At 45.2% G+C, this 144,179-nt stretch overlaps 1 protein-coding gene and 1 non-coding gene across 2 annotated transcripts; one reads left to right on the forward strand and one right to left on the reverse strand.

Annotated features, from left to right (window-relative positions):
• Positions 1–14,472: 14,472 nt before the first annotated feature.
• On the reverse strand, positions 14,473–79,494 carry Stum (stum, mechanosensory transduction mediator homolog). Its single transcript, XM_026405768.2, has 3 exons — positions 79,180–79,494; positions 20,744–20,923; positions 14,473–15,968 (listed from the first exon to the last, which is right to left on the reverse strand). Exons 1-3 carry the CDS (start codon positions 79,379–79,381, stop codon positions 15,934–15,936), a joined length of 417 nt encoding a protein of 138 aa, XP_026261553.1. The 5' UTR covers positions 79,382–79,494; the 3' UTR covers positions 14,473–15,933.
• A 52,013-nt stretch (positions 79,495–131,507) lies between these two features.
• Positions 131,508–131,581, forward strand: Trnav-cac (transfer RNA valine (anticodon CAC)). The gene has a single exon. It is a non-coding gene; the product is annotated as a tRNA-Val (tRNA).
• Positions 131,582–144,179: the final 12,598 nt, after the last annotated feature.

Genomic DNA, 144,179 nt, shown 5'->3' on the forward strand with positions numbered 1-144,179 from the left:
CCTCCACAGTCCTTTTCACACCCATCTACTCTCCAACTCAGTCAAGTTCCAAGTGCAGCTGGAGCCTCTCGGGAGGAGATTGACATTCACTTCTTTCTTCAACAAAGGCTGGAGCTTGCCCCAAACCAAGAGCTGTGGGCTCCAGGCATATCTACTTCCTGCCTGAAGACATCTGCAGGAAGATGGGGGCATTGGGTACCATTGCTACCATTGCCACTGGGGAGGGCCAGGCTGGAAACAGGCCACAGAGGTCCCAAGCTCCCTGCTGCAGTGCCCAGGTCCCCAGCCATTTGAACTAATATCACCACTATAAAAGGACATTGGATCCTATGTGGACAATTGGATTTCAAGCTGTGCTCATAACACATCACCATTATTTTTACACTGTTAATATATAGTCTTATGACTGTAATTTTCATTAAAAATTTATGAGAGAAAGGTCAGCTTTCTAACCATCAATTAAAAGAGAGAAGGTTAACTTTAAAGAAGCAAAACCTAACCAAATGTCTGGAAGAAACCAACATTAAAAATAACCTATTGTATATTACCTAAAGTGTAAATTTTTCAACAAAATGTTATTAGAAGTAGAAAGAAAAAGGAAAGTCAACCGATTCTTAGAAAGTACTGTGAGAGGGTTGAATTTAAGAGGCAAAACTTTAAAATAATCATTATAAATATTTTATTTAAAAAATTTATATAAATATGTCCTAAGGAAAAAAAGAAACTACTCATAAAGCAGTAGAGGAAGATATGATGACCGAGTCTATCTAATTTAATAAAGAATATCAATAGACAATAAAGAAAAGTCATGATCACATTAATAAATAAAAAACATATTTTAAAAAAATCAATTTAAAAATTTTAAAAATAAATAAGTAAAAATGAAAAAAACACTTAAGAATTTCAACATCAGTTTATTCATAACAATGCCATAAACCAGAACTAGAAGGAAGTTCCCTAACATGATAAGAATTTTTGCAAATAATAATAAACCTGCAGCTATTCTTTTTTTTCTTTCTTTTTTAATTTATATATGACAGCAGAATGCATTACAATTCTTATTACACATATAGAGCACAATTTTTTATATTTCTGGTTGTATACAAAGTATATTCACAGCAATTCATATCTTTATACATGTACTTTGGATAATAATGATCATCACATTCCACCATCATTAATTACCCCATGCCCCCTCCCTTCCCCTCCAACCTCTATGCCCTATCTAGAGTTGTCTATTCCTCCCATACTCCCTCTCCCTATCCCACTATGAATCAGTCTCCTTATATCAGAGAAAATATTTGGCATTTGGCTTTTTGGGTCTAGCTAACTTCACTTAGCATTATCTTCTCCAGCTCCATCCATTTACCTGCAAATGCCATGATTTTATTCTCTTTTATTACTGAGTAATATTCCAATATATGTATGTGCCATATTTTTTTATCCACTCATCTAGGATGCAGCTAACATTCTTAATGGTAAAATACTAAAGGTTTTCCTGCTAAGAATGGGGACAAGACAAAGTGTTATCTCTTGCTACTCTTATTCAGCATTGTACTGGAAGTGCTATCCATTACAATAAGGCAAGAAAAAAGTTAAAAACATATATTGTAAAGGGAAATACTAAATGTCATCTATTTGCAGATGATATTATGGTTTATTTAGAAAATTTTAAAAACTTACAAAAAAGTAACTAAAACTAACAAATAATTTAACAAGGTTGCAGGACACATGGTAAATATAAAAAATCAATTACATTTCTATATAATAGCAATGAACAAATGTATATCATATTTTTAAAACAATATCACTCATAGTACAATTACATTAAAAAACATAAAATACTTAGATATAAATCTAACAAAATGCAGGCAGGATCTGCCTGCTGAAAACTACAATAGGTTGATGAAAGAAGTTGAGTGACTAAATACATGGGGTGGAAACTATGCTTGTGAAGGAGAAGACTCAATGTTTCTATGACATGGATGTTCAATGTCTCCCAAAGACTCATGTGTTAAATTCTTGGTCTCCAGAGTGGTGCTATTGGGAGAAAGGGGTTCTTTTGAGGTGGGGCCTATTGGGAGATCCTTAGGTCTTTGGGGCTGTGCCCTTGGAGGGGATTGTGGGACCCTGGCCCCTCTCTCACTTTTTTTGCTTCTTGGCCATGAGGTGAGTGGATTTGGCCCTCCATGCATTCCCACCATGATGTATTGATTCATCTCAAGCTCCAAGCATAGGGCCAATTGACCATGGACTGAAACTTCCAAAACTATAAGCCAAAATAAACCTTTTCCCTTTAATAAGTTGAGTGTCTTAGGTATTTTGTTATAGTTATCTAAAACTGACTAATATAAAATGTCAATTTTCAAAATCTATCTAATTGAGTGTCATTTGAAAGAACAGCCAAAACAATTTTGGAAAAGAACAAAGTTGAAGAAATCATACTACCTGATTTCATGACTTACTATATAAAGTGACAGTAATGGAAACTGTGTGGCACTGATACAAGGATAGACACATAAATCAGTGAAACATAAGAGGGAAAGAATTTTTAAAAAAGAGTTCTGGTTCATACATATAATTAAATTGGTTTTCAACAAAGATAAAGAGTAATTCAGGGGAGGGAGGAACATCTTTACAACAAATGATGCTGGAACAACAAATTTCCATATATAAAATAGAATAGATCTTACCTCAAACTTTGTATCATATGTAGAAATTAATTCACATAAGCCCAACTCATGCCAATTTGTGTAAAATTTATGGCCACATTAGATCATGCCTCTTTGTCTCACAGTGAAGAGAGAGCAAAGCCTGTTAAGTTAGATACTTTACTAAAATTGCAAGACACTTTGGAAATCTTTGTCAAACTACCAAGATGTCACCACCCTTTCCTAAGTCTTGACTTTTCATATTCTTGCAAATGTTTGCTCTCTTTCTGTCGAACTTCTTTCAGGTCCAAATGAAATTCTCAGAGCCCCTAGGTAGTGCTTATTTGTATGGCTAAATAACCAACACTCCAAATGGGCAGGAAGCCAAGGAAAACAAATGCTGCTTTAACATTAGGTACAGAGGACTCTTTGCATAAAGCATTTTCCATTTTAGGTAGAAGGTGGGAGGTGGGGGAAGGGGCTAATATGCAGGTGTGCTTCATATCAATTAGCAGTTTGCTACTTTTTAAAATTTTTTAGTTGTCAATGGACCTTTATTTTATTTATTTATATGCACTGCTGAGAATCGAATCCAGTGCCTCATATGTGGTAGGCAAGCGCTCTACCACTAAGCCACAGCCACAGCCCACAATTTGCTACTTTTAATTCTACATTTTCCATGAAATTAAATTACCTGGCACAGGGCCTTGCATGGCAAGAGGAAAATAAAAACATCACAGAAACTGGGGATATAGGGAGGAATTTCATATTTGAGAAACCCAACCCTTTCTGTAAAGCCACTTGGGCCATAGCCCCTGCTTTGTGGAGAATTTAGCAGGAATGACTGGCAGGATGCTCTCAGAGAATTCCCAAAGATTTTTGAACTTTAATCTCTGGACTCAGCTTTCAGGAGGGCTCAGACAGGAGATGCTTAGACCTAGGTACTAAGACTCCATCAGTGTCTAATCCTTCACTGGCTCCTCATTAACCAGCTAGTGATTCCCAGTGTACTCTAAGAGGGTGCCACTTTGAGAGAGCAACCGTACCCACAGTAGGGGACATGTCTACACCCCAGGTTGACAGGAAGAGGGTCTGCACATGTATGTTAATATTTATGAGAACTTGTTTATATTAAAAAGAGTTTAAGCTGGGCGTGGTGGTGCGCACCTATAATCCCAGCGCCTCAGGAGGCTGAGGCAGGAGGATCATGAGCTCAAAGCCAGCCTCAGCAAAAGTGAGGCACTAAGTAATTCAGTGAGGCCCTGTCTCTAAATCAGATGCAAAATATGGCTGGGGATGTGGCTCAGTGGTCAAGTGCCCCTGAGTTCAATCTCTGGTACCTCCCCCCCAACCAAAAAAAAAAAGAGTTTAATTGGAATTTTGTGCATAAATACATCCATACCTTTTTCTTCTAAATAATGTTCTCCACTATTGTCATTTGAGGCAGGAGGGGATGGGTAAAGTGGGAAGATGGGGGAGGTGTTGGAGAAGATGAAAACTGGTAATATAGAAATGCCCTATTCATCACTTGCCAAGTGTAGAAAACAAATATGCATGTGCCCAGGTGTGTGTGTGTGTGTGTGTGTGTGTGTGTGTGTGTGTGTTGTAAAGACATGGTGCCATCATCTGAATCTGGAATGTCTCCAAAGGCTCATGTGTTGAAGTTTTGTTACCCAGCCCAATGGTGGTAGAACCTTTACGAAGTGGGGCCTAATTAGAGGAAGTTAGTTTATTGGGGGGCATGACCTTAAAGGAGATTGGGACCCCAGACCCTTTTTCTTCCTCTTTCATTCCTGCCATGAGGTAAGTAGCTTCCTCTACCACCTGCTTCAACCATGGTATGCTGACTTTCCATAGGCCCCAAAGCAATGAGGCCAACTGACCAGAGACTGAAACCTTGGAAACTGTGAGCTAAAACAAACCTTTCCTCTTTTTAAGTTGATTTATCTCAAGTTTTTGTTATAGTAATGGGAAAACTGACTAACATCCTTGGTTCAGGTCTGGCCCATTATAGAAGCTCAATAGATGGAGGCTATTGTCTTTAGGTGGGAAGAGAAACAGTTAAGACAATTAGACAGGGGAGGCTTTGGGGAGCAAATACTTAACTAGAATGTTTTCTTACTGTTATTAATGAGAGAAACAATGAGTTTATGGAAAGAAAGAGAGAGGGAGGGAGGGAAGGAAAGAGGAAGGGAAGAAGGCAAAAAGGAAACACTCCTTTAGTGTCAGCTCCTGTAGTTGGGTAGAGCTATCCCTGGCCTAGGGGAAAACAGAGTGAGACATTCTCCCTCCATCTTTCCTTTCTGTCCTTCTCTGCCTGTTGGCATCTTTCTCTGTGAGGTGGGATCCTTGGCCACCAGGAGCTTCAGATTCACCAACGACATCTTCAGGTCCAAGGAGTCTTTCACGTGACCCCAGTTAAAGAGACCTCAGGGAAGACCCTGATCCTTCCGGGCTAGCTCTGTGAGCGGGTCACACTCGTGTCCTGGCTGGGATCACAGACCCATTCTTTCTCCGGTGTGAGTGGAGGAGGAACTAGCCTCTGGGAAATGAGAGTGGAGAGCAGAGGGAACAAGACAAGCCATGTGTCACTCCGCTGGAGGCGGTTCCCCAGCTGGACCTGAGGCGTAGGGTAGGACTGGGAAGTAAGGTGTGGAGGGCTGTCTCCAGGCAGAAGATAGCAGGTGAGGACTGCAGGGGTATTAACGTGTTGGAGGACAGCATGCTCAAAGCGCCACACTGAGTTAATTGTAATACAACCCATGCGTCACCACCTCCACTTTTCCCAAGGACTCTGGATGTGTTTCAAGCAATATCAGAAGCAATTTGTTATGGTGTGTATGTGAGGTGTCCCCAAAACTCACAGTGAGACAATGCGAGAGAGTTCAGAGGGTTCAGATTAGGTTGTGAGAGCCTTAAACTAATCAGTGACTTAACCCCTTGTGGGATTAACTGAGTGGTAACTGGTGGCAGGTGGGGCGTGGCTGGAGGAGGTGGGCCATTGGGGGCGTGGCCTTGGGGTATATATTTGTATCTGGCCAGAGGGGTCTCTCTCTGCTTCCTGGTCATCATGTGAGCTGCTTCCCTCTGCCACACTCTTCCGCCATGATGTTTTGCCTCACCTGGAGCCCTGGAAAATGGAGCCTGCTGTCTATGGACTGAGACCTCTGAAACTGTGATTTCCCCAAATAAACTTTTCCTCCTCTGGTCAGGTCTTTGAGTCACAACAGCCAAAAGCTGACTAAAATACACAACCGCAGAGGTAAACTCTCTGTCCCCTGACTTCTGGGCTCTCCTCCTGGCCTGGAACCTCAGAGGATGGGGACAGCTCTTAGAGGAAGCTTATTTCCTCTGCTGCTGATATGCCTAGTTTTAGACGTTTCTCTGCCTTGTAGAGTTTTTTTTTGTTTTTTAGCATTTCTATTTTTGATGAAAAATATAAATACCCACCCCTCTGACTGGGAGGCAGCTGCAGGCTTCTGCTCTGAGCACAGCCTCCTCCTTCCTCCTCCTCCTTCTGATTGAGCAACTCTTTGGGGGACTCAAAACTCAGTGTCCAGTGAGCAAAAGAGGCACTAACACAACAGGCTATTCACAGGGCGGCCACACCCTGGCAAGATACGATGCCTCTCCGGGCCGATTAGGTCTCCAGGTTTATCCCAAGGACACTGTGGCCCCAGGAGCAGTTGAATAGCTGTGCCTCAGCCACAGGGAGCTGGGTGGACACCAGAAGTACCAGAGGCATCCCAGACCCGAGGATTTGCCCCTGAGCCATGAGAGTGCTGCCCCACTCAGGTGGCCTGCCATTGCTCTGTCTCCTGTTTCCTTGATGGTCCCTCTTTCTCCTCCTATTTCCGGCCAAGTGACCATCTCAGTAATTCCTGATTTGTGTCACTGTATTCATGTCCACCTTCTCACTCTGTCCTCATGCAGTCTTCCCTCTCTGTGTTGAGAAACTGATGTGACTCCATTTTTGAGAAATCAGCTTCTACCTAAGGCCTGTCCTAAGGAAGGGGGCATGACCCTTGTCCTGGGAAAAACCCACAGAGCACTCCTAGGCATATACCCATCCTGCTGAGTTGTTTGTCTGTAAATAACAGGAGAGATCTGTGGCACCTGGTGTCCCTGACTCAGTCAGGCTAGGTGGGGACCCATAGCAACCCCCTAGCAACCTCCAATCAACATGAGACAGGGAAAATACCTGGGATGCCAGATGACCCCCCCCCAGTAGTTAATGGCAGTTGATAACATGTTGGGAAACCATGTAGTTTAGCACGTACACCCCTCACGGCTTAAACCAATCAGTTCAAAGGAATCCCCCTCTTGTACTAACCAATCACCCCTACCCAACTTGTTTCTACCACTGAATGTGCTAATCAATGTTAAGAGTTGTTTGATTTTCCTGCGGTGTGAAGTGATTTGTTGTGTGATGTTGTGACACATAGAGTATCCCCAAAACCCTATAAAATCTCACTGAACAAAGGACTCACTCCCTGGGACTGCTGCTTTGGAATCGGTTGTGAGTCCAGGCTCGAGCTTGCAATAAAGACTCTTGTGTGATTGTATCGGATTCGGCTCCTGGAGGTCTATTGGGGTCCCACGAATCTGGCATTACAGTGTATCTGTGATTCTTCCTGTCTCATAAGGACGCCACTGAGACTGAAATAGGGTCATGCTAATAACCTCCTACCCTCTTTGGAGATCTCGTCTCAGATACAGACATATTCTGAGGTGCTGAGGGTTAGAACTGTAACAAATGGATTTGAGAAGAGGGACATAATTCAACCTATGCAGCCCAAACCTCTCCAGAGCCTGGGGTCAGGGGGTGCAGAGAACTCTGGGAAGCAGATACCTTTGTGTTTGTCAAGGTCTCTTCTCTCTAGGTCTGAGAAGAGCTCCCATTATGGGGCCTTTATTAACACCCCAAGAAAGAGGTCCCTGATGGCTCAACCCATGTCACCCTTCCTAAGGATATGAGGACTGGGGCTGGGAGAGGAGAAGGGACCTTAGTGACTTGAGGGGTTTGGGCTAGAGGGTGCTGCTTGCTTCATCTCCCATCATGCCTTCTGGTCAGTGCCTCTGCAGCTGAATGACTGTGCAGACAGACTTCTCTGGCCAGGAGCATCCTTGGCTGATCACACGCAGCATGTGAAAGATGTGCACAGTCAGGAAGTGCTCCCCAGAGTGTCTGGGTACCCTGAGAGTGCCTGGGCTCATTATGCCTCCTTGGATTTTGGGTCTTGTCTTTGCAGTGACTAAAGCTAACCTGATGCCTAGATGCCATTTCTGGAGCCTTGAAGGGACCATTGCTGTTGAGCTTGAAGTCTCACTAAAGATTTTGTTTTGAAACTGATTCATTTTTTGGAAGCAGCAGCAGCAGCAGCAGCAGCAGCAGCAGCAGCATGTGGCATCTCCCTGGGGGGGAAAAAAATGGACCAGGACAGCAGGTCCCCAGGGTTCTGGGCTGACTGGAGGAATTCTGAGGAGCTGGAAAGGGCCAGGGCCTTTCCCTTGGGGTCTGAGGAGCAGGGATGACAGCGGGCCACTTGCTGTGCAAGCACTCACCTCCACCATGGCACTGGTGCTGCGGGCAACACCACAGATGTGGTCTCATTCTGGGCCCCAGCCTGCTGCTGCTCATGCATCGAAATCCAGATGATCTGTTTTTCAGCCCCATCACGATGCTGATGAACGCCAAGCTGCCTGTCAGCTACTCCCTAGGTATGAAGGCAGGCGTAGAGTGTGGCTGATTCCAAGCAGAACTCTTTCATTTAATGGGATTAGATTTCATCTTGTTAGATTGCCTCTGCCTGTCAAGAGCTTTTAGGATTCTGATTTGTTCATCTTGGATATTCATTTCCCCTCATCCACAAATTTAATAAGTCCTCTAGGTCTTCACTGAATTATTAATGAAGGTATCAGCCAGGCTGTGCACAACATCCTGCAGTTCCCTCCACGGTTCTACCAGGCCCTGGCTAGGGTGGAACAGCTCGTTGTAAGTTCTCCTAACCACTCTTACTCACCCCGATCCAGAAAAGACATTATCAAGTATGTAGATCAAACACATTTCCCTCTTCGGCCAGTCCAACAAGCATGAAAGGGAATGGATGCCGGTCCTACACCCAGTCTAGGTCCTGACGCTCAATCCATTGTCCGTGTTCCTGGTTGCAAAGGAATCAGACGCCCAAAGATGTGGTGGTTTGAGGAGTGACTTGTACCAGGAAAGGGAAAGTGGGGAAAATGACCTGAAAGAGGGCAGCACAGCCTTCATAATGGAAAGGAAGCCAAATGGAAAGGTTGGAGAGAGAGAGAGAGAGAGAGAGAGAGAGATGCTTTGCAGGTATCAGAGCCCCATCTGATGATGAGAATGGGAGGACACAGAGAATTGAGGAAGCTCCAAAAAGGTCACGTGAATGTTTATTACATAGAAAAGAGGGAAAGGGAGAAAAGATTCCCAAAGCCATATTTCCAAGGATTAAAAAAACAACAACACAAAAATGGAATGCCAAGGAGATGCCATGCTTTATATATTTATAATAGGAACACATGTGTATGTATAAATATGTACATGGAGATATGTACACGGGTTTTATTGTCTACATGGGATTTTTTTTGTTACACCGACAGCAATGCTGTTTGAGTAAAGGAGTTCAAAGGTGGCGGAAGGCTGGAGAAACTGGAACCCTCTTTGGCGTCTAGAGGGCGCTGTGGAGACCCCTGATAGACAGCCGCAGGTCTCAGGCCCCAGGGTGCTGAGCAAGCTAAACCGCAGGCAGGCTGGGCCCCAGGCTGGAAGCTTCCCCAGGTCCCCAACATTAGAATCTTTCTTACAAGAAAGGTTCCAGTCTTTGGAATGGGCTGGGAATGCTCCCTGGGGGTCTGGGTGGAAGTGGGATAAGAAAGCTCCAGGAGATCAGAGTGAATTTGTCTGAGGGTGACAAAAATGTACAGCAATTAAATTAACAAAAAGAAGAGAGACCCAAACAGAGTCCGGTATTAAAAGACTGCAGTTCACAACACAACACTCATCCATACATATGTTCAGCAGATACACACAGAAGCATTGGTCTTATTTTCACATGGGTTGTTTTTAAAAATGGTGCCATGTTCAACAGCATGGCTTAAGAGCCCATGACAAGGGCCAGTCACACAGGTGCCCACAGAGCCCCCATCACCCCTTCTCCCTGCTTGAAATATGCGTCTTCCTTCTTTCCTCTCTGGATCCTATGCTGGGGCAGGTGGGTGTGTTGTAGGAACAGAGAGGGGTCTCAGAAGAGAAAATTATCTGCGTCTTCAGGGGAACCTCAGAAAGAGGACACTCTTCTCTGGCCAGGCCCCCCCACCATCCCTCCCTCAGAAGGCCAAGCAAGGGATGTGGAGGACAAACACAGGCAGGATTGGTGGAGTGGGGGTTGGTGCTGAGCCCCTGGGCCCCAAAAAGAAGAGATCCACAGGTCAGAGGCCCTGGAGAGAAAGAAAACAATGTATGCCTGTGTGTAAAGGTTGTGCATGGTGAGGGTGTACGGAACCATCAGCCAGAGATCACCCTGGAACAGGGTAGGGGGCCAGTGGAGATAAGTCTTATTCTAGGTCCCCAGGCAGACCCTGCCCTGCTTCACCCATAGTCCAGGGGCTGGAGTGTGGGTGTGTGTGCCCCATGTGTGTCCATACCTCTGCCCTTCTGAACAGGGCAGGTGGTGGAATGTGGAGTCCAGACCAGCCCAACTAGTTGGCATTTTGGCAAATCCAGGCAGAAGAACATGGAGAGATTTGGGGACCCAGGTTTCCCAGCTAAATCTGAATCAAGGGACTTTGACTTGTACCAGAAACTCAGGACACACTTACAAGTTGGGTCTCTCTGCCCTCTGACAGCATTGGGAGAGGGGACTGTGGAATTTCAGAACAGTGTTTCTGTTCTGCCAATGAGTTGTGGCTCTCTCCACTCTAGGACTGCCAGTACTTTGAGTCAGAAGGCGAGGCCTTGCGAGAGCCCCTGTGGGGCTGGGCCCTCAGAGCCCTTTGCTTTGACAGAAATAGGAAAAATGATGGCTTCCCAGGACCCACTTGGTTCCCAGCCTATGGATGGTTCAATTGTGGCATGAAGCCCATGGAGCAAGGTGGGCAGCCCTAACCGTGCTGGGGCCAGAGCTCCCCCGCACCGGGGGGGGGGGGGGCATTTGGCTTCACTCTGGTTGGGATTCATCCAGTCTCTGCATGTCCTGAGAATTGGGGTGGGTTATGCTCTGAGCATGAGCACTCCCCACCTCTGTAACCCCATGAACATTCAGGAGCTCCAAGAATTCATTGGGGAGAAAGCTCAGGAAAAACCACAGCCCTGAGCCTCTCACGCACCTACTCAGGTTGACCTTTTTATTAAATTGTTATTTCAGAACCTCGCCGATCCAACAGGACCACTGTCAGTTTTCCTTGGCAAGATGACCTCCTCATCCCCTACAGCCTGCGCTTAAGAGAGCTCTGGAAGGAGAAGAGGCAGTCTGTTCCTTGAACAAGATGTCCCCTACACCCTGCTGTCCCCTGTGGGGGCTGGGGTCACGGGCATGTGGAGGTGAGGGTATCTTTTGTCCCAGCAGGATCTCCCAGAGTGCTTGCTGACTGAGAGCCAAGGTGGCCCATGGTGGACTCCCTGAGGCCAGCAAATGGCTTCTACTGAGCCCTAGGGAGCCAGGTGGCATGTTGCTTCAGCCCCAGGCCCACTTCTGTCCAGGGGTGGGGAGGTGGACAGCAGGCTGGCAGCCACAACTTCTAACTGTTCCCAAGCCTGAGGCCCCCAACCACAGGCAAAGCCACGGAGAACTGGGCTGGTGGGGGAGGGGGGCTTTCAAAGGCTCCCCAGCTCCTGTCCCTCTGAGGGGAGCCCTCCACACAGTGCCAGAAAGAGGGACTAATAATAACTGTAAATAATGTCTCCAGCCACTAAGTGCAGAATGTACGTCTCAAGCATCCATCTCCAAGCCGTTTACACAACGTTCCAAGCTTTCTCTGCCAATATCACTAAACACAGTAAAAAAACAGACTCAGAGTATGAAAACCTGAGCGGGGGCCTGGGAGCCAGGATGGGCCCCTGAGGAGGCCGGACTCTGTGTCCAGACCAAACTGAAGCGAACCCCCGCAAACTCACCCCAGGGAAGGGGTTAGCTAAAGGAAAAGTTTGAGAGTGGGGTTTTAGGTTGGTGTTTTCAAAGGCCAAGCTGGTGCAGGAGGCTCATTGTCATTCAGCGGTACCTTCCCCATCAGGAACTTCAGGGCTCTGGAGGGCCCTGGCCCTGGTCCTGGGGTTTCCGCCCTGCTGTGTGCTGGCCTTGGGCTCCGTGTTTGGGGTGTGGTTGATTTGGACATCTAGGTCCCTTTTCCTTCCCGGGGAGACTGTAGTTCTGTAGATTCCCTGGGAGTTCTCCCCAGGGCTCCTCAGCCCACAGCATCCTGCACGAGGCTGAATTTACCCCGACTCTCCATCATGTATCTGAAAGGCTGGAACCCCCCAGATGGGAAAGGAGTGGTCTTTTGAGTTAGGGTCAGATAACTCCCAATACCAGCTCTCGCTCTCTCCCTGGCCACCGTCATCTTATCTTTCCATAAGGGACATCCCTCTGGACCTGACCCCAGCAAGGGAGTGTGGGCTTGGAGGCTACTCAAAATGGTGAGAACAGGCAGCACGTGGGACAGGTTGGAGGCCCCGGGGTTTCTTCCCGGAAGGTTACTTTCTATTTGTTAACGCCTTATACTTCTGAGGGGGCCCTTCCCAGGCCCCCTGCCAGGAGTTCTTTGGCTCTGGTTGTAGGAGGAGCCAGACCTGGCCACTCCCTACCTCTGCCACATGAGCCATACATCTGGGGACATGGAACTTACTCTCTTGAGGCCTCACTTTGATATTTGAAAACTCAGCACAAGGATCTCCCCTCCCAGGCTTCTGTGAAGGGTGACAGGAGATAAAAATGCCGGGTGAGGGTCCCTCATGTGGAGGCTGTTCACTGGAGCTGGGCAAGGGGGTCTGGGAGAGAAACCATGCTGCAGGTCCCTTCCTTCTGTTCCTTCAAAGAGACTTGGCCAAGGAAAGGCCAGCGGCTTGTCGGGCTGGGGCTGGGGCTGGGGCTGGGGCCCAGCAGCACAGCAGGCCCCAGGGGTGCCAAGACCAGTACAGGGGTACTGTACTGCTTCTGTTGTACCCATGGGGTCCTGGCTGTCCTGGCCTGACAGTTGCTACTATCCTTGGGACATACCCAGGGTGCCAGGTGCCTCACTCTTGCTCCAGGGTCCCACTCTGGCCAAAGGGAAATGGCCACCCTGATCACAGTGTCACAACTAGGTCCTTGGAGGGTCTCATTTACAAGCCTGTGACTCTTGCCCCACACCCTCCAGCCAGGGAGCATCCTGCTGAACTCTGAAACGTGTCTTGCCACTCCTGAACCATCAGCCTTGTACCATACCATCCAGGCAAAGCTCCAGTTTGTGTCACCAAAGGGCTGTGTGTCAGTCAAGCACACATTGGCACAAGGACCCTTCTTTCCATTTTGCTTAATCAATGAACTCTGACCATCCAAATGGCCATTTTGGATGATTTGGAGTAAACTGGCCGCTGTCCTTATCTCCTGATAATGCTATGACCATGGTCTAATTCAGAAGACCTCTATTCTGAGCTGTTCCCACCCACATGGCCACCCTCACAGATTCGCTGTTCAGGAGATGGGGGCCCCTGCCTTCTCCCACACATCCTTTACCTGGAGAGTGGCTGCTTCCTTCTGGCCTGATGTGTTCCCAAATGCAGAGACACAGCCCTCAGATGAGAGGACGGTGCGGGGTGGGGAGGAGGTGGCCTGCCAAGCTCACAAACCCCTGTATTAAGCCATCCCACACACGGTGACACCTGCCACTCAAGAATACCCCACCCGCGTCTGGATCGTGTCACTAAACACCCAACACAAATTGCTACCTCTCCTCTACTTCTTCAGTAGCCACCCCCAGCCCCAGCCAGGAAAATAAGCTCCTGCTCTCTCACTTGTGGGGGCAGCCCCCTCCCAAGACTTGTCAGCACTCAGGGAGCGTTAGGCAATTTTGGGGGACTGTTGGGGATGAAGGGCTGTGGGTTGGTGGGTTGTGGGAGGGGGTGGCTGGGACCTCTGCTGATGCTGTTTCCTCTCATTTGAGGGGTGTCCCCGTTCTCTGATGCACCTTCCTGGAGAGCGGCGGGCTGCAGGCCTCTGGTTATTTGGGTGGAACCAAATCTGATCCCATGACTGAAGTCTAGAGGGTTCCAAATAGGAGAAAAAGCAATCAAAGTTGGGGTTGAGGTCAGGAGGAAGGGGGCCCAGGAAGACGTTGAGACACTGCGTGGTGCTCAGAAAGTGCAGCCCAGCCCCAGGCGTCAATGAAAGGAAAGAGGCTCATGAAAACTGAGGGGCAGACCGTGGGAAGGACAGAGTAGGAGCAGAGAACTTGCCTCAGAGTAGGGGCCAGGAGTAAGTGGCAGGACAGGACCCCATGCCTCACAGAGGTCAGGGGACAGTTCAGTTTGTGGGGAATCTCAAAGTCTGCTCCCCAGCAGAACTGTAATTAGATAGCCCACTAGTAGGGGTAGGTGGAATGGGATCCCCAGAGCAGTGGGCGCCACTTCCCTAGAGCCCACATCCCGCATTGTAGCCAGGTTCCTGCTCTAGCCCTGACAGGGTTTTGACAGAGCCTCTGATAGATCAGAAAAGTCCCTTAAACAGGGACACATCCAACAGTTCAAAGCCCAGAGGGGTCTGGAACCTGAGCGCTGGGGCCAGTTCCCATGTGTTATCACTTCCTGTGTTAGATATATCCATTTTGGATCTCCTTTCTCTTTCTTTTTTTTTTTTTAAGCATCTTTTTAGTTGTAGATGGACACAATACCTTTATTTATTTTATCTTTATGTGGTGCTGAGGATCGAACCCAGGGCCTCACACGTGCTAGGCAAGCTCTCTATCACCGAGCCACAACCCCAGCCCCTGGATCTCCTTTCTCTTAATTTCAGACTGGCACTTGATTGGCAGCAGTGGGCACGCCTTCTCTTGATTCCTGGTTCCACTAAAATCTAATCTGCAGCCATCAATTTCAGAGAAGTGGCTTAAAGGAGCCTTGTGGTCCCTGTGCAGCACCAACAATCTCACCTCCAATGCATCTGTGTGCAAGTCGGGTTTTTCAGATGGAGGTCCACCACCTCCTTAAATTGCTTTGAAATTCTGAAACTCCAAAAGCCACCTATCTAGCGGTAGTCTTTCTTCCAGGACTTATCTAGTCTGACCTGAATAGGCAACACTATTTACATTTTTTATTGATCCCAATTAATCTGACTATTCACATGTTTCTCTGCAGAAATACTCATGTGCTGGATGGTGGGTGGGCTGTTCCAGACTCTGCCAGGGTGTTAGGAAATATGCAGAAAATAGATCATACCATCTTTCTCAAATCCAAAATTTCCTGATTCAGAGACACATCTGGCTTCAAGGATTTCAGAAAAAAAAGGACTGTAGACCAGAAATGGTATTAAGCATCATGAGGAAAGCAGCCAGTTCGTGCCCACTCACACCTCAGCCTGGCAATTCCAGCAATTTCACCCCAGGGACAGAGCCACTGCCCTCCCACCCAGGGAAATAATGGACCAAACACACTCTGCCATTACATATCAGCGGCAAGGAGACTGAGTTTGTGGTCAGACCCATGGGGACCCATGCTCTCCCCAATGCCAGCTGTGAGCATAGTGGAACTTTCCACACTGGACTGGCAACTGGCCATCCTCAATTGCACCCTGGAGCTGCCCCCAGGAGACCACAGAGTAAACACTAGGGGCACCAGATATTTGAGGCAGGAATGGGGACCCAGAGGAAGTGTCCTCCACAGTCCCGCCCCCTTAGCAAGCCCCAATCACCTGGACAGGGACCACTGCAGTCCAGCCCTGCAGCTCTGGAGTACCCTTGCAGTGGGCGGTGGGCACTGCCAGGTGAAGGTGAGCCTGCAGGAGCATCCCAGCCTCTCTGTCGACATGCCCATCTCTGCCCCACTCCCCAGTGCTCCACGTGCCTGAGCCTACCATGCTTTCCCGGGCAGGAGGAGGGGCTGGCAGCCCTCAGAGCCTGCTGAGAAAAGCAGATGCGATTTCAAAATAAATAATATTTCTAAAAATACCCCCTTTTCCACCCCGAATCCAGGAAACGGCAGAAAAGAACATGTAAAGGTCCTTGTGCCACAAGCTGCCTGGTGCAGCCCTTGCAGGGCCCCGGGACTTCCTTGGTGGGTCCTGCAGGCTCACAGCTGCTGTGGGATGCCCTGCTCCTTGTACCCTGTGAGGAAGAAGCAGAAGAGAGAGATGGTTAGGCTCCCTTGGCCTTTAAGAATTCTCTAGGAGATGTCTGTAGACCAGAATATTCTCGCGAGAGTTAATTCATACTATGGTATAAATGACTGCTATGTCAGGACTTGACTTCCCAAGGGCATTGGCTTTTAATTAGAAAATGAAAGGATGAATCAAGAACTGTGCAATAGATGAGAAGGGGTGTTTAGGGTGCAGGTTGGAAGGCTATTGATGTGCTCCTGAATTCATAGTCCAGAAGCAGCTGCATAAAAATGGCTCCACCAGATTGCCCTGGTGGGATGGCAAAATGCAGAGCCTTGGGGAAAAGTCCAGGCAAGTGAGTGAGCAAGTGTTGGTCCTGTGGCACAGGTGGAGAGGAGGCAGGAAGAAAGGAGGAAGGCAGTACCTGGAAGGAAACAACGGTCATGAGGATGTTCAACCCATGTGTTCGTGTATCTGTGTGGTGTGTGCTAGGTCAGCGCTCTACCACTGGGCTACATCCTCAGCCACCTTTGGGAAAATACAAACACTGTTGATGTTAAGGAATCATTGCTAATATGTTTGGGTGAAATTACAGAGCTGAAATTATCTGAGTGGATTTGCTGAGCCATTATCCCCATCCACTAATTATCTTAGTCTGAGAAGGAGCGTCCATGGACTTAACTGGGTTTTTCCCTCTTCATCTAGCAGATTACTCATTAACCTTAGGTGCTGATGATCCAGTGCTGGTGGGGGTGTGGAGACGGTGGGAGTAATGGATGAAACAGGGTGGCAGTGACTGCTTGAAGCTGGTGTGAGCTTCATCTATATTTTTCCAAAATATAAAGTTAAAAATAAAAGACCGCTGACCAACTGGGAGAGTGGGGTGTCTGTGGGCAAGAGTGGTGGTCCCAGAGAGGAGAGGGCCCCCGGGCAGCCCCAGGTCCATGTGCCCATCAGCAGACTCACCTTGAGAAACTGCAGCAACATAGAGACGGGAGGCAGCAGGAGGAAGAAGAGAGAAAGAAAATACAGTCTACAAACAGAAGCCACAGAGATGCCTGAAATACACAATGGGAGGGGACCCAGGGAGGGTCCCGGGAGGCAGAATAGGCGCTGTTCCAGTGACTTCCTAGAAGTCCAGTCCTCTGACAAGGGGTGCTCACTGGTCATGGTGACTAGTCACTGTGGCCAGCGGTAGGCCCATTAGGATGGCAGGGGAGACACAGAAGTTCTGCCAAGACACTCTGTCCAGTGCCTCCCCAGCCCCCACATCCCAGCCAGGCCACACCTCTGCTCACCTCCCGCCCTCATTCTCTTTTCCTCCCCAGCCCATGCCTTGAGATAAATTCTGGATGCATCTCAGGAGTGATGGGTGCAGGGCAGGTTTGGTTGTGACAAGCTAAAGATACCGAGGTGAACTGTTCTGGTGTCCACCCTGCTCTTTGGGCCATGTGGTTTTGCCCTCTGTATGGACAGGAGCCACATATATAAGACCTAATGCTCTGGGAAAATACCCAGGCTCAGAGATGGCCAATGACCATGCAGACATCTTGGATCAACTGCCTGAAGCCCTGGGATGACAGTGTCATGATGGAGTAGCAACATCTGTCATGGGTACAGCTGTAGAAGGAACCCTCCAGACAGCTACCAAGTACCTACTAACCTGTGACCCAAGACAGACCATTACTGATGTTATGATGAATACAAATAGGGCAGCAGGCTGGTAAGTTCTTGACTCTCACTTGTACTTTTGTCTATATTTCTCTGATTTCCCTCTTAGGAGCTTTTCTCTTTTTTTTTTCTTGGTTCTTTTTAGTTATATATAACATTCGGATTCATTTTGACATAATCACAAAAGCACGGATTATAATCTGCTCTTATTCAGTCCCCAGCACCTTCCCGTTCCCTCCTCCTCCCTCCCGATCTCCTCCCCCTACTTTTACTGATCTCTCTGCAATTTACTTACAGGTTTTTTTTAGTGTCTGGTGGATAGACTTGATTTTAAGATTCACTGTGGTGTACTCATAAACATCGTATGAAAGGTCAGTCGGATTCAGTCCCCCTTTCTTCCCTTATCCCAACCCTCCTCAATCCCCTTCATTTACTCTACTGATCATTCCTCAGAACCCCCTCCCCCACCCCCAGTTTTCCCATTTATTTTGGATTATTAGGAGTTTTTCTTGCCGATAATACCCTGGAGGGTGCCATGTGAAAAGTCAACCTGTGTGGTCACAACTGAAACGTTTCCTTCATTTTCACAGGAAGGGCCTGGAGTGACACCAGAAAGAACAGCCCCTTATCCAACTGTCTACTAGGACAGACAAGTGGATTGTGGCCTTTCCTTTCTAGAAGCGACTCTGAGATACACACACACTCCACTGTTGCTCAGAGCAATCTCTGCCCATCGCACAGGTGGCAAGACGTGTCCTTGGAGGGCGGGTGCGATTTTTGGAAAAAGTGCAAAGCCATCGCCTGCTGAGCTGGGGGAGTGACACTGGTGGTCAGGCAGGGTCGGTGGGCACGAGGCTACCGTGTGACTATTTTTCTTATGTGCTCCCTACAGAGTTTGATGCAAAGACAGCTCCGTAGAGCCAGCGTCCACACGTCTAAGGAGCTGACTCTCATCCACAGGAAGGGATTAGGGTTCTGGGAAGGGAGGGGGAAAGACTGGGGTTAGAGATGTACCTGCTCATCCTGCAAGTGTGGAATGTTCCCTAAAGGCCCATGTGTCCCCACAGCAGCATTATTGGGAGGTAGAAGAAATTTTATGAGGTGGGACCTGGTGGGAGGTCTTAGGTTACTGGGGGTGTGTCTCAAGGGAACTGTGGGACTGTGGTCACTTCCTCTTTCTCCTTTGCCTCCTGGCTGTGAGCTGAGCAGCTTTGTTCCATCATGAGGTGCTGCCTCACCACAGACCCTAAAACAATGGAGTCAACTGACCATGGACCAAAACGTTGAAATTCCAGAATTGTGAGCCAAAATAAAACTTTTCTCTTTATAAGTTTATTTATGTCAGGTATTTGTCATAGCGACACAAAGCTGACTAACACACGAAAGTCCCAGCACCTGGCCAGACCCTTGGTTTGATGAGCAGATGAACCAGTAAGAGGGGTTCATAGGTGTGAAGCCAGGGCAGGCTTCATGGCCTTCCAAGGTTCCAGTTAGAAACGAGGTCAGGAGCCTGTACCCCAATTCCCTCTGAGAAATTGTCAGGCAGCTTTGAGGACTCACCAGAAGGTGGGTAACCGTTCTTTTGAATCAGTAATGTTCTGACCTCTCCTACAAAATGTAAGCGGCCCCTGGACACAGGGCAGGTCTCCATTGGAGAGCGGTACCTGCCTGCCTTGCGCTCTACTGACTCTTCCAGGCCCACCTCCCAGAGCCCAACCTGCAGGAGCAGCCACTGCCCCAGAAAGGCCCTTTGCAGCAGGAAGGAGTAGTTCTCTTACTGCTTATCAGTTTATCCTTCACCAGGGCAGCCCACACTCAGCTGCTGGCCAGGCCTGCTGTGCCTCTTCCCATTTCTGGCTGCCCCTGGTTGCCCAGAATGTGCCTGGTTTGCTCTAATTCTGAGATGCCCTAAGTCCAGCCAACCCACTTCCTCCCCTTACCGGTGCTCCTGGAGGACCCGTTGTGGGCAGCCTGTCTGACTCAGACACTGGCTCTGCAGGTATTACTCAGGCTCAGGTACTTGCATCTTCTCTGGCCTGGTGACATGATTAGTCACTGGCCTTGTCCCTGGCATTGTGTGTGTGTCAGGTCTTGGATTTTCACAGGATCCCAAACTCAGGTTGTTGACTTGGATCTTTCTAGATTATTCTAGATCATTCTAGGTTCCTTGAACCCTGGGCTTCCCTGTCTGCCTCTGCTGCCCTCACCTAGGGCAGCTTGCCTTTGGCACTGGCAATTCCACCTATGAATGGTTTCATTGGGTGTGGGACCCAATGAGGAGTATGGAGTCAGGCTGGGGTAGGGTAGGGCAAAGTGCCCGAAGAGATGGGGTCCTGATTATTGAGGAGCTACAGCTTCATGAGAACTTGGACAGTGGCAAAGGGAGAAGTGTGTGCAGCTGCTCAAAGCAGGTGATGTCTGATTTAGGTTTTGCTTGGTTATTTTAAAAATAGTAATCAAGTCATCTTTGGTAAATTTGAGTTTGTAACTTTATACCCTTTGGCAAAATGGTTTTGTGTCTGAATCATGTTTGCATCAGATTGGTGAAGGTCAGCCCCATCCAAATGAGACTAGAAAAGCTTTACCATCAATGAACAAAGAGCTCAGTTTAACCCGAGAAGGAATCACATAGCCTTAGCAGTAAGAAACACAGTGTAGGGTTTCCTGTGGGCAATGGCCTTGTCCTTCTTTCTGGAAACTGTAGGATGGGGTTAGTGAAGGGGCTGAGCTCACTCAGGCCACTTCCAGGGCTACACAGACTTGAGTGTGGGTTGTTTCTTGACAAATGCCTGCAGGATGCCTACCAGGCATCCACAAGGTACCAAGCAACATTCAGGTCTCCGCCATCTGAGAGGAGACTCTGCCTACTCAGCTCCCTACAGGTGTCCTGGCCAGGTGTGGTGGGGAATGCCCCCTGTGCCAAGTGGCCATGGGAAGTCGTGAGGAGGACAGGGGTGAGTGCTGCAGAGCACCTGTCCTTAGGAGGTGAGCAGGACTGTGATCAGCCAAGAAGGCCTCCCAAGTCCCTCCTGTCCCTGAGCCGCTCCTTCAGCCCTCACATCCCTCCAGGCTCCAGACCCACAAGAAGGCGTGGCACTAGCAGCTACTCACTGGCGAGGATGACCATGTCCATGCCCCAGAAGATGCTCATGATCCAGCCCACCATGACGATGGCTGTGAGGATCTGGATGAGGGCCGCTGCGATGTTCAGCCAGAAGACGCAGCACACGTGCCTGTCTGGGAGGTCAGTGCGGGCCCCACACAGCACAGTGAAGGCTGAGACGAAGGTCCCTGTTGGAGGCCAGAGGGAACAGCCTTCAGAAGGTGCTAGGAGATAAAGGGGCACACATGCTCCTCACAGGCTGGGGCCCAGCAGCAGCCCACCCTCTGAGAGCTCTGGCAGAAGCAGCCAATGCCTGGCTCAGACCCTGGACCATATATTGTTGTCTCCAAACTAGAAAGGACAGTGGACTCCTTGGGGAAGGTGTGGCATGGGGCTGCCAAGGGCCCAGCACAGTCGTGGAGCCTTTGGGGAAACAAAGAAGTCACATGACAAGCAGTCGGTGCCATGAAGAAGCAACAGAGCAGCCACCTGCAAGGACAAGAGATAGCAATTGGAAAAGCACCAACTTCATGCAGGAAAGATTCCAAGGGCTTTAGAGTCATATGTAAGAGTAGGTACCATTGGGGAGACAGAAACCAACAACAAATTCAGGAGAGTCGGAGGGCTAGGGAATGACCCCCCAGCACACACACTGATTACCAAAGGACAGAAGCTCAGACCCAGAGACCTGAAGGGTGGGGAGGGCACAAGCCACTGCAGGTCTCCTACACTTCTCCTTGGTGGGGTTCCCCCAGCCACCCAGACCTTCAGGGGAAGGATAGGGACCTACTGGGCATCCACAAGGTACCAAGAAACATGGGGGTGTACTCACATCCTTTGCCTTATCTAAGACTTACCTAATGTGGGTAATATTGCTACCTTTACTGAGTTGCACTTGAACCAAGCTCTTTCTGTACTTGGGTTCTGAGTTTGGCACCAATGCTGCATTCTTTGCATCTCTATTCTAATCTCCTGTGGGTGCTATAACAAGTTGCCACAAACTTAGTGGCTTAAAGCGACATGAATTATTCTTATACAGTTCTGGTGGTCAGAAGAGTGAAGTGGGACTTCAAGGTTGGTTGCCCCAAGGAAAAGTCCATTGCCTGGCCCTCTCCAGCTTCTTGAGGTCCCTTCATTTCTTTGGCTTGTGACCCCATCATCATCACAGAGAAGTGATATTCTTTCTACCTACCCTCATCTTCCTGCCTGTCTCTTATGAGGGCGCACTGGGATAATCCCAGATCAGAGTCCCTTAATCACTTGTGCAACCACTTACGATAACATCGTCACATGTTTGGGGATTGGGAAGTGGATATTTTAGGGGCCATTACTTTGCAGAAAGAGAGAGACAGACAGACTCAGGAATTAAGCATCTTGTTCAAGGTCATCATCGCAGGTGGGCACTGAGCACACTGCTGTGTCATGTCAATGGTATGTTCCTCTGTTGCCCAAGTTGCAGCCTCCAGGTGTAGACGACCTGTTAAAAGCAGGGCTGGACCAGGGAGCAGGAAATATGAGGAATCCGCCAGTACTTGGTTGGTCATTCTCACGTTCATGGTTCCTGTTCCTGGAGGAAGCTGCCTGGTGGTCAGTTTTCTCTGAACTCTGGTTTCTGGTCCTTCCCTGACCAACTTGCTGGCTCCTAGTGGCTTTCAGAGGTGGCCTTTGCTCCCACCCACATCCTTACACCTGAGACCCAAGACTGAATGAAGCCTGGGTCCATGGTATAATTTTCTTTCTTTTCTTTTGATTAGAGTATTATCCTTACGCATAGTAGTTGGGTTCATCCTGACAAAATCACACATGCAAGGAATTCAATTTCAGTTCATGTCCCTCCAACAAAAAAAAAACACTTTTCCCCTCTCCTCTTCCCTCCCCCGATTCTTCTTCCTCTCCTGATCTTCCTTTCATTCATCTTTTTTTAAAAATTGGTTCTTTCTACTATACGTAAAGGTGAAATTCCTTGTGGTATATTTATATATGCACATAGTATGGTTTTAAAAAAATCATTCCACATTTCCTCCCCATTCCCATCTCTCCTCTCTCCCTCTCAATCTCCTTCTTCTCCTCCACTCATCTTCCTTATATCTTTGTGAAAGCTGACCCTCCCCTCCTTCTGATCACTGCTCTGCTCTAGCTTCCACATATGAGACAAAACATTCGACCCTTGATTTTCCAAGACTGGCTTATTTCACTGGGCATGATGTTCTCCATTTCCATCCATTTTCCAGCAAATGCCATAGGCTGATTTCTCATATTGGCCACACCCATCCTCCCCCTCCTCTTAACAACCGCCATCAACTCTGACCTGAGGTCCAGCCTGCGGCTTCATGCCTCCAACATGGCACAGTGCCTTGAAAACAGCAGGTGGCCGGTGGACATCTGAAAGACTAACCAACACCAAGGGCGTCCTCAGACTCAGACCACCCATATCACCACCTGTGGTATTTGCTACAAATGCTGGTGCCCGAGCCCCACCTGAATGTCTAAGAGGTGGCTCAGAAATTTGCATTCCTAAACAAGCTCCATCCTTACCCCAAGGAATGATGAAGTTCACTAAAGTGTGAGAACTACAGATTCAAAATCTATCAAGCTGCTAACCAGCCAATCCAGTGTTCCTGGCACCAAACCCAGGGGAGAAGGGCCTATGGGAATTGTGGAGAGGCAAAGCTGTCCATCCCATGACAGTCTAGCCAGGGGCACAGCATTTGCTGGACCCTCTTTTTGTGTGTGGAGACTGGGTTGCCACTCAAAAACCTCTGTGGAGGCTCACTCAGGACTAAATTCAGGACTGACACTAAGGAGCTCAGTCCCTGCCCTTAGGAGGTCACAGTACTGGGCAGATTCATCATCCCCACTTGGCAGAGGAGAAGGGGGCTGAGGGCTTGTATAGGTTTGCAGAGGTGAAGGTTATGGAGCTGGGACTTGAGCTCCAGCCTCTTCCCATTGGGATGAAGATAGTGGAGATGCTGCAGGGGACAGGAGTGGGGACATGGGGAAGTAATGGGGATGCTGGGGTAGGACTGACTGGGACTGTTTGTGGAAGGCTCTGGATGCCTGAACAAGTGTTTGTTCCTAACCTGCAGGAATTGGGGGTCTCACAGACTTCTGAGCCGGACAGGGATGCAAGAGCAGTGACTTAAGAAAATCTGTCAACAGGGTGCTGATGGATTCAAATTGTCTGAGATGGGCAAGACAGACGGGGAGGCAAAGGCAGCTGCTGAGAAATGGCATGGATATGGACTCAGATTTACTAGTGAACACGGAAGGGCACGGGGACCATCAGGAAGTATGTGCTACTGTCCTTTGTTCTGGTGGACTAACATGTCTGGGTCAGAGGAGGTGAGCACGAGTTGACACTGTTTCAAAACAGACCTCTGCAGATGGAAGAAAATGAAACCATTAGGTAGAAATAACAAGGATGCTAATGACTGCACACCTATGGGGTGCTAAGCACAAGCTCCCCTCTCTCTACCTACATTACTCTTCATTCTTAAAACCACCAGAGGTAGTGGTTATTATCCCCATTTTACAGATGGGGAAATTGAGGCGCAGAGAGACAAAATGACTTGTCCACATGGCAGAACCCACTCTGAACCCCAATCTAGTTTAGAAGTCTAAGTTGTTTTCAGTCTGGGATGTTACATTCTTACATTGAAAAAAAATAAGAAAAAAAAATCCTTCATCCTTAATGACTTTCAAATATTCCTAAAATATGCTACTCTACCCCACCCTACCCCAGCCAGTGTCCCACCGGAGGCCCTAAAGTAGATGCTGCCCTCATCTCTGGTTTGCAGTATCCTGACTCTGCAGGATCTGGCTGAGATCCTGTGATCCTCTGCTCTTTGTAGCCTGTAGCCTTGCCTCAATCTTCCTGCCAAGGAAAGGGAACAGTGGTCAATGCTCTTTCATGTTTTTATGAATGATATCCAGTTAGTACTTTTGTAGGTCAAGAGCAGCTGCATAATAGCAATTTCACCTGGTTCAGCTTCATTTGTTTGTGAAAGTTTTCAGCATGAAGAAACTGTCCCTGAACTCAGAGATTCTTCATGTTGGATGCTCACCCTTCAATCCCCTGTCAAAAGATCGAATCTCATCAGAATTACCAAACCAATTAGGGGCCAATGGATCTTTTCATTACCTGCCTGCTAGCCTCAGAGACAGAAAGGCTTGGTGAGCCCAATGCTCTGCAGATACACAGGGCCTGAGAAATGAATGACATCAGCAAAGGCTCTGGCTTATATGTTAGGGAAAAATGTGCTGGCTGGACTCTATGTCAAAAAAGAGACCTCGTTAACATGTGTGTGGCATGGGAGGGGTCTTTGGTAATTTCTCTCCCTTTTACCCATCTTGACATACTCCTGATAATTCTTACTGTATCAAAAGATAAGCACATTATACATAATCTACTTGTACAACATGTACACCTATTATCTGACGTGGCATTAATTTAAAGGGAATAGTGATAATAGGTCCCTTTTGCCATAGAAGGTTAAAAAAATCCATAAAAGGTAAGGATTAAGTAAGTAAATGAATTGATATTATAAACACATGGTTTTAATCTCTCCAGGAGTAAATTAAAAAAAAGATTTTGGCACATTTTTACACAAAGAGGTGTTCATTATTTTAAATGAGTCTTACTTGCTAAATAAAGATCTCCACCCAACTACAATGTGTCAGTTCCAATTCATTCCACTGAGCACCAGCCATATGCCAGTTCTGAATACAGAGACCCAACAGGTTAGGGGGCTTGGCCCACCCCTGCCTGGGGACTCCACTGTGGTCGGGATACAGGGTCACACAAGGAACACTGATAATTCTGTTTGTAGCAAGAAAGGCTTTATAGGAATGCAGGCAGGGATCCCAGAAGCTGACACTATAGAGGATACCATATTGAGGAGCTCATTGAAAGAAGGACGGAGGGAAGAGTAACCCAAGGCTCAGATCTGTCCGGAGACTGGTGCTGGAGCTGGCCACAGGATGCGTGCAGCTTAGGAGGACCCCAATGTGGCTGGCTCATACTTCAGTCAAAACTACATAAATTAAGAAAAACAAGAATGGAATGGATAGGGGTTAGGCCAGGGAGGAGCCCGAGGGGCTTGATCTGGAGTCCTGTGATGGACAGGCCCTGGGAAGGATTTAAACAAAGAGCTCTGAGATTGGGTTTGAGTTTTAGAACAAACACTGTGACCCCAAGGGGAGAATGGGTCAAGCAGGGTGAGGCTGAAAGCTAGATGGGGAGGTGTGCTGAAAGCCCCAGGATAGATGACACAGGGAAGCGGCAGAGAGCAGGGACCGAGGGGGGACCCAGGGGGCTAGGGCAATGGTGTCCTTGGGTTGGATGTCCTGCTGGCTGTTGGAGTAAGGGAGGAGCCCAGGATGGTTCTGGGTTTCTAGTAGTCCACATTGAGGTGAGGGTGGAGTCATTGACCAGGTGGGGAACCCAGAGGGGCCATGTCCGTGGGGAGACTGGAATTTGGGAGGGGACAATTTCAGGTCATGGAAGTTACCTAGAAGTGACTGAGGTCATCCTCAGAACATGAAGATCTTAGAGGTGAGCAAGTTAGGAGGACCCCAAAGGGGATGCCGGAGGACCCATCAGAGGACAGAGGAGGGTGTCCTAGGAACAGGAAAGGAGGGTCTACAGGAGGAGGATGTGGGTAATAGGACGCCAGAACACAGGTGGAATCAGATCTGAGTGGGCATGAGCGGCCCCAGGTGGGAGGATGGGAGAACGAGGAGGTTTGGAGCACAACGTTGAGGTCTGAGGAGAGAATGAATTGAGGATTCCAGGACGTGGGAGAGGCCACTCCTCCTTAAGGGGGAAAAGCACAAGTTTGTTTATAAGCTAAGGAAAAGCTCAGGGAAGGAGGAGGATGAAGATATATGACCAGATAGGGAACAAGTGGACGTCAAGGTTCTTGGTAAAATGAGAAGGTGGTGAGGAGACAGAATCCAAACCAGGTTGTGCATCAGAATTCTCAAACTGAGGTTCATAAAAATGCAGATTCTAGGGTCCCACCTCAAGACCATTGAAGACACAGGGATGGATCTAGAACTGCATGTCCAAAAAGACAAAATGGGTCGGAGGGTATAGAACATGTGCTTAGATACCATGTTTGAGACCTTGGGTTCCATCCCTAGCACCGAAAATATATAAATAAATAAGCAAATGTCCTAATGTACTAATGGACAGGTAGGACTGAGACTCTGCAGGTCCAGAACCAGAAACACATACAACTTTACCAGTAGCTAGACCACGATTCTGACCTTTCACTGGGTCCAACAGCTTCCCCCAACCCTGTGACTCAGTGATGACTCCAGATCATTCCTCTGCAGCACAGCCAGGGAAACTGGGCTCCGGGCATATCCCTCCTGGAAGTGTCACGACTCGGTCAACACCAATTGGCACAGGGGAAAATGATTGTAATAAACTGTACTATCAAGCCCCCAAATCAGTTTGTTATAAGGCACCTGGACTATAGGCACACACTCATTCTTTGCACATCCTTCCATGACCCTGAGAAAGAAACGCAGGCAGGAGAAGCCTGAGGAAGGTCTTCTGGTGGAGAGTCACGGCAAAGAAGCAGCTAAGCTGGACTTTGCTAACACAGTCTCTCTGGCTGCCATTGCTCAAGGGGCTCAGGCCCCAGCCAAGTTGGTGGGAGGAGAAAGGGTCTTTCCTCTTCCATCCTGGAAATGCCCAAAGGGCTTCTCTGGGCTTGAACTCTGGGCAGAGTTCCCGGAGCGCAGCTCTCACCTCCCTACTCTGCTTCTGTCAGGCACAAAAAAACAGAAGCAGCCAGCAGAGGACTGGTGCAGCCTCCTGTCAGGAGAGGGGGCGGCTCTGCTCCCACGGGACAGAGCCTGGGGGCTGGAACCGTCCTTTGCAATCTTGTGGGAGCTCGGCTTCTTGCACGACTCATGTGGGAGCAGTGGAAGGGGCTGGGTTCAGAGAGGGGAATCTCCAGACCTCTTGGAACTCAGGGGGAGAAGGTAAGAGCTGCTGTGTTTTGGGGGTTTTTTAAGTATTTTTTAGTTGTAGATGGACACAATACCTTTATCTTATTTTATTTTTATTTGGTGCTGAGGATCGAACCCAGTGCCTCATAGGTGCCAGGCAAACGCTCTGCCACTGAGCCACAACGCCAGCCTGAAAGAACTGTCCTCTGAAGCAACTACTCCAATAAAAAGTGCCCCTGGGACTTAGGCCAGTAAGACAAGCTCAATCCCAGATGTCACCTGCAGCCGGCTCTGCAGTCATTAAGATGTGGTGCTTGTCAGTGGCCATAAATTACACCTGGATGCCCTCCACTGCTCCTCCGGGGAAACTGGTTGAGTCTTCTTTGGGAAATTTCCCTGAATATGAGATTTGGAGGCAGGAAGGAAATACAAAGGAAGTCCTGGGCCCAACTCTATAGCTAATTTGGAAGGAAAAGCCCCACCCCAAGAAATAGGTCCCACAAGTAAAGGTTGCCTCCTTCAGGGTCACACTGAGAATAAATGGAGTTCGTTCATTCACACTGAGTTCAGGGTCAAACTCAACCCTATGAAGATTCAATACTCAAACCTTTGGGAATATAAGCAATGGATATTGTGCTAAAAATACACCTTCCTGGGCCCTGACCCTCAAGATTCTAATTGGCAGATTCAGTCATCATCTTTTCATCATGGTGCAATTATTTAAACCAGAAAAGGAAAAGCAAGGAAAAGAAAACTTCAAGTTCACAATTGTTTTGGGATAAAAATCCTGGACACAGGATCAGTATAGCTTTGAGAGCAAATAGGGCCTATAAACAGGGTCTGTGTGGCCATGGCCTAAGTCAGCTGGGGGAGTCTGCAGAAAATAGGGACAGAATCCTGCCCCACTTCCCTACCCCATTTGGGATGCAGGAGCTGACCCTGTTGATGTCTGTTTTCTCACAGAATGGGGTAGATTTGGCGAACCGTGTGTTTCTTTGTGTTGTGGGAAGGCACTATCATCCTTTTTAGCTCAAGGATGGAACAGAGATTGCGAAGAAAGCTGTGCTGATGGGCAGGAAGGTAGGAACTGAAAGAGGCATCAGAGGCTGGGTGGTGTAGCTCAGGGGGAAAGTTCTTGCCTAGCATGCTGAGACCTTGAGTTCAATTCCTGGCACACACACACAGAACACATACACAGAAACCCACCTCCCAGCTGGGTCCTTCTCTCAAACTGCACCAAGTAGCTCATCAAGAAAGCCTTTCATAGAAGCACAGGTCTGCAGCTTCCCATCCTAGCCAGCACAGAGACCATGGAATCCAAGACCAACTGAGAATGAGCAAGGCAAAACTCTGGCAATTCTGGTATTGGCATCATCCTGTCCACCCTCAAAGTTCTTCAGAATGAACCTTCCAGTGCCTTTGATCTCTGTATCTTGGGGCAATGGTAGAAAGGGTCTGTGAATGGTTTTCACCATTGCAAAAAGAGGAGCTATCTTAGAACTGCCCACTGGGACGCCCAGAGTTTGGTTGACATCTATCATCTCAGTGCAGTAACTGGGGGATCTTTCCTGTAACAAGCAGCTCCTAGTTGTCCTTCCTTCCAAGGACAGAGAAAATGAGACAAGTTCCTTCCTCTATCCTTCTCAGTGCCCCCACCTTGATTGGAGGTTGATTGTCCCTCTGGAGGCTAAGTCGACTGGAACTGATCATTAATTTTAATGGTGCTGGGCATTGCGTCAGCCTCCCCGTGCTTGTTAGTAAATCTCCTCTGTCCTCAGCCTTCCTCTCCTCGATCCTCCAGCGTGGAGGGACTAGGAGATGCAGACGAGAGATGGACACCTTAGGTCTCTCTCGGGGTCTCCCCAATTTGTTAAACCTGAGCAGAAATTTAACCACCTGGAATGTCTTTGTTTCCTGGATCTGAGTCTTATCACAACAGATTTTGGGCTTATATGCTAGAGGATGGGCTGGGAAGACAGGGGAGGGTGGTTGTGTAATGAGCAGAACAGGGAATGGTGATGAGGCTCTTGATGACTTGGCTTTATCCTCCCACAGTCCAGCAGGTATGGTTTTGAGGGCAATCGGTCAGGTAGAAAGATGGGCAAAGGGTAACTGGGGTGCCGTTTGTTGGAGAGCATGGCATGGCTTCTGTCATCTTAAAATTTATAACCCGACAAGATGACATTTCTATGGGTGGGTAGACACTGAGATTAAAAACACAGAGGATCTCTGCCCAAAGTTGTGGCTGCCAGGGAGGCTGTCTGAGATCAAAGGCAGCAAGAGACAGGCACGATGAGACCAGAGGCAGCTCTTCTGGGGACACTACAGTACCTGAGTCCCCTAGTTGACCTCTTGCCTTGATGTGCTTTTAATTCACTGGGGCTAAGCTGAGACATCAGAGTTCATAGCTAAACCCCATTTGTTTGCCCAATTCACAGATAACATTTATGAAACACCTACTATGTTTCAGCATAGAGCTTGTTGAAGTCAATCACCTACTGCTTATCAACCCAAACCAGGGGAGTAAGATTTACCTGGGACTCCAGCACCTGAGTGTGTTGAGTCCAAGTGTGCCAGGCACCAATGGATGTTCATGGCCAGGTGTGGGCAGTCACTGGGGCTTCTGGGGAGAGCTGTCTTCAGGCGCCCAAGACTGTACTTGTGCATACTGAGTATGTGAAGGAACAATGTGCTCTGCATCCTGCCCTTGGGCCATGTGCAAGGGGAAGCCTCAGTGGGCCTCTGACATGTATCACATGGGATAGTGGAACAATCCCAATTATGCCAGGTGGGCCTGGACACCTACATTCCCAGCTGCAAGGTGGCCATATTACAGATTAATGTTGGTGTCTTTTCCTCCAATTCACACGTTGAAGCCTTGATCTTCACTCTGATGGTATTTGGAGGCAGAGCCTTTGGGAGGTATTGTGGTTTGGATGTGAGGTGTCCCCCAAAAGCTCATGTGTGAGACAATGCAAGAAGGTTCAGAGGAGATTGATTGGGTTGTGAGAGTCCTGATGGGATTAACTGAGTGGTAATTAAAGTGGTAGGGTACTGCTGGGGCATGGCATGGCTTTGGGATATATGTATTTTGTATCTGGAGAGTGCAGTCTCTCTCTGCTTTCTGATCACCGTGATGTGAGCTGCTTCCCTCTGCCACTCTCTCCCGCCATGATGTTCAGCCTCACCTTGAGCCCTGAGGAAGGGAGCCGGCCTTCTATGGACTAAGACCTTTGAAACTGTGAGCCCTCAAATAAACCTTTTCTCCTCTACAATTGTGCCGTTTATGTCATTTATTCACAGCAGCAAAAAAGCTGACTAAAACAGGAGGTACATGTACAAGGCCCTGGGTTCAATCCCCAGCACCACAAAATAAATAAAGGGATGAAGACACCCAAGCACTCTCCCAGTTTTCCCCTCTTGCCCTGCCATGAAAGGAAACCAGGAAGAGGTTTCTCAGACTTCGAAGCTCCAGAACTGAGAGAAAATATGTCTGTTCCTTATACACTACCCAGTTATACCAGCCCCAACTAAGCCATGTATCTTCCTAAAAATGATGCCCAATTCATTCATCCCTTCATTTTTCCATGTTTTTCAGTTAATATTTATGGAGCACATGCTTGGGGTCAAGGACCAGGCCAAACCCACGTGTATCATCACAAAAAGACAGTGTCCTGGCCATTAAGACTCCCACAGGGTAGCATGAGAGAGAAACAGTCCATGGAACACAGTGCTGTATGGTTCACCCTGTGAAGGGGCTGAGGCAGAGATGCAGGACACCAGGGCCACCAATGGGGTCTAGCACCAGACTGCCAAGATTTCAATCTCACAGATAAGCTATGAAAGATAAGCTTGACGAGGGACATGGCTTCTCTAGGCCTCAGTTTCCCCTTCCTACCTCAAGGGTGGGTGGGAGGGCTAAGGGATGCTGTAAAGTCCTCAGAACACAACAAGAGCTACAAAGACCCTTTGGGAATCTGGGGAGGTCCCTTACCAGACTAGGAGGGTGATTGACAGAATGGTCCTTCCCAGGAGGCAGGACTGGAGAAGAATCTTGGCTATTATGTATGAATATGAAAATATGAATATGAATATGAAATTGAAGATTTCAATAAAGGCTGTTCTTGTAGCAGCTTGTAGCCAGTGGCCCTATTCTCCACTGTACCTTTTGTTAAAAAAAATTATTAAAACTGCTAAGTTCACCACGCCAGCCTCATAAAGCCTGAGGCTCAGGACTCATCCCTATGCCACAGTATTATACAGTCAGTAAAAATTATATTCATGATGACCACACAGTGAGATGGGAAAGTGCTTTAAGTGAAATTACAAAAATAGTACCTATATTATGCTGGGGGGACTATTTAAAAATATTCATGCATGTGGACAAGGACTGGTGTGTACTAAGCAAAATGAAAATTTTTTTATCATACCAATTATTGGTGAATTTTTCCTTTTTTTCAAAGACAAATTCTCTTTTCAGTAAAAAAAAAAAAGAGTTTTAAGTACCTGTTGGGATCTCATACTACCAAATAGCATCCTACTGGCTGCACAGAAGGTGATATAGTGGTTAAGCAAACTGGGGGACAGATGGCACACAGACACCTGACACAGAAAATAGATGATGCCATGGAGCCATGCCAGGGCTGTGACAAAAGCCCCTGAACTTCTAAGCATGCTTCTAAGCATGCCCCACAACCCTAGGTAACTAGGCAAAACAGGCCTGAGAAAGAGATGGAAAACACTGAGGCTTCTGGTTTGGAAGCCAGGAAAGGACCCCAGCTCTAAGAGACCTTAAAGAACCACTGTAGATTCATTTAAATGGCCACAGGATAACAACAGGGAGAAAGGAGATGGCTCAGCTGAGCGGGTGCCCCAACCTCCCAAAGGACCAGGGAAGAGTGGGGGAAAGTGGAAGAAACCTTGGCCCAGGCTCAGGTGCTCCCTGTCTGACTTGTGGCTCCCCACAGCCCTGGCAGACACACTTGCTTCTTCCTGGAGCTGTGCCCTGCAGGGAGGCCCACATGTAAACTCCCATAACAGGGACAACTTCCTGCTTGGACTCATGGGATCAGGCTCAGAAGGACTCCCTCCATGCGGAGGAGCTGGAGCTGACGTTGCTGCTCATACCTCAGGGGCATACCACACTTGCAGGGAAGGTTCTCCCTTGTGATCTTTATTTTAGAAATGACCAACATGAATAGACGTTAAATAAAAGGATTTACTGACTCACATAATTGGAAAAGCTCAGAAAGGAAATGTGGAGTAGTGGTTAGAAGCACCAACTCTAAGTTCAGACTGCTGGGTGCCATTGCTGACTTGACTACTTACTGGCTGTATGAACTTAAGCAAGTTACTCTACCTCTGGGGAAGAGTAAGTCCTCATTAAACCTTTTAGGAACAGTTGCCTTATCTGTAAGGTATAGATCATGATAATTACCATATCTAGGCAGGGGTATTCAAGAGGTTTGATAACGATTATGCTCAACTGCTGAATGACTGATTGCTGTTTTGTTATTATTATTATTAGGAATTCAGGGTTGGTTTGATTCCTTGGCTCAATGATTCAACAAGGAGCCACCATTTTCCATCTCTCTGCTGTGTCTTCCATACTGTGAGCTTTATCACAAGTCTAGCATCCCTCATGGTGACAAAATGATCATGGAGGTTCCAGGTTTCACATCTACATACCAAATGTCCAAAGAAGAAAAAATATTTCTGCCTTAGCATTCCAAGCAGGAGTCCTGGATATACCTACATCGGACTGCTTAGGTGATATGCCCACCCTTGAATCAATGATTGGCAATGGAAATGGAATGTGCTGATTGGCTTAAGCAATGGGGTCCATATCTGGAGCTAGAAGTGGGGTCATCTTTCTACAACGCCCAGCCTGTGTGAAGGAGGAATGAGTTCCTGAGTGAAAATATCTGGGTTTTATTGGGAAAAAGAAATAGGGTAAAATGATGCTAGGTGAGTGATCAGCAGTGTTCACTAATAGGAGAAATGTGAAATAGAGTCAAGCAGCAAAAAGGTAAATTGGACCATCAAGTGAGAATATGGTAGTTTTAAAACATTTCCCCCTATTCCTTGACACTCTTCCATCAAGAAGTTGGTTCATATCTTTTCCTATTAAAACTGTGTTCTCTGACTGGGCACCAACAAAATATGGCTTCCAGGCTATGTATTATCTGACCTACAATCCACACAGCCAGAGGCAGCAGAAGTACTGTGCTAGCTCCCTTCATCAAGCCTCAATAGACTAATGGTTTTCACTTCCTGCATCTTCAGCTTCCACGCTTGAACCCAGCTGTCATGCTGGAAGGAAGCCCAAACTAGCCCACATGAAATATTCTGAGAGGCCTCATGACAGTGTCCAACCAATAGCCCAGGTAAGGTCCAGCAGATGGCCGGCACCAGCCACCAGATATGTGAGTAAAGATGCCTCCAGATGATTCTAGCCCCCAAACAATAAGTCATCCTGCTCTTTGAGTCTTCATAGCTGAGAAACCAGACATTCTGGAACAGAGATAAGATATCACACTGTGTCCTCCCATCCAAATGCCTGACCACAGAACTGATGTGCATGCTCAATTGTGTTTTACACGGCTAAACTTTAGGATAGTTTTCTGGGCAACAATAGAGAACTGGTACAAGCGTTTCACTGGACAACAAGATGACGGTAGGGAAGGGAATGGGAAGTAGGCAGGCTCTTTGATTCTCACTGCAATCTTTTAACAACTGACTAAAATCCTCGAGGGCTTCCTCTTGGGCACAGATGCACTTACTGCCATCTTCCTTCTCAGAGCCCTGCCAAATCAAGCAAAAAAAAAAAAAAACTGAAGTGAGTCAGAGATTCTGTTAGGATAATACCACACTGGAGCAATCAATGCTATGGGAAAATACTCAATATTATCAAATGACAAGGCTGGCAGGGATGCATTGTATGACCTACGATCCACACAGCCAGAGGCTGCAGGCCTGAGAAGAGAGAGGTTTATCTGTCCTGTAGACAGGTGGCTCTGACTCCTGCACCTGCTCATCAGGGAACATTGTATTCTCTTGCCTCCTCTTCCAACTCCCATTCCATCTAGAGATGAGAGGCCGAGTCAGAGGCAGAAAGAAGGACTACAGTGGACACAGGGCTGAGGGAAAAGAGAAAAAGGAAGGGCCAGTGAGGAAGACTCCCTGAGGGACTTTCAAGGTGGACAGGGACAGACAAATGAACTACTGAGAAGAAATATCAGAGGATTGCTTTAGGCTGTCCTTTGGGCTAGACATATGAGTCTGATTATCTATAACCTTCCAGCTGTCAAAGGTATAGCCATCGTCATCATTATTACTAATCTGTGATACACAGAGTACTCACTAGAGATTAGCATTGGACTATATCACCTCACCTAATTATCACAACAATGCCACATCATCATCCTGTCTTAATAAAGACAGGCCTAGAGTGAATGGTGCGCTAACGGACTCTAGTGGATTTCAGAAATGGCCCCAATTCTCTACTTGCTGTGAAGGAGGGCCCATTCCGTTTTACATCTAACTCCATTTTATCTCTCTGACTCCATTTCGCTGTTTGGACTTGTTTGGATTTTTTTTGTTTGTTTTGTTTTTCTTCTAAGTTCCCCTGAGTCATTCTCTCATGTAGTCACCTTGGATTCCAGGAACACAGATCTAATCAATAGACATCTTAAAACAGAAGACTGAAATTACCTGCCCCCTCCACCCCCATGTAACAGTGACCTCCTTGGTGCCCACAAAGCTACCCATGGCCAATCCTGACAATTAGCTGGGATAATGATCTGCCGTACCATGGCCAGACCAAGATGATATGCTGTGCCAACTCTGCAAACCCCTGATCCTTGACCTTGTTCTCCTTGACTATAAAACTACAAAGCTCTTATCAGCCCCTCCAAGACAGATCTTAGATCACTAGACCTTTCTGTTCTTCCCAATATGACTTTCTTCCTCTCCTGCCTTCACCACCACTCATCTCTTGATTGGCTTTCTGGAACTGGTGGCTGAGCCTGGTCAGTTGGACCCCCTAGACTTTCCCCTACCTCTACTAACAAACTTTGTTGAGCCAGCCAGGAGGCCAGACTCCCTGGGGCAATAGCCACTTGCAGCTAGCCAACCTCTGACAAGCAGGAAGGATGAAATGGTTCCACACAGAAGCCAAAATTATTTGTATTTCAGGGTCCTCACTTTTTTTTCCACTTCAGGCCAGCCTTGGCTACTTTCTACTGCTATTTGGTAAAGCAAATAAATAGGCCTTGAGATTTGGAGGTTTTAGTTGAAGACCCTGGTGCATCTTCTCTGACAGTGCATGCCAAACCCTTGCTCTTTCTTTGTCATTTGAACTTTGTTGTTCCATTCTGGGTTTAGGTCATTTGTTTTGACAAGGAAATGTGAAGTTCTGTAGGAACCTGGTTACATAGCAAGAGGAGACATAAGAGGAATCAGGGTGCTTGGGAGATCTCTATTATAATTTGTATAGCAATACTAAGTCTACAGGAAGCCCCCTACGGAGAATTTTAGGTGACTGGTCTACATATAGCTATGAACCTATGACTAAGTAAAAGGTAATTTATTACTATAACATGGCATGGCCTATGTATACACTATATTCAAAAGAGAGATGGGTGTAAATGCATCTTTAAATTATTATACTATCTCACAACTAAAGTTGTGAAAGATCAGGAAAATGGGATGAGGTGCCATATATTTAATCCTTTATTGTTTTACACATTCAAGTTTTTTTCTGAAGAAAGGATCAAACTCCTGGTGCAAAGACCCCCAGATGCCAAAGCCAAAACCCCTCCCAGATGACAACAAAGATATTGAGGGGAAGAAAGCATGTCACTGCTTTAAATCCCACATCTCCCTCACTCCTAAAAGGTCCTCTACCCTCTCTGGCTGCACCAAGAAGACTTCCGGGTAACAGAGCCACCAGGGCATAAGGGAAGACACCACTTCCTCAATATGCTGCTGAGTCCAGAATGGTCCCTTTAAGACCTGTCAAAGTAACCAATTTGGGCAGGTTGCTTGACCTCCAAAACACCCCAGATCTAACTAACAGTAGCAATAACACCAGCAGAACCAAACTGAAAGCCAAATGGTGACGATGACAGACTTCAACTGGATCTGGGAGGATTCTGACAGAGGTGCGTAAATCAGAAAACTTAAATAAGATACAACATTTCTGGGGCTGGGGTTGTGGCTCAGTGGTAGAGCACTCGCCTCGCACGTGTGAGACCCTGGGTTCCATCCTCAGCACCATATAAAAATAAGTAAACAAAATAAAGATATTGTGTCCATGCATAACTAAAAAAAATTTCTAAAAAAAGGAAAAAAAAAGACACAACATTTCCAACAGGGAGCAACTGAAGATCCCTCAGCCTGATTAGAAAGAATAAATCAAACTTACAAGCAATTTACTGACGTAGACCCAGAAGTCCCCTAAAATGTACAGATGGTCAATAAAGCCCTCACTGGGCAGAGGGCCCTAACAATAGGCAGAAATTACAGAAAGTTGAGGGAAGGGACTGTGGGTATGAACCCTTCTCAGATGGCAAACACAGCCTACATGGTCTATAAAGACTGGGAAATAAGAAAGGCCTAACAAGCCACCATCTTCATGCAAAATATTCATGGTTGGAACCGGAGGCCCTCCTGGAAAATTGATCCTTAGGGAAGGTTCAATGCACATCCTGTAATAAGAACAAGCATTGGAAGAAAAACTGCCCCAAACTCTTAAAAAAAAGGGGGGGGGGGACCAGTTCAGCAGGGGGCAGTGGTGCACACCTATAATCCCAGCAGCTCAGGAGACTAAGGCAGGAGGATCACAAGTTCAAAGCCAGCCTCAGCAACTTAGCGAAGCCCTAAGCAACTTAGCAAGACCCTATCTCAAAATAAAAAACAAAAAAGTGACTCAATGGTTAAGCACCCCTGGGTTCGATTCCTGGTACCAAAGAGCCAAAGCATCAGATGGCAGGACTTTACTGAGGACCTAAAATCCAAGGGCTCCCCCCAACACTTTTGGTTCTGATCATTCCTTCCCCTCAGAAACCCCAGCTATAACTGGTAGTGAAAAACAAACCTTAAACTTCATGGTCAACATGGGGGCCACGTGTTTGGTTTTAACAACTCCTTGGACAAAAAGGTCTAATCAAACTATGCCTATCACAAGAGTATCAGGAAAGCCCCAGAGCAGGCTTTTCCATGTCCCTAGAGTGCAGTGTGGGTGACCTGCACCCAACACACAGCTTTCTGTAAGTTTCTGCCATCGGTTATGCCAGGAGAAGCCATGAGAGGGTGAGTCAATGCCCCTTGAGGTCCACCGACTTATCAACCAGGCAGCAAAAGCTAACGGGACCCCAGGCAAAGCAAAAACCACCCTGTCTATTGAAGTTTTTTTTTAAGGGAAGGCCAAACCAACTTCCTGCTTAATATTCTGCAGCAGGAGGCCCTTGAAGGAATCCAACTCATGCTTCAAAAATTCTTAAAATGCAATTTTATCCAGTTCTGCCAATCACCTTATAATATCCTATTCTGTCCAAAAAAAAAAGCCCAGGTTGGAGGAATATCATTTTGTTCAAGGCTTATGAGAATTAATGAAATTGTCCAGGACATTCACCCTGCTGTGCCTAATCCTTATACTCTTCTAAATGCTTTGCTGGGCCAGGTGCAGTGGAGTACACCTATAATTCCAGCAACTCAGGAGGCTGAGGCAGGGGGATTGCAAATTTGAGGCCAGCCTGGGCACTAACTTAGTGAGACCTTGTCTCAAAATAAAAAATAAAAAAGGGCTGGGATTGTAGCTCAGTGGTAGAGTGTCCTTGAATTCAATCCCCAATTCCACAAAATACTATTACTACTAATACTAATGCTACTAGTAATAATGCTTTGATGGTAGAATGTAGATGGCTTATTGTCCTTGATCTAAAAGATGTCTTCTTTTGTTTTCCACTGAAAAGTGAATCATAATATCCTTTTACATTTTTTTTTTGGGGGGGTACCAGGGATTGAACTCAGGGGCACTCAAACACTGAGCCTCATCCCCAGTCCTATATTATACTTTATTTAGAGACAGGGTCTCACTGAGTTGCTTAGTACCTTGCTTTTGCTGAGGCTGGCTTTGAACTCGCAATCCTCCTGCCTCAGCTTCCTGAACCGCTAGAATTACACCACCACACCTAGCTACCTTTTGCTTTTGAATGGGCAAATCCCCCACTCAAATATAAGTTTCCAATACTGTTGGGCTGCACTTTCTCAGGGATTCAAGAACTCAACCACAGTCTTTGGAGAAATATTAGCTAAAGAATGAGAATGTCATGATTAAACCATGGAACCCTGCTACAATATGTGGATGACAACATGTTGATTGCAAGTTGGACCTAGGAAATTTGCCTAGAAAACTCCATCCAGACTCTTAACCACTACGGCACAGACTTACAAGGAACAACTTGTTTGGGGTTCCAATATCAGGAAGGTCAATGAAGACTAGCAACTGTCCAGAAAAATGTCCTTTGCCAGCATGCAGGTCCCCAAGACCTGCAATCAAGAGGATATCTGGGGCTGGCAGATTATTGGAGGATATGGCTACCTAAACTTTGGGCAGAGAGCAAAGCCCCTATGAGCCCATAAAGTTCTAATTGGGTCAGATCTTGAGTTCTTAATTTGCACAAAGGAGTGTCAAATTGCTTTTAAAACTCTCATGAACTGATTGACATTGACCTCTGCTTTGCGACTGACCAACTTTAAACTGTATGTGAATAAATGACAAGACATTGGGCTGGGGGTTCTTGTTCAGTTGCTGGAGGAAGTTCCCCAGCCTGTAGCTGATTTCTCAAAGTAATTAGATCACTCAGTCAAGGGAGGGCCTCCTTGTCTCCAGGCAATAGCAGCTACATGCCATGTGCTAAATTAAGCTGAAAAATTTACACTGCAATAGCCAATTACTGTATATGTGCCACATCAGGTCTTCACCTTGATAAAATGAAAGGGCAGATATTGGCTAACCGCTGGGAGGTTAGTTAAATTTAAGCTACCTTGTTAGATGACCCTAATGTGACTCTTCAAGCTACATCAGTTTTAAACCCAGCTGCCCTGCTGCCCACTGGTCCCAAGCCTCCAATCCTACACCATAACCAGTTCACAGATGGAAGCAGTTTCATGGATTGTGGAAACACCATGCTGGACAGGCAATAGTGACTTTACAAGAGGTCATCAAGTCAATTCCCCTCTGGCAGGCATATCCACTCAAAAGGCTAGATTAATAGTCCTTACCCAGGCCTTTCAGCTTTCAAAAAGGAAAAAAGGCTAACATTTATCCTGACCCAAAATATGCCTTCTTGATTCTCCATGCCCATGAAATCATAGGAAAAGATGTCCCCTAATAATAAGAACCATAATCAGGAGATGTGCATGCTCTTGGAGGCTGTCTATCTTCATGCCAAAAGAGGTGGCTATTATATCATCCACTGTTCTGGGTATCCAAAAGGAGACTAGATAATATCCCAGGGAAATTACCTAGCCAATCAGGCTACTAAGTCAGCTGCATAAAACAACTGTGTTTTTGGCCCAGCAGATACCTGAAATCTACCTGACTTCCTTCTGTCCTGAATATTCAGAAGCAGACAAGGAGAGAGACTAGTTGGGGCCTCCATTCTTAAGGGTTTTTTAAGATTGGGACTCTTCCTCTTACTAGAAGGTAAACTCTCACAGCCTTTTTGGTACCAGAGAATCTCTTATTTGCTACCTGTGTTCAGCAAGGCTGTCACGGGTATTTTGTGTTAATGGAATTTGTTAGACCATACCTTAGAGGGGCAGGATGATATCGGGCAGTAGAGGTAACTCAGAGATGCCAACTTTATGCTAAGAACAACCCCCAAATGGAAAATCTGCCCAAATAAAAAAAAATATTCAGGGGGTTCCATACCGTAGGCCATAACCCTCTGAAGATTGGCAGGTGGATCTCACCCAGATGCCGAAGGCTGTTGGAAACTTCCACTATGTACTAGTTTGTTGTTGTTGTTTTGTTTTGTTTTTCACAGAAACAGAAGCAAATTCATCTATATTAGAGCATTATAGTTACACATAGTAGTTGGGTTCAATTTGATTTACTCCATTTTCCCTAGGAGTAAATCCTAGGAATTTACTCCTAGGGAAATTCCTAGGAGTGGTTGGTTGATATGGTGGTTGGTTCCATTCCTAGTCCCTGTTCCCCTCCACCCCATCTTCATCCTCTTCCTGAGGTGGAAATGATCCCAGCCATTCCTCTACTCTACTGATCTTCCTTTTACTCATTCACTTATTTATTTATTTTTGATTGGTGCTTTCTACATATAAATAAAGGTAAAATTCCCTGTGGCATACTCGTATATGCACGTAGTGTGACTTTGTTAAATCCATTCTACATTTCCTCCTCTTTCTCATCCTTCCTCCTTCCCTTTTGATCTCTTTCTTCTCCTCTGCTGATCTTCCCTATCACTTTGTGATATTCAAACCTCCCCCTCCTTTCCCTTATTTTGCTCTAATTTCCACAGATAAAACATTCAATCCTTGATTTTCTGAGGCTGGCTTATTTCACTTAGCATAATGTTCTCCATTTCTATCCATTTACAGGCAAATACCATAATTACATTTTTCATGGCTGAGAAAACTCTATTGTGCACATTTTCTCAATCTATTAATCTATTGACAGGCAACTGGGCTGGCCATTGTGAATTGTGCTGCTATGTCACTGTAGTAAGCTGATTTTAGTTCTTTGGGATAAATACCAAGGAGTGGGATAGTTGGGTGATATGGTGGTTGGTTCCATTCCTAGTTTTTTGAGGAGTTTCCATACTGCTTTCCAGAGTGGTTGTACAAATTTGCAGTCCCACCAATAACGTATGAGAGTACCTTTCCCTGCATATTCTTACCAGCGTTTATTATTATTATTTGTATTTTTGATAACTGTCATTCTCACAAGAATGAGACAAAATCTTAGTGTACTTTTGATTTGCATTTCCAAATGTACTAGTTTTTCCTATTGGGTTGAAACCTATCTCATTAAGATGGAGAAAGCCTCAGAAATGACATGGGTGCTACTAAAGGTCACCACCCCCAGGTATGGCATTCCTGACTCCATACAGAACAATGATGGTCCTGACTTTGTCCTTATGGTAACAAACCAGGTGAAGAAAGCCCTGGGAATCTGCTGGAGAGAATTCATTCTGCCTGGAGACCTCGACAGACAGGTTAGAGAAAATAAACCATCCTTGAAATAAGACTTTAGTAAAAATACATCAAGAGATTAGTTTAATGCGGGAGGGGGGAGGATTGTCTATTGCCCTGCTCTGCATGAGGGGTGGCTCCTAGAAGTGAGCTACAATTGAATCTTTATGAAATTATATATGGTGGACCTTTTTATGGAAGGATATGGAGTATCCTTCCATAAAGGGGATACTCTTCAAACATGAAAATAAAATTAAGCGTTGTGTATAGCAGCTTAATCAAGTTCTAACTTCAAGGCATGAGTTTGCTTCCTCTAGGATAAGATCTTAACCGAGGGCTCTCTTTTCAACCAGAAAACTGAATCTTGTTAAAACTATGGAACCTGCAAGACCAGCTGACAGAAGAGTGGACATGCCCATGTGATACACTCCTCACCATTCATATTTCTTTAAAACTTGCAGGTGTCAAGACATGGGTCTGCCACACACTTTAGGGAACAGGTTGGTACCAGAAAGAGACCCTTCTGACCCTCTTTGGGATGGATAGCAGTCCAGCTGGGCCATGAATCTCCTCGAAGACCTCAAATATCTCTTCAAAAGATAAAAGTCAAATGAGATACACTAGGTAACCATGGATTTTAGTACGGTCACTCTTTGCTTTCTCTGCCTTTTTCTTACTCCAGATCAGTCCCCACCAGATTGCAGATTGAACTCTGACCATTTCTGAGTCCATAATCAGGCTGACTATTGGGTATGTGGAGGGCTCCCTCTTTCTGGCACTAATGAACTGCTTTAGAACATTTAGGCAGCTAATATGACTGTTTGACAAAGGTTCTCTACTTGGTATGTGTTGTGGTTTAGATGTGGTATCCCTCAAAAGCCCACATATGAGACAACGCAAAAAGGTTTGGAGGAGGAATGATTGCGTCATAGCCTTAACCCAATGAATGAATTCATCCCTGATGGGATTAACTGAGAGGTAACTGGAGACAGGTGAGATGTGGCTAGAGGAAGTGGTTCATTGAGGGAACGTCTATGGGGTATATATTTTGTGTCTGGAGGGTGGAATCTCTATCCCTGCTTCCTGATCATCATGTGAACTGCTTCCCTTTGCCACACTCTTCCCCCATGATGTCCCGCCTCACCTCGAGCCCTGAGGAATGCAGCCAGCTGTCTATGGACTGTCTCTGAAGCTGTGAGCCCCTAAATAAACTTGTCCTCCTCTATAATTGTTCTGGTTGGGTCTTTGAGTTGCAGCAGTGAAAAAGCGGAGCGAAAACAGTATGAAAATCAAGAAGAGTGCATTTTCCTCTCATCCAATAAAAAACAGCTTCTCCCTTCCCCTGAACAAGAGGACCCTAAGGTGTTTCTAACAACAGCTGAAACAAAGCAGCACGTGTCTGCTGTGGTGTGAGAACAACTTAATGCCACTCCTGGGGTAGGCTAGGAGTACACAACAGAGCTGAATGGCTACCTGCAAAATTAGGAGAAATAGCACTCTGTGCACGGAAAAACCAAATGACTCTCACGGACTCCCCAAGCAACAGATTGGAACCCCTGACAAATGTGTGATATGTCTGTCACTTTAACCGAATCCATATGGCTTCACTGACAGAAGCACCCCATAAAGACAGGGGCAATTCTGTCCCCAGGGGACTTGAGGAAGCCATGGATGGCCTTACTTGCCCCCATACTTGGTCACTACACCTGGGGTTGTCCATACCTTCCAGAACAAGTTGTCTCCCATTTATGGGCAGTCCCACACAACCAGGATGTTGTGAAAGCCAGACTCCACATAAAGACAGCCTCTTGGTGGTTGGTTCTACCTTCTGGCTGCGTTTTCTCTAGCAGCCGCCTCTATTGATGGGGAATTGCAGGTAGGAGGCCTAACTAAACACACAGCTGCCACTCTTAATCCCACCCTGACAGACCAGCACCCTCCTAAGTGTCAAAGCCACACATATCCCAAAAGTGGTCCTCCAAAATTGGATGGCCTTAGATATTTTGATTGCTGCCCAAGGAGGAACTTGTGATCTCACTAAGAGGATGAAGGAATTTGTGTTATTATCCCCAGTTACTCAAAAAATGTATAACCAAAGCAATGAAGGACTCAGACAAGCATTGTCACTGTTGATACCTTCGCAAGATCCTTTCAGTAACTGATAAAGACAATTCTTTCTAAATGGAGATACTGAATGTTTAGCACTTGTTGTTTTTCCTTTCCCTTCTGCTCTTTGGGTGAAGTTTAGCTTAGTGAATTTGTAAGAATGGTGCTTGTACTATTTGTTCCAGCACGGAAATGCTTCTGTCACGGTCCCCACAAAAGGAACAAGAAAAAAAAAAAAGTTTTCTTACCTGTCAAAGTTTTCCATTTCAAAATCCCTACATACCCACCCCCAAACAAGAGGAAGTAGTTACAGAACTTAAAAAAAAAAAAAAAAAAAAAAAAAAGAAAAAACAAAAAACCACTCTCAAGGCCTTGAGCCTTTTCCCTGTAGAAATGGAATGATGGCTGACAGGAGGGTTTTGAAAGGGGCCCCAGTCACTGACCTAACCAACTGGTTTGCTTCTCTGACTCTGACTCTCCATCTTGCTTTTTTGACTTTTTGTTTTCTTTCATCCTAAGTTCCCCTGAATCATGATCTCCTGCAGTCACCTTGGAGTCCAGAAACACAAGTATGATCGATACACATCTTGACAGAAGGCTGAAACTCCCCTCATGTAACAGTGACCCTCTTGGTGCTAACAAAGCTATACATGGCCCAACCTGAGACAATTGTCTGGGATAATGATCAACCTGACCATGGCCAGACTAAGATGATACACTGTGCCAGTTCTGCAAACCTCAGATCCTTGTCTTTGTCCCCCTTTTCTATAAAACCTCAAAGCTCTTGTCAGCCCCTCAAAGACAGATCCTAAGTCACTAGACTTCTCTGTTCTTCCTCGAATGGTCTCACTGACAATAAGGTTCTTGGCCACCTTCACCATCACTCATCATTTTGATCAACCGGTGATTCTGACTGGTGGTCAAGGTTGGTTAGCTGGGACTCCTGGAGCCAGAGCTTTTCTAGTAACACCTGTATCCATGCCCTTTGAAATGTCATTTTACAGACCCTCTCATTAAGAAGTAGAATCTTGTCCTCCCCACCCCCTTTAATCTAGGCTGGTTTTTGTTTGTTTGTTTGATTTTTGTTATTTGAGTGTGGATACTAGGAATTGAACCCAGAGGTACTTAACCACTGAGCCACATCCCCATCCTATTTTGTTTTTTATTTTGAGTCAAGGTCTTGCTAAGTTGCTTAGGGCCTCACTAAGTTGCTGAGGCTGGCTTTGAACTTGCAATCCTTCTGCCTCAGCCTCCCAAGCTGCTGAGATTATAGGAATGCACCACGGTGCCTGGCTGGGCTAGCATTTTGACTTTCAGTGGTCAACACAACATAGTAGAAGTGGCTCTGTGCCAGTGCTGAGCCAAGGCCACAAAAGTCACGCATGTTTTTGCCTGCTCCCATGAAGCTCTGTGCAGCCACCACAAGAACAAGCCCAAGGTAACCTGTTAGAGACATGAGAGAACAGGTGGGGATGGTCCCAGCCATCCAGTCATCCCAGCTGAGAATAATTAGGTCGAAGAATTACCCTCCTGAGTCCAGCTCACAAAATTGAGAACTAAATAAATAGCTGTTGCTTTCAGCCACTGAATTTTGGGGTTTTGTTACACAGCAAAAGCTGACTGAGACACCCTTGTGCCTATTTTCACAAACCTATTGGCAACCAGGAAGGGGAAGTGAGAGCCCCAAGGCCCATGGCCTCTGAGATCCATTAGAAGGCAAGAGGGAAGAGATGGACTGGACTTCATGAGAAGCCTGTCCTAAGACTATGAGACATGACTGACAAATAAAAGCGTTCTCACACTTTGCTGCCAGAAGAGACCAACTATCTGGGGATATCTTCAGGATCCACTGCTGATTTCTTAAAAGGGTAAAGAGCCGAATGAATTTGAAAAAAAAAACTTACTTTTTAACAGGAACTGATTTCAGAAAAGAACCAAGAATGAAAATCAGCTGTTCATAAGGAGTCCTTCCCCTCAGGCAGGTCCAGGAGATCTGGAGTTGACCTTCACCAGGGAAGGGCTGGGAGAGCAGTTCCAGAGTATTATGGTTTAGATAATAGGTGTGCCCCAAAAGCTCACATGTGAGACAATGCAAGAAAGTTTAGAGGGGAAATGATTGGTTGATGAAAGCCTTAACCTAACCAGTGCATTAACCCCTTGATATAGATGAACTGAGTGGTAACTGTAGGCTGGTAGAAGGGGTGGTAACTGTGTCACTAGAAGGAATGGGTCCTTGGAGGCATGCCTTTGGGGGTATATATTTGGTGAACTGAGCTTAGTCTCTCTTTGTTTCCTAATGGTCATGTCTTGAGCCACTTCCCTCTACTACGCTCTTCCACCACAATGTTCAGCCTCACGGGAGCCCTCAGGGATGGAGCTGGCTGTCTATGGACTGAGATCTCTGAAATCGTGAGCCCCCAAATGAAGTTTTCCTCCCCTAATTGTTCTTGTCAGGTCTTTTGGTCATAGTAGCAAAAAATCTGACTAAAACACAGAGCCTGAGTCTGTAGTGGTGGAGCTGTGGGTAGAATCCCAGGAACCAGAGCTTCCAAAAGGAGGCTGGACAGCTTTGAAGCCAATATGGCGGCAGGGTGACTAAGCCTAGGAAGAACTGAAGAGGAGGGGACTCAGAAGCTTGTGATGCCTGAGGAAGACATATGAGTGGGGAGATGGAGAGGCAGAGGCTGGGGGGGGGCTACAATTACAAACAGAAAAAAAGGAAGATTTTAGTGGAATCCCAGAGAAAACTTGTCAGCTGCAAAAGGGATTTGCACACAATCCTTCAGAGAGGACTGGTTGCAGCACATCCCGTGAAAATGCACCTACCTGAGACACAAGTGGAGCTAGGCCAGTTCCAGATAGGGATGTAACCTGCTAAGAGAGTGACAAGTCCCTCTGCACCAGTTCCTCCCAGCCTGCCCAGCTTTCTTCCCACAGCCTCTTCTCAGCCCATTTTGCTGGTTTCCAATTCTCCCCACCTACTAACTGGCGTTCTGTCCTCCCCCACCATCATCTCTGCAAGTACTCCTTCCCACTGAGCACTCCAGCTTGGAGCCCAGGCTGTTCCACACACCACCCACACCTTCCCCCGAGCCCCCCCCCCCCGACACACACACTTTCAGATGGCCCCTTTGTATTAAAAGCCTAGATCTGCTCTCTCACCATCATATAAGGGCTTTGAGGGTCCCCACCTTGTCTGGTTCATCTTTGAGGCCCCTACAGAACATAGAAAAATAATCGGCATGCAGTATATACTCTTGGAGTATCTAATGCAACTGAATAGCAAGTCTTAATGAATATGAAATAAGAAAATGCATCTCCTGGTTCTTAATCAAGCCTGCTCATTACCTGGTAAAGAAGAAATATATTCAGGATACAAAAAGTGGTTGATCTAACATGGTCTGTGGAATTTGACAGGATCCCAGATGGGTCACACTGGCAATCAAAGTCAGGCCACTGGTCCCCAACACAGCCTTTCATAGGACATTATATTTCTAGATGTGATATTATTTTCACTGCTGACCAATGTATGGGAAAGAAGTATGTATTTTTTCCAGTAACACATAGAAATCCTCACAAAGAATGAAGATAAAGCTGAACCCAAGCTTCGATGCTTAGCTCTGAGCATGAAGTCCATGAATAGATATATGAGTATACCTAGCTCTCTGTATCCAGAGAGATGCCCTCCTTGGGAGGAAAGAAAAACTGAGGTTTACTGAGCACCTACTAAATGCTATGCACAGAATGAGTGGGATCATCACATACAATACAGCATACCTAGTTGAATTTGAATTCAAATAAACAAGGTACATTTTTTTAGTATATGTATAACCCACACAATATTTGGGACATACTTATACTACAAAATTATTCCTAGTGTATCCGAAATTGAAGTTCAAATTTCCAGCAATATTTGCATTTGTTTATCTGAAACTCACATTTAAATGGGCATCCTGAAATTTTATTTGCAGACCATCTGGCAACCTGAAGAAGCATTTCTTATGTGTTCACTTTCAGGCACCCTCCGAGCATCCACTACAGAGTATTTACTAGGACCATCATATTCAAAAACAATTTTTTAAAGTTGCCAGATATGGTCTCATTTAATCTTCACAATAATCACATGCCAATGATACAATAATCTTTATCTTATAGTTGAGAAAAAATTGAGGTTCAGAGACTAAATACTATACCCACAATTGCATATCAGAAGAGGCAAGACCATAATATCAAATACATATTTTTTCTCCACTATACTCTGTAGCCTGAATTCAGGAAATTATTTATATCCAAATAAAGGAGATAAAAATTTGGGAAAAATTTAAGCTTAATCTTGAAATAACAAAAAATCTATTGATAACCCAATTAAGGTCCCAGAGGGCAGGGGCTAGATCTCATTTGTCTTTGTGACCCAGGTCTTGTCATGCAGGTCACCAACCAACGATCCATCCATTCAATGAGTATTTACTGCCCACTGCCTGGGAAGGCTGCTAGTTGTCACTGCACACCTGCACCTCATCCCATTCTCTTTACTCCTGAACACTTATCTAGGCTTATTTGGAGACTTCTTTCCCAGCCTCCTCTGCAACCAAGAGAGGGGATTGGATTAAGTCTGGGCCAATGAACTGTAAGCAAAAGTAATGTATCCGAGAAATGTCTGGGTCATCTCCAGATTAGATCTGGCTGCCTTCTCTGTCCTTTATTCTTTTCCTTTCCTATGGACTGAAAGCAGTGACCCAAAGTTATGGTTTGGATTTTAAATTTAAGGCCATGTGTTGAAGGCTTGCTTGTTAGTTGATGGTCCAGGGAGTAGAACCTTTAGGATATGAGACCTAGTGGAAGGAAATTAGGTCATTGGGAGGATGCTCTTGAAGAGGCTATTGGGACTCTGCCATCCTTCCCCTATCCCACTTCCTGGCCACCCTAAGTGAGCTGTTTTGCTCTATCACATGTTCTCCTCCATGATGTTCTGCCTTGCCACAGATGCAGGCAACCGTGGACTGAAACCTCAGAAACCATGAGCCTCAATAAAACCTTTCCTCCTTTTGAGTTGATTAACTCAGGTATTTTGTCATGGTGATGAACAGCTGACTAACACACTCAACTTCAACCTCAGGGACTAGGATATATCCTGGGTCTTGGTAGAACCTGTATGAAGAATACTCACAGGATTTCTAATGCATTTAATCCTCTGTGATTCTGGTTTCTTTTTCTTTTTCTTTTCTTTTTTTTTTTTTTTTTTGGCAGCTAAGACTCCACTTGAACTCACACACTTACCATATACCAAATGCTGTATTAGACAGTGGGGGAACAATGGTGAGCAAGACTCAGAACCCTTAGATTAGAGGTGGATACAGACACATAGATGGATATTTGCAAGTTAGTGTGATAAGGGCTGAGGTGAGCAGCACAAGGAACTGAGGGGCAAAGGTTGGCACTTGACCCAGGTCTGTGGGGATGGAACTTCCTAGATGAAGGGGAGACCTCAGGATGAGTAAGGAGCCTGGGCAGGTAGAAAGGATGTCATTTATGCCATGAAGAGTGGCACATTCAGGGGACTGCCTGTCCTCCTCTGTCCTCCCCCACTCCCAACATGGAACATACAATGAGAGGTCAGATTCAGTCCTAGGCTTCTCTTCAACTCAAGATACACCTTCTCTTGAGGTCCTCCCCACCACCCAGGGCACATGATTGAAACCTCCTTTCCCCAGCACTCATCTTCCCATAGTGACGATGGCTTGGGGTGACACCTCCCCACAGATATTTCAAAACCTCTCAAAAAACATGTATGAGAACAAACTCATTAGCCCTGTCTCTGCACAGAGCCTGGCCTCTTGCTCATCTCAGAGGTCAACACCTCACCATCAGCTGCCAGAAACCAAGAGTCCCCATGGCCCATCTGGGATCAATCTGCCACCTGACTTCTAAATCCCATTTTACTTCTAAATTCACTTTGTTCCAGCTCTACTGGCACTACCTCCTAGTCTAAGTTCCTATCCTCTCCTTCCTGGACTGCTGCTTCTAACAAGTCTCCCCACCCACCCCCGTGCTGCCCACAATAATCACAGAGATATTTTCAAGGTGTGGATATGATGACATGGAGATCCTTCAGTGGCTTCCCATGGCTCGTGGGATAAAGACAAACGCCTTCCACAGATGACCTCCCCGATCTGCCCCACCCAACTTACCTTTCCCTTTCAAGTGTGGCTTCCTCAGGATGACCTGCATAGGTCCTCATTCTCACAGTTCCCAATGCCTCTCCTCCCCAGAGCTCCTCATGATGGCAATGTCACATTTATGGGTGGGATTATCTGATGTAACGTCAGTCTCCTCCAAGAGACAGCCAAGTGCCCCGTGGACAGAGGTCATTTAAATTTTGGCTGATACCACTGTATCCCCAGCACCCCGCCCAGCACCTGGCCCAGAACTGACAGCCCTTACCAGGATGGCCTGGCGCCCCCCCATCCCCCTCTATCCCTCATCCTTCTCTCACTAAGCCAGCACCTCATAGTGGCTTCTCTCCACCATATTGCTAAGACAAGTCATTTCACCCTGTCATTTGCCAGAGGAACAGTGTGAGATTACTACCCTTTTCTCAAAGAATTGGCAAGCCTTGTATATATCACAGCTGTAGGCCCCACAAAACACACTGGAATGGGCCAGGTGAGAACCCACCATCCACACCGGCACAGTGGACAAGTAAACCTGATAACATATTAATATTGACCAGAAGACTCCTCAGGCAGAGATATGAGCCCCTTTGAAATAGAAAATTCCAGCTCTAGCACCTACTTCTTGCCATTATGTGCCTTTAGCTACCTATGATTCTCTTGCGAGATGCAAATTTATTTTCAATAAAGTCCCTAAGACTTCAGCATCACTTTATTTCATTACTTGAGAGAGAAATTAAAAAAAAAAAAAAAAAAAAAAACCTTGGAGCAGGGGGAATAGCTAAGCAAGACTCAGACATGGGAAGGGGGGCCTTTCAAGGACTAGCTTGGCCTGCAGCCTCTGCCTGGAGACACGACCACTAAAGTGACCGAAGGCCCTTTATATCTGACCCTTCCAGTTGATCCTGACTCCCTCCCCAGGGAGGCTCTGGAGAGTAGAAGAGACGTTTGGTCTGGGGACCCATGCGTTCAGCATGGGAATGTGGGAAGTAGATGGGAGAATAAATCCTGCCCCAAATCTAAAGGACATTTTCCTGAGCTGCTGAATATCAGCCCCTCCCCATACCCATTAAGGATCACCTCCTCCACTTCAGGGCAGAAGCAAGGGACCCCAATGCTAGCACAGGAAATAGCTGTCTTTTTACAAAGGAACTAACTCACTGTGAGAACATTTAAGATTAAGACTATTATTTGAAAAGGTATTTGAGAAGGGGACTGGGATGTAGTAGCCCCGCAGTAGAGCACTTGCCTAGCAAGCATGAGGCCATGAGTTTGATCCCCTGAGCTGAAAAGAGAAGATATTTATGAAAGAAAGAGGGAAACACACTAAGAAGGTGACACAGAACAATGGCTTGACCATCCACCAGACAGGGGCCAGTGATCTTTCAGCAATCCAGAGAGCATACTTCGCTGGGCTGCGTGGAACTGGCCTGGGCAGGATAGTCACATGGTCCCCAGGGTGGTGTTATTGGGAGGTGGTAGATCCTTTAGGAAGTAGGGCTTACGGGGAGGTCTTCACGTCATAGGGGGTGGGCCTTCAAAGGGGGTAATAGGACCATAGCCCCTCCCTCTCTCTTTCTTTATTTTAATTGCTTTTATTTTTTAAATACACGACAGCAGAATGCATCACAATTCTTATTACACATATAGAACACAATTTTTATATCTCTCTATATAAAGTATGTTCACACCAATTCATGTCTTCACACATGTACTTTGGATAATGATGTCCATCACATTCCACCATCATTGCTAACCCTCTGCCCCCTGCCTTCCCCTCCCACCCCTCTGCCCTATCTAGGGTTTGTCTATTCCTCCCATGATACCCCTCCTTACCCCACTATGAGTCAGTCACCTTATATCAGAGAAAACATTTGCCATTTGTTTTTTGGGGATTGGCTAACTTCACTTAGCATTATCTTCTCCAACTGCATCCATTTACCTGAAAATGCCATGATTTTATTCTCTTTTATTGCCGAATAATATTCCATTGTATATATATATATGTATATATGACACATTTTTTTAATCCATGCACAAAACTCAACTCAAAGTGGATCAAGGACCTAGGAATTAAACCAGAGACTCTCTAATAGAAGAAAAAGTAGGCCCTAATATTCATCATGTGGGATTAGGCCCCAACTTCCTTAATAAGACTACTATAGTGCAAGAATTAAAACCAAGAATCAATGAATGGGATGGACTCAAACTAAAAAGTTTCTTCTCAGCAAAAGAAACAATCTGTGAGGTGAATAGAGAGCCTACATCTTGGGAGCAAATTTTTACCTCTCACACGTCAGATAGAGCACTAATCTCTAGGGTATATAAAGAAGTCAACAAGCTAAGCACCAAAAAAACAAATAACGCAATCAATAAATAGGCCAAGGTCCTGAACCGACACTTCTCAGAAGAGGATATTCAATCAATCAACAAATATATGAAAAAAATGTTCATCATATCTAGCAATTAGAGAAATGCAAATCAAAACTACTCTAAGATACCATCTCACTCCAGTGAGAATGGCAGCTATTATGAAGATAAACAACAATAAGTGTTGGCACGGATGTGGGGGAAAAGGCACACTCATACATTGCTAGTGGGATTGCAAATTGGTGCACCAATATGGAAAGCAGTATGGAGATTCCATGGAAAACTTGGAATGGAACCACCATTTGACCCAGCTATCCCTCTCCTCGGTCTATACCTAAAGGACTTAAAAACAGCATACCACAGGGACACAGCCACATCAATGTTTATAGCAGCACAATTCACAATAGCTAAACTGTGGAACCAACCTAGATGCCCTCCCTCTCTCTTTCATTTCCTGGCCATGAAGTGAGTAGCTTTGCTCCACCACAGGTTCCCACCGTGATGTACCGCCACAGGTCCAAAGCAACAGGGCCAACTAAACATAGATCAGAACCTTTAGAACTGTGAGCCAAAATAAACCTTTTCTCTTTATAAATTGATTATCTCAGGTATTTGTTATAGTAATGGAAAGCAGGCTAACCCAATCCCTTTGGATGACCTTGACACTATCAGAGGCTTCATTTCTGGGCTTCTCTGTCAACTGAAAACCCAGTCCCTACTGGATTTCCACTGGTTTGTATGCTCACTAGTCATTGGCAACTTGAGCAAGAGGTTGTCTTTTTTTTTTTTTTTTTTAAGAGAGAGTGAGAGAGAGAGAGAGAGAGAATTTTTTAATATTTATTTTTTAGTTTTTGGCAGACACAACATCTTTGTTTGTATGTGGTGCTGAGGATCGAACCCCAGGCCGCGCACATGTCAGGTGAGCACGCTACCGCTTGAGCCACGTCCCCAGCCCAAGAGGCTGTCTTTACCTAGAACAGCCACACCTGTCACAACAGCTACCAGGGAGCCTTGATCAAGGCTGAATTTAATTCCATCACAGCTTTGGAGCACGGGGAGAATCCATTTTTCTTTGTCAAGATAACAAATGAAGCCCAATGCACAGGAAGGTAGCACGTGAACACTAAAATCAGGGCTACCAGTAACCAGGGCTACTTTTTGGCTGGGAACCTTAAAACCCCTACCTACCCTGGCCCCCAGCACCAGCTCTGTCCCTCTAATTCTCACTTCCCGCTCCTGCAGCAACCCCAGCCAGCAGCTCTGAGAGTCACTGTGTGTCACTCCCTTTAATGAGACGCTTCTGAAACCTGTAGTAAGGACAACCGATCAATCCACCTGCCAGGCTGCTGCTGGGAAGAGGACCTGCTGTGTCCCTTTCTGGAGATCTCCGTCTGACTACTGAACCAAGGAGGAGATTACAGGGTCAGACAGGGTAGCTTCTGTGGGACCGATGGATTTCTCAGAGCAGAACTCATTATGTGGAGGGAGATTTAACTGGGACTCTGCAACTCACGGCAGCACATTCCTTTTCCAGCACTTTAAACAAGCAGGAAAATGACCAAGCAGGCAGCTCCTGGGAGGAGAAGGCAGGACTCGGCCCCTGGCCAGATGCCAAAGCAGACTCTGGGGAGAACTCACTAGCAGACATTTCCTATTAGGGCAAGAAGATGGCAAACGTGAAAGGCAGAATATGCATTCAGGGTGTATTTCCTTTAATGTTTTGATGGTTCAAATTAGCCGCTGCAGGCTCCAGTGTGCCTAAAAGGAACTGAAAGATGGATGGTGAGGTATAGTTTGTGGTTTCTGTAGAAACGATTGCTTCGTTTTCCCTCTTAGAAATGGCACTTTGGAAAATCTTGTCTTCATACCGACACCAAGAAGCACCTTCTGGTTTTCCCTGACAAGGACTGTCCCTGGTCAGCTCTGGTCACCTGTTATTTTTGCCTACCTCACACTAGTTCTCCCTCTTCTAAAAAGCAGTGCCTATAACTTCCCATGATGTCCTCTCCCCTGTGCTCAGGCCATGTGGTTTGAGAGGTTGGCCCTTCAGTCCATTTTCTCACCCACTTGATCCCAAACTTTCCAGCTGCCACTCAACCACCCCCAACTCAGCTCCCTACAACCAACTGGGCTGAGCTGCTCAGCGCAGGGACCTGGCTCACCACCTCCTGTACCACCTCTTCTTCTACCTCCCCAGCCCTGAGAGTTCTGCAGACATGGGGACTGGAGGGAGGCCTGTTGGAGCCCCAGTCCAGGCCAAAGTGACTTTCTGGGAACACTTATCCCCCAGTGAGAGGTGATCCCCAATTTTTCTGATCCCACTTTACTGGGTACCCCCATAGTACCTGTGCCACAGGGCCATACAACAATGCTCAATTTTATCAAGTGCATACTTTATGTAGGTCCTGTGCCATGCAGGCCTCCTTTGGTCCTCACAGATCCTCTCAGATGGACAGAACTTGTGAGGGAGGAGGTGAAGGGCAGAGGTCAAGCCATTGCTCCCAGAGCCAGGCTGCCTGAGTTCAGCTGGCTATGCCTCTCTTTAATGTTGGGCAGGCCATTAGGCTCTTTGAGGTCTTTGGGGTCCTCCTCCTGCTAGAAAGGGTGATGTTCATTGTACCCACTTCAGATGCCTGGTCCTAACACACACACAGTTCCTGGACAATCAGGCAGCATCAAGAGCAGGGAGCTCAGGCATGTGATCCAGACCTGTGTGGTCACCTGGATGCTGCACACCCTCTTGGCACTGCCTGAAACTCATGATGAGATGGGGGTAATGATCCACACCTGCTCCATTCACTTGTCCCCCATAAGTGCAGAGCAGGCCTTCCCTTGAGGGAGGGAGGCAGTGAGACTTGTGGCCCTGGGGTCCCCTGTACCCCAGCCTGATGCTTTGTTCTATATCTCTAGTTTGTTTCCTGCAAGAGACAGTCTCCCACTTTTTCTGGGTTTCAAGGTTCCTATCACATCCCCAGCTTGGCTACAGCCTTGGTGACATTTAGACATCCCAACTACAAAATACATTTTGGAGGGCCCCACCACTATCTCCCTGTAAAGCCTGTTCATGTGACGAAATGATTAGATAGACAGGAACCAGACCTGTAGGCCAAATTATACCTCCCAAAGTGAAAAGTTCCCCAAGGAAATTCCTCTACCCAGCCTCTGGGTTCATATCAAAGGCAATCTCTCTAACGTGGTGTCTATTTTCTTAGTCTTCGGTCTAGTTGCAGTCCCTTTTATCCACCTTGCAAAGCCCTTTCCATTCTGGGAGTTGACAAGATTCCCACCCTCAGCCTCACTTAGATGCGAATGTTTATGTGAAGTCACCATGTCCCTCGTCAGCTCTGGTCACCTGTTATTTTTGCCTACCTCACACTAGTACTCCCTCTTCAAAAAAGCTGTGCCCAAAACTTCTCTTGGCATCCTCTTCCCTATGCTCAGGCCATGGGGTTTGAGTGGGACTGACCTTGACCCTCAATTCCTAAGGTAGTCACATGACACAGATCTGGCTAAGCCAAGCATCTCATTCCCCCAGGGCACATGATTGGTTCACAGATGGTCACATGATTCAAGCCTAACCAATGAGATTTGATTCAAGGAAATTTTGCTAGGCAACCAGGGGGGAAACATCCCTCCCATTGAAGGAAATCCTGCCATTTTTGCAAACATGGCTGAATCTGGAGGAAATTATGCTAAGTGACATGAACCAGACGGAAAGGAAAATACTACAAAATACATGTTCTCACCTATATGTAGAATCTAAAAAGTCAAATACACAGAAACAGAAAATAGAAAGATGGTTATCAGGGGCAGGGAGGTAGGGGAAATGGGAAGATAGTCAAAGGGCACAAAGCTTTAGTTATGTAGAATGATGAGTTCTAGAGCATGGGACTATAGTTAGAAATGCTGTGTGGTATCCTAGAAATTTGCTGAGGGTAAATTTCAGGCATTTTCACCATGGACACAAAAAGGTAGGAGATGATGAGTGAGCTAAGTAACTTTACTGTAGTAGCCATCTCATGTATGGATTTTTCTGGCGACTCATTTCACATATACACAGATATGTAATGATAACCAATACTTCAGTCAAGCAGATTAACATATTAACATGACATGCCATTAATGAAAGGGTCACTCTTACATGGATATGACTTCACTGTCATCCTCCATTTTCCTCTCTGATTGGTAACCCCATTTATTTATATATTACATATAAAACAATTTTTATTTTAAAAATATTTCTTAAATGACTCAGTGGTCCAGCTGCTTATCTACCATGCCAGATGCTCTGGGTTCAATTCCTTGCACTGAAAATTTTTTTAATTAAAAAAAAATAATAATAAGGTTTTTTTTTTTTTTTTTTTAAGAAGCCTCTTTTTTTTTTTTCACTGAAATTGCCAGTTTCAAAGACATTGTCACCATGGAGCACCTGAGAGTTACTGTGCAGAAAAAGTCCACCTAAGAACAAACAGATTAATGGAAGCAGGGCTAAGAGCTGAAAAGAGAAATGAGCCATGAGGATATCTTTGAGCAACTAGATCCATCAAGGCCTGAAATCCATTATGCTCTAGACTTCACTCTTCTATGAACCAACAAATCCTCTCTTCTGTTCAAACCAGCTGAGTTGGTTTCCTGACATTTTTAATGGAGAGATTCATGACTAACCCACCACCATCTGTCACAGATGCTCTATGTGTATTAACTCCTTTATGGCAACAAGCCTGTGTAACGGGTTTCATTTAACATCAGGTTCATTAAGCCTGAAGAAGCTTAACTGACCTGGCTGAGGTTAGAAAGGGCAGAGTCAGGGACGGCAGGACTAATGTACCTCTTTGGAAAACCTGTTGGAAGTTGCAATTAACTTCTGCAGGGACCCAGATCACTAGTATGAGACCCACTCAGGAAGCAGCACCGGGGATATGGGGCTGACTCTCTGGATAGCTACATTAAAACAAGGACAGCAACAAGTCAAACCCATAACTTGCAATAGGTGTAAACTCATCTTCATCCCCATGGCTCCCCACAGCGTAAGGCATGACCTCCCCCTAATCCTGCTCAGGGATCGGGCTCAGGAGCCCTAGATTCCAGCCCTAGTTCAGCCCTATGGCCTTGAGAGTTGCTCTTTCCCTCAGTCTCAGTATCCACATCTATAAAATGGGAAGCTTGGATTGAGTGTTTCCCCAAGGTTTCTTCAGCTCTAACTTTTTGTGCCCTGATCTGTGAGACAGAAAAAAGTCATTGAAAGTTGTGCCAGTGACATGGACCCCACAACTTTCCTGCCAAGACAGAAGCACTCGGAAGGTGCTCAGCATTTGCCCAGAGCTTGGGGAATTTATGCTTGGGTCCCAGGAATGCTGCCCCATGGCTGATACAGAGACTTAGGGAACTCAGGAGGCTTCCCTGGCCCATCTATTCCAACCCCCCCCCCACACACACATCCAGGACCTGACACTGAAAAACAACGACATCTTAATCTTCACTAATGTTGAACTCAATTTTAACATTCCCTTTCATTTCGAATGCAGGCAGCAACCTCGGCCACATGAGCAGAACCTGGTCTTCATCACCGACAGCAACCACAGACATTTCCACACCCCACTGCAGGTGTGAAGTTGATTTCTCAAACTATCATTGACACCACGATCTCAAAGTTATAGTATTCATTAGACCTGATGCTGGATCTTGGTATTTAATGCAACCTTACAGTACTTCTATGTATCAATTTAATATTTTAATAACTGTTTTTTAACATCATTTGGGATGTTTTTGGAAGTCTGTGTATTAAATATATTTTTAAATACATTTAAAAAATAGACAAATCTGAGAAGGGGTCCAGACTGCTAAAGGGTCCAATGGCACCAAAACAAAGTTAAGAACCTCTGGATTTAGGTCTCTAATAGCTTCACCCAGGCTATTAGGATGCTGGGCCCCCTAGGGGGTAGGGAAGGAGGGAAGCCTGAGAGGAGAGTCCAATGTGATGCTCCAAGGAGGAAAGCTGGACCTGGTGAGAATACTGAGGAGTCATGCCTAGGAGTCAGCCTGCCCTCCGCGGGGTTGGAACTAGTCTGACCCTGATATTCCCTAGACTAAACCCATGGCAACTCCATCTGCTCAGGCTCTCCTCTCCAGCTCGGCAGGCTTTTCTTTTATTTTACATGGCACTTGCAGGCATCAGGCATTGTTGGATGTTCTGACATTGCCAGTGTGCTTTGGATGAAGTCCTGTTGCTAAGAAACAAATCCCAGAGGTATCTTTAAACACAGCTCCACAAAAGCACATTCCTCCTCACTCTACTCCACCGTCGTCTTTTCCTGGGCCACTTGGGTTATTCTAACAACTGCTCACCAAAGGCCACATTTTGAGCCTCAAGAAAATCCAAGTCCCATTCCAATTACCTGAACAGAGGAAACACTTTCCACACTGGGGTGATGGCTTAGGGCAGAAAGGACACTGTTGTAGTCAAAGCCACCAGCAAACATCAAGCAGGGGTGTGTGGGGTGGGGAGGGAGTAGAACAGGCCCAGCCTGGAGGACCAGAAGGGTCCTGATGTGCAGCAGGCCCCTGGAGGGACTGGTGAGTTGCTGCACTATCCTGCAGGCTGCTTTTAGTATCTCTAAGGACACTGACCTCACCATTCGCTGAAGAGGAGCTTCAAATTAAACACACTTCAAAACAAATGCAACCATTGACCAATTAAACACACTTTAAACCAAATTCAGCCCTGGAAGGCTCCAGTCTTCCTGGTGATTCTACCAGACCATTCAGGCCAGAGCTCTAGTAGGGGACCCTGCCCAAAGACAGACAAGGGCCAGGCAGCCAGGATTCTGCCTGAAGAGGTCACTCTGGTTCTTCGGCCAGCCTCTGGTTTTGAGAACCCCTTAGGCTGAGGAGTGTTCTTCAAATGGGGTGCTTGCCAGACAACGTAAGTTCCCCAGCCCCACCACACTCTTTGTTGGTCATTTTCCTTGCTGAGACCAAAATTCCTGACAATGATAATTTAGAGGAGGAAAAGGTTATTTTGATTCACAATTTCAAAGGTATAGTCCATGGTGGGCCAACTCCATTGCTCTTCGCCCAAGGTGAGGCAGCACATCATGGGGGCAGAGTATGGCAAAGGGAATCAGGACATGGTGCCTCAGGAAGCAGAGAGAGAGAGAGAAAATAAGGGGAGGGGGCCTTGGGGAAGAGGAACCTTTCCAGAACACATCCTCAGTGATCCATCTCCTCCCGCCACACTGCATCTGGCTACTGTTACCACCTAGCTAGTCCATTCAAGCCAGGACTGCCTGATTAGATTACAGTTCTCACAATGCAATCATTGTACCTCTGAATACTCCTGCATTCACACAGGAGCTCATACCCAAACCATAACACCTACTTATACTAAATCAGCCTCTCTGTGGGTGGGAGTTTTGCTAAGCTTCCCAGGGGATTCTGATGCACCCTGAGAACCACAGTTTAAGACCACATCAACCATGTCCCTGGCTTGTTAATTTTCTCTAAAATAACTGAGCACCTGCTACCAGGCTTGGAGGTACAGAGCTGAGTGAAGACCTGTCCTCCACTTGATGGGCTCAGTCTAGTGGGTCCACATGGCATCAGGGCTCTGAGAGCTAGACTGTGGCTTTAACACAGTGAAATCCCAAGGATAATAACAAAAATCCTATTTAATCCTATGTGCAAAGCTCTGTTCTTGGACTGTATATGGAATAACTCATTTCATCTTCGACCAAGTCTGATGAGATGGGTACTATCAGTATGCCCATTTTTCAGATGAAGAAACTTGGCACAGAGCAGTAAGTCACTCCCCCAAAGTCATACAGCCTAACATTGGCAGAGTGGGATCTAGGGAGTATTCTTTCAGCTAAAAAAGAAATGTATCCAAAAAACAAACAAAAAAGATCTTCAGGATTTGGGGAAGCACATGCATCTACACACACACACACACCCCAGCAGGGGCGGAGGTGCACTTCAGAGGGCAATGCCCCTGGGTGAAGCTCCCCACTGCATTTCACACCTTGGAAATCCAAACACGGGGGACTTGCTACTCCTCCCCACAGCTGGGCAGTGGCACTCAGAGTGGGCAGCAAGCAGTGTGGCATCAGCCAGTCCCAAGTGTGTGTTCCTTCCTCAATAAGCTCCTTTCCTCTCCTGGCCACCCACCAGCCCCAGCCAAGCTGCCTGCTACTGATGCTTTAAAAAAAATTTTTTTTTTTTTAATTAAATGTGTGTTGAGGAAAGAGGCTGGAGCTGCGCTGCTGCAGCGCTCTGGTTCCAACTTCCACCCTGGATGGGAGGGGAGCCACGTTCCTGTGGCTGTTGCTGCCAAATTCCTGCAGGCTATTTCTGAGCAAACAAAAATTGCCTGGGAAGTCCCCTGGGCAGCTCAGGCAGGCCCTGAACAAGTTGCCCCGCCCTGAGTTGGTAGCAGAGCTAGCTGGGGGAAGGCATGTCAGTGGGTCCCCAGAACTCAGGCAGGGGAGCCACTGCCTGCAAATATGCCCACCTTGTCACCTTGAACCCTTGGAGAAACCCACAGCCTGGAGCACCCTCAACTGAGATTTGTCCCTAGCTGCTCTAGAAGCACAGAATGTTGCCTGGCTCCTTCGTTCATCACTCTTTTTCAAAATCTGTGCTTAACAAATCTCAAGTGGAAGCAGCTGCCAGCTGTCGTTGCAGAGTCTGCAAAGTCTGGAGATGGGACAGTCCTTGGGCCTTTCCCTTGGTGTGAAGGATGAAACCATGCGTCTTGGGGCTGGTGCCCTGCATCTTTCTACCTCGTGCAAACTTCTGAACGTGCACTGATCTAGGCACAGAAGATACACATGCAAGTTCACATGAGCATACACGGGGCACCCACATGACCTCTCCTCTCATACTCACATTTGGCTTCCAAGCCATGGTGATCAGCACTTGGCCAGACACTGTCTGCCACCTCCTCTGGGCGGCCCCCTGTTCACATTTCCAAAAGTACATAAATAATGTCAGTTAACACAATGGCTTTCTAGTAATTCATAATTCCTTATGATTCATAATTCTGTATGATTCAAACCCTTGGCTAAACCCAGGTGCTCAATTAGGAAGTGCCTGTCACCAAATCCTGACCTACTTCCTAGAGAGCCCTGGGTGGGATCATGTGGACACACTTCCACTTTTGATTCTTTGTATATGTTATTTCTTTTCCAAAGTGGTTTTTAGTGATTAGAAAATTCTCTCTTATTTGCTCTGCCTCTCCCACCAACTCTTAGTATAGTTTGTTCCCTGGGAAATAAAGTTTAATGGTAAGCTCCTGTTTGTGAGCCAAAACAAATGCCTCACAACATTGATAAAAACAATGTCATTTAGTGCCATTGGGACCATCTACCTCTTCTTCTAATTAAATCTACCTTGCCTCACCCGTTGATATTCAAGATGAATATAAAAAGACTTCTTATTTAATGTTTTCTTGTTTTGCTTAACAGCTAATGAATGTTGTGTATTTACTTCCCATTATTTTCCATTGCTAATGTTCAGAATTTTAGCAGTATTGTACATTCAGTGAGACTTTTGCCTGAATCTGCTTGAAAGAGAAAAAAGGGCACTCAGACTCCTCACCACCCCTTGAAAGGCTGCAAGATATCTAGTCTGCAAAGGCTTTTTGAAACCAAGAGATTTGGGGAGAGACTGCAGGTCCATCTGACCTGGAGAGGACCATTGATTGACAGAGAACCCTGTACCTCACCGGGCTTCTTTTCAGGAACAGGCTGGTCTCCTTCTGAGTTGATCAGTTCACTTTCTAGAAGTCTCTTGTGTCACTAGCGGTGTTTGGAGACCCATGGCCCTGCCATAACATGAATTCTTGGAATTTATTTGCAGCATTTGAGGGAAGGAGCCATGAGGTGGCTGCCAAATTCACCACCTACTTTCCCCCCAACACTGCATATCAACCTCATCCTTCAATGTGCAAAAATCCCCACAAAAATCATGTTTATGGAAATTATATCGCCATGGCAACTGTAAAGGTCTCACAAGTATTTTTAAAATAGCAAATTAACAAAACCCACTTATAAAAACCTAAAATCTGTTCCTTTATGGGCATTAGTGAACACAGAGATTCTAACAAACACAAAATGTGTTTGATGGCAAAGAAATCAGTAAAAAAAAAAAAAAAAGAAAAGAAAAAGACTCCTGTCTGTGGATTAATTGAGGGAAGAGGGTTGAGTCTTTGAAAGCAAAGTTTGATTTTTCTAATAAGAGGTTGAACTTTGGATTTATGCTGGAAAATGACTCCAAGATCTTCTGGTGCAGAAAAATGTGGGTAAGACACCTGAACCACTGAAATACTAATTTCTTACTTTCTATTTTCACATCACTGATATTATTACCTTCCCCACTCTGCAAGACTATTCCATTTTTAACTCATAGGTTTTTAGCAGTTGCATAATCTTCTGCTGCTGTGATTTAGCCTGGCTGAATCTCTATTACAAACCTACTTCTCAGAAGTCTGCACACAAATCACACAGGGAGGAGGGGGGCACAGAATCAGAAGTACCAACCAGAACCTTTTTTGCTTTTAAAATATGTAATTGGTATGGCTATCAAAGGGGATCTTTTAAGCAGATGATGCGCTAATTTTTGGTGTCTTTTGTAAAATTTAAAATGCAATAGGCGTATTTTGATGACTCTTCTCATAACAAGGAATCATTGGGGGCTTTAACAATGCAAACAGTGGAGGTTCTTTTCGTGAGAGCAGGAAGAAAAATCAAACCATGCAACTGATGATTTCTTTCGTTAGTTGGTCTCAGGCTCCACGGGGGTGGGGGGGGACAGAAGGGAGGAGGGGGAGAAAAAGCAAAATGATAAATACAGGGAGTGGAGACTATGCTGGACTGACAGATGATTTACTTTCAACAGCTTTTCCCTGTGGCATGAAGAGCAAGGAGGAGTAGATGGTTAGGTCTAAACACAAGCAACAAACTAGGCTGATGTTGCATCTTCCAGAATGAGGGCTTCAAGAAAGAGCAGGAAATAGAATTCCTGGGGGGTACCAAAGCTTCTAGCCATCTGAGATGAGAAGGGGCAGAAGCCTGGATTATGCCACTGGGGAGTCCTCAGGACAAGAGGGGACAGACCAGAAATCTCTGAGCCACATTCCAGGGTCCAGAGCTATCCGAGGAAGAGCTGGGGGTGAGGAATCCCACCTGGCCCCTTCTCAAACTTCACCCACCTCTGGATTTGTCCCCTCCCCCAACCTACTTGGGACTATGGCATCTCCTCAGCTCCAAGAGCCATTTGTGGACTTCTGTGCTTTTCAGATGACAGCGCACTCTGGCTTCATGTACCAGGTGTTCCAGAGCTTCCAGGAAGACTATGTTTGAAACCGACTTTTTCAGGAAAACGAGAGGGAGGGGTGAGGGGTAGTCAGTGAGGTGCAAAGGCTGGAGGTTCATGATCTCACAGTCCACTGGGGGGTGCCAGAAACAATCTTCTCTGTGCCACAGGGGCTTCCAGCAGGAACCAAAGGCTTTCACCCTTGAAATGCTTGTGATTAGCAGCATCAGGAGACCATTGCCTTGCCTGGGCCTGAGCGTGGGCATCCAGAGGGAAGGGTGTGGTTGACTGAGTCTGGAGAGTGCTGGCACTGGGATATTGGTCGGGGCTGCAGAATGGAAGCCATGCTTATAGACAGGAAATGAGGAGGTCCAGGGAGCCAGTGATTCAAGTCATAGAAGTCAGCTCTTTGGGTCCAGAGCAGACCAGAAATGATAGATAACTGACAAGGAAGTGGGAGCCAACTAACCCAAGCTCCAGTTCTCTTTTCTTGCCCACCTCTTCAAGGACAAGACTTCTCACCTGTTCAATGGGATGGATCAGGATGTGGATCTCCATTTCCCATCAGCAGGAAAAGAAGCTAGAGCCTTCCTTCACACACTTCCTATGTCAAGGTGCATATAGCTCTGATTTTATTTCCTCAGCACAAACAAAGAAGCAAGAATAATAACCATTCTGTTTCAAATAAGCTCCAAGTAGAGCCAAGGTACAGACAAATGAACACTCTCAGGTGCAGTTCCGACAGTACTGGAGCTGGAAGCCAGGATTCCAGAATTCAATCCAAGGAGGCCACAGTCTCCTTGAGGAAAAGGCACACTTCCCAGTCCATGATCAGTCAGTAAGTATGGCAGGGATACTACTGGGTGCACTGCACTGGGCCACACTTTGGAGAAAGACGTGTGTAGTTGGTAGACCAGATAATCCTGAGGAGCAGATGCTTGATTTTAATGCATATTCTCTCCATCACCCTATCTCCCTTTAGAACGTTGACTATCTTCAGAACATAGGTGAATTGCCTTCAGATATATGTGAAGAATCACTTGCAATTCCCCTCATGAATGGTAGTAGTGCCAATGCCCCAAGGTCTGTGATGGTTGGTGGGGACCCCCTAAAATATGAAATGGGGGGATAGAAACAACCCTGTGGCAACATAATCATTCACTCACTCTCTCCCCTGTGTCTACGTTCGAGGAGGGCTTTGGTGAATGTCCAAGCATTTCCTGAGTACCTGCATACTGACACGGGGTAGACTCCGCTTTCAAGTCCTCAGGGGAACCCACATATGGAGTTTGCAATCATCCTGAGACATAAGCTCTATTGGGCTCAGATGAGAAATTTTTTTAAAAAAATAAGCCACACAGTAGTCCCAAGAGTGGGCCCAAGCAGTTGAGTATCTTGCCAGACCCCACAGATTTTCTGTTTGCTTTTTCTTTAGCCCAAATCAATTCCCAAGCACCAAGGCTCCTTTTCTCAGAATGTGTCAGTCTTAGAGTCCAGCCATTAGGAGTCAGACTTAAGGCTACCCAAGCCTTTTGGCCAAGGTCAACCTGGGAGCATGGATGAGTTGGGGTTGCTACCCTTTCTGCCTTGGGCCTCAGAACCCCAGCTGTTTAGTCCTAAGATGGTTATGTTTACTTTTTTCCCTTCTGAGTCAGGCCACAGGATGATTCCTGGAAGGATTCCACTTGCATGTTTCACCCACATGACCCCTCAGAGCAGCCAAGACTAGGGGGCAGCTCTCCCATGCCCAGTCTTGGTATGCATGGCACAGATATTGGTTGGTGGTTTGAAGTGGTTTCTTTGAGGTCTGTGAATGGTTCTTGGACCCCAACTGAGATGTCAAAAAGAGGAATAACTAAGAAAATACAGACTTCTCCAAAATAGCTTTGTAGCATTGGGATATGCTCCAGCTCTGGCTGAAGCACTCAGATTCCTGGCTGGCCCCAAAGGAAGGCTACAAACACAGCCTGTTAGACCCCATGGGCCACTGAAGGGAATCCAACCGTGTGCTCTGGCCTTGGCCTCCTGGGAAGCTAATTTCAGTTATAATCAAGCATATGCTGATGGAGCCGAGGAACACCTCAGATTCCCAAATGGCTGCAGTAAACTTGTTGCGCCCTTAGGGTTTTAATGATAGGGGTCCAAAATTTCCTTTGGAGACCTTGGCCTTGCAAATTAATGCCTCCTTGTGCCATATCTTTCTTCCTGTAGCCTCCCAGATGGCTCATGATTTAGTTAGAGCTGGTAGACCTTAAGTGAAAGAAGATGTGACTGACTTAGGGTACAGTAATTTGGATTTCTGGGCAATTACTATGTCATGAGTATTTAGTTTGGCTTTTAGTTGCCTATATTTTTAAGTTTTTTTATTTTAAAATAATTTCAAGCTTGGCAAAAAATTTGCAAGAATCATGCAGAGAAATGTCTACTCTTCAGATTATCAGTTTCTTTTCTTTTTTAATACATATATATATATATATATATATATATATATATTAGATGGACACAATACCTTTATTTTATTTATTTATTTTTATGTGGTGCTGAGGATTGAACCCAGTGCCTCACACATGTGAGGCAGGTACTCTACCACTGAGCCACAAACTCAGCCCCAGATTATCAGTTTCTAACATTTCACTACATTTTCCACAACATTCTCTCTCTTTATTTATATTCTCTCCCCTCCCCAAACCATTTGTGAATAAGTTGCTGACATGATGACCCTTTATTCCTTAATACTTCAGTGTGTATTTCCTGTTGAGGATTGTTTTAATATGTGAACAAAAAAGGAGGTTAACAGATCTGTTTGTTTACTTTCACCTTTCCTTTTCATTGTATTTAATAATTCTCTTCAAGATAATGTAAATTGTTAAAAAAATTGTTTTCTTTTAGTGCCTTCTGGAATGTTACATAATTTTTTCTTTAGCCATTATTGCCAGAATTCCTATCTAAGATATTCTTTTATATGTTTACAGTATAGTTATTAAACTCAGGAAGCTTCATATTAATAAAATACTTTATGTAAGCTCCACGTGGTGGCGCACACCTGTAATCCCAGCTATTCAGGAGGCTGAGGCAGGAGAATCCCAAGTACAAAGCACCTCAGCAAAAGTGAGGTGCTAAGCAACTCAGTGAGACCCTGTCTCTAAATAAAGTACAAAATAGGGCTGGGGATGTGGGTCAGTGATTGAGTGCCCCTAAATTCAATCCCTGGCACCTCCACAAAGTGTTTTTTATTTAGATTAGGTAAAAATGAGTCCATAGTCCAATCTTATCAATTGTCGCAGGAATGCCCTTCTTAGTATCCTCTTCCCCTTCCCACAGGTTCCAATTCAAAATCATGTTTTTGTAGATAGTTGTTTGAAGACTACAGGACAAGCTTTTTGTAGAATGTCCCTCAATTTGGGTTTGCCTGCTGTTTTCACATGAATAAGTTCAAGTTATTACCACTGGCGGGAACACTAAAAAATTGATGTGTCCCTCTCAGGATATCACATCAGGAGGCAGAAGACATCTGTCTGTCCATTATCGATGATGTTAATTTTTAATGACTTTATTGAGATATCATTCACATATCCTAAAATTCATTCCATTCAATAATTCTGTGGCTTTTAGTATACTCAGAGTTTTGCGACCATCACCATTATCGACGTTAGAACATCTAGAATGTTTTCATCACCCAAGACAGTGGCAGTCACTCCTCATCCTCCCACCCCAGGACCATTCCCCAGCAACTGCTTTCTGTCTTTCTGGATTTGCCCATTGTGGACATTTCATATCAATAAAATCACATAGTATGTGGGTTGTGTGATGGGCTTCTTTCATGTAGCATGATTTTTTTTTTCAAGGCTTAGGGCATCTAAATTTTGTTCACCCAGTCAAGGTGCCAATGGTCTCTCCACTCTGATTTTCCCCCTTGCAAGTTATAAGTATTCCAATGAGAGATCTTTTAAAATAATACAAATAAATATCCTGTTCCTCAAAAACCTCTTCCCCTAGATTTACATTTGATGGTTAGAGCCCTTAATTATTAAGAAGAATTGCTAAGATTGGTCACCTCCATCATTCCCCTGACACCTATCTATCATTAATGACATGACTTTAAATAATTATGGCTTGTGGGCCTATTCAGTTACATCATAACTGCTCCAGTGAGTCTCCAACAGAGCAGGCTGCCTGTCCCAGAGATATAACAGTTCAAACCTCTGCTCTGGTCCATGTTCCTGCCCTGAGGGATTAGGGCACCAAGGACTCCTCAGAGACATGCATGCTGTCATACAATATGCTCCCTGCCACCCCTATCCTGTGTGGAGCCCTGAGGATCCTGACTCTACTTCCTTCTAAGATAGGCAAGCTAAGAAGAGACATGGAAGCTGTGCCACTTGAGTAAGATAGCACTGGGCTAAAGGAGCAAGGACCTTATGTGAGTCAGCTTTCTGTTGTATGATAAAATACCTGAAAAAATTAACTTAAAAGTAGGAAAGGTTAATTTTGGTTCACAGCTTCGGAGGTTTCAGGCCATGGCTGGTTGGCTCAGTTGTTTGGGAGCCTGTGCTGAGGCAGCACATCATGATGGGAAACATGCGTGGGGCAAAGCTGCTCACTTCATGGTGGCCAGAAAGCCAAGAGGGAGGAAGGTACCAGGGTCCCAATATCCCCTTCTAGGTCATGCCCCCAATAACCTAACTTCCTCCCCTTGGGCTCCTTCTCTGAAAGGTTCCATCACCAAACCTTGAACACTTAGGCCTTTGGAGGATGCTTCGATACAATAGCAGATCTGCTCTTGACTCCATTGTTCCAACTAATAGAATGTATATGTATCTTCAGTTTAACAAATACTCGCTGGAAGAGCAGCAGGTGCTATGAGAGGTAGAAGATAAGTAAACCACAGCATTCACCCTGAAGGAGAGGATTTCACACAAGAGGATTAAGGCAACCACAAAAGAACCAGAATTTAAGACAGAGCAAGAGAAATGTCCATTCTAAGTGACTCGATCTTTCCAGGAAGGAGGAGCCCACCTCACTGGAGTGGTGAAGAGGGCATTTGAAGAGGGCTACATAGGAGTTAGACTGTGATGGCGGGGAAGGTATTCCAGGCAGGAAGTAGGGCAGGAGCAACATGCATAAATAAATAAAGGGAGGGAAGATACAGGTGACATTCACTAGACCCTGAGGGGTCCAATGTGGAATAGGAACTTAGTTCAATGGACAGTGGGGAGCTACTGAAGAGCTCAGAATAGAAGGCAATGATCAGAGCTGAGATATGAACAGAGATGTGCTTCATCTGCTAACATAGAAATTCTATTGGCATGGTAAGGTAATACCACAGCCACCCCCAGGTACAACCTGGGAAGTTCCATTTCCATCTAATGGCTATTGGAGAATCTGTCAGCAATTTGCCCCAAGAGTGACATTTCACAGACCAGCGCTCCACCCCTGACCAGAACCAGAGAGTCCATTTTTTCCCAGAGAAAGTGGCTGCCTTCCCATGGTCACACCTGCCATCCAACTGATGCCACTGGCACCAGGCTATTCCATTTCCATTGAGAGAATGTCCCAAGGGAGTGTTTTACAAAGATGCTTCTTTGTAAAACATCATAGGCCTAAAGTGTTCCCTGGCCTCTGGACTCTTTTGGTCTACCTGGAGCATCAAGGTGGGCCTCCTCTTCTGAGATGGGGATCCTGCCCCTGTAGAACTCTGAAAGAGCAAGGCTATGGGTCTCCAACCAACCCCTCTTCCTCAAGAGCACCTGTTCTAAGGAGTTCTTGTTGCAGGAAGCTTATGAGGTTCTGAAAGAGAAGTGGTCAAATAGTGAGATTGCAATGAGGGCTGTGGAATGAGCAAAAAGCTGCAAACTTACTAAAGACCACCCAGTTGTACAATTTGAAAGAGAGACTTGTGATTCAGCTTTGGTGACCCATGCCTGCAATCCCAGAGGCTGGGGAGGCTGAGGCAAGAGGATCTCAAGTCCCAGGCCAGCCTCATCAACTTAGGGAGGACCTAAGCAACTTAGCGAGACCCTGTGTCAAAATAAAATAAAAAAAGGAATGAGGATGTAGCTCAGTGGTAGAGCACCTCCCCCATCCTGTTTCAATCCCCAAAACTGAGAGAGAGAGAGAGAGAGAGAGAGAGAAATAGGCAGACAGACAGAGACAGACTTGTGTGGTATAGTAAATATTTACACATAAATATTTATCTAGAATAAATATAATTTCTAAAATCTAGTATAGTAAATATTTCTCAATAGCATTTATTGTGATGGGGAGAGGCTAGGGCAGTAAGGAGAAGGTCCTGGTGGCCAGCTCTGACCTGTCCACAATCCTCCCCAGATTTTTATTTACTCTGGAACATGCAATTAATTCAGCAAATATGAATTGACCCTCTACATCAAACCAGGCAGGAAGGCCAGGGTACGGGGGTAACTGCAGGTGAGATTCTGGGGAAGACCCTGGAATAAATGGGAGATCCCTTTTCTTGTCTGTAAATTGAAGAGGGTTCAAGAGGCCCTAAAGTTCCTTGGCCTTAGGAAAGTTGGATCATTTTCTTTTTGTTGAAGTTTTTGGAATGTTCTTCACCAGCAAAGTCAAACTATTCTTGGCCTCAGGGTCAAACTTCTCAGTCAACAGAACTGGTCAAGAGCTTGGCTAAACAGAGGACCCTGGAGAGAACTTCCACACATTTAGGTTCAAGGACAGCCCTAGTATCATGTCTTTTTAGTTGGTTCAGAAAAGTGACTTTTTTCCCAAAGTAATTCAAGACCTTTCATAAAATAAAGACATAGTTAATCCCCATGTTCTGCCTTTCAATTCGGAAAATATTGTCCCCTTATCAGCTTTCCCCTAGCATGGCTTTGAGAAAATGTACTCAGCCTACGCCAGGGAGGGTTGGCACTCCATTCTCAAGGAAAAAAGTCTCTTGCTGAAAATGAACCCGCCACCCCACACTGCCCCAAGTGACAGGGTTTCAAGATTAGGTGAGTACGTGTCTTGAGGCTATGGGGAAAAAATCAAGAACTGTCCTCTAATTTTTATAGTAAAATAACTATTGGTAAAGCCTATGGGGACATTTCTGTACCCCACTAAACATACACACTGATTCAACACAGCAATATCCCTACAACCTTTTAACAATTTATAAAGTTACCCTCAAAGACACATCCCTTGCGTAGGTCCAGGGTTTGAAGAGGATCATGTAGAAACCTTCCACTTAGTGTGTTAAACCCAACCTAGAGAATGTGGGCTCTTGCCCTTCACTCCAATGTGTCAGGTGTGTGATGTTGATCAGGTGCTATAGTTTGGATTTTGAATGAGTCCCAAAAACTAAAGTTAAAGGCTTCATCTCCAGGATGGCACTATTGGGAGGTGCTGTGGACCTTTAGGAGATGGGGCCTGTGGGAGAACCATAGGTGATTGGGGACATGCCTTCAAAGAGCACAGTGGGACCTTCTTCTCCCCCCCTTTTGATTCCTGGCAGTGAAGTGAATGCTTTTGCTCTGCCATATGCTCCTGCTTGCCACAGGCTCAAAGAAATGGGACCGATCAATCACAGACTGAAATCTCCAAAACCATGAGAAAAAATTAACCTTTCCTCTCTTCTCTTTATAAGTTAATTATCTCACTTGTTTTGTTATAGAAATAGAAAACTGACTAACAAAGATGCCAGAAGGAACTCCAGGTCTTAGCTCTTTCAGACGTGTGGGACCAAGAAGCTGAAAAAGGTGGAAGTGCTTGTTGCACAGCACATCCGTCCGCTGGTGTCACCCTGAGAAAGACTCCAGAAATGATCTTGGGAATAAAGGCAATTTTGCAACTGTCAATTGACGTGAATGCTAATTTATAATGATAACACTTTACAACCATGGAGTGTTTTGCAGTTAACAGAGCATAATGACCTTGTGAGGCATCTAAGCAGAGATTATTATTTCCATTTTTACAACAGAGGAACAGAGGGTCAGACAGAATAAGCGACCTGCTCACAGTCATGCTACTGAGAAATCAGAATGAGCCTGAAGCCTCCTCCTCCTGGCTCACCTCCCTTTTCATGAGGCTTTGTGGCATCATGAATCTGACACAGAACTGCAATCATTTAGTTCAGTGTCCTTCAGGTCACTCTGTTCAGCCTGTTGCTCATTTCCAAAGTATCCAAGTTTGCTAGGAAAGCATCCCCTCACTGCTGCAGATTGAATTGCATGGGCCCCAGGCAAACTGAATTGCATGCTCCCTGAAAGCACAAACCCCCATCTGTGTTCATGAGTCTGCTTTCCCATTAGCCTGTCAGCTCCTGGAAGTCAGGGATTCATCTTCTTTGACTGCACCCCAGCTCCAGCCACAGACCTGGCATATAGTAGGAGCACAAAGCACGTCTAGAGAGAGAGAAATGCTGCTGAAGTCATTCTCCTTTGCTGAGCAGGCTGTCTACATTTCATTGAAATAAAACATACATCTCTTACTGACCACATCCATTCCCACTCACATCTCAGAAGAAATGCAAATTTTGTTTACACATCCACTTGAAATTACACAGGTCCAAATTGAGATGTGCTGCAAGTAGATAAAACATGCTGGATTTTGAGAACTCATTACACAAAAATGGAAGCACAAAATATCCCATCAATGATCTTGTGCTGTATATTGAAATGATAACACTTTGGATATATTACCTTAAGTCAAATAAGTTAATTTTGCCTAAGGTTAATTTTGCCTGTTCTTTTTTACTTTTCATAATATAAGTGCTAGAAAATTTAAAATTCCATGTGTGATTTAGATTATTATTTCTATTGGAAGATTCTGGTCTATGGTAGTACAGAGTTTTACTCTGAGTGACATGGGAATCGTGAGGATTTGGGGTCAAAAGTGACATGATATGACTCACTTTTGTTTTATGAAGATCACTCTGGTTGATATGGTGAGGACAGACTGTAAGGGACATCAATAAATGCAAACAGACCATTTAAGAAGCTATTGAAATAATTCAGAAGATGGAGGCTTGAGCCAGAGTGGTAAGAAGTGGTCAGATAATTAATAGAATTTGAAAGCAGAGCCAAGAGTGTTTCCTCACAGATTGGGTATAGGGTGTGAGAAAAAGAGGACTCAAGGGCGAGAGCCAGTTTTTGTTCCAAGTCAATGGAAGGATGCCATTTTACTGAGATGAAGAAAGTTGAAGGAGAGGCAGATTTGGGGAAGAAGACCAAGAGTTTGGCCAAGTCTAGGATATCTTTGGTTTCTAAGAGGAGATGTGAAGAAGACAGTTGGATATAAGACAGTTGGAGTTCAAGGTAGAGGGCTGAGCTGAGGATCTGAATTTAGGAGGCATCATCATGAGATGGCAATTTAAAGCCCAGAGATTGGTCAAGGTCATCAAGGGAGTAAGTATGGGTAGAAAAGAGAAGATCAAAGTCAACAAGATGGTGTGCTGGGGAATTTCCAAGTTAAGAAGAGCAAGAGAAACAGAGAAGGAGCCACAAGATATAAGGAAACAGAAGCCAAGTGAAGAAATCATTTTAAGGAGCAAGAACTCCACACTACCTAGAGGGCCAAGAAGAGGAAGGCAGAGAATTGACCACAGCCTTTAGCAACTTGGAAGAAATTGGTGACCCTCACAAATGCAGTACAGCTGAGTGATAGGGGTAGAACATAAATAGAGAGGATTCACAAGAAACAGAGAGGAAACTGGAGACAACAGAGAAGACTTACAGGGAATTTTGCTCTTGGGGGGGACAAATAAATGCGCAATGACCAAAGAGGGGGTGCAAGCTCAAGAAAGACTATTTTTAAAAGATGAGAGATAATTTAAGCAGGTATATATGCTTTGAGGAATGAGCCAGTAGACAGAGGAAAATCAATGATGCCAATACAGTGGTAATTCTGCAGTTTCTCTCTAATCTCCAGTGTGCTTATCTTACTCTTTCATATTTCATCAACTTGAAGCATCACTTACTGAATTTATGCTATGACACTTAAGAGTTAGCTTGCCTACACCACACTTTATCTCCATGTTACTCTCATTCCAACTTTGTTCCAGCACATCACTATTGTTCCATGGCCCCAATTTTACCAGTGCAGTTTATTCACCAATCACTTTGGTACTATTTATTTCTTAATTTGTCAATTATACCCAATATCACTTGATTCCCCACTTTATATGAAGTGGTTATTCATGTCTCTACACTAACTCTACATATTAGTCAGCTTTGGCACATAATTCTGGGACAGTAACAATGCTAACAACAAAATCTCAGCAACTCAAGCTGATTTCTCATTTACATGGCCTGTTATACCCTGTTTCTGATGTGTTGGGAACCAGGTGGAAACATAGTACCCCTATGAGACCTGCCATTATTCTTGCAAAAGGAGAAAGAACAATGGCAGAATCTAACAATGCTTCTTACAGTGTCAGTTCAGTGTGTCCTATGCCACTTCTATTCCTACTTCATAGGCCAAAGCAAGTCACATGGGAAGTCTGCTATCAATGAGCAAGGAAGGAAGTATTCTCTCCCTACAAGAGGCAGCCAAGCCATATGGCATCAGGTGGGAATGCGCAATCATCCCCTTTCAGGGAGAACAGTGAATGATTGGGAACAATAATTTTACTCTCTCACAATTCTACTTCTCTCCTCTTTCATTCTCCAACTTCTGCAAGCTGTGTTTTTCATTTTACATTGTCAAGGTGGGAAATCTTTATATGCTCCTTTGTAGCTATTCTTAAGGAGTCTTCAGTGGTTTGCTGTTGGCTTTAGAAATTGAAAAGCACTGAGCAGCATTTATATCATTATGACTAAGCAAATGTTCTTGACTGCAGAGTAAAAGAGCCCATATCCTGTACCACTGTTCCAATGACATAGACCTATGCATTTAAGAATCTATCTTAAATTCTACCACTTACTGCAAATCAGGCCACATTTTGGACTGCTTCATGTTTGAGTTATGCCTTTCATAAAAATGTTTTTTCTGTTTTCCTGAAGTTTATGACTACCTTTCCTTTTTCCCTTTGTCAGAAGAAACATATGCCTTGTGTATCATAGCCCTAATATTTTCCTAATCCTTCCTCACTTTAATTATTGTTTGGCACCTTCCTATTATTTTTTGAAACCTATAACCTTCTGATCTCTTTGGGCAGTTTGCTTCACCTTGGGATCTTAATGATTTTGCATAGCTTTTTATCTTTATTGCCTTATGGGTTTTGCTTTCTTTCTGTTTCTTATTGAAATCTTGATTTCTCGCAGTGTCCCAATAATAGTCTCTATTATATGGACTATTACCATCTCATGTCATCCTCAGAGAACCTCTTTCCTGGAGCCTACCATCCTTCCACTGTAATAAAAACTCACTGCCCTTTAGGTTAATTTCATCTTGGGGTGGCTCTTTATGGCTGCCAGAAGTAGGGTTGAGAGGAGGCAAACCTGCTTGGTCCATGCATCCTCAGGCCTACTTCACTTATAGATAAAAGAAAGGCATTGGACCAGATGATCTCTAACGCCTGCTCCAGGAGTATAATTCTGTCAACGTGTATTCATTTATAGCAAACTGTTTCAAGGAGAAATTTAAAATAGTTGCTGCTCTCGAGGAATTTACAATCTATGTAGCTAGGCAAAGAATGAACTCTCAGAACAGTAACACAAGGTCATCAATACAAAAGATGCCACAAGGTAGGCATGATTAATCATCTGTTTGAGTCTCAGGCCTAAAGGAAAGAGACATAGAAGCTGAGCCAGCCTATGGTGCTCTTACTAGAGAAACAAGACTTTAATGGTGTCAACGAGTAAGCAGTGTATTAGGGATAGATTAAATGTTTGTGTAATATTGAACAGTAGATTAATGGCCAGCATCAGTGTGATGGAGTGGTTAATGGTCGGTCTTCCTTCCCACTTTCCCTGTCCCTATCTGAGTCATCAACATTTTTGTCTTTCCAAATCACAATAGATATAATTTTTAAATATGGAAGCACAGTTATAATCCTTCACTGACAAATTCTATGACCATTTGGGGGCATAGCAATTAATTTTCATTACATGCATGAAAAATGGCATATATACATCTACACCTTCTATTGGACATGAAGATACTGGCAATGATCTTAATCAGCAGAATTTCAATAAGCAGGGCTGGGGATCACTCTCTCACAATAGTCCATTTTAAGAAATTGTTTGTCATGTTCTAATGAGGAGTCAGATGATCATAAATTACCTCTCCTTCCCATGCACTTCTCAGGAGAGGAAACATCTCTTATGGTATGAACATGATAAGCACTGTTGCTTGGATAGAGAAGAATCTGGGGAATTTTAAGGATGGGGCTTCTCCAAGGTCCTGAAGACTAGGTAGACCTGAGATACCTACATCAGAGAAAAAAAAAAAAAAAGCCTATTCTCTCATCCAGTTGGCAAACAAGGAGAGGACTTTTAAGGAAGGAAGTTTCTAGAAAAATGAAGGAATCTTTGGGTCAGTGGTCTACATAGTTCCCAGGGAGTGGGACTGTAGTGAGGATGGCAGATAGGTAGATTTCCTCAGAAGGTTCTAACCCACCACTACTTCTGGAAGGTGCTCTCTCCAACCCTCAGGAACAATTAATTGCTGCTAAAATACTCTGTTCCCTGCCCCCATAGCACTCAGCAAAGTTTTATCAATGTTCCTTAACAGTCCAGGACATCTTGACTGATTCATTGATTCTCATATACCCCATTGCCTGGCATTTGGTGGATGTCTGTGTTGACCCAATGAATGAGTGAACACATTGAAAGGAGCAGCATTTCATCAAAGAGCAGAAACAGCATGGATGTTCAGTTGTCACTGGATATTCCAATAAGGCAAGAGGATTTGGAGAAGATCTGGGCTAAGGAGAGGAATACCAAGAGCTGGGGCCAATTCAAACCATTCCTAGGCAGAGGTAGTTGGGGTGAGGGGGGCAGGAGAGGGAGGCAAAACAAAACAAAACACCAACTACCTGCAAGATTTGCATGATCTGTTGAGGTCTCCCCACTACAGGTGGAGAGTTGAGCAGAAAGAACAGAAGTGATTAGAAGCAATGCAGCCACTGCTACAGCAACCCCCACCTGCAGATGGGAACAGGGCTCAGCTCTGCAGAAGAGCAAAAATAGCAGGATAGACCCACCATCTCTGGTCATGTTCCTATGTACCTGACCCTGGGCTTTAGGTAATCACATTTCATCCTCCCAACAATCTGGAGAGACAGGTGTCCCTGACTTACAGATAAGAAACACTACCAAGGGTCAGGGAGCTCACATTCTTTGTGGACAGGAGACAGGACCTGTGCACCCAAGAAACTATACTGTAGCAAAATGGGGACGGGAAGAATGCCTGGGTTAAGTCACTGGAAATTCAAAAGTCTTTACACCCATGTCTCACCTGTTTCATTACTTTTGCAGTTTGCTTATTTTTCCCCTTTATTTTCTCCTGGCTTCTGAGAAAGTTGTGTGTGTACACGCACCACATGTGTATGTTTAATTAAAATCCCATGGGATTCTGATCTAACAAAGCCAACTGTGAAGGAACTGAAGCTGGATGCTGGGAGTACGTGTCAGAGTTGAGTTGAATGGATCCTGTCATTGAAGCTAGACTAAGGGTAGAAAAGGTACCTAGCCAGTGAAACCCAGCTGGGCATGCAAGGTGCATGGATGGGCAGCTGCTATCTCCTGTGGCAGGTCTCCCACAGGGGTGGTTCCCTGGGCAACAGGAACTTTTGCAACCACTCCCATCTGGCACCAATGCATTTGTTTCCTCAAAAGCCTATAGGGTGGCATTTACTTCACCACTTTAAAAAAAAAAAAAAGTAGAAACCAGATGCTTATGATCTTTACATTCTCCAGAGAGATGACAGGAGGTCTCTTTTTACTCTAGCAGGTAGAAATTTTTGACACAACTAAATTAGCATCAGCTTGCCTCCTGACAGTCTCTAAAGTACAAGAAGGGCTGGTCTGATGACACCGAATCGGGTCAAGGGGACGCAGTCAGGTTGCTGAAGGCATGTCTGAAGAGGGAAGCCCAACTAAAGACTACTCAATTTTCTGCTCAGGCAACACAGACCCCTGGGGCACATATACAAATATGTGACAAGGGGAAAATGAACAGGTCCTCTGTGGGTGGGCATGTCCTTGGTGACCACTGCCATGAGGTCCCTTCAAGCTGACTAAGGGCAAGGCCGTGAGAAAGGCCAAAGTAAAACACAAAACCACTTGGAGCTGACCTCTGCTCTTGGGAACTCGCACCCTTGTGCTGGCAACTGGCTAGCCGGAAAGGGGCAGGCTTTCTCCCGAGGTGAAAGCAATAGGTGTCAGCCTCTCCCCGCCACCCCCAGCACCAGTGAGAGGGGTCACATCTCTGCACACAAGATCAGTGGCTAGTGGTCAAGTTGGAGGTGGGGGAGGAGGTATAGGCAGAGATTTGGGGTTAAGGGAAGGAGTGTCAGGGAAAAGGCTCATTCTCTACCTCTACTCATCCTGTATCACTACCTCTGTGATGGACCTCTGTTTTTAATATTTAGAATATCAATGTCACCAGAGCCCCTCCAGGCAGCCTGAATCCAACACAAACTTACATGGGCACGCTCTCCGCTTGCTGTGGATCACCTTTGGCCAGCCAGATACAGTCCAAACCCACAGGCATCCAAACTAATAAAATCGCCCACCATCCTCTTGGCGCCCTGCGGGGGTGCTGGCACTCGGGATGGAGGTGGAAGAGACTGGTTAAAGAGCTCTCTCTCCGCGAACGCAGAGGGGGTTGCAGAGTGACCCCTATACACTGCTTGCCTCCACTTCCCCTAGATCCACCAACTCCTCAAAAGCCACCAAGTAAGCTCCAGAGGCCCTCCTGCTCTGGCATCACTCTCCAGGAAGGAATGGGCTTGCATAATATTTAGAATATCGATGACACCAGGGCCCTGCCAGGCAGCCAGACGGATTGCTAAATGGGTGCGCACAACGGAAAGGAGGGGCAGAATTCCCGACGCCTGGACAGGAGCCTAGCCCGGAGCCCTGGGTGCCGTCGGGGCCACCGCCCGCGATCTCCAACGTTCCTCACAAAGTTTCTAGCTCTTCCAAGCCCAGTCACCTCGCCTGTGGATTGGAGACCTGGGAATGACACCTCTCCTGCGGAGTGCCCCCTCTCCTGCGGAGTGCCCATTCCACACTCTTTTGCCACCTGCTAGCGGACACTGGGAGCACCGACTGGCGAGCGCCAGCGCAGCAGTTGCAGTCGGTGGGCGCCGCCGGAGTGTCTCCAGCTGCGCCCAGCCCCTTTCCCACCCGCCCTCCTGAGGCTGGCCCCGGGTCTCAGGGGTCACAGCTACCAAGTCTTACCCAGTCCTGGCACGAAAGTGTTGAGGAACAGGCAGATGACGGCCACCGGGAAGGGCATGTAGGGGATGGCGGCGCGCAGAGGGCCCTTCTTCTCGCGGACCTGAACCACCACCCCGCTCGACGAGGACGCCCCCCGGGGGTCTGCCGCTGCCACTGCCGCAGCCGCTGCTGCCGTCTCGGCGTCTTTATGCGAGGACTCCATGGCCAGGCACGCTTTCCGGGAGCCGGGCTACCGATGCCCGGGATGCCGCCCAGCGCACAGGAACAGGCGACCGCCGGCTTCGGGCTCCGTGTGCCGCGCGACTCCCGGAGAATTCCGCCCTCCCGCGTCCCCACACGCCTGGCCCTCTGCAGCTCGCTCTGCCGCGCTCCACACCCCCGGCGGAGGGCGGGGAGGGCAGCATGACACTCTGTGACAGCGCTCCGACGCCCCTCCCTGCTGGGTCCCAACCCCGCCCCCCTTTTAACCCCTCTCCCCCCACCAAACACATCACTCAAAAGGAATGAAAAATCAGGGCGAAGAGAAGAAAGTAGAAGAGGAACGCAAAGACAGCTGGCTGTCCACGTGGGATGAACACACCTCGCCCTCCCCGGACAGGTGAACCCCAAATCTCGCCCAAGGAACAGCACGAACTAGGCGTGCATGCTAAGCTGACACCGTTGGCAAAGCGTCAAGGTTGAGTCCCGTCCTCTGGGGGATGCATTTAACGCTAGGGCGAAGGGAGCACGGGATACCAAGCTCCTGGTACCTAATAACCCTCCGATTCGTTCTGACTTAAATGTATTTCAAGTCACGAAGGAAAAGCAATCCAGGGTTCCATGATAGAGCTGCCAGCAGAAGATACAGCTTTTCAAACACAGAGCCAGGTGTGTAGATCAGGAGACACTGATCTACACACCCACACCCACCACTGCCACCACCATCTCCACCGCCACCACCACACACTCTCGTCCACGCACTGACTCGAAAAGCGAAAAGAAATGCGCCTGCTGCAGAGGAGAGGTGCGGGTGTTGGGAAGCATCCCCTGGACTGTGCTGGCGGGGGTGGGCGAGGTGGGAGGGGGGTCACCACAGTCTTTTGTGTACTCGACGGAGTGAGGACACAGCGCCGTCTGGTGTTGACAATTGGGCAGTTGAGTTAAGCAAGATTTGGCGGTGTCCCAGACGGCAGCAGGAGACCCCCTATGGAATTTAATTTTCTCAGTAATACCTCTTTCACTTCTGCATCTGGAAAGAGTAAATGGATGAAAGTAACCTCTTACATGAGGAAGATTCAAGGCTTCAGAATTATCCAGATATTCAGCAAATCGTCTAAATAATTGGAAGGAGACAAATCTACTTCCTTCCCTGTAATCCTCTTTTTTTTTTTTTCCCCAAGAATAATAGTGATTTATGCTAAATCGGTCCAGGGACTCAGAAGATGCTAAAAGCACTTGGATTATTTTATAAGTATCTGATAAATCATTTTAAAAGCAAAATGGCCAGGGGTTAGTGGTGATATTAACACACACATAACTAGTTTAGGCCTGGCAGTAAAAAATGTTTTCGTTTCTGTTTAGCCACTAATTACCTGTATAGCTTAGAAGAACTCATTTAGCCTTTCCTGGGCTTGAGTTACTGCGTTTGTAAAACTAAAGCAAGATTCTATTTAATACACATTTATGGAAAGCCTACTATGACTCAGGTTCTAGGGAAATAAAAAAAAATGAATAAAATTCAGCCTCTGCCTTCAAGAATCATTTAGATGAACTGAGGGACACTGACAACCACAGTGTTAGAATTACAGAGGCAGTGACAAATGCCAAGCTGTGACATGCTGAAAGTGCTGCGACAACATGGACCTGTCTGTGAAACCAGCCAGTATCGGGAGACATCAGAGGAGGTCTCTCCAAAAAAGTGACACTCAGCAGGCCTTGAACAAGAGTAAACAGATTTCTTTTATTTTAAACAAGCACTTATTTAGCCAAGCATTCTCTGCCAGGCACCATTCTAAACATCTTACACCCTTTAACTCATTTAATTCTTACCTCAACTTTATGAAGTATTATTTATTTATTATTTTACAGATCGGGTAATTAAAGCTCGGAGAAATTAAGTAGCCTGCACAGAGTCATCCACTTGAAGTGACAGAGCTGGGGTTTGAATGCGGGCAATCTGGCTTTGGAATCCATTTGCATAACCATTATTTTATTCAAAGATCTAGATATTCTTTTGCAGGATACCTGGACTGTTTTAGAGCCACTTGATTTTTATTCCTGGAAAAAAAAAAAAAAGGATTTCAGAGAAAGAAATTAATTTGCATCCCACAATACCCAGTCGATCTTATGAATATCTGGTCATCTTCCTGATATCCAGCCAGAGTAACAGCTCATAGGAGGTCTGAAAGCCTAGGAAAGTAGCGAATATTCCAGGAATTGTAGTATGGCTGGGACTAGGGCTGGGATGGGCAGGAACAGGAGCTGTATCTGATGAGGTGGGCAGGAGTTAAAGGAACTTGGACTTCATCCTGATGGAGATGGGGAATCACTGAAACATTTTAAGCAAGGGAGTGACATGAATGTTCCAGTTACTATTGCTATGTAACAAATTAGCCTCAAATTTAGCAGCTTAACACAACCATTTTATTTATGATCACAGTCTGTGGTCAGGAGATTGGCCAACCCACAGCTGAGACATTTCTTCCTTGCTTTGTGGTATCCAGAGCCTCAGCTGGGAACACTCAAATGGCTGGTGGCCTGAACAGCTGGGGTCACAGAATTCACTTCTAAAAGAATTTTCAGGTCTGGTAGCTGGACTGGGAGAGCTTGAAAACTGGCTCAGCTGCAAAGCATATGACTTGGCTTTTTCCAATACGGCGGCTGGGTTCTGACAGAGAACTTCTTGAGAGGAGGTCTCCAGAGAATGAGCATTGCAGGGCCCGTAGAACCTGCATGGACTTTGCTGCCCTCACCTTGGAAGTCACACATCTTATCACTGGCGCAGGGCTCTGATCAAAGAAGTCACAAGACTGCTTAAAGATAAGCCCACCTCTCAATGAAGGTGTGTTAAAGAAAGAGGACTCCAGGCTTTGAAACCAGCATGATAAGATGTATTGGTTGGGAAGAGCACTTGGCCTAGAGTGAGAAGGATAGGTTGTGGGGTGCCCATGTGGAGTCTGGATGGGAGAACTGTTCCCAACCTTCAAGGATGCAGAAGGGGAGAAGACGCCCCAAATCATAACTGGTTATTATTAGCAGACAAAGAGAAAATGTTGAGTTTGAGGGGTCTGAAGACATACAAAGTGGGGGTGGGCAGGACCTCATTGATTAAATGGCTAGCATAGATAATTGTCCAGATGGCTGCTGGCTATTGGATCAAACGGAGGCTCAGCCAAGCAATTTGGGTCACAGAGTTAGGAGGCATCGACATATGCTAATGATAGTTAAAGCCCTGTATGTAAATGTGGAGTAAGGGCAAGGAAAGTCACTAGAGGGTTCTGCAATTAAGCAAAAAGAAGGAAGAGGAAGGAAGCAGTTTAAATAGAGAAACATGTTTCCCAGAAGCCAAAATAGGAAGATTTCAAGGAGGATGCCATCAGCAGTGGCAAATGCCACAAAAAGGTCACATAATCTCAAATACCCATTGGATTTGGCAGGTAGGGGGTTCAGCTCTCTGGGGTCTCCCCCACCGTGTCCATTTCCAAGGAATTCATCCTTTTCATCAAAGTTGTTGGGTTTGTGACATTCAGTTCATCCTAAGACCTCTTGGGATCTTTCTAATATCTGTCAAATCTGCAGTGCAGCCCCCTCTCTCATACCTGATGTTGTTCCTCTGTACTTTTCTTTTTCTCTTGAATATGTGTGAAGCACTCAAAGTCTTGCAAGAGGTGTCTCAAGCATCTGTTTGACATCGTGACGATGGCTGACATTTGTAGGAGAGTTTATTTCATGTAAGAATAGACCTCCAAATAAAAGTTAAAAACCTTAAATCATAATCTTCAAAAAAATTAGACACAAACACAACAAGGGAAACAGATCAAACGATTGCTTCCATCAGCCAAATAATTCATCTAGGCCAAGCATTGGGTCTGGAAGATAAAAATCTATTTTTTGGCCTTGTTCTGTCATCGGCTTGAATAAAAAGTAAAGTACATCAGCTTTGGACTTCTCTTTTTACCTGGAAAAAAAAAATTGCTTAAGTCAGCTTCCAACTGCATAAGGAATTTGCATTCCAACTGGGATGGCTTCCTTGGGCAAGGACTGGTACTGCGGCATGGGCAGTGGAAAGACAGACTTTGAAGCTCTGTGTCTTTGGACAAGTTTCATAACATCTCTGAATCTTAGTCCCTAAAACAGTAAATAATACCTGCCTCATTTGGGTATGTGAGGGAACGAAGTGAGATAACATGTGTGAAGCACTCAATAAATCAATGGCAATTGAATCAGCACCTTTTTTTTTTACCCCAAGTGATAGAAACCCAACTCAATTTAGCTTATGGGGAGGGAAAAAAAAAAAAAAAAGAACAGGGACAGGGGACACATCCCGCTTTGGGATGTGTCAACTTGCCTAGGCCCCCAGAATTCCCTTTCTAAGTTGTTTTCATTTAGGAATCACTACAGGAAACATTTTCTCTCAATTGAGGTGGTCAGCAGCCATTTTGAGGTATACACACACACACCCTAAAGACCTCTGAGTCAAATTCCCTTTCAGGTGCTGTGGTGAAGGAATTCTGCAGATGTGATGTAAGCTCCCCAATCAGCTGACTTCAAGTTAATTAACAGGAGATAATCCTGGGTGAGCCTGACTTAAGCTCTTTAAAAGCAGGTTTAGGACTTCCCTGACAGAAACACTCCCAGTAGCTGCTGGGTCCACAATTGCAGTCCTGTGCCCCTGGATCCTTCTTCCAGCCTGCAACCTGTGGATTCCATCAAGCTTCCATCCTTGCCATGGGTTCCAGCCCACTTAGGGCTTTCACTTTACTGACTGCCTGCCCTAAGCAAGACCCTAATTGTGTAAGCTAATTCCATGTAAGAAATCCACCCTCTGTCTACCTATCAATTTACTATGCTTTGAATGTGTCCCCCCCCAATTTTGTGAGTTAGAAATGTAATCCCAAAGTTACACGTTAATGGTATTTGGAAGCTGGAATTTGGGGAGCTGATCAAGTCATGTGGACTCTAGTGGATGAATTTATTTGTGAGTTAGGGGTTGTTGTGGAAGTGGAGTTTGTTATAAAACTAAGCTCTTTCTGGCTTGCTCCCTCACCAAGTGATGCCTTCCAGCATGTTATGATGTGACCTAAGGACCTCACCAGAAGCCGAACAAATGGTGGTGCCACGCTCTGGGACTTCCCAACCTCCAAAACTATGAGCCAAATAAATTTCTATTCTTTACAAGATAACCAGTCTCAGGCATTTTGCTATAGCAACAGAAAAGAGACTAAAACTCATCTATGTATCATCTATTCGATTCTGATGCTTCTGTCTCTCTGGCAGAACTGTAGGTGATATAATGGCCTTACATGACTGCAAAGTACAAAGGAGGTCTGAAATTTCCCCCACCCCCCACCTACCACCTCTTTCCTGCTTCCTTCTGTATGTGGCTTCAATGACCTCTGAAAACCCAGAATTACATCCTGCCCAGCAAGCTCAAGAAAAAAAGGCTTTTTCTTTCTCACAGGAAAGCAATTTGATTACTCCATCTTGGGTAATGAGCCCACCTCTAGAATCAGTCTCTGTTGCCAGTGTGCTGGGGTAGAGTACCAAGTTTGACATGGCCTGTAATGGGCAAGATATTATGATTGACACAGTCTCCATCAAACCTGAGAAGTACACAGACGTGCTTCCAAAGACATAGATGGTACTGTGATAGATGGTACCAGATAAGGGACTAGGATGCATGCTATTGACAAACATAATTATTGTGATCACAGTCTACTACAAAAACAGTAAGTGGACTATTTAGTAATTAACCTTCTAAGTCTCTTGAATTACATGAGCCACATGTTTGGACTTCCTTCTCCATGCTGACTTCCAGTGACCCATCTTCTGAGTGCTTTTCTAAGACACAGCCTACTCATGTGAGATGTGATCTTAAAGACAGAGTGCCAGCTTGGTTTCTGTTCACATTTGCACTCTTCTCAGCTGCGATTGGTCAGACCAAATCATCTCTCTGTGCCTCCCTTATCCATTTGCCTAATATATAGACTTTACATGTCTATAGCCTTCCCATCCCAAAAGACCAGGACTGTGGAATTAGATCATTATTTGGTAGAGTATTATTATTTCAGGTCTTTGGGACAACTGGTTCATTTCTCTGATTCCTCTGTGGGTGAGATTTCTCCTCCTCCTTCCTAAAGAGACACTTGCTCTCCGCCCTCAGCCTCTGAAGCCCATAATAGTGTAATATTTGAAAGGAGCAGGAGAAGAGGGAAGAAAGGCTTCTGAAGTCAAGGGTAACAAGTGAAGGCTTGAGGGCCCCATCCTCCCATCAGGTGCCCTGCTGTTCTCAGCATGGGGCTCTGTTCTAGTGGAAAGGCCCTCTTTTCTGTGGGTCTCTTATATTTTTACAATAGGGTCAGGGATATTGTCTGTAGAAGAACAATCAGATAAGGCAGTCTAGATTTGTTTATGGAATTCTTTGGAAACTTAAGTGCTCCCAGGAAGTCAGAGGGAAAGGGTGACAGAATCTATCCATCCTGGAAGGCTGAGCTTGGACGCAGCAGCTCTGAACAGAAGGCCCCTAGGACTCTGCTATGGGTTGGATCTTAAATGTCCCCCAAAAGCCCATATGTTAAAAGCTTGATACTCAGGGTTAGCACTATTGGGAGGTGATGGAGTCTTTGAGAGGTGGGGCTTAGTAAAAGGTCTTTAGGTTATTGGGGGTGTGCCCTTGAAAGTGATTATAGGACCCTGGCCCCCTCCTCCTTCTCTCTTCATTTCTTGATATAAGGTGAGCAGTTCACTCTGCCACATGCTCCTACCATTGCCAATCTTCATACCTATTATAAGCCTAAAAGCACTGGGTCTACCTGATCAAGGACTGGAAACTCTTATGAGCTAAAATAAACCTTTTTTCTTTATAAGTTGATTACCTCTGGTATTTCTCATAGTGATAAAAGTGAGCCCCAGGCTCACTGTCAGACCATATTCTTGCCTTGTTCAGTATCTAAGGACCAAAGAAAGAAACTTTGCAACACCAAACTAGGGTCTGATGATATGAGAAAAACATGCTGAGATTGTTCCAGCAAGGCCAAAGAGGAAACTACTATCTCTTTAAGAGTCCTACAGCAGACACTCAGAGCAAAAGCATTGCCCTGGCAAGTTCTGCTTCTTATGCAAACAGTTTTTTATATTGTTCTAAAGTTGGTAAGGCTGCAGCTGCAGACAGGTTATCAAGAAAAATGCAGAACACTCTTGTGAGAGAGAACAGGAGAGCCCACAGAAGCCCTGCTGGTCTAAAAGCAGTTGAAATTGGGGCTGGGGATGTGGCTCAAGCGGTAGCACGCTCACCTGGCATGTGTGCGGCCTGGGTTCGATCCTCAGCACCTCATACAGACAAAGATGTTGTGTCCGCCAAATACTAAAAAATAAATATTAAAAAAAATTTTCTCTCTCTCACTCTTAAAAAAATAAATAAAAATAAAAGCAGTTGAAATTGGACATATTTGCATTCTCTGAAGAATCAAGGACTCCTAGGTCCCTGCACTGCTGCAGCACAAGCAAAAGAGGACCAGTCCTTCCCCAGAGGTCTCTTTTCTACTTGAAGAAGTAGCTTAAAGGGCAAAAGGGTTGTCTCCAGAGAGGATCCAGTAGCCTACACTCCACATGACACTTGTTTGAGTTATTATGTTGCTGCATATGGTGGCCATTAATCACATGTGACTGCTTAAATTTAAAGTTAAAATAATCACAATTCAGTAAGACTTAAAATTCAGTTCCTCAGCCACCTTAACCACATTTCAAGGGTTCAGTGGCCCCTTGTGGCTAGTGGCTGCCATATTGGACAGAGTACATACAGAACATTTTCATCCCTTCAGAAAGTTTGATTGGGCAGTTCTGAGTTAGAATGTAGTCATTCGGGCTGTGTACGACAAAGGTGCAATATCAAAGTGGCTTAAACAAGATACTAGTTTATTTTTCTCTTGCATCAAAGTCTAGGTCAGTGAAGCATCTCATTTCCCCAAAATCATCAGGACTGACTGTGCTTCCATGGTGCCTGCAGAGCCAGGGATCCGGGTTCCTTCCATCTAGCACACTGACATTCCTAAGGTATTATTTGATCTGCATGGTGCAGGATGGCACACCAACCAGTGAGCAGGAGAGAGAAGAGGGCTTGTGTCTTCCTGTCAAAGGCAGCCCCTGGACATTTCTAGATCTCCTCCATTTACATCCATTGGCTGGAATTTATGGCATGGACTCATCCAACTACAAAAGAGGCTGGGAAACTTTATTCTGTTGTAAAATAAAAATTGCATTAGTATAGAAGCAGGGAAGAATCAACGTTGGGGGGGCTTGTAGCTCTCTCTCCCATGACAGTTATATATAGCACTTGAATCAGTCTCTACCAATATTCTCTTCCATGTAACCTTTCTCTCTGTTCTATAGACTTCTATCATTCTGTTTCCTCCCCCTTCCTTTATCCACTCACTCCTCTTCTAGGTGTCAGACACTGTGATAGTCAGCTTTCCAATGTTGTGACTAAATACCTGAGATAACTAATTTAAAAGAAAGAAGAGTTTATTTTTGGCTAATGGCTTCAGAAGTTTCAGTTCATGTCACTTGGCCCTGTTGCTTTGGGCCTGTGGCAGCACAATGCATTATGGCAGGGGCCCAGGGTAGAAAACCATTCACCTCCTGGTGGCCAGGAAGCAAAATGAAAGAAAAAAGAAGGGCTAGGGTTTCACTGTTCTCTTCAAGGGCACACCCCCAATGACCTCACTTCCTCCCACTGTAGAGGTCCCTACCTTGTAAAGGTCCCACCACCTCCCGACAGCACCATAGCCCTCAACATACAGGCCTTTGGGGGACGCTTAAGATCCAAACTATAGCAGGTACCATGTTCAGTTTTTTTCATATACACAATCTCATTTGACCTTCACAACCACCCCATGAGGTAGGTATTAATTATATCCATTTCAATAGTGAAGAAACAGCAGCTCAGAAAAGTTAAATACTGAACATTGCGTGGTTCCTTTGAATTTCTAGAAAGATTCATCCCAAAAGTTTTCTCTCAATTTTCACTCCATTCCACTTGCTTATTCCTTTCAAAATGTCCTGGTTTCCTCTCTTCTCTCCTATCTCTCTCTCACACACACACCTTCCTCCTAGCTTTTAGCTTTCATTCTTCTTTTCTAATTCCCAGTGCAACAGCCCAGCCTCACTCAGACCACACTCAGCTTCTAATAAATCTATTAAGTCGTAATCAACACACAAACCAGTTGTCTTGATTAAACCTGGTGGTGAGTAAGTCTTGAGTTTCCCTGTAATTACTAATTACCACCAAAGACCTGAACAATAAATCAAACTCATGAGCAGAAAAAAAATGGGGTTACCTTAAAACACCCCACTTGTTCTCTCTCATGGTTCATCTGGCCAGACCTTGACCACATCTGTGTGATTCCCTACTGTCTCTCTCTCCAGCCCCTGAGCTGAGGGTGTGGGAACCTCTCAAATCTCAGGCTAGAGGACAAGAGTTAGACAGTCTCAGGGAAAGACCCCTCCAAGACGGGTAGGAAGCCTCAGAATTCTAATCCTGACACTCACGTGAATGCCACCTCCCCCAGGTCTCAGGTAACAAAACTTCTTCCTTCCGTTTCCTGAGGTTTCTTTCCCTCCACTCGGGAACAACCAGGGAGGGAGCACTTTCTGAACGGTCAGATGCCTAACTGGAAACTTCCTTTGATTGAGGCTATTTCTGGCAGTAACAAAAAGAGACTGCAGGTGGCCGTGGGCATGACAGAGGGGACCAAAAATGGTGTGTGTGGGGGGAGGGGTGCTAAGAAGGCTAGATGACGAAGAGGACTTGGAATCTGAAAGTTGGTCTCCCTCTTCTCCCCATCTCCAGAGACCCAAGTGGAATTGAAAGAAGGAGAGTCTGTGGAGGACAGGGATTCTGACCATTCCTCTCCCCATCCTCTGAGCATCCCTAATGTCAGGCTTGGGCTTCTAAAATCTCCCCACAAGACCCACCTTCTCTTCCCTAATACACACTCCCACACCCAGGGCTAAGCACACAGGCTGGCACATCCTGGATGTTCATCAATGTGAATTGAATTCGCCTACTCATCCAAGCAACCAATCAACTCCTGTGTCTCCACATGCAATTTTTATTATTCAACTGTCCCAGACATCCCCCAATTCGCTGATGTCTTTTCGGAAGCAGTGGGAGTCCCAGAACTGATGACTCGCTCCTGGATGAAAGAAGCCAGGGAGAATTCAAAGAGAAACAGGGAAGAAGAGAAAGAAGAAAAGGCAGAAGTGGGTTTGGGGGAGGGAAGGAGAAAGAGAGAGAAAAACATGTCTTTTATCTTGAAGGTCATCTTTACCCGGTCCCAAGGGTTGTTAGTCAGCTTTCCATCACTATAACAAAAAACTTGAGATAATCAACTTATAAAGAGAAAAAGTTTTATTTTGACTTAGTTTTAGATACTCCAGTGCATGGTCAGTTGGCCCGTTGCTTTGGGTCTGTGGTGAAGCAGCATATCCAGGTGGGATCACATGGTAAGGCAAAACTGCTCACCTCATGCCCAGGAAGCTAAAGAGGAGAAGTTGGGAGTCCCACAATCCCCTTCAAGTTCAGTTCCCAATGTTCTAAAGATCCCCCTCAAAAGGATCCACCTCCTAAAGGTTCTTCCCAGTAGCACCACCCTGGGACCAGGCTTTTATCACACGGATCTTTAGGGAACACTCAAAATCCAAACTCTAGCAGATCATGTGGGAGTATACACACTTATCTATGAAATCAGCATTTATCTATGAAATTAATATAATAAAAAAAAAACAAAGAAAACTAACAAAGTCCAACCAACCAAGAAATCAGTTGCTGTCAGTCCTGGGCATTCTCAAATACTGAAGATGGGTCACAGCAGAGACCCATTGTCTCCTTAGTGATCTGTCTCCAAGTCCATCAGCCACAAGCCCTCTGACCCTAAAACAGGAGGCCTAGCCCTGCAGCCTCTGTCCAGCAGCCTAGACTGCCCAGCCCCTCTCTCCCACCTCACGAGGCAGCACACTAGGCCTGGGCTGCTTTTGCACCAGTTGCGTGGTCTCATATTTCCTGTGATGACACATGGGGACATGAAGCTCTGTTATTCTGGCAGGCACCACAGACTGGTCTCTCTTGGCATTTAGTTCCTGGGCGTGGGTTGATTTGTTTCTCTCTTAACTACTCGGCACTTATGTCAGTACCTCTGAGGTTTCAGGGGGCTTCCAGGGCTGCTGTGTTGCAAAGGGACCCAGAACGGTCCCCCACCCTGGCCTGTGCCCAGGAGCAGCCATTTCTGCCCCATACTCCCTGCCTTCACACTCCCTTAGGCCAGTTGAGGGCTGCCTCAGAGAGTCCCATCCGTGGTTGGGACTGGAGATGTGCAGGGTGCATGCATACCAACACTGAGGGCAGGATACACTCAGTGCCTAAGAGGCAATATCACACAGGTTTGCAGTCTGACATTCCTGAGACGGGTTGATCCTACCTCTGCCACTCACCAACTTTGGGACCTTGGACCTGAGGCTCAGACTCTCAGACATTCACATTTCTAAAATGGGGACAAATATCCACCTCATAGAGTTAATCAAGGGCTATATAGAATGCATAGCACAATGCCTGGCACACAGTAAGTGCTTAATTAATGAGATCTACTACCATTATCATTATTAACACTTTGAAGAAGAGACTGGGACAATTTCCCTTGGTACCAGGAACCTGCCAATCACACAAAATGCAGATGATGTATCAGGCCATTCTCTGGAATGGCAGGAGGAGGGATGCACAACCCCAAGACTCTATAATAGATAGCCCCATGAGTGGTCATCTAAACTGAACAATTAAGAGTGGTCTTCCCAGCATCCAAATACATCTTTCTTTTGTCTTTTCTTTTTTTGTTTTCTTGCAGTGTTGGAAATGGAACCCAGGACAACAGGTATGTTAGGCAAGCACTCCACCACTGAGCTACACCCCCAGCCCCTTGAATACATCATTTCTAATGACTAGTCATAGATCTCTAAATTATCCATCACTGGTCACTTCTTTGGGGTAAGGCAGAGGCCCCACGCTGTAGTAATGCACCATCCACTTTGGAGGACTTCTTTGAGCCAGTGATTTCTACCTTGTTCAACAGCCAGGAGAAAACTTGTTCTAAGGTAAGATGGAAAATTGAACCTTAGATTACCAGCAGGGTCAAGAAGCAGGTCAGGATGAGCTGTGAAGGGAAAGTAGAGGGGAGAGGTCCCAATCAGCCAGTGAGGGAAGGGATTGGGGTCCTGGAGCCTGGGGTGACCCCCTTAGCGTTCAAGTTTCCCACCCCCTGCCCTTCACACCCTATATAACCTCCTCCCCTTAAGTCTGAGGGTTGAGGGCAGCTGTGACTTACTTGTGGCCAATAGCATATGGCAAAGGTGAAGGGATGTTGTAGATGTCCCTGAGGTTCCCAAAGCAGTTGATTTTGAGTTCATCTACAGGGAGATTGTCCTGAGTAGTCCTGACTCAACGCCACTGCACTTAAAGGTCGGGGGAAACTGCGCCCTCTAGAGGGGAAAGGGGAGCCAGCAGGGAAGTCAGCGGCCAGGTTGAGGATCTCATGTGACAAGGAGCTGGGGGTCTCAGACCTGAAGGCAGCCTCTACTCAATGCCATCAAAAAGTAAGAGCCTCCAGCAGGATAGCTGCAAGGAAATCAGCTCTGTCAACACCCTGAATGAGCCTGGAAGTGGGTTCTTCTGAGTGGAGACTCCCCAGGAGCAAGCTGGCAGCTAGCACCTGGATGGCAGCCTAGGAGACCCCGCACAAGGGAACCAGCTGGCCGTGCGTATGTTCCCGGCCCAGGAAAACCGCGATAGAATAATCTGTGTCAATTCAAGGCGCTAAATCTGTGGTCATCTGTTTCACGACAACACAAGATGAATTTAAGTAGGGGAGTGTCATGGAACAGCCACAGGAAGGTCCTCAAGTCAGGCCCAGAGCTTAGCGCAGTGGCCTGTTTCTCACAGAGGCACACTAGCTCAGGCCAACACACTCAGCCCTGACCACCTGACTGGCCCCATCTTTTTCTGTCTTGAGGTAGAAAGGGTGTGGTGTTCATTGGATCTGCTGCCCTAAGAATGCCTGCCTGGAGCTGAGGTGGGGAGGTGGACTCCCTGAGTCACAAAGTGCCTTAGCCTTAAGGGACCCAGGTACTCTAGAGCCAAAGGACTTGGGCTCCAGGCTTACCCAGAGGGGGTCTTCTGGGAACTTGGGAGAAGCAACAGATTTTCCAGTGAGATCTGGTGCAGAACCAGTACCTTACTCTCCCTGAGGGCTCCTGGGGAATGGACATCCTAGTGTCCCTGGCCCAGGCTCCATCATCTGCAGACCTCTCATCACCTTTAGGTGGATTTGATACCACCACTGGGTAAGAAGCACCAAGCATCCCAGGCCTGCATCCTCAGAGCAGTGGGTTCCAGAATTGTGCCTTGGTGTTGGAGCTGACACAGGGCTCTGGCCTCCAACCTTGCCTGCTCCTTCTCACCTCAGCAGCCCTCCCTTAATGCCGCCCTAGACCCCTTTCTCCAAACCAAACAAAAATCCTCCAAGAAAACTGTCTGCAAGGCACAAAAGTTGAGCTGCTCTGATAAGATGAGGAAGGGGAGTGGCCTCTCCTGGCCCTCCAGAGCCTTCCTTGCCCTTTCCCCCACTTCTGCCTCATCCCCTGGCTCCTCCATGGAGCCCAAGTGCTTCTTGCAAGGCCACTTGACATACCTGTCCAGGGCCACTAGGGACTTCCTGTTGGTCTTTCACAGGACTGGACAGGACAGGAAGCTCCACCCTCTCACTCCTAATGCAGCTGTCAATCCATGAGAGCACAAAGAACGTTCCCAGCTCCTAGAAGCCAAATCCCTAAATACTCAGCACTGGTATTTCCCACCTAGAAGACAAAGTCCCCCACCCCTCGCAAGTAGCCTGACACGTGAATGTGCTATCTGTGAGACAAATGCTCTCAGGCTGCCAAGGAGAGCTTTAAATAGACTGAGAGTTGGAAGGAAGCTTATCCATTATTTAGTCCAGCTCCCAGCGCAGGCAAGAATTCCCTCCACACACATCCCCACCAAGAGGTGGTCTTTGAATACTTTCCATGATGGGGAACTTAGTTTTTCACAATTAGATGTCTCACTATTGGCCTGTTTCCCTGTCACCTTCCCTGACTGGCTCTGCCATTGGGGGTCAAAGAATAAGTCATATAAACTCTCCAGGTCCGTCTACCCCTCCCCAACTTGGTTCTCCTCTGAGGACACTGGTGAAGACTATTGCACAGGGGCCCAAGTATTCATGGCCTGTGTTATTGACTGTCAGATTGTCCACTCGCTTTGTCCCACACGATATTATCACGCATAAGGCCTGATAAATTAAGCACTTGCAAATCAGGGCTTGCCCTTCTAGAAAGTTCCCCCCAGCAAGCTAGCTACCATGCTGAAAGAAGCTCAAATGAAGCTATGGGATGATGTGAGGCCAGGTGGAGAGAGGATCTGGAGAGGAGAGGTTTTAATGTCTTGGCCACAGGTGGGCTCCCAGCTGAAAGTAGACGCTTGAGAAACAAATAATACCCAAGGAGCAGGTGAGCTTCCCCTGCTAAGCCCAGTCAAACGACAGAATGAGAGATGACAAACTGTTATTTTAAGCCACTCCCTACTGGAATGGGATGATATATAGTGATAGATAACTGAAAACTGGGAACCAGTTCCTGGGACAGTAAGGGCAAGATTTTCATCTTGGGTCAGCCATTTGCAAAAAAAAAAAAAAAAAAAAAAAAAAACATGTAGACCAGCTGTCTCAGCCAAGAGATGGTAAACATCTGCACTGGGGACACTGGGAGCCCCTCCACTTGGAATTAAATTGAAAGGCGCCAACAGAGATGAGAAGGAGGCAAGAGCCTTTGGCTTGAGCAACTCCAAGAGCCTTGGCTGGATGTCAAGTTACGCAGAACAGCCTGGCTTCCTGCGCAAAATGGAACCATGCTTCAGTTCAAATTCCTTGCCACTTATAAATTTCTTTTTATTTTATTAGCCTGCCAACCACTGCCCAGGCAGCCTCAAATGCTGTTTTGTATACACTAGTTGTTCTGCAAAACAGTGAAGGTGCAAGTCTCATGCCAGCCCTGGGTGCTGTGGGAAGAGGCCATTTCTCTTTCAAAAAAAACAGATGTGAGTACCTATTTGTGGTACTCGAGGGGAAAAGCTGCAAGATCAACTGGGAGGCTTTAACAGCATCCTGAACAGGGAGATTTGTGTGAAATGCTCTGGAGTGAAGGCCGCTCCAGCCCCCTGCAAGCATCCACTACATAAGCATTTATTGAGCTCCTACAATTCTTGTCTTCCTGGAGCTCACTGTTCACGTGGGGGGGGACTGACAAGTGAACCAGCAGGTGCAATGTGGCACGGTAATGAGAAAATCAGGGGGAAACACCTAGAAGAAGTCTGTATGCTTAAAGAAGACACACCTTAGCCAACAGTTAAAGGGTCAATAGAGAGAAACTTCAACAAACAGAAAGGGCATTGATTGCACAGATCACTAGCTCCTGCCCAGTATCCATCCTTCCATCTCTTCTTCCTTATAATTAGAACAACTTGTCACCTGGTGAATATTTCTAAGACTATATTTCCCAGACTTCCTTAGAGCTAAGAATGAATAATGGGAAATAAATATAAGTTTTTAGGGTTTCTTATAAGGAGTTCTAACTCAACTAGAAGATATAGCCTAGTTCTTCCATCTTCCCGCCTGGAACATGGGCTTGGTGTCTGGAGTGCTAGTAGCCATTTTGTACCATAAAGCAAACTTGAGGATGGAAGCCACTACTAAAAATGATGGAGCTGTATTTAAAAGGAGCCTGTGTCTTGATAACTGTGGAGCTACTATACTGACCCCGAAGAGGCCCACTCTGGCTTCTTTTACCTGCCAAAAGATAAACGTCATATTTAACCACTTATTTGTTTTATTGTTGTTTAAAAAAAAATACAGCTGAACCTAATCTTACCTGATGTACCTACATGCACCAAGACCCAGAGGTAAGATATTCCTCCATTTATACATGGTTCCAAGTATATAGAGCTCCGTAAAGTGTTTCCCAGAGGAGGGTTGGTGTGCAGGGCTAGAAAGAGAAACCAGAATGAGACTAGAGTTCTGGGGACAAGAAGGCACAGAGGGAAATCATCACCACTGGCATTTAGAAGGGCTTTAAATATTTATTTTGAGACAGGATCTCACCAAGTTGCCCAGCCTGGCCTTGAATTTGTGGTCCTCCTGCCTCAACCTCCAGAGTCACTGGGATTACAGTGGTAGGGGGGAGTTTATAAGGGCTTTAAAGGGAAAGGTTCTCCCTTCTTATTGTTCACATCTGGAGAAAGGACAGCCTCCTGTTCCCTAGAGAGTTAGGCCAAGGGAATAAAAGTCCCAAGTCAGAGAGTGTTCCTCAAAAGTAAGGACCTAGCCACAGACAACTGAGCACAGATGTGAGAACTGACTTTTCTTAAACTAAATGCAATCTGCCATTCTCCAAGTTGCTGTCAAGTTGAGCCCCATCCCCAAAGCCTGTGCAAGATTAAAAAGCAGAACTTGTAGGAAACCAGGAAGTCTCTAGGCTTCCATCAAGGGATGGTTTCTAGGATGCCTATTGTCTGGGCTGCGTGGTCTATGGCAGCTTTGTTTCTGCCTGGCTAAGCCTGGGAACAGGGATTTTCCCTGAAGGACTCAAGTCCTCAGCTACCTATGAGTGGCCTCCTGCAACCACGGCCACCCAGCAGAGTCTGCCAGCTCCCAGGTTCCAAAGGGGAATGTGGCTTGCTCTCTGCCACCTTCCAAAACCCTAACACTTCATCTTTCTTGGGGAAACTCCTCCCCACTCCATTCTGGGTTGGTCCTTCACCCATAGCCATATCCCTTCCCCAAATCCAAAGGAGTCCCTAAATAACCTGGAAATTCAGAAGAGATTTACCTCCTACCTTCCTAACCCTTCTCTCTGTTGTGGATGTTGTAAAGAACTCTTTAAAACCTCAGTTAGACACTTTCCCACCATCCTGGCATAACAGACCCCTGAGAATGATGCCTTGGCATGTGACTTGCCTGAAGCAACTTGTCACCCCAGATACTGAAGAAGCAATGGGAGAAACCAAGGTCAGGTCAAAAGAACTCAGGAGTCCAGGGGAAGAGGCTTCCCCTGGCCAGAGGTGTGACAATGTATCCGTAAGGACAGTAATGGCAATAGATTGAAACAGGCCAAATATATTTAAATCCATTACTCTGGATCATGATACTTTTAAGAAAAAGAAACTAACAGGCTATCAACTGAGGATGCTAATGAACAAATTCATTATTTTGACAACTAACATATAAAAACAAATCAAGCAAGAGTTAAAGAAGAAAGAAGCACTCTGTCCAGAGGAAATATGTGCCATGGTGTTTAAAAACAAAGGGAAAAAAAAGAAGAATATGAATGAGAAGAGTTTAGCCTATAATGACTCTAAAGTATGGAAAGAGGAAAAACAGAATTGAGTAATGATACACTGGGGCTGAGAAGGGCCTGCCCTGAGGCTTGGTGGTCAGCAGGAGGTGGCTCTGTGGGCTGGAGCAGGCAGGGTTTCCCAGGATATAGTCCCCCAGAGAAAACCTCCTGCTATAAACTACAAGCAGAAAAGAACCAGATGCATTTCCCAGATGGGAAAGCAGAACAGAATATTCCAGAAAGGCTTTGGGCATTTTCCCAACATACTACTTTATACAAAGGTAGGAGATGAAAACAAGATGTCATCTGCGTGGAGAGGCTGAGAGCTGAGTAAAGCCACAGTTAGTGGACCCTGAATATCCTTCCAGAGAGCTAAGTCTGGAAAGCCTTGCCTCGTCCACCAAACCACAGAGTCTTAAGGAGGGGAAGGTGGAGCCAGACTGCTGAGAGAGACAGACTCAGGAGAGAAAGGTGAGAGAGGGAAATCCCTGTTCGGGCAGGGGCGGCGCTCAGGGGTAGGGTTCATGGGGACCCCCATTCCATCCCCAGCACCAAAAAGGAAAAGAAGAAGAAGAAGAAAGAAAGAAACAGGAGGAAACAGAAACAAAGGCGATACCATCCCTTAGATGTTTTTTTAATACAAGTTGAGTATCCCTAATCCAAAATCTGAAATGTTCCCAAATCCCAAATTTTTTGAGCACCAACATGACACAAAAGTAAAACTCCACCCCTGATCTCAGGTGACAGATCAAAATGCAAGTGTAATAAATGAATCATATAAAATCACCCGACCTTACCCTTTCTTACTTTTCTCTCCTGACTCTGTCTCTCTCAGCAGCCTGGTTCCACCTTCCCCTTAGGCTACACCTTCTAAGGTGCAGACAAAACATAAATGGATTTCCTTATTAGGACTTGGGCCCCCTCCCCCAAGATATCTCATTGCACATATGGAAGTATCCCAAAATTATTTTTAAAAATCTGAAATTTGAAACACTTTTTATCCTAAACATTTGGATAAGAGATACTCAACCTGTAGAGGCAAAATACTGTTAGTGGTTAAGAGCATCAATTCTGGAATTGGACTGCTTTGATTCAAATCCCAGCTCTGCCAATTACCAACTGTACAACTTTGGGGAAACTACTGACTTCTCTGTGTCTCAGTTTCCTCAGCTATAGAATGGGATAACAGTTGGAAAGACGAGAGCAGCCAAGATTTCTGAATATGATAAGATATAAACAGAAGGACCACTAGACCATGAATGGCCGAGTCAGTGGCTGCCTGGGCCCTCACTCAAGGTCCCAAGGGGGTCTCCACACAGGCTGGGGGTCTTCTGAGAAGGCAGGAACCGCTGAATGATGGGAGTGTCCTCCTGCACACATCTCCTCTGACATCTTCCTCCTCTGAGAAGAAGCTTAAATGCTTGGCCTCAGACACAGCTGTTACCCTAGGTGTTTTTCTCATTGTCCTCTTGCTGTCGCCATCTGGACAATTGTATGAACCGGGTGTTATCTTCTTTTGAACAGATGAAGAAAATCAAGTGGTCAGAAGTCACCAGAGAAAGAGAACCACCTGTTCAAGGTGACCTAGGTGGCACCTGCTTTTGCTCTCATCCCCATGGCCTGTCACCTCTCCATGAGTCTCCACCCAAAATGGCCTCACGGCTTCCTGGCCCTTTGCTTGCCCAGCTGAGAGGGCAGGGTGACATCAGGACTTGGGGAGGTGGCTCTTCCCCTGCTGTTCCACCAGACCTTTCAACTTTGGAATACAAAGTAGGAGCTTTCATCTACAGAGGCGGGGCTCCATTTCTTGGCCCTGAGCAGGCGACTGTGAACATGACCTCATTTGGTCCTCACAGCTCTCACACTAGGCAGGAGCTGAAAGGCTCGGGCCACAAAGCTCCCCCTGCACCCGCCTCTGTGCAGTTAATGACCAAGGCAAGGGACACAAGGGACCTCAGGCAGCCCAGGTTGTGATAGGAAATTATGGAGAAAGGCCCTGGTATGCACGTCCTCCTAGGCAAGAGAAAGTCATGATTGACTTGGGGTGGGGGGCACTTTGGGGACAGTCACAGAGACTTGTGCTTCATAATAGCCTCATCTGTTCACTTCCTTTCCCTCCATCTTCAAGGATGGCCTGGGCAGAGCTCAGAGGTCCCACAGAAAGGTGAGGAGATTCCCAGGAGCCTCTCCAGAAAAGTCCAGAAGGCCAGTGGGTAAAGGTGGGTCTGGGCCCCAGGAGTCAGGTGTGCACAGGAAATGGGTGGGAAGGGAGTTGAGAAGGAGACAGGAGGGAGAGGGGAGAGGGGATGTGATGGAGGATATGACATGGGTGGAGAGAGGGAGAGGGGGTGTGGGGTGAAGGGGTAGAAGCTGGTACACCCAGAAACACAATATATTTAGAACAACTTCTTCTTCTTTTTTTTTTTTTTAAGAGAGAGTGAGAGAGAGAGAGGGAGGGAGAGAGAGAGAATTTTTTAATATTTATTTTTTAGTTTTTGGCGGAAACAACATCTTTGTTTGTATGTGGTGCTGAGGATCGAACCCGGGCCGCACGCATGCCAGGCGAGCGCTACCGCTTGAGCCACATCCCCAGCCCAAGAACAACTTCTTAATTAAGTGTGCCCCTTTGATTGTTCAAGTGAGAAAATTGAGACCCAGAAGAGCTGGTTCTTGGCCAAGCCCAGGTGAATCCCAGAAGGGTAGGATAGAGGTAAGAAACTAGCAAAAACTGCCACTTCCAGAGAAGCCCCCTCCCAGAAGAAAGAGGCTGAAAAAAAATCCCTACTCCAACCAGGTCAGGTGACATTGGGTGGTGGCACTTGAAGGTGAACCAAGAAGCCTAGAGTGTGTAGGTGCAGCCCGGTCCTTCAGGGTCAGGGCTCTAACATCCCCCTCTCCCAAGCTCTCTACAGGGAAATTAATGGCTTCCTCTGCTGTTTAATGAGTGGGAGAGGAGACTTGGAAACCTGTGTCCACTGGCCCAGTGGGAATGAAGAAAAAGGGGTGTTCTTAAACACATACAGGTGGGACTTGGGCCTGGCCCTGTGAGGCACAGCTGCCCCCCATGCAGGCCTTGGCCACTGTCACCATGGAAACCCCACTGTAAAAGATCAAAAGGCCTCAGATTTTGCATTTCATTTTTCAATGTAGGATTTTAGAATGCAGAGAGCAGTTACAGATCTTCCTTATTTTAATGGCAGCTGAGAAGCATGAGGATCCCAGGAGACCTTCTGGAGCTCCTCCCAACTCACAGGAACAAGTGTCAGGTTGTCTCTTTGAGCTGGCCTCTGCCACTAGCCTTTGACAGGCCTGTGTCCCTTGCTTTGTCCACTCTAACCTGTTCTTATTCACCCCAAAACACTAGGCAGTTAAGCACTAGGCAGTTATAGGTGCTGGGTCAGGCATTAGGAAGAAAAAGAGGAATAAGAGACAGACCCAAGAGAACTCTCCAATTATAAGAGTTGAGTTGGGGAAATATGTAAATAAATCATTATACTAGTACCCCTTACCCATGGCTTCACCTTCCATGGTTTCAGTTCTCTGGAGTCAGCCTAGTCTGGAAATATTAAATGGAAAATTCCAGAAATTATTCATAAGTTTTTAATTGTGCACCCTTCTGGGTAGCACAATAAAATCTTGCCCCATCCTGCTGTGTCCCACCTGAGATGTGAATCATCCCTTGTCCAGTGTATCCATGTTGTATATGCTACCTGCCCATTAGTAACTAAGCAGTTATCGAATTGACTGTCTCAGTATAGCACTGCTCATGTTCAAGTAACCTTTATTTTACTTAATAATAGGCAATAACAAAGGGCAAACTATTATTACAGTATACTGTTATAAGTGTTTTAGGTATACATGTATGCATGGAGGAAAAAAAAAAAAAACATATATCCAGGGTTCAGTACTGTTGCAGTTTCAGGCATCCACTGGGGCTCTTGGAATGCATTCCCTGTGTATAAGGGGTAACTATAATATAAACCTATGTGGCGGGTACATGGGGCAACCCAATGCAATTTGCTCAATAAAGTAAGTGATGGAGGAGACACTGATGGAGCAAAGGGCTTGAAGAAAGTGACAAAGAACTGGACAGTCATGAAGGGGAATCAATCAGAGGACCAGCTCAAATGGCTGCTGGATGGCACCAAATTCCCCCCTGAGGCTAGACTGTGGCCAATCTCCAAGCATGTGCCTTTTCTCCCGCAGAGTTCAGCTAAAGGGCATATTGAAAAGGCTGTGTTCAGAGAATGAGGCACTGCAAGAAAAGACTCTGGAAGCAGAGTAGCTGTGGGAATACAGGCAGAGTCCAGGGTAGAGGTTAGAGTCGTGGGAATTACACCTACACCAGGTGGAGCCCACAGACACTGCTGTCCTGGGACTGGAAGGCATTAGGGCAGAAGAGGAGCACAGAAGGAGGCAGAAGAAAGTCAGCCAAATCCCAGCACCTCACTAAGGGAGTAGGTCCCCTTCTCTCCACCCAAGTTTCCTCCTGATGAAGCAGGAATGCCCAGGACATATAGTGTCGCCTTCCTTCCTCCCCTTTCTGTCCCTGACTTATCTCCCAAGATCCCTTGAGAGAGTCAGTCTCTCATGGAATCTACACCTGGCTCAGGACCCACACCAACGGGGATAAATTTGGTCACTGGGCCATGAGGGGACACTGGTTCTAGGGTACATTCAGTACCTGTTATCCCACTAGGTGAGCGAATGAGAACTCTCCAATTATAAGAGAGAAAGGCAGAGGGTGAAGGAGGTGAGTGAAAAGCTTTGCCCTCCCCTTCCTTGGGTGAACACAGCAAAGCGCTCTCTCCTTGGCCTGCCTTTTTAGATGCTGAGCAGGCGTCTCTTCAGACCATTTCCTGCCAGCATGAGTGACAAGCACCCCAAAAGGGGAATTTAGAATTTAGCTTCAATTCTCCTCATTATAGAAAGTCAGGTTGAGAAGAGATTGCTTGTCCATTCCAAACCCCATGACCTCCGCTGAAAGAATGGCCAGCCCTCCATCCCTCCCTCAGCTCTTACTGGGGCACTCAGAGTCCTGGAGGGTGAAAGAAAGCAGGACCAGCTGATCTCACCCCATCCTCGGCACGGGAAAGGTGAGGCTTGAGGTATTAGCCTCCGCCTTGGCAGAACTGGATCTGAATCACAGCCTCACCACTCTCTGCTGTGTGACCTTGGGTGCCTCACTCAGTCTAAGCCTTTTCAGTAAAGCAGGTCACAGAGGACTGAGCTTGAGAGCCAAACTCTGGAATCCAAGTCCTGGTTTGGCCACTTACTAACCAGTGACCCCATCTTCCCAAGTCACGAAGCCCAGTCTTGCACATGGTCCCTATAACCATGTGGCCAAAGAGCCATGTGTGTTGGGTAGGGGCTCAGACCCAGGAAACAAATTCAGGATCCCAGCAGGTGGAAGAAGATGCAAGACACAGGGTAGTAGACATGCTTTATTCAGAGGTGGCAACAGCCTCCAGCTTCAGCTGCAGCCCCCGGCCAGTTTCATATTTTGCCCCAGTCAGTTCTGTTTAGCCCCATTTACCACCACCCCACCCCACCCCGACCCCAGGTCTTTCCCATAGACCCTTGTTTACATGCAGGCCAAACAAAGAAGGCACGTTGCCAACAGGTTACATAGGTGGGTGCGTGCTCACAAACAAATGTTTTTGACCTTGAGTACATATCTTAATCAGACTGTTTCTGACCCTGACTACACACTAACTATAACAGCAGTAGGCCTTGGCTACACACTAAAAACTATAACAGCCCTCTGGGAGCCTCAACGAGGGAGCCTAACCATGGCCATTTTCAGCCTTCTCAACACTATGAGAGCAATCAGCCTCCCCTCCCCTCGGTCACTTTGGGGCTATTCTGGACCGGATGGTCACTAGGCACCTAGACATAGATCCTGCCAGCTGTAATCCCAGCAGCTCAGGAGGCTGAGACAGGAGAATTGCAAGGTCAAAGCCAGCTTCAACAACTTAGTGAGGCCCTGAGCAACTTAGCGAGACCCTCTCTCAAAAAATAAAAAAGGGCTGAAGATGTGGCTCCCTGGTTAAGCACCCCTGTGTTTAATCCCAGGTACCAAAAAAAATTTTTTTTAAGATAGGCACTCCCCCCTCCCCAGGACCTGCCCCCACCCCTCCCTTCCTGGCTCTCAGTCCACTGCACAGATAGCGGGGCCCTTCTTTTCCATTATCAGCCTCTCACAGGTTCAGCCTTGGTTCCCATCCTCATTAGGATCTCATCAAACTCTCCTAAATCCCCTCCTCCTGATTCTGGCTCTGCCTTCTTCACCACCTGCTTCCATGTGCTGGAGTCATTTGTATTCACAGCCCTCTCCTCCCTGGGCTCATTTACTAGCTCCGTAAAAGGCAGAGCAGAGCTCGTTCATCACCGCTTCCCCAGAATACCTTCCACACAGTGAGTTATCTGTGAGGCAACCGCCATGATTGGGTGTATATTTTTTTCCCCAGTATTTATAATTCTTTCTAACTGCCTTATTGAGGCATAATTTACATAGCATCCGATGGTTTTTATAAATTTACAGACTTATACAATCATCACCATCATCCAATTTTAGAACATTTCCATCACCCCAAAAAGATCCCTCCTGCCCATTTGCAGTCACTCCCTGTTCCAAGTCCCAGCCACAGGCAATTTATAATCATTTTTACTAAAATAAATAAATAAATAACAATTTTTTAAAAAACGAAGAGTCCAGCTTCCCCACCCCCACACCCAATGTTTGGCCCTTGTTAATAAAGCCACGGTGAACAGTCAGTCCCATGAGGGGACTGTAGCAGTGATCTCTGCTCATTTGTCAGTCTCACTGAAGATGCGCAAGGAGGGACCCGGGATCTGATCAGAACCCCATCATTTCACAGGTGACATGGTCACGGACGAATACCACCCTGAGACCACATAGAGCAGACTGGGGACTGGAACCCACAAGGTCCCTACGCCCAGCAATAGTCAGGTCAGTAACTCTGCCCCTCCACTCACAGCTAAATTCATTAACTGCCTTAATTAATTCATTTTTTTCCAGCCATTGCTTCTACCTTCTCCCTCGACTCCTTTCCCTCCATCTATCAGATGTGCCCACAAGAATTAAATAACTCAGAGGTGGAAATGCAAGGTTATGAAAATATTTCATTCACCCAACTTCTCAGCCAGGAAGGAGCCTTCTCCTAGGCACTGCTGACTGGGGGGCAGGGGGTCTCCTAGTGAGCTCCCTGTATGAAGGTCTCTCCTGACTCTCTTTTGCAGGTCTGTTGGCCTGTTTCCTCCAAAGTTCCCTGAACACATACTTCTGATGCACTTTTTTGTGAGTAGGAGGTTTTGGAACCAGAAAGATCTGGAATGGAATAGGATTGGGGTATTCTAACTCCACCATTCACAAGCTGTGTGACCTTAAGTACCTTCCTAATCTCTCTGAGCCTTAATGGACTCATCTCTAAAATGGAAGCAGGATAGCCTGCCTCAAAAGGGTATTGTGAGAATTCAATAAAACAGTCTGAGCCAAATACCAGGTACAAAAGCATTTAATCTATTAACAGTAATCTTTTCTATCCTTTTATTTTTTTAATGTCCTTCTTTAATTGTGGTCCCAATAACAGCCATCTGAATACCTGCATGGAAAGGCCCCTGTCTCCCACACATAGTACTATAAAAATTCTTTCTTTCTGCTGTGAACTGTACTGCTTGTCCACCTGGCATGATCTACTAGCCCCTTTGAGAAATCGATGCCCCTCTCCATAGAAGCAGCAAATCAGAAAACATTTTTTTGTTTTGTTTTGTTTTAAAGAAACTCTGGCTGGGGCTGGGGATGTGGCTCAAGCGGTAGCGCACTCGCCTGGCATGCTTGCGGCCCGGGTTCGATCCTCAGCACCACATACAAACAAAGATGTTGTGTCCGCCAAAAACTAAAAAAATAAATATTAAAAAATTCTCTCTCTCTCTCTCAAAAAAAAAGTAGATGACTATACATATTTCACAGCAATTCATTAAAAACAAGAAGAAAAGAAACTCTGGCTGGGCACAGTAGCACATGCTTGTAACCCCAGTAATTCAGAAGGCTGAGGCAGGAGGATTGCAGGCTCAAATGCAGCTTCAGCAACTTAGCAAGGCCCTAAGCAACTTAGTGAGACCTTATCTCAAAAAAAAAAAAAAAATTAAAAAGGGCTGGGGGTGTAGCTCAGAGGTTAGGTGTTTCTGGGTTCAGTCCCTGGTACAAAAAAAAAAAAAATCTCCAGTGACAATGCAGGGAAGAGATCATGAAGGCAGGAACCCAGAGCCAAGAAGCCCAGCAAGAGCTCAGGCAGCATTCCAGGCAAAAGAGGATAGGGGCTGGGCTAGGAGGAGCGATGGAGGGAGGCTGGGGAGACCAGACCTGCAGCATCTTTAGGAATGGAATCGGTGGAACATGACAGATGGCTGTAGGAGGCAGCCCAGGGTAGTGGACCAGCACCAGAGTACTCAGCCTTTCTGTCAGGAATGGTGCCTGCCTCACTGAAGTCATTGAATTGTTGGTTGAATGCATGTAACTCGGCAGGCTCTGGTTGGAAGGCCAGCAAGTCAGCCTAGAACAAGACTGAGACCCTGCCCTCTGGCCACTTACAGTCAATATAGGGAATGATGCGTTTTAGGACCATCGTAGGCACTTAATAAATTGTGTCTGGTATTTACCACTGACAATATAATCATTAAAGCCTATAGTGAATCTGCATTATGTTTTAGCCACCTAGCATCCTTTCTTCTTCTCCAGATGTGCCATCTTGGTAAGAGTAAATGTGAGCATCTGCCTTTTCACTATAGATGCCAAAGAGGTTCCTGGAGGCTCCGCCCAGCAGGTGCTTCCTCTAATCACGGAAAGACCAGAGGAGACCCGAGCCATGCATATGCCATATGGGTGGTCTCTTTCTATGGACCTTTTATTTGGGAGGAGGGGTGGGGGGGAGGGAGGGTTTGGATACATGATCCTGGGGTTGGAACCAGGACCTCACGGAGGCTAGGCAAATGTTCTACCATTCAGTTACACTCTCAGCTCTTCTAGGGACTTTGAATCTTGAGCCAAGTGACCACAAGGGCAGAAGCAACAGAGTTAATTCTTCCAAGGGGTGAAAGTCACCCCAGACTACGCCTGCCATGGGTTCTCCTTCTAGCTAAGCCATTTGTATGCCTGAGGAGTTAACCTCCCAAGGGACTCGTGACAGTTCCCTCAAGATGGATTTCAATCCATTACGATTGCTCAGTAAAGAGCTTTGGAATATAAAAGACATGGTAAGTGAACTGAACCGACCTCCATGGGAAGAGAATTTGATACAGTTCCATCTAAAAATTATCACATTTACATTTCTGCTTTTTCTTCCTTTTATTGCTATTCAACTGCATAGAACTGAATAGACTGCTGTCTTTGGTTTATGACACAGACTCCCCATTAGTATCTACATGGCTTGCTTTTATTTACTTCTTTTAAATAATACAATAAGCACCCCTGAACCCACAGATCCAAACAAAAGTTAGGATCCTGGCCATAGCCTATACCATATGGTCCCACTCATCACATTCTCTGACTCTACCCACCCAGGTAATCATTCTTAATCCTGTGTCCATTAGCCCTGTGCTTTCCTTTTAAGATAAGTTTTATTGCATCTATATGTTCTTCTAAAAGATGTGTTTTTATAAAATTTTAATTATTTCAAGCTTTATAAAAAGTACAAGATATTATATATAGTTTTTCCAGATTTTCCTTTTTTTCCCTAAATATTAGGTCACTAAGATTATCCATTCATGTTGTTGTTGGGTTTTTTTCTTGATTTTTTTTTTTAGTTGTTTACAGACCTTTATTTTTATGTATATGTGGTGCTGAAAATCAAACCCAGTGCCTCATATATGCCAGGCAAGTACACTACCACTGGGCCACAGGCCCAGCCCTCATGTTATTGCTTTGAGTTGGAGTTCATTCACATTTTACTGCTGTATAATATTCCACTGTGTGAATATACATTGCCTATTTAATTTTCCACTAAAGGACATTTAACTTGTTTTCAGGTTTGCTGTTGTGAAAAATGATGGTAGGAATCTTTTCCTACTCAAATCTCCTATTTTAGATGTATGAACGTTTCTTTTGAATATCTATCTAAAAATGAAATTGCTGAGTCATAGGGTATGTGGATGTTCAGTTTTAAGGGATAAGGCCAAGATCTTTTCCAAAGTGGTTCATAAATATACACACCTACCAGTATAAAAGGCCCTGTGGCCTCTTTCCAAAACTTCCTAAGACCAGATCTTTAATTGCCAATTGAGCAGGGGTAAAACATATTATCATTGTGGTTAAAATGTGTTTCTCCAGCCAGGGATAAAGCTCAGTTGGTAGAGTGCTTGCCTCAAATGCACAAGGCACTGGGTTTGATCTCCAACACCACACACACACACACACACACAAAATGTAAAGTGTGTTTCTCTGATCACTAAAAATATTAAACCTCTCTTATTGGATTTATTAATCAGACATGTTGCTTCTTTTGCAAAATGTTCATTCATTTGTCTCTTGCTCATTTTCCATACAATTGTTTTTCTTATTAGTCTGTTTTTTATTGTTTTTCTTATATAGTCTTAATACTAATCCATTTTCGTTAGGGGTGCTGTAGCTATCTTAGTTGTAACTTGTATCTTTCACTTTTGCTTACTGTAAGGTATCCTTTTGTTATGGTTTACACATGAGGTGTCCCCCAAAAGTTCCTGTGTTAATGCAGGAGGTGAAATGATTAAATTATGAGAGCTGTAGCCTAATCAGTCCATCCTAGACTAAGTAGGGCATCTATAGGCAGGTAGGCATGGCTACAGGAAGTTGGTCACAAAGGTTGTGCCTTTGGGGTTTATATTTTATTCTTGCACCTTGATATCTCTCTCTCTCTCTCTCTCTCTCTCTCTCTCTCTCTCTCTCTCTCTCTCTCCCCCTCTCCCTCTCCCTCTCCCTCTCCCTCTCTCTCTCCCTCTCCCTCCCCCTCTCTCCCCCCCACCTTCCTGGATGCCATGAGCTAACAGCTTTCTTCCACCACACCCTTCCACCATGATGTTCTGCCTCATCTCACACTCAGAGCAATTAAGTCAGTCGACCCTGGACTGAGATCTCTGAAACTGTGAGCTCAAAATAAACCTTTCCTCTTCTCGGTTATTCAGAACAGGTATTTTGGTCACAGCAATGAAAATCTAACTAACACACTTTTTAAGAATAAATATCCTGGGGCTGGGTTGTGGCTCAGCGGTAGGGCACTCACCTAGCACACGCAAGGCACTGGGTTTGATCCTCAGCATCACATAAAAATAAATAAATAAAGGTATTTAACAACAACAACAACAACAAAAAGAATAAATATTCTTAAGTGTATTGATCTTTTATATTAGTGTCAATATATTTTATGTCTTGGTAAGCTTCCTTTCACTACTCAAAGACTTAAACATATTTTCTACTGAGAGTTTTAAAGATTTATGACATTTAAGTTCTTAATTCTTCTGAAATTGGGAACAGTGTCAAGTATAGACCTGATTTCATCTTTTCCCATATGGATAACCTTTTTCTACAGTTCTGTTTATTGAACAATCCCTCTTTCCATCTAGATTTATGACTTCTGTCATATACCAACTTTCCTTATGTGCATAGCTTTTTTGAGGGCTCCATGTTCCATGCCATTGGTCATGGTGTTGTCCCTACACCAATACCACATTTTCATAAATATTATAAAAGTTCATATCAAGTCTTGATGCTTGATGAGGCATACCCCAACTTCTTGCTTTTCCTCTGAAGTACCCTACTATTCTTGGCCTTTTGCCCTTGTATATAAAATTTTTAATGATTTCATGGAATTCTATGAAAAACATGATTTAGTTTTTGATAGGGATTGCACTAAATTTATAGGTCAATTTGGGGAGAATTGACATCTTCCTATCCAAGAGTTTCCTTAATATAAGTCTTTAATATCCCTAACAAAATCTTATAATTTTCCTCGTAGAGGTCTGGCGTGTGTTTTAGCAGATACTTGATAATCTCTGCCAGTTTTATAAGACACTTCATACTCTATAATGCTGTCATCATAATAATTACTCTTCTGGCTGTTTGCTCCTGATATACAGAAATACCGATAACTTTTATATATTAATGTTGTATCTCGCATCTTTGCTAAACTAGGGCACACGTGCATGTCAATTATTTTGGGTTTCCTATGCAGCAATTCTATCACCAGTAGATAGTGGAAATTACCAAAATTCCGATCTTCATGCCTCTAATCTCTTTTTCTTGTTTTATTGAACTGTCCAGGGCCTCTAAAACAATAGAATTTATGATAGTCTTACTCTTGATTTTAAAATAAATGCTCTCGTATTTCCCCATTAGGATTTTTTTATAGATACTTATAATCAAACAAATGATCTTTATTCCTCATTTAAAAACTGTTATGTTAGGGAAAATAGTGTTCAAATTTGTCAAAGGAACATCTGTTACATTTTTGGTATGTTAATATGGCATTCCAAACATCCATGATAAACCCAATTTAAATATAGTATATTGGTTTTAATGCCATTTTGGTATTTTACTTCTTTTTTTTAATCTCATTTTGGTATTTTATTTAATGTTTTTTGCATCTATATTCATAAGTGAAATGGACCCATAATCTTCTTTTCCCATAAATGCTGGTGTTGATATTGACTTATTGACTAGGAAAGGAAGATACTGTAATCCAACATTGATAAGTTGTCTTTGCACACAAGCTGAGGTTTTGCTTTGGTTTTTGTTGTTGTTGTTGTTGCTTGTGGGAGTTGTTTTTTGGTTTTTTTGGTGGTGGTTTTGGTTTGTTTGTTTTTTTGGAGGGATGGGTTTTTTTTTTTTTCCAGTTCTGTGAATTAAACCCAAAGCCCTGTGCCTGCTAAGCAAGTGCTCTACCACTGAACTACAAACCAAGCCCTTTTGACTTTTCATTTTGAGACAGGGACTCATTAAGTTGCCAAGGCTGGCCTTGAACTTGCAATCCTCCTGCTTGGCCTCCCCAGTAGCGGGATTTCAGGCATCACCACCTGAAGCTCATTCCCAGCAAGAGCTCATTTTTAATAAACAATTAATGGTGACTAGTGAGGACTGTTTTGTTTTGTTTTTCACTAAACATTTAAAAATCAACTAACAATTTATATAGCCTTTTCTTGTGGGTTGACATTATATTCTCAGGAAATAGACATTAAAATCTGTTTTTTTTTTTCTCTTTAAAAATGCCTGGATGCGTTAGCTCCAGTTCTCCAGCACCTTTTCTACACACTGTTATTCCTCAAAATCAACCAACATGGTACTTCTAGTCCACCTGCACATCTCACCACCTGGGAAGTGGTTCTTAAGAAATCCAAGTGATGCCAATTAAAACTAAGTAAATAAATAGAAGGAAGACCAGTAGAGTAGAAAAAGGGAAATAGGGGAAGGGAGGAGAGAAGGGGAAGAGGAGACACTGGGGACTGAAATGGAGCAAATTAAATTCTATGCATGTATGATTATGTCAAAAGGAACCCTACTACTATATATAACCAGAATGCACTAATAAAAGCATTTTTTTTAAAAAAAGGCCTTGCTTGGAAAACATGAGACACTATAATAACAATGTTGTTGACAAGAGAGATGTTTATGAAACTTTTTGTTAGGACTACACTCCTTCCTGTGTCAACAAATACTTCATGCCAAATACCCAAATCAGGATAATGAAAAAGAAGGAAGTCAGTTGTTCTTACAATGTAAAAAAAAGAAAGAAAGAAAGAAATCCAAGTGCTGGCTGGTTTGTGTGCAGCATTTCTGGTTTTAAGTTTCTTAGAAGAAAAGACTTTTACATCCAAGCTAGCACTGGTTGTGAGCTCCTAGGTAAAGGAGTGAGTACTGTCATTAAGCAGAACTTTCTTGATGCGCTTCTGAGCAGGTAACTCCGTATAAGAACTTGTGGTGGCTGGGCAGGCATCACTGTCATTATCAGCAGGAGTGTCTTGTGGCTGGCTTTCCCACTCCAATGGGGTCTTGCCTCCATTAGCATGTTCTGCTTATCTTCCCAACCCAACTCTCCCCTGAGCCATGAGCAGAGAGCAGAACCCCTCAGAGCAGAGAGGACCCACTGTGGGGTTCAAAAGCAGGAAAACACCTGCGCCCAGCCCCTCCCAGCACAAATCCACTGGCCTCATTCCCTTTCATCTTCTGGCTGCCTAATCACCAGATGGGGCCCTCCTCTGGACCTCATGGGAAGCCAGTAAGGCGTCTTCTTCAGGCAAGGCCAAGCCAGCCATGCTGTAGATAAAACAGTGAGGGGCTTCTGAGAACTGGATCTGAGAATCTTAAGATAGGTGACTGGTGGCCTAAAGAGAAAGGGTCTGTGTTTTTTATTCATGCTGCCCCTTCTTATCCCCCTCCCCTCATTTGTATGTGTCAACCTGACTGGGCCATGGGATGCCCAGATATTTGGCTAAACATTCTGGGTGTGTCTTTGAAGGTGCTCTGGCTAAGATTAACACTTGAATTAGTAGCAGAGTTAAAGCAGATTGCCATCCACCATGTGGGTCGACCTCATCCAATCAAATTAAGGCCTGAAGAGAACAAAAAAATTACTTAAGGGAGAATTCACTCTCTGGCACACTATCTTCAAACTGTGATATTGACCTTCTCCTGCCTTTGGATTTGGAATTGCACTCAGACTGGAACTTTGCCATCAATTCTCCTGGGTCACCAGCTTGCCAACTGCACATCTTAGAACTTCTCAGCCTCCAGAATCATGGGAGCCAATTTCTTAAATGTCTATCATAGATTCAGTAGTTAATCAGTGTTGAGGACACAGGGTGCGGCTCTAAGAGTGAAAGGACAAACTGACCGTGTGGGTTGAAGCCAGTAACATTTGGGAGCTAAATGGGAACACTCCATTCCCTGGGAGTTGCCCCAAACCACTGAAAGCAAACCATATACCCTTCCTGGGGATGGCTGTACGCACAGTCCCCATGCTGCTTCATCTCAGTGAGCTGCACTGGTTCCTTTCTATGGAAGTTTCTGTCGTGGACCTGACTAGAGCCTAGCTGATAGTCTTCCCCATCCCCCTCATGTTTATTACGCCCCCATATTCGTTGTTGTCTTTAACCAGATTTCACCAGGATAAAACTGAAGTGCAGGAAAAAGGATGTCCCAGTCTATCCTGAAACAGTCCTGTGTTACTTATCATTTTCATTATCAAAGAAATAAATACTCAGAAAAGGAGGGACAAGTACAGAAAAGTTTAAGAAAAAGAAATCACCCTTGGTTCCATTACTCAGAGACAACTGATATTAACATATTGTCAAACGTCTTATGCCCCCGTTAACACCCTTCACATTTTTTCCCCCAATTTAAGAAGATAGAAATTAAAAAGTACTAATTGAAACAGAAATATCACATTGCAGGGCTGGGGTTGTGGCTCAGTGGTAGTGCGCTTGCCTAGCATGTGTGAGGCACTGTGTTTGATTGTCAGCACCGTGGATAAATAAATAAATAAATGTCTGTCAACAAAAAAAAAAAAAAAAAAGAAAGAAAGAAAGTATTACAATGCAGAAGAATTCTTGGCAGACCTCATTATGGCCCAGCAGTCTTCCCTAAAAAACCATTCTCTTGAACTTTCGTAATGGTGGTGGAGGCTCCTGCCCTCTTCTTGTGCCTCTTGAAATCAGTTTTAAATTTATTATTTGAATTCTTTCCATCATATTCTTATTACTTTGGTGGCTATTTTTTGAGAGATTAAAAATTTATGCTCCAATATCTCCAATAGCCTCACAAAAAGATCTGATCCACGCATAATCTAAACCCAATCATGGCAGGACTGAAGATGGTCACAAACTGCTGGACAATTTCTTGTGTCTCTCAAAATTCACAGGTTGAAGCCCTAACTCCCAGCACCTCCAAATGTGACTGTGGAGACCAGGCTTTAAAAGGTGATTAAAATTAGGCTGTTAGGGATGGCTCTAATCCAGTCTTACTGGTATCCTTTGTTTGTTTTTTGTTTGTTTGTTTGTTTGTTTGTTTGTTCTTTTTTTACTGGTGTCCCTTTAACAAGAGGATATTTGAACACATAGATGCTTGGAATGCCTGTGAGCTGAGGATGACCATACAAGCAATTGGCCACCAGCAAGCCAAGGAGGAAGACCTCAGAAGAAATGAACTCTGCTGAAACCTTGATCTTGGACTCTTTTTGGATCTTGGACTCTTTTTGTTGTTGTTGTTCTAATTAGTCATACGTGACAGTAGAATGCATTTTGGCACATCATACATAAATAGAATATAGCTTCTCATTCTTCTGGTTGTACAGAGTGTAGAGTTACATAGGGTAATAATGTTTGATTCATTCTACTGTCCTTTCTACCCACATACCCTCCCTCTCCCTTCACTCCCCTCTACTAATCCAAAGTACCTTTATTCTTCCCTAGCATCCCCCACCCGCGCCCCCTTATTGTGATTTAGGATCTGCATATCAGAGAAAGCATTTGGCCTTTAGTTTTGGGGGGGATTGGCTTATTTCACTTAGCATGATATTCTCCAGCTCCATCCATTTACCTGCAAATGCCATGATTTCATTCTTCTCTAAGGCTGAGTAATATTTCATTGTGCATATATATCACATTTTTCCTTATTCATTCATCTGCTGAAAGGCTCTTAGGTTGGTTCCATAGTTTAACTATTGTGGATTGAGCTGCTGTAAACATAGATGTGGCTGGTCACTGTAGTATGCTGATTTTAAGTCCTTCGGGTATAAACCGAGAAGTGGGTCAAATGGTGGTTTCATTCCAGATCTTGGACTTTTATCTTCTAGAACAATGATAAAACAGATTTCTGTTGTTTAAGTCACCCAATATATTATTTTGTGACGGTAGACCTAGCAAATGGGTACTCTGGCTACACAGCCTTGGAAAAGCTATCAAGCTCCCTGATCCTCAGATCACCCTTTACAACCACAACTTCGGTCAACACAAAGATTAGAATCCACGTATGGTGAAACACAGAGACCTCCAGGATTCATTAAGTGGCTAAAGCAAGGTGCAGAGTGGTGAAAATAGAATGCTTCCCTCTGTGTAAGAAAGATGGTTTATCAACGAACATTAATTATCTCTCATGATTCTACAGGTTGATTGGCAGCTCTGTTAGCTTCCCCCAAGGTCCCTCATGCTGCTGTGAGCAGATGATGGCTAGGCAGAACCAGGCAACTCACTCACACGTCTCTGCCTTGGCAGACATTGCTGAGGGACGAGGACCTCTCAGTTTCAGCATGGCTAGCTTGGGCTTTTTACTTAGCCACTGAATCCTGAAACCCAAGGGGGAGTGTATGAAGGAAGAAACCAGGGCGTCCAGCCCTGTGAGGCCTGGAAATGACCGAGTGTCACTTCAGCTACTGCACTCTCATGATTCCAACAACCACAGGACCAGTCCAGGTTCAAGGAGAAGAGAAAGAATCTTCATCTCTCACTGGGGTGAGTGATGACAAATTTGTTACCATCATTGACTACAAACTGGGAGAGGAGAATGTGAATATGCATGCATTTGCTTATAGTTTTGAAAATTAATGAATGAATAAACCAAACACTAATAAAAACTATGACCTCTGCAGGAAGAGGGAACCAGATGAAGAACGTATGGATAGGAGCTAGACTTCTCCAAAAATATTTTGTTATATAATTTTAACTTTGAATCCAAGTTGTTTTTTTTTTTAATCAAAAAAGACAAAAACATGAGACTTTAAAATTGAAAGCCAAAGGAGAGGAATGTGCCTAACTGCACATTGGGTTAGTGGAATAAAAACATGGAGAAAATAATTGCTCTAAATTACTTTCAAATATAGAATTTCGATTATGCAGTCCTAGTGGGATATCTTCTAAGGACAAAATGAACCACAAAGAAATCTTATACTGCATTCAGTAATCTTACTATTAAGCTGCAATATTCATATAGCTATTCTGAAACCATTTGGGTTACATTGTGGAATAAGGCAACTGAGTGAGTATGTCATAGTCATTAAAAACCAAGATTTTCAGCAAGGAGAAAAGAAATGAAAATGTAAATTCAACCAAGTTAAGTAAAAACTGGGTAATCTTAAATTTGAGTTAAAAGTATCAAATAAACTTGTGATTATTTTCCCTCTAAAAAAGTATGAGAGTAGCTGGTTGCCTTGGCATACACCTTTAATCCCAGCGGCTTTGGAGGCTGAGACAGGAGGATGGCGAGTTCAAAGCCAGCCTCAGTAATGGTGAGGTGTTAAGCAATTCAGTGAGACCCTGTCTCTAAATAAAATATAAAATAGGGCTGGGGATGTGGCTCAGTGGCTGATTGCCCCTGAGTTCAATCCTAGTACAACAACAACAACAACAACAACAACAACAACAAAAACAATATGAGAGTATATCTAACATAATCAAACTTAAAAATCTGTGTGGCCAAGTGATATTAAAAGCAACAAAACTCATGAGTCAATGCTCAAGGCTGCTCAGGCATCCATTCCTCTGATGGCTCGTGACTAAAAGGAGAGAAAAAAAATGCTTCTTTATAGAAGATGATTGGATGATAAATCAGAAGAAAAGATAGACTTGAAAAGCCATGTACCCCAAATGAAATAACAAACCTGACTTGCTAGAAGTACCATGTTGGTGGGACCTGATCCCACTTGTTCCCAAAAAGAGAGACAAGCCAGACATCCTGTGCCTTGTACTGTGATGGTAAGAAGTGTGCAGCACACCTAGGAAGTTCTCCTACCTAAAAAAAAAAAAAAGAGGAACCTGAATCCAGCGCCCCAGAATACAGAGGAGGGACTTAGGGAGAGACCCATCCACTCATGTGCAAGCAACTGCAGGGCACTTTGCAGAGCAATCTAAGCAATAATAAAACCAGCTCCACTGAGTCGGCTTCTTATTGTCATCACAAACCAGCAATTCCAAACAACAGCAATGATAACATACCCCTCCCCTCCAGAGTGTCATTCCTAAGGGTTCTGCCTCTTTGGTATTACCACTGCTTGGATTTGATCAAGTCTCTAGGTCTAAATAACAGCATATAGAAAATACAGAAAAGCAAGTTAAATAACATCCTAAGGAAGCATTATCCTATCCAACAGATCACCCAGGTTCCCTCCCAAATCAAAGACATGACAAAGACAGCAGGGGTTGCTAATGGAATAAAGGACTGAAGGGCTCCTAAGAGAATTCACTAAATGAATGTATAACTTTGTCTGATTCCTGATTTGAACAAACCAACTGTTAAGAGATAATTATGTGAAGATGATTATGTAGAGATAATTGAATAAATTTATGCTAGGTGGGATAATGGCTTGGAGATATATATATCTTCATTATCAATTCAAAATGAATGAAGGTATTATGTGTTTATGATTGCAATGACATGACATCTGGGATTTACTTTGAAATACTCCAGTAAACAAATGAATGAGCAACCAGAGTAAACAGAGTAAACAACATCAACTCCAAGCCAACAATTTTTGAAGTAGGGTGATAGATACAAAGGGGCTCCATGTGTTTGTCTGTCTCTCTCTCCCCCCACCCACTCATTTGAATTTTTTTTTTCATAAGAACAAGGGGAAAAAGAGGTAATGTATGTAGCTACCATCATCAGCACCATCAGCACCATCGGCACCATCATCAGGTTCTGGTTGGAGGCTCAGGAGTGAGGCAGGTGACATTCAATTCTCCAATGAGAGATTAGCAAAAGCCAGGTCAGGGGCCAGCTAAGAAGAGTGCTGAGGGGCTGGACACAGGCAGGAAAATGTGGACCAACCTACCTGGAGAACACAGGTAAAAGCCCAGCCAAGCAGGTAGATGCCAGGGAGTCAAGGTCATATGCCAAGGTCATATCACCGCAAACAAATCGTAGGTAATCCAGAAATGGGGTTTGCTGGCAGGAGGCAGAGCCTAATACCAGCATTCAGACATCCTTAAAGAAGGGAACCTGTCTACCACTGGCCAGAGATTGTGATCTCAAAGTGGGAGAGACTGAGAGGGGCCAAAAAAGGAGCTGCAGTAAGGAGGAAAGTCTTCCTCCCCAGAAAGACCAATACTCAACTAAGATTTCAACACTAAATCAGATTGCAAGGAGAGCCCTGAGCCCAGGACAACAGGAGTAGGTTCTAGACTCTACATTCAGTGTGGAGAGGGTCCTGCTGCCCTGGTGCCCCAAGGGCTAGGCTAAGCTCTAGGCAACCCCCAACCAACCAAGTCCAAAGGGCAGGGCAGGGCAGGAGCTTTTGAGAAGGACTGAGCAATACCAAGATTGAGAATTAAAATACTGAAAACCAGTCACTTATGGGAACTTTTCTATTACCCAATTTTTAAGAAGATTGCTTATATCATTGAATATGCATTAGAGTAATTTTTTGTATATGCTTTTTTTTATTATATTTGTAGTCTGTGTTCCCTTACAATCTGTTTGAACATGCAGTATCATTATAAGTTCCCAGTGTTTAAAAAGCAGAAATGTCCTCCATCCTGCCAAGAACAGAGTCTCAGCAAGGCTGACCATCCAAGTACTGGGGGACCTGGATCTGTAGGATGAGAAGCTGGTTTGGACTTGGACTTGTGTGCTCACAATATTCTAAGAGATGAAGAAACTAGGGGACTCAGATTGCCCAACTGTGAGATGGAAAATAGCCTACGTAAATCTAAATAAAATGGTTTCCCTTCCCTGTTCAAATACAGGGGCCACTAGTTACTCGTAAAGGTGCTGGCAAGGAATTCTGAGCCCAGGCCCCTCAGGTCCTTAACATGAGAAATTATCCAGAACCTTCCAACCCAAGGAAAACTATCCTTCTTCAGACTTCTGCTGGAAAATAGACTACTATTTAAAAAATTAATGCCAAAATTATTAAAACACAAATTCACAAGCTATTTCTCAATGTGAACATCATGTTCCCAGTTGGATAACTCATCCCTGTGCAACTTTCACTGCTAACTCGAACACAGTTCTCTCTCAAGAGACTGTAGAGGCTTGGTTTCCAGCTATAGGTGCTTTTGGGAGATGGTGGAACCTGTAAGAGGTAGGGCCCAGTGGAAGGTCTTACATCATTGGGGGGATGATACCAAAGTGAACTGTGGGAACTCATTCTCCTCCATATTCTCTCTCTCTCTCTCTCTCTCTCTCTCTCTCTCTCTCTCTCTCTCTCTCTCTCTCTCTCTCTCTCTCTTTCACTGTGCACCAACTGTTTTCCACCATGATGTGCTGCCTTAACACAGGCCCAAAGCAACATGGCCAAGCATCCATGTGAGCCAAAATAAACCTCTCCTCTTTTTAAGTTGATATCTCAGGTATTTGTATACAGTAACAGAAAGCTTACTAATGCAAGATCTCTCCATGTCTGCAACCTCTAATCATATTTCAAAAGCATCAACAAGGGGCCACAATTTGCTTAATTGTTTGAGATTGAGCTATTATGAAGGAATGAGTGTTTATCCCACCACTCAGGCTTTCATCCTCCTCCTATCTCCCTCTCTCATTTCTCACTCCTGTCTTCCCCCATCCATAACTGAGTTTATGTGTATGTGCACATGCATACCTGTGGGAGGTGTGTGTATATGTGTGTGTGTGTGTGTGTGTGTGTGTGTGTGTGTATGTGTTTCTCGGATGCTGATGGGAGTCAGGAAAGGAAGGCTGTTTGTCTCACACACACCCTGGTTTGCATTGTCCTGACCTTCTCTTCTTTTCCATCATTTCTATTTCTTGAACTATATTAAAAAGATACCTTTGAGCTGGGGATGTGGCTCAAGCGGTAGCGCGCTCGCCTGGCATGCGTGCGGCCCGGGTTCGATCCTCAGCACCACATACAAACAAAGATGTTGTGTCCGCTGAAAACTAAAAAATAAATATTAAAATTCTCTCTCTCTCTCTCTCTCTCTCTCTCTCTCTCCCCTCCCTCTCTGTCTCTCTTAAAAAAAAAAAAAAAAAAAAAAAGATACCCTTCCCCACCCAAAGAATCTTCCTCACCTGGGATTTGCTGGAGCAGTTGTTCCCAGGCAAGAACATCAACCCACATCTACCTATGATGGAGAAGGCCTCTTCCAGCCCCTGCTCCCATGTCCCACATATGCCGTGGGACACTGGTCTTCTTTAGAACATAAAGAAAAAGATGTGAGCTGGCCTGCTTCACACTTTTCTCCCTGAGCAGATCTGATGAAGTCTTTGTTGTCGTGTCCTGCCTTCTGTGTGATGGGCTGGCCACTCTGGTCAGCTAGTCTTGAGGGCTGGTTAATTCATTGTTTAATCCCCGAGGAGCTAAAGCAGCAAGGGTGTCAGAGAGCTGGCCGTGATGTGAAGGAAAACCGGCCTGTGAGCCACATTTCCTCTCCTGTCTCTGCTCACTCACTTTCCACACCCCAATAGGTACCTCTCCTGGGGACAGAGAGGTCACTAGCACAGCACTGCCTGCCTCAGAAACCTCTGAACAACCCACTCAAGAATGATTCTTAAGAGAAACCTTGTCATCTCCCTTCCCTAGAGGCGCCTTCATTAGCATCCCAAAGCTGCTAATTAAAGAGCCAAATTGCTGCTGGAAAGGATTCTCTGGGTGCTGGGGATTAGGCATGGTAAGGAGTGGGAGAGAAAGCCAGAAGACAGGAATTGGGGACAGTCTTTCATGACACCAAGGAAATCAATGAACCTCCAAAACTCTTTAATTTCCACATTTAGCTGCTTTGGTTTTTTTGATAAGGATTGAAGCCTCATTGTGATTTGCAGACAGACTCCAGAGCTAGAGCTCATCCTGCCCTGTATCCAGGGTGAGCTTCTGTCTGGCATTAATTGGGGGCTAATTAATGTCTCTTTGGAGAGGCTTTCAGGTTTTCACATAGCTGGAGGTTCCCTCCGGCTGGCAGATCTAATGCCAGTGTCGACCTGCCTTTGCTCTGTGACCACATTCAAGACATGAACAGTTCCCACCAGAGCCAGCCTTTGCCCAACATCCCCTGCAAGAATGTAAGGAACAGAAAAGTCATATCATGCACCTGCCTGAGATACAGGCACCCCCCTGGCTTCTGAGGTACACCCCTCACTTCACTGCATTGAAGGTTGTGGGGTCTGCAGACCTGCCCCCCGACAAGGTCAGACTCCTCTTTGCATCTGGCTGAGGCTGACATGTCCTGGCAGACCTGTTCTCAGGAAATCACAGAATCTTAGAATTTTCACACCCAAGTGGCTAAGGTGAGTCTGCCCCTGCCCCACACCGTGGGCCCTGGGTAGGAAATACAGAAAAGGGCTTTAAAGAAAAAGGGCATGAATAGAGGAAGGAAAATGGAAGATGAGGAAGGTATCTCTGTGTCTGCTCCGATAGGAGCACTGACCTTGGGCAGTGCCACATTGTGCCTCCACAAGAGGCTCCAGGGTCTGCCTAATGCCTTCCCTTTCCATCTTCTTCAGAAAAGCCATCAGGCCTGTGCTGCCTTCCCCTCTCAGTCCCCAACCAGAGGCAGCTCTATCAGAAGACCCAGCTTCCTGCCTCCTCTCCAGGTGAGTGACTTCAGGTGAGTCACACCCTTTCTCTGGTCTCGGTTGCTCCTCCATTAAATGGAGACATCATTGGTTGCTGTCACATACTGATACCTGTGCTGGCCTAAAGGTATTGGATAGAATATGGTAACTGATTCCCTCACAGAGCAGATGACAGCCCAAACATCTAGCATCCCCCTCCCTGCCCCTTTGGGTACCATCAATGGATATTGTCCATCTGGTCCCATCAAAACTCCTTCTGTGTTGGTCCCCAGCACCACACCCCTGCCCCATCCTCCAAACACCTCACGTGTCTTTCTGTTCTGCTTTACCCAGACTGCCCCATCCAAACCAGCCCCTGATCCCTCCCTCTCTCCTTTCTTTGCTTCATTTCCCTTCAAAACACATTTCACTAACAGATATCATCAAATCCACATGTTTGCTTGTCTGTCTCCGCCCCCCAAGGCAGGCACAGAGTCCACCTTGATCACTGCCGCACACAATAAGTGCACAATAAATACTTGTCAGACAGGAATGTCTGAGTGTACTGCCTCACTGCCTTGGCTCCTACAGCTTCTCCAGCCTGCCTACCCTCTTCTTCCCACCCTTCCATGATCATCACCCATCAGGGCTCATTTTGCCTGCCTCTGGAAGCTTCCCTGAGCAGCACCCTTTTGCTCGGAGTTCCTTTCACTCTCATGCCTGAAGTTACCAGGGCTTCTCTACAGGGCCAAGAAAGCGTGCTCAGAATCAGCCACAGAACCAAAGGTTCAGCAGCACAAAGAAAACTAAACACCATGCATATAATTGGCACAGAGGAAGAAAAATCTGCTCCTTCTCCAAGCCTCCTGCCCACAGAACTCCACTTGTCCCTTCCGGGTACCACAGATGCTTAGTGACAGCTGAGATCTGTCTTGCAGAAGCAGGAACCAGGGAGTATTTCTGGCTCAATTAAGCTTTAGTGTTTGACAAGCAGGAATTGTAGCCTCACCTCTTTACGTTCCTTATGTGAGAAACATATGGGCCCTGCGCACGGCTGTGCCATCTTCACGTCTTCCTGCAGGTGCATCACACCCAGGGCACCGTGCATGCTCAGGTAACAGGTGACAGTATGGGGCATAAGGAAGGGGTTTCTCTAAAATGATCATTCCACTCTCACATTATCTTGTGGCTTCAATCCTGGACAATATATACAACAATTGTTCTGCAAATTTGCCATGTTAGAAAAGCAAGCATTTGTCGCCATTGCAAAGCTGTGAGGACTCCACTATCCTTATAAATAGCATTGGGTTTACAAGTGCAAACAGTGCTGCTGGTAATGAGGTTTCCATCCTTTATTCTTCCAGGCTTGGCAGATTGTGTGCCGTCAGTTTAAACAGGGAGAACAGATTTGAGACATGATTGCAGATTCCTCTCTAGCTAGGTATATAGAGGGGAAGACAGATTGGCTAGGTGGTCTACGTAAATGCATGCATTTGAAGAACTCTGAAATAAAGCATATCTACTCTAATGTAAATGGCCCATTTGAAACATGCCTTGCTCCATGCAGTGGATGTCTGATTGTCCTGGAGAGAGTGGCCACAAACAAATAGCTTGCGCTCATCCATCCTTCTTCCCAGGCTGGACCTGGCCTTCCCTGGTCCCTAAGAGGCCTATTCTTGGCCTGTGCGTTTCTAGGACTCCAGAACCGTGCTGCCCCACCCTACACTTGCCACCCTACACTTGCTGGCTCCCATGTGTCGCCTGTTAAGCGCCCCCTCCCCCAAGGAAGATCACAGACCCCTCTCTGTGCCAGCAACCCCTTGCCTTCTGTGAACATGGGCTATGGTGTGATAAAGGCCCACCTCCCTCTTGACTTCCAGGTGGAAATATAGGGAAATGGACCATTATGGTTAGGGGTGACTCCATTCAAAGTAGGCAAGGAGGGGGAAGATGAGGGATAGTGGGGATATTCATCTGCAAATACTTCATTCATTTATTTATACTCCATGTAACACTTAATACTCAGCTGTGGTATACCTTCCTGAAATCCCTGTCTAGCACAGTGTGTGGCACATGATAAGCTCCCAGGAGGAGCTGAGGCTGGGTATGGGCACGGTTGAGTTGTCAAGGGGAAAACCTTGAGACTTCAGATTCAAATGAACTATTATAATATGAGTTCCCATTAGTTAAGTGCTTCCTCTGTTAAGCCAGGTGCTTTACATGCTGAATCCTTAGGGGCCTCCAGTGAAAGAAGCATGATGAATGCCATATTTCAGGTGAGGAAAACAAGCCTCAGAAGAGTTAAACAACACTCCCAAGGTCCCACAGCTTGTGTGATGCATAGCCACTTACCAAATTCAGCACAGTCTGACCCCAATGTCTGAGTTCTTGGCCACTCTGTGGTAGAATTCTCCCCTTCCTTCCCCTCCGCTCCTTTAGAGATATGACTAGGAGGCTGAGATCAGCATCCTGACCAGTCCTTGGGGAAGGCTCTATGGGATATGGTTCTAATAGGAATAGGGCCCTCAAGCCAAGTAGCTCTAGAATTCAGACCCTGTTTTCCATCCAATTGTTCAGCAGAACAAAGAAGAGCTGCTGAGAGGCTGGTAAGCCCAGCACAGCTGTGCCTATGGACAAAACCTAAAACATGTCACATGAGTTTGCAAACGATTGATGTTATGATGCCTCCCTCCTGGCCCCCAACACTCTGACCACTCAGAACCCTCCTCTAGAACCCAGGAGCTTCCTTGGGCTCACATTCAACGGTTAAACCTGGTCCTGCAAGGTGGCTACATCCATGTTTGATGAGGGCTTTGTCCATTCCTGTGCAGACCACATATTATTTTGAAATTCTCCTTTTGGTTCAACCCTCTCATAGAAACTTCTGGTCTGAAAGCAGCTCTTGGAACCTGGATGAGGCAGTCCTCCTAAACCAGACCCCAGCAGGGAGCTACCCTACAACACAGCTGTGGGGTTAGTCTCTGCAGGCACGGAGGGGGTGGTCCCCAAAGCAGAGGGTACACTAAAGCAGTTGTCTGTCTTTCTGTCTGTCTGTCTGTCTCTCTCTCTCTCTCATCCCGTAACCAGGCCAAGCAGTACATGAAGAACATGAACTGAGGACCCCTTGGGGAGCCTGGCTAGTGAGAAGATGGGTCCAGGGGAGATAGGTTCTACAGTAGCTGGAATGGAACAAAAGTTGTTTGTGGGGTGAGGCAAGGCCAGAAAGTGTGGAATGAGCCTCTAAGACAGAAGCTGGAAGAGTAAGAATAGTTTGGTTGGAGGCCTGGGAGGTAGATCAGAACATGGGGTTCCCCTCCAGATGTGAATACTCTGAGTGTGCTGAGGCCTGTCTCCATACAGTGCTGGAACATGACCAGCAGCCTCTGAGACACAGGTGGATGGAGGCCAGGACCTGGGACACCCCAGAAACCTACAGGGAAAGAAGCTGTGACTGAGGAAAAGAACAAAACATTGCTATCAATAAGGGCAGCACAGATCTCACCTCCTACCCCCAGAGGCCCTGGCTTATACCAAGGGTACCTCCCATCCCCACCTCCTGAGTCAAAATCTGATCCGATTTTATGTACCAGAGCACATAAAAATGACAAAGCCCTGTGGATTCCGCTCTGCTCAATTCCACCCTCCCAGACCTGCTATTTGCCTCAGAGCCTCATATTGTGTTCGTGTGCAGTTCAATGGATTTTTTATTACAGTTAGAATTAAATAACTGAAAGATGGATCCAGTGGGCTGAGGGAAAACAGAAGTTTAATCAAAGGAAATAACAGAGTGGATCTGGTTCTAGAACTGCGGGGTGTTCTGAGGCGCCCAGCAGGGCCTGGTGACGACATCCCTCTCTTGTTTTCTCTTTGAACCTTCCTCCCCCAGCCTTGTGCCCACGAGGATGTTTCAGAGGTGGCTCCCTCCCCTCCCTCGAAAGTGGGGACAGCCCACAGGGAGGCCATGCGTGGGCTGTTCAGGGCTGGGCTCTTGAGTTCACTGCAGAGCTCAGGGAAGATCAAATCCAGGATTTCATCCCATCTCACAAAGCAGGGCTGAAGGGGGCTGTCCAATGTTTTTTTGTTTGTTTGTTTTTTCTTTTGCCCTGAGGTTCTAAGAGCAACTAGCCCTATTGAAAGGGTGTCTAACTTATAACCTGGGGTCCGATAATCTTGGTGTGGCCTGGACTCATTTGGCAACTGGACAGTGTTTGTGAGGAGAGGGAGAGGTAACGTGTGTGAGATCTTGGGACCCAGCTAGGCACAGTCCCTACAACTGTGGAGCAGCTGGAGGGTGGCAGGACCCGCCTGGAAGGACAGATCTCACCTCCTACCCCCAAAACCCTTGGCAAAATTCAGGACCACAGCTCTGGGAGGCCCAGCCGAGCATGCTAAGAGGGCAGCAGACCACAGTTGGTTTGGAAGAGCCCCACCTGAATTTCTGACCTCCCCATGCAACCTCCTCCCTCTTGTCCCAACCCACAGGCTTCCTGCCTCAGTGCCCCTTTGTCTGCAGAAAGCCCCCCCCCCTTTTACCTGCTACTTTCTATTCTTCCTTCAGGCCTTAACTTCAACCCTATTTCCTCAGCAAAGTTTTCCCTGACCCCCTCAGACCTGCTCAGGTTCCCCTATAAAACACTCTGGAGGCGTGAAGCGGGTCCACTTCGATCTGGGTACCATATGGTTCCACCGAATCTTGGCCTGTAATGTCTACCCTTCACCTGAATCCGGTGAGATAGACCACTCACACCACAAATCTTATGAAGCGACTTTATTACTTACAAATAAGCAGCAAGGGACAGCAGAAGCTAAGGTTCGTGGTTCCTCATGGAATCCATCCTCTTGGTATTCAATCCCCTGAGGCTCAGGAGAGCCTCCTGGGGTAGATGGCATCTTCTGTCCATGAACCCCATTTGCACCACAGCTAAAGGACCCTAGGAAGTAGCCAGCCCTGGGTGGTAACTATTTTCAAAGTGTGCTTTTGCCTAGAGATATCTTTGGTGGTATCTATATATCTGTGTCTGTGTTTATATCCATATCTGTCGCTATGTCTATACCTACATCTTCATCCATATTTCTACATGTGTAGCTATTTCTATTTCTACATCTATATCGTGACCTCTCTATCTCTATAGCTTTTGCCTCTGTCTGAATCTCCCTCGGAGCCCGGGTAGAGGTAACTCCAGGCAACAACTGGAAATGGATTTGAGTTTGAAACTTTGGAAATATATTAACAGGACATGCGAGACCAGCCCTCCCTGGATAATGTAGACACTTTCAATTCGCAGATGCCCCAGACCCAATTAACTTGTCAGACATAGGGGAGCTTGCAAATTAAATTTTGTTATAGGCTCCAAAGGACTGAGGGTGCTTCCCCCAAATCCAAGTCACGCACTTGTGCCTAGCTGCCTCTGGCATACAAAGGGCTCATGAAGTGCTGTGTCCTTTGAGAAGTAGCCCCATCAGCTGATCCCAAGCCTTGTTCAACTTCAATAGCATGAAGTACTGAAATCAAGGCTTGGGCCCCACTTCTCTCTTGAAAGAACATGAGTCACATCTTGAAGGCAGTGTGGTGAGATGGGAAGAGATTGTCTTTGGCTTCATGCAGATCAGGTTTGAATCCTGGGTCTGTCATGTATTCGCTGTGTGATCCTGATCAAACTGCTCTACTTCTCTGAGCCTCTGAGAACTGCATCAAGACCATCTCAGAGGATTGATGTATTAAATGAGATAATGCCTGTGAGGCACCTGCTCAACAGAAGTTTATTTTCTTTCCATAATCCAGCTCTTTAGGGCCAGGAGATTTGTCAGCCCAAAATATCAGATTTCCAGGTGTCCCCCTTCTGTTCACTTGGCCACAGAGCTGGTGGGAGGTCAAAGTCAGTTCCCTCCTGGAGAAAAATCCTCAGTAAGAAGCAAGCTGGCCTTGGCACAGATCTGGTGCTGAGAGACTTCTACCTAACACTTGCCCCTGTGTCCTTGGGTCCTCAAGACATCACCTCCAGGATCCTGCTCTGACCCAGGCTTGGGAATCAGTCCTGTCTGATTTGCGACTATTCAAGCTCAAGTTCCAGGGCCCGTGGCTGGCCCCTGCTCCCTCTCCACTCCAAATCTCAATCCCAAGAACTGACCTTTATACTACCTATCTGCCTAAGGTATCCCTACCTTGAACATCCTTTGGGAGCAGGCACCCTTCTTCCCCACACTCAGACCCCAGTCCTCGAGTTTCAATCCCCTCAAGGAGGCTGGACTTCCTCAAGGTCAGACCTCTTAAAGCCAACTGCCTGTTGGCCCAGCACGCTAGCTCTGGCTGCTGCCGCGTGTGCCCAACACAGTGCAGAGGGCCTGCCATCTGGGACCTCTGCCTCCCCCTGAGAGCTGGGTATTTGAGGACCCTCAGGCCCATACTTTCTCTACCCGCACTGTCACTTCTGTCGCTTGCTACCAGGATCCCTCAATCTGGAGCCAACCTCTGTTGTCTGGCTTCTCCCAGATGGACCAAGTGTCTAAGCCAAGATACTCTGAGCAACTCTGTCAATGCCCTGCTACAAGACTGTTGGGAAGTGTCCCTGACAGAAAAAAAAAAAATCTACTGACTTCTGCTAGTCACTATCACAATGTCCCCAGGGTTGGGCCAGAGGTAGTATTTTATTTCTTGCATATTCTAACTTCCTGACATGGGACTTCAAAGATGTAACAGGGATCAGGAGTGCGGGAATAATGCGGTTCACCTGGGACAGGTGCTCTTATCACCCCAGAGAGCCAAGCCTCTGCTCAGAGTCATCAGGAGATGATCAGGAAGCCCTGGAACCCCAGTTTGAATAAGAAATGCAAATCCCTACAGAACACAACTACCTATTTGTCCTTTCACCCTAAGCCCCACTAAAATGAAAGCAGATGTGTTTTTCGACAGTATAAACCCAAAGACTAGGAGAATATGAGAGGAGATAATTATAGATAGAAGATTTCAACAAAGTCTGGAAGACAGAAAGCAGATGGAGGAGAAACATTAGCAGAGGAGGATATAAGCTAAGTGCTCGAAAAGGAGGTTCCACATGAGCAGAGAACTGATTCACTCTGTAGAAAGCCTGAGATACTCAGGACCTGGAGGCAACAGGTACAGGGCAAATTAAGGTCAAGTGTGAGGCAGAGAAGATGGATATATATAGGAGGAGTATGTATACATCTGTCCCTAGGCATCTGCTATCTTTTGGATCTGGAATGTCTCCCAAAGTTTCATATGTTAAAGGGTTGATTGCCAGCCTGTGGCGCTATTGGGAGATGGTGGAATCTTGAAGGGGTATGGCCTTGTAGAAGGAAGTTAAGTCACTGAGAATGTGCCCTTGAAGGAGATATTGGCACCATAGCCCCTTCCTGACTCTCTCTTTCACTTCCTGTCTACCATGTGGTAACAGTCCTCTTCTACCGCCATGATGTTCTGCCCCACCAAAGGTCCAAAGCAACAGGGCCAAGTGGCCATGAACTGAAACCTCTGAACCCATGAGCCAAAATAAACCCATCCTCCTTATAAATTGATTAACTCAAGTGTTTTGTTCCAATGATAGAAAATTGACCAATATAGTATCCTTGGAAAATTGAAATTTCAGGACACCCCTTGGCTACCAAAATCCCCATGCTCTAGTCCCTTATATAAAATGGTATAATATCTACATAAAACCTACATTATCTCTTCTCATAGACTTTAAATCATTTCTAGATTACTTGTAACGTCTGATTCAATATGAACACTATGTAGCTAATCTCTACCATTTAGGAAATAATGACAAGAAAAGCAATCTGTAAATATTCAGAAAAAATGCATTTTTCCCCAAATATTTTCAATCTACAATTGGTTGAATCCATTGATGCAGAGCGCACAAATATCAAGGGCCAACTTTACCAGGTTAGACCCTGTTAGGGTTTAGATATGAGGAATCACCAAAAAATTCATGTATGAGACAACTCAAGAATTTTCAGAGGTGAAATCAATACATTATGAGAGGTATAATTTAATCAGTTGATTAATCCACCGATAAGGATTAACTAGATGGTAACTGTAAGTATAGAGGGTGTGACCAAAGGACATAGGTCACTGGGGAATGTATGTGTCTTTGGGCTTTATATTTTGTTACTGGTGAGTGGAGCTCTGTCTATCTTCTTCCTGGTAGCCATGTCCTGAGCTGCTTTCCTCCACCATTCTCTTCTGCCATGATGTTCTGCCTCACCCCAAATTGAGCTATGGAATAAGACCTCTGAAACGGGCTGAGGATGTGGCTCAAGCAGTAGTGCGCTCGCCTGGCATGCGTGCGGCCCAGGTTCGATCCTCAGCACCACATATAAACAAAGGTGTTGGGTCTGCCAATAACTAAAAAATAAAATATAAAAAAAAGACCTCTGAAATTATTAGCCAAAATAAAATTTTCCTCTTCCACATGCTTCTGGTAAGGTCTTTTGGTCCCAGTAATGAAAAAAATCTGACCCCCTAGTTCTGTCCTTTGCCCCATGAAGATAGGCAACCTACACGCCTCTTCCCCTGGCCCAAAGCTTATGCTCTAGTGAAGTAGATGAGAAATCTTCAAAATTGGGGACACGAAGCAAAGTGGGGGATGGGTGAGGTCCAATACTACAGTCTAAATGCTTCAGGAAGAATTCCAGAGTTCCATTTTCTCCTTCCACTAAATGTGCCCTAGCCCAAGGCAAAGATAAGAGGGGACTTCTCTTGAATAACCATGGAGAAAAGGGTCTCTACATACTGACATTTGGCAATTTCCAGAGTCAAAAAAATCCATGAGACCTCTTACTCCACCAAAGCATGCAGAGCTGTGAGTCCACTTCAAGAAACACAGACAAGATCAGTCAAAGATCAACAGATATTTGAGGAAGAACTCTAACAAGAAAAAAAGACCAAAACTAAGGCAAGCATCAAAGGATCCCAGAGACAATGCAAGGGCTAGAAGAAATTTTCAAAAATACTTCAATAAAAACACTGGAGAAATAAAAGGCTACTCTTTGAAGAAAGTAATCAGAGAACCAAAAAGAATTCTTGAACATTAAAAAATAGCAATGCTTGAAGTGAAAACTGCTGGGAAAGAGAACTGATAGAGGGAAAATCAAAGAATCAAAAAGGCAATAAAGAAAACAGATGGGCAGAAATTGTTTTTAAATACAAAATATTCCCAGAACAAGTGGTCATGAATTTCCACATGAAAAAAAAGTCACTTAAAGGCTGATCATTACAAATTTAAGAAAATTTAGCATCAATTTTGAAATTTCAGAATATCAAATGTGTTAGTTATTTTTCCATCACTGTAGTAAAATACCTGAAATTATCAACTTATAAAGAGAAAAGGGTTGTTTGGGCTCATAGTTTTAGAAGGTTCAGTACACCATCAGTTGGCCCCATTGGTTTTGAGCCTGTGGTGAGGTAGAACATCATGGCGGAAGTACATAATGGAGAAAACTGCTCACTTCATGGCCAGGAAATATAAAAGAGGATGAGAAAGGGACAGAGGTCTCACTATATCCTTTAAAGATAGGTCCCCATTGAGCTAGGAACCTCCCACTAAGCCCCTCCTCTTAAAGGCTCGACATCCCCCACCCCACACACACACACCATAGCAACACCCTGAGGACCAAAGATTTAATATCTTGGTTCTTAGAGGGCATTCAACAACCAAACCAAAAAATAAAGAGAGGATCCAAAAAACTTCTAGAGAGTTAAAATAGGGCACAATAAGAAATACCACCCTAAGGTATAAAAATGGCATTGACTCCCCGGAAGCAACATTAGAAGCCAGCAGACTACTGAATGATGCCTTCTATATTCTGAGGGAGTTATTTTCAACCTGGAATTCTGTATTCAGCCACCATCAGTCAGTTTGAGAGTAGAATAAAGTCATTTTACAGATGTGCGTAGATTCTAACAAATGGAATTCCCATGCACCTTGTCTGAAGAAACTGTTGAAGATTGTACTCCACCAAAACCAGGTTGTAAACTGAAAAGTGAAGATACGGGACTGAAGAGACAGCGTTCAGCAGAGTGGTGAGAGCAAGTCCCTGAATGGCAGCTGTTCCTAGGGCTGTTTAGAGGGCAATTTAGAGCAGAAGAGAGATAGCCAGGGGGAAATGAGATCAATATAGTAGCTAGCAGGTCTCACCATTCAAAAATAAGGTCATTGGGCATTTGCCAGAGTAGCAGGAACAAGTGGAGAAAAAATGAGGCAAGGTACGCAGAACAGTAAATAGATTTTTAAACAAGACTGACTATTTTTAATACCAGGATAAACAAAGATAATGAAACAATCATTGCACACCAAACAGTATCGACACTGAAATAATGATTCAGCACTGACTACTGATTTAATGAAAAATACCAAAGTCACTGTCCTGGAAGAATAGGAGGAAGGAAAAGGATAGGAAGAGAATAAATCCTTGTCTGCAATTCCAGAGCATCAATTGATAATTTCTAAACTTGTCAAATCGAGAAAAGCAATATAAGCACAGTTTATATGATAGATACCAGAAAAAATAACTCAGAGTGCATCCACTTCCTATTACTCCATAACAAATTGACACGCACTTGGCAGCTAAGAACATGTATCTAATGTCTCCCAGTTTCAGTGGATCAGGAGTTCCAGCTCAGTTCAAGCAGGTCCCCTTCAGAGCTGGAGTCTCCACAGAGAAAGAATTTAGCATTCCAAGATCATTATCTTGTTGGAAGAGTTCATTTCCTTGTAGTTGTATGACTGAGGGTACCTGCTTTTTACTGTCTATCATCTGGAGGCCACCTTCAGGCCTACAGGCCACCCAAATCCCTAAAGGCACCACAGCTTCATGGCACAGTTTCTTACTTCTTCAACATAGCTACTGACTTGATCAAACCCACCAGGAAAGCCTCTCATCCCACTCTATTTCTGCTAAGTTGGAGCCTTGTATAACATAACATAATCATGGGAGTTTTATCTCTTCTCCTTCTACACATATGTCCTGCCATGATTCAGGGATGCAAACACCAAGTTGGGGGATCGTTGGGATGACCCAGAAATCTATTGGCCACAAAGAAGTTACCCAAATTTTATTTTTATAAGTATATATACAAAATACAGTAATGCAGTGCATAACAATGTGTCAGTCAAGGATGGACTGCGTACATGACAGTGGTCCCATAAGATTACAATGGAGGGCTGGGGATATAGCTCAGTTGGTAGAGTGCTTGCCTCACATGCACGAGGTCCTGGGTTCAATCCCCAGCACCCCACACCAAAAAAAATATTACAATGGAGCCCCAAAATTCCTATCACCTAGTAACAGTGTAGCCATCATAAGGTGTAAAAAAAATGTATCACTCCCATGTTTGTGGTAATGCTTGTTTAAATAAACCTACTATGCTGCCACTCACATAAGAGCAATACAATTATGAATAATACCTGTTATAGTTTGGATCAGGAGTGTCCCCAAAGGCTCATGTGTTGATCTCCAGCTAGTTGCACTATTGGGAGGTGAAGGAATCTAGTTGGAAGAGGAGAAGGAGTCTAGTTGGAAGAGGCAGTTTAATAGGGCATTCTTTGAAGGGCATATCTCTTCCCCAGTATTCGTTCCTTCCTTTTTCCCCTCTGCTCCCTCCCTCCTCCCCTCCCCCTTCCCCCCACCCTCCTTCCTGGGTGCCAGGAAGTGAGTAGCTCCCTCTGCCACATGCTCATCCTGCTATCATGTTCTATCTTGCCTCAGGTCCAAAACAATGGAGTCAATCAACCTTGGGCCAAAACTTCTGAAACCATGAGCCAAACTTTATCTTTCCTCCTTTAAGGTAATATTCTCAAGTATTTTATCATAGCAACAGAAAGCTAACACAGTACCTAATACTTGATAATGACAATAAGTGACTATACTATTGGTTCATGGATTCATTATGCTATGCTTTTTATTATTTTAGAGTGCAGTCTCACTAACAACCAAAAAAAAAAAAAAGTTTACTGTAGAACATGATGCTATGTTATGCCGGCAGCAGGTTCACATATCTCGTGATTACTACATCTTTGGGTTACATCAAGAGACAAGGTGAAATGATTGCCCTATACCATGTGGTTTGTGGAAGTACACTGTACTATGTTTACACAATGACAGAAATTACCTAACAACACATTTCTCAGACCATGTCCCTGTCATTAAACAACTATCACTGTATATAAAAAAAAAAAGTATAACGAATCATCATACACTTATTTCCTAACTAGTTCTTTTCCATGAAAGGCAGCAAATATGTTGGGCTAGTTTCTTTCATGACTTAACAAATGATGATATGTACTCAAATGCATGGGTCATTCTTTATTCTCGCAGTTCTGTGTTCAAATGTGATATTTTTAGCCAGCTCTTACCTGAGCACACAATAAAATGGCAATACTCATATCATCCCCCCTCCTTTTTATATATCTGGTAGCACCCTATGCAAACTCATCTGTACCTTGCCTTTTATGCTTACTGTATCTCAAGATCATTTTATATCAGTATATAAGGAGATTCTTCATTGTTTCTGCTGCTGCATAACATCCATTGATATTTTAATGGACATTTAGTTCATTTCCATCCTTTTTCTATTGCAAACTATGTTGCAATACATATCTGCAATGAGAGGTCATTTTGCTAATGGCATTATCTCTGGGGAGTGAAACAGGAAAGACCGAAGTTCTACAGTTTTAATTATAAGCCTTTTAATACCACTTGATTTAAAAAAAATGCTCCCCTACTACTTTAATAAGTATAAAAAAAGAAGTCTCTGATCTCTCCAGCGGGTGCTGCTAGTTATATGGGGAACACTTCTTGTCCTCTTTCTCATCAGAATAGGCTTCCAAGTCCCTTTTGAGCACCTAGCCCTTTCTCTCATTTGGGCTTCTTTCCTTTTATTTGTTCAACATTTATCCAGCATCCTCTATGTGCCAGGCTCTTGAAAGTTGGGGCTTCAGAGAAAAATGACACTTCTTTTTCAAGAAAAATATTCCAATTTTCCCTGTTAACACATCAGTGCAAACATGAACTCAGTTCTCCTTGCACAGTAAGTGGAGAAATGGGCTGCTGACCCCCTTGGGATGAGCCAGTGTCCCCAAGAATAGGAAGCACAATAGCATTCGCAATCTCCCAGTTTGGGAGTTGAGAAATTTGAAGTGGATCTGAAGTGGTGGCCCTAGGGAGCTGTGAGCTTCCCCATAGGACCCACCACTCCTAGAACCTCCTCAGTCCCTTCTGATCTCTGGTCCCTGTTTGTCAAACTAGAGACACTCACCACGGAAAGGGCAAGGCTGGGGAGCCCCTCCGTGTCACTTTCCGTCTCCTTCCCTCACCTCTCTCTGTTCCTCCCCTCTTCTAGCTCCTGTTTTTCTTTGCTTACAATAATCTCTTTCCTTTTTCTTCTCACCCAATGACGAGTTGGGCTGCAGCCATGTCCCCGAGTGTCCAATGAAATCCCAAGACCCTATGATCCTCCTTCCCATCTGCCATCTCCCTTTGTCCCAAGAGGACAACAGAGTCCTCAGTGCCTTCTTCTGTATCTCAGTTTCTCCACAGCAATGTGTCATGGTGAACCTTATCACCACCAAAGTGACATTTACCAAGTGCTCTCCAAGGCTCAAACCATTTGATCCTCACAGAAGCAGCCCTGAGAGATAACATTGCTATCACCCCTACTTTGTAGATGAGGAAGCCAACCTTTGGGAGATGGAAATCATCCATCTATAGTCACACAGCTAAAATGTGGCAGGGCTGGCTAGAAACGTGGCCCCTCACTTTTGCATGGAAGGCCTCGTCCTCTAGAGATGCAGCAAACATCTCCTGTTTTCTCTCTAGTGACCCACATTGACATCAGTCCAATCAATACAGTGGTCTGGTCTGGTTTTTCCATTAGTTAAAAATCCATTTAATCCTACTATCAGTTGGCCCACATTTCTTCAGCTTGGCTGCAATGTCTGGGGACATTTCATCAAATGCATGACTAAAAATGAAGATTTCCTGACAGGAAATTCTCATCAAAATTTTACCTCTCAAGGGGCTGGGGATGTGGCTCAAGCGGTAGCGCGCTTGTCTGGCATGCGTGCGGCCCGGGTTCGATCCTCAGCACCACATACCAACAAAGATGTTGTGTCCGCCGAGAACTAAAAAAATAAATATAAAAAAAAAAAAAATTACCTCTCAAGGCTCCCAAAGTAATGGCACAACTCCAGCCCCACAAGCTGGTCCCTGAGTCCTACCTATGTTGTATTTGGTGGAAGCCTGGTCCCAACAGGAAACCCCTCTGTTTCCCTGGGAAGCCAGATCAAAGGCTGATGGAAATGGATCTGCAAAGGGGCAGGAGAAGATGCTATCTTTCAGCCCAGGGCTGCAGTCTGGATGCTGGGCTGCGGCCCAGAGCTCCTCCAGACTTTCCCCCCATCCTCTGGAGTAGAACCAGTCCCCTGAAGCCTTTAGGCTCAAGGTGAGACTGTAAATTTGAGAACTGGGCCCTGGGCTGGAACCCAATAAATAAACTCATGTAAAGTGTGCCTGGCACAGCATCAGTTCTTATTCTCGCTATTCTTATTAATGGATCAGCTGATACTCAGCCCCAGACCACAAATGTCCTTCAGTTAGCTAGTCACAGTGATGAAGGATCTTCTGGGAAGTTGGGAATCTGGAGTTTTATTTGAAATCTCCTCATTTTTCCACATTGGCAACTGTAATGCTTAATTTTAGGTGTCAACTTGACTAGATTAAGGGACACTTATTTGACTCATGAAACATGGTTTCTGGGTGGGTCTGTGAAGCAGTTTCCAGAGGAAATTGATATGTGGATCTGCAGATTGAGTGGGGAAGATCCACCCTCCTTGTGGATAGACACTATGTGATCAGCTGTGGACAAAAGGTGAAAGAGGGAGAACTTTCCATTCATCCTAAGCAGGATACCCTTCTCTTCCTGTCCTTGGATTTTGGAATTCCAGGTTTCTCAACCTTCGCCCTCTAGGCCTTGTAGCAGCAGCTTCCCAGGGCTCTGGTGCCTTTAGTCTCAGCTTGACAGTAACATCATTGGCTTCCTTGTTCTCAGGCTTTCCAGCCTGAGTGGAGCCACACTACTCTCTACTCTGGTTCTTCAGCTTGCATATGAACTTGGGCTGTAATAGCACAATGTAGTACTCATGTGTTTGTGGTAATACTAGTATAAACAAACCTTCCACAAAATAAAATAAATTTCCTCTCATATATCTTTATCTGTATTTTTCTACAGCCATGTGCCATATCCAATAACATTTTGATCAATGGCAGACCACGTATGCAACCGGGTTTCCATATTATTATAATAAAAGCTGGGTATGGCAGCACACACCTGTAATCCCAGCAACTCAGAGGCTTAGGTAAGAAGATCGCAAGTTCAAGGCCAATCTGGGCAACCTAGCAAGATCCTCAACAACTTAGCAAGAAGCTGTCTCAAAAATTGAAAAAAGGGCTGTGGCTGTGGCTCAGTGGCAGAGCATTGCCTTGCATGTGTGATGCCCTGGGTTTGATCCTCATCACCACATTAAAAAAATGAACAAATAAAATAAAGGTATTGTGACCATCTACAACTAAAAATTATTTTTAAAAAATTGAAAAAAGATGATCAGTACCAAAAAAAAAAAAAAAAACAAACGATTATAATGGAGCTGAAAAATTCATCTGACCTAGTGACATTGTAACCATTGCAATGTATTACTCATGTGTTTCTGGTGATACTAGTATAAATAAACCTACAGGCACTGCCAGTCATTAAAAGATATAACACATACAATTATGGATACTACCTACTACTTGAAAAAATTTTTTTTAAAAAGGCCTATATCACTGGTTCATGCATTTACTATACTAATTTTTTTTATAATTCTTTTAGAATATACTATTTCTACTTATTATAAAACAATATGAATCTGAGCACAGTGGCACATGCCTGTAATCCCAGTGACTTGGGAGGCTGAGGCAGGAGGATGGCAAGTTCAAAGCCAGCCTCAGCAAAAGCAAGGTGTTAAGCAACTCAGTGAGACCTTGCCTCTAAATAAAATACAAAGTAGATCTGTTGATGTGGCTCAGTGGTCGGATGCTCCTGAGTTCAATCCAAAAACAAACAAAAAACTGTGTTACACCAGCAGCAGCCTCATAGGTCTGGGGCTCACTTGTCTCTGAATTACATTAAAAGTCCGGATTAAGTGGTTGACCTCTACCTTCTAGTTTTATGTAAGTTCACACCATGATGTTTGCACAATAAAATCACCTAACAAAGAATTTCTCAGTGTTCTCTCCTTAAGTTCTCTTTGGAGAACTCTGACTAATAAAGCAACTAATTCAATTAGAACATAAATAAACGTGCGTATGGAATAGACCCAACCAGTCTGCAGGTGGCATCAGCCTGTGGGCCACCCACTGGTCTGGCTCTCTGCCCTGGAGCCTGGGGCAGAAGCTTTATGTGGGGATCATGCCACCTCCCAGGATTAGGAACCTGGCTGTGGCAGAATCTTCCAAGACTCCTTATGTCTCACAACCCTTTATTCACCCAGAGAATCCAGAAATGCCCAGGAAGGTTGCATTCCCAAATAAGTTCTTGAACAAGCAAGAGCTTAGCTGCTCTTCCAGTCTAGCAAGGGGAGGGGCAGAGCATAAGCAGGGCTCTTAAGGAGAGAGACTCTCCATGCAGATGTCCCAAGAAAGAAGCCATTGTCCAAGCACTGTGCCTGGCATTAGCCTGCTTGCTCAACATCTGTGCAGTGGAGGGAGAGGAAGGAAGAGCCAGGTGGTGTTAGAGAGTCACTTGGCTTCCTGGGGCCTCTGTCTCCTCTGAGCAAAAAATGCCCTTGAATTGTATTAGATTTCTTCCATCTCTCACCTTCTTTGATGGGAATCAATGATTGTCCATTTAAGATTCAACCCCCTGACCTAGATTGGCAGGTGTAGTGGGCTGCCATTATTAATGGGCTATGGCAGCAGTCATAACAGACACACCAAGGTCCACAAAACAGAAGAGAAACACAGGGGTCCACAGAACTCCAGAGCTACTGTCTGCAGGTCCACACTCTCAGCTCAAAGGGATAGAGGTGCTCCTGCAGCTGCCCTACAGCCTATTGCCCCCAAACCCATGGCTGAACTGGAAGATGCACCTGCCCTTCCTCTTAGCTCCCGCTACCCACAGTTCTCAGTGAGAGCAAACCTGCATCCAGCCACCTCTAGAACCTCTCTGGGGTCTTTTCTTTCCCAAACTCTCAAATGCTAGAACCTGGAGGAATTCTGCTGATGTTTTGGTTTTTGTTTGTTTGTTTTAATAGCCCCTCCTGGTTGTGATAATGGTAATTCTCTAGGGAGGGGGAGGGTAGTGATGGATAAGGACAGCTCAATACCATCATTGTCATCATCATCACATTTTGTTGTTTTTAACAACTTTAGATATAATTTACATAAAATGAACTTTATATATTTAACGTCTTCAATTTGATAAGTTTTGACACACGTACATACCCATGAAACCATCAACACAATTGAGATAGTGGTTGTATCTATCACTTCCCAAAGTCTTTTATAATCACCCTGCCAACTCTTCCTCCATTCTCAGGCATCTACTGGTTTACTGCCTATAATAAGAGATAGGTCTCCATTTGATAGAGTTTTATAAAAATGGAACCTACAGAATGTACCCTTTTTAGTCTGACTTCTTTCACTCAGCAAATTATTTTGAGTTCCATCCATATTGCTGCATGTATCAATAGTTCATTCTTTCTTAGTGCTGAGTGGTGCTCCATAATATGAACGTAACTACTGTTTAAGTGCTTCCTACATGCTGGGTGGGCACTGGACCACTTAGTGAATATGTTATTATTTATCTCTTTTAATCTGTAAATCAATATGCAAAGAAGAATTTGTGTCAGTCAGGATTTCATCGCCGTGACCAAAACATCTGACAAGAACTACTTAGAGGAGGAAAAGTTTATTTTGAGTTCACGGTTTCTGAGGTTTAATGCATGGTTGGCCAACTCCCTTGCTCTGGCCTGAGGTGAGGCACACCATCTTGGTGGAAGAGCACAGTGAAGGAAAGCTGCTCAGTTCATGGTGGCTGGGAAACAGGAAGAGAGGAGAAGCCAGAGAACAAGCAACAATCCCCAAAGGTATGTCTCCAAAGATCTACTTTCTCTAGCCACACCCCACCTGTCTGTAGTTGCCACCCATTACAATAGTCCTTTCAAATTAATAATTCATCAAATGGATTAATCCATTGATTAGGTTACAGCTCTCATAATCCAATCATTTCTGATTATTCCTGTATTAACACAGGAACTTTGAGGGCCACCTCATATCTGAGCCATAACAGAACTGTGAGTTCTACTTTAGAAATTTAATAACTTCCCAGAGGTCACAGAATCCAAAAGTGAGAGTTAGGATTTGAACTCAAGTCTGGTTCCAAAGTCAGCTCCACTGATCTGTGTTGTGATGTCCAGCTTTCCCTCTAAGGTCCTGGCCATCCCAGGTACCCCAGGCCCCTCAGCACAAAGATACCTCTGACCTTCCCTAGCTTCAACCCACAGGAGCACAGTGGAAGCCTGGAGCACAATGGAAAGGCCTGGCCACCTTGGATCCCCATGGGACTCTTCCCATTGGGCATGGAGGGGAGGAGATCTAAGGAAAAGGATAGGAACAACAAAGACATGAGCTCCTACAGCCCCACAGCACTCTGCCCTATTAAAAGCACGGAGGGAATTTTCAATAGACTCCCACTTTATCATATCTTGAGGTGGTACACATGCACTGGGCCTCTCCCTAGAACCAGACATATGGTGACCACTGCAGCAGATTGCAAGGGGCAGTGGAACAGCAATGCACTGAGCTTTGGGTGGTTGTGAAAGACTCTTCTTCTTCTGCCGCTGCTGCTGCTCTCCTCCTCCCCTCCCTGCACCCTGGCCCTAGCCTCCCAGCCCACTTAAATAAATTGCTTCACTCAAAATCCGATTTTTGTTCCCAGAGACCCTGCAAAGACCTCAGGGGTGAGACTTCAGGACGAAGGAGCACAGTAGGCTTGTCTTCTTTCAGCCCTAGGCCCTCATCTGGGAACCCAGAGAACATTCCTGTGTCCTGGGTCCTCTCCAACCTCTCCCAAGGTCCTGCAGAAAGGTAACGGCCCCTCACATGTTCAGTTACTTGCATTCCACCCTGTCTGCCTCCTCTGGACCTGAGCAGCACAGGGCCTAGCATCTTCAGTCTCACCTTCTCTCATTTTGTGGGGACAGATTTCCTCTTCCTCAAGCAAAAACTTCCCCTTGACCCTGCTTTCCTTCCACATGGCCATTCTATTCAATTTCTCTTCTTTATCAAACTCCTCAGAAGCACTTTCATGACCCCTGGAGCCAGATTAGATTTCCTGACAACCCTTTCCCACAAGTCCCTTTGGGCAGTGAACCCTGCTTTTAATTCCCCGGAGAAAGAACATCATCCCCATTAGGCGTCACCCCCTACAGGGCAGGGCCCACCTGTCCTGTTCAGTGTTGTTTCCTACACCCAGCAGATGATTGGTGAATATTTGTTGAACTGATTTATTGAAATAAAATTTTAAAACTTATAATATTAAACAATATGTTATTTGAAAGCAGATCTTTAGTAAAACAATAAAGAAAAGCAAAGGCAATGTACATTCAAAATCAGGACAGTAGCCAGATCCATTAGAATGGCTATCATGAGAGAGAGTGAGAGAGAGAGAGAGTGAGAGAGAGAGAGAGAGAGAGAATAAATGTATTGATAAGGATATAGAGAAATTGGGACCACTGTGCCCTTGCTGGTGGGAATGTAAAATGGTACAACCATCATAGACAACTGAATCACAGTTCCATAAAATATAAAACATAGAGTTGCATTTGGCACAGCCATTTTACTTCTAGGAATATATACAAAAGATTTTAAAGCAGTATCTCAAATAGATACTTGTACACTAATATTCACAGCAGCAAAAAGGTAGGAGCAACCCAAATGTCCATAACATATGAACAGAAAAACAGAAAGTGGTGCATACATACAATCTAATGTTATCTTTAAAGGAAGGAAATTCTCATTCATGCTATGACATGGATGAACTGTGGTGAAGACATCATACTAAGTGAAAAAAGGCAGACACAAAAGGGTAGATGGTATAAGATTCCATCTACGTGATGTTCTGGAACAACTCAGCTCTACTGTATGAGAATTCACCCCAGAACACCATGAGACCCAAGAAAGAGACAGATAGATGTAGAATTTCACAGAGTACAATTTACTGGGGACTTACTGACAGAAGCATGGTCCTGGGCAGCAGCAAGACCAAGTGATTCCCACAATTTGGGTCAGGAGGAAGGTTGTATATATATGGATTAGGAGAAGAGTGACTAGTCAGAATGAACCTGGCTTATTTTAAGCCAATGTCAAAGTCAGGCACATTCCTGGCACGAGGGTCCAGTTGTAAAACTCCACATACCACTCTAACATTTTTTTTTTCTATTTATGGTTTACTGGGAAACTACACAGGAAAAACTGACTAGGGTTACTCTGGGGCAATGGTCATTTCAACTTGAGATTGTTGCAGTCGCATTAAACTGAATCCGTACATATGAGGGACCTGGAGAAGTCCAATTCGTGGAGACAGAAAGTAGGATGGTGGTTACCAGGGAACAGGAGGAAGGGAGGAATAGAGAGTTGTTATTCAGTGGGCACAGAGTTTCAGTTTTGCAAAATGAAAAGGGTTCTGGAGACGGCTGGTGGTAATGGTTACACAGATATATGAATGTGCTTGATGCCACTAAACTATAGCTTAAAAGTGGATAAAAATGGCAAATTTTATGTTGCATCTTATATCACATTAAAATAAATAAGGGGAGGAAGAAGGAGAGGCAGGGAGAAGTACTGGGGAGTAATATTGACCAAATTATATTGTTACATTTTATGCACACAAATCCCATCATTCTGTACAACTATAATGCACCAATAAAAATGTGAAGAAAAACTAACAAAAAGTAATCAAGATGGTGGCCACCACAGAGTGAAGGGACTGGGAAAGACACATCAAGGGCAACAGCAGTACTGATGGAACATTCTACTGGCATCCTGGGTGCTCATTCTTTTTGTTTGCTTGGTTCGTGGCCTATGCAGAGACATACCTGTCTCCCTACAATCATGTATCTGTGCCATGCACCTTAGTTTACCGATTCTAAGGTACATCTTTAAAAACTCTAACCTCTCTGAAATCAGGACACATCCCCCAATCAATATGATAAGAAAAAGTGGCATTAGTTTATTTAGTAGTTGTTATCTTTTATTGTGGTACATGTAATAATGATTCTCCTGTCAATCAATAGCGCCTTAGAGCAGATTCAACACAGGATATTTGTCTATACAAAGTATTGCATCATTGATTTTTTTTTTTTAGTAACAGCTTTATTTGAGATACAATTCACATACACACAAGTTCACCCATTTAAAGCACACAATTCAGTGGTTTTTAATATATTCACAGAATTCTGTAACCATTACCCTAATTAGTTTTAGAATAGTTTCATCACTCCAACAAGAAATCCTTTACCCTCTAGCAGTCACTCCCCACTATCTCCCAGCCCTAGGCAACCACTGATCTATTTCTGTCTCTCTAGATTAGTCCATTCTGGCCATTTCATAGAAATGGAATTATACAATGTTTAGTCTTTTGTGACTGACTCCTTTCTCTTAGCGTAATGTTTTTCAGTGTTTACCCACATAGCATTATAATAAATTTTCAAAGTAGTCCATTCACTTCTCAGCTCACTGGAGTCTGGTTTCTGAACCCACCACTTGATTGAAATAGCCCTTGTATTGGTTACAAGTAATTTCCTCATTGTGCAGTCTAGAGGCCATTTCTCAAGCTCCAATTCAAACCTCATTCAGCACAAACGTTAGCGGATTATCAACAAAATGCCAGTCCCCATGGGCATCACTCCTCACCCTGAAATACTCATTTTTTTAAACTCCACACCTTATCCTAATTCTCCCATTTCTCTGATCAGACCTTGCTTCTTTGGTTCTCCCTTCTCAAGCTCCCTCTTGGGTGCGAAAATTCTCCAAGACTCTGTCTTCAGCATTTGTCGCCTCCTCTTCCAGTCTTTCAGTGATATTTAGCAGACTGGTGTTTCTGTGATCAGACACTCAAGTTTATATCTTAGCTCCAATCTCTGCATTTTCGATTGTCTGCTGGGCATTTCTCTCTTGGTGCTCCATGGTCACCTGATACTTGGTACTATGTAGAATCTCTCTTCTGTGTATCCCAGCACTTCCAATTTCTCTTAAGCCACTTAGACTCTGCCTTGTAGTCTCTCATTCAACAAAAATGATTGAGCATCTGTTAGATATCAGGCACTGTTCCAAGGGCTAGAGACATGTTAGAGAAGAAAACAAAGTCCCTTCGCTCATGAAACTTCCATTCTAGTGAGGGAGACAAAGGGTAAAGAGTTAACTCTGCAGTATGGCAGGAGGTGATAAGTTCCTTTTAAAGGGTAAGGGAATTAAAAAGTGGTGGTGGGGTGTGCCAGTCATTCTCCCTTTGCTGCCCTTCTCTCCCTCTGATTCTCCTCCCTTTGATCCCTGGTCCCTGTCCCTACAGGCTTCCCCATAGTGACTCTTCTATCCAAGCTCCTTTGCCCTCTGACTTGCTACCGGATCAGCCAATGAGAAGCAGAAAGAGCCGATGAGAGCGATGAGAGCGTGGGAGACCGTAAAACCTCGTGCCAGTAAATGTTAATCAGCCAGCTCTCCAGGGAAAAAATCCTGATTCGTAGCATTTGCCCGTTTCTGTGATGTAAATACTCCCACCATGAGAGATTTCAAACTACCAACTTGAGACCAGAGTTGGAAAGAGCTGCATAAAATTGGCCCTCATGAACCAGCACCAGCCAGTTCCAACACACAATTGGTAGGAAGAGAGAGAAGTCCTCTGGGTGTGTTCTCCTTGCTCCCTCCCATCCTCAACTGTGACAGAGGCTGCACCCTCTTGGACTATCCACCTCAAACCAGGTGCTCATAATGCCATTTCCTCTTCTAACACCTTCAGGCCCAGGACTGGGAACAGCTTCTCATTGACATTGGTCCTGGGTGCCTCAGCATTCCTAGTTAGTTGCATTTCCCTGTCCCTTCTATATCCTGTGGACCTGTCTCATACAAAAGGGTGGTAATGTTTATAGCCTGCATAAGAAGATACTGTAACCTTGAAGCAGAGAGCTCAGGGACCAGTTCCTGTCTCAGTCCTCCTTCCCTTCCCCAACTTCCCTGGTCCCCATACCCAGTAACAATCTTTCTCATATTTGATTTCCTGCCATGCCAATCTCCGTGCCCTGCATTCATCCCCAAAATATTTGTTGAATTGTAAAGAAACTGAATCCATCTATTGCTTTTCTTCTGCTCTCTAAAAAGTGTTCTTGTTCCTGTGAATTTTGCTAATGCTCTTTCATGCCTCATTTGAATCTTCCATTGGGCCCAGGCCCAGCTACTCAGTGCTAGTAGGAGGTAGTGTAAAGCCCTCCTACAAAAATTATAGTCCTCTTAGGAAAGAAATCACAGTCCTCTTAACAAAACTGCTGGATTCAGGGTGAGAGTGGATAATTTACATACATTTAGATGATGAATTCAAAAACTACTAAATCCAAGCCTGTGAAATTGAAATCAGCACAATTTGCTAGAATTGTATTTAAACTCAACTGTGAGGCCAAATTGGTGAACTGGCATTGTGAGATTTTCCCATCTTACAGAGTAATTACCACCAATATTCACGCAGGCTGGTGGGCCTGGGTCAGCAAAGAACATTCCTGATGTAGTTCTGCAAATTCATCTCCAGCTCCCA

The sequence above is a fragment of the Urocitellus parryii genome, chromosome 9 (assembly GCF_045843805.1).
Source record: "Urocitellus parryii isolate mUroPar1 chromosome 9, mUroPar1.hap1, whole genome shotgun sequence".
Classification (NCBI taxonomy): Eukaryota; Metazoa; Chordata; class Mammalia; order Rodentia; family Sciuridae; genus Urocitellus; species Urocitellus parryii.

Bases quoted from the DNA above. Each gene is read 5' to 3' on its own strand.
- Stum (XM_026405768.2), bottom strand. From the start codon at position 79,381: ATGGAGTCCTCGCATAAAGACGCCGAGACGGCAGCAGCGGCTGCGGCA. The intron at 20,924-79,179 runs GTAAGACTTGGT...GGCCTCCAACAG, and splicing joins CACTTTCGTGCCAGGACTGG to GGACCTTCGTCTCAGCCTTC. The intron at 15,969-20,743 runs GTGAGTAGCTGC...TCTTCCTCACAG, and splicing joins GGACATGGTCATCCTCGCCA to GGTACAAGGAGCAGGGCATC.